The following is a 144179-nucleotide window of genomic DNA, read 5'->3' on the forward strand; positions in this document are numbered from 1 at the left end:
TCTGCAGCACAGCGCTTCCACGATTATAGCGCTTAGCAGGCACTCAGCAATTCAGTTCTTTAACAGGCCAGCGCTTGGCAGGCAATCAGCAGGGCAGTCTTGGTCACAGCACTCTTGGGACACAAGCATTCTTCTGCAGGCCAGCACTTCCAGGCACACAGTGCAAGGGGGGCAGACAGTCCCAGCAGCAAGCCCGGGGGTAACACTCCTCACCTCCTGAGGGGGTCCAAGATGCTCCTTAGCTTCTAGGCGCTTCTTTGCGCAGCGCTTGCTTGGCGCAGGGTCCCCGCATCTTCAGGGAACTAGGGGGGCCCTCCTTCTTCAGGAGCCTGGGGGACAGAGCAGTAGGCACTACTGGGCCAGGTCAGCAGATAGTGGGGGCATCATCAAAACAGGGTGGTAGGCTTACACCATCCCCACTGCAGCGTGGCCCTCCTCCTACACAGCAGCCTGAACTCCTGAAGTGGAGCTTCCACTAGCCCTGGGGACAGTAGAGGGGTTGTAGATGGGTGCAGGGTCCAGCACACAGGCCCAAGTGGCGGTATCCCCTGGCAGCAGGTCCCCTCACATTCATGTTTCTGCTCTGTCTCAGCACATGACATCTCTACTGCTCTACCTATACCAGAAAGCCAGGAAGCTTCTAGAAGGTCCCTCCAAATGCTGGGATTGCTGGGTAACAGACAACTAGACTGCTAACCCATCTCAGAAAGGTGAACTAGTTCTAACTGGCTCAGGGGGAGGAGTAGAGCACCCTGGGTGCCAGGCTTTCCCTCCAAATGCAGGGGTGGCTGGGTACGTAACAACTAGACTGCTAACCCCCTGCAGTCAGGTGGCACAACGCATAGCCTTGGCAGCCATTTTAAATGCAAAACACAAATGTAGCATTTCACCAGGGTACATGTTTACAATGGGGGAAAATAAATGTACACACATCTGCATTGCTTTTAACATTACACAGGGCTTCTCATACCTCACATGGCCTATTCAGTAACCTTTGCCATGGGAGAAACATCCTAGATTAGGGGGGGGGGCGAAAAGCGAAACATTTTGGGAAAAGGGGCCAAGTCCAACAATAACAATACATTTGTTCATAATATGATGAACCTTCTAAGTAAAACACACAAGATGATGGACAGAGTGTTACACAATGGCAAAACATTCATCCCTAGTCACAGATCTGGGTTTAATCCATCGTTCTTTTGCTCACCAAGCCACCCCAGTTCAGATATGGCCATATGCAAATCAGTCTTGACCCTGTGCCTCATGGGAACAGCCCAGCCCGAACGACCAAGCAATGTTTTTCCTGGACCGGAATCAAGCATCCTAGGTCCGGTTTCTGGCTATCAGCCGTCTTCAGCCAGGATAGCTTGACTCCAGTGGCTTGGCTCACTCCTTCATCTTATGTGTTTTGCTGAACCTTTTAAGTATTCATGATTTGTAAATACAGCAGACATTTCTAAGTCTGACATCATTATATTATTATTAACAGTCTCAAAGTCCCAATCATCAAAAAAGGTACTAGATGAAACAAAGTAATTCAAATCTTGAACTGGTGTGGAATCTCCGCCAGACTGAAAATGTCATAATCAGTTCTGTCCCAAGCTATACCACCAGGTGTTAGACCTGGCATCGTTGGCGTGGTTTCCCCCTATCTTTTTGCCTCTACCTCCTGTATTTTTGCTGCTGTGCTGGATTTCATTTTTGCTAGTTTAGATGCTTTGGGCACTTTGCCACTGCTGATCAGTGTCAAAGTGCAAGTGCTCCCTGTACACATTGTTACTGTAATTGGTTATCCATGATTGGCATATTAGTATCACCAAGAAGTCCCATGTAAAGTGCACTGGGCGTGCCAGGGCTGGTGATCCAAATGCTAATAGTGGGCCTGTAGCCCCGATTGTGCCACCCACATTAGTAGCCCTAAAATGGTGTCTCAGGCCTGCCACCGCAGTGCCTGTATGTAGTCTGTGAGCTGCCATGTCCTCCTGGTCAGTGTCCCCCCTGACCAGCCCTAACCCTTTCCTTTCTGTACACATTGGTCACCCCTACGGAAGGCCCAAGGTACCTCCTTGGGTAGGGTGCAGTGTATGTGAAAGGTAGAGCATGTGCTACTGCAGGTGACATGCTCTGGTAGTGAATTACAGCCATTTTCGCTTTTTACTATTGTAAGGCTATCTTGCGCATAGGCTATCATGGGGAATACAGGCTACAGTGGCTACAAGCATATCTTCCCATAAAAGCAAGATAGGACATGCAAGTCTGGTATCCCTGAACTCAGAATTTAATAACACATCTTTTAGGAAAGGTTGTTTTTGAATCCTGTGTTTGAGAAAAGCACTTTTAGAAAGTGGCTGTTCTCTTGTCTGACCTTTCTGTGTGCCTTGGCCTGTTTGCAAATTGACTGTCTGGTTTGTGAGTGACAGGGGCTGAGTGGCTCCCAGAGGCTGAGTGGGCCACCCCTGGGCTGAATAGCTCCATCTGCATCTAGAGTGGTGGGAGGGGGTAGCACCTCGGCCTGAATAGGGCTGTGCCTGCCTTCCACAATGCTGGCTCCACCTCCTGCTGGGCGGCTGACAACCCTGTCCCTCACTCTGAAAGGAAAGGAGAGGCCAGGAAAACAAAGTGCTCAAGGAACACCCAGAACTGGTTCAGACCGGGCTCAGAGCCCTCCTGCACAAAGGGAACAAAGACTTTTAGGGGTATAAGTACAGGACCCCTGACTACATAAAATGAGATCATCCTGGAATCAAGAAGGAACCTCTGCCAAGGAGAAAGCTGGAAGACTGAAGAAGGAAGACTGTCCTGCTGTTGCTTGGCTGGACTGGCCTGCAGTTGCTTTGCTGCCAAGGAGAGGGGAAGGACTTAGTTGTTGCTTTGTCCCCTTGCTTGAAGAGATCTCCAAGGGCATGTTGTGAGCTGGCCTCTTGTTAAGAAGTCCCAGGAACAAAAGGACTTCACCCCCAGCTTTCCCTGAACTCTGCTGAGAGAGTCCTGCCTTTCCTGAGTGCTGAATCCGACTGAGGGGCATTTGGAATGTGTGGCCTGCTGTATGGAACGCTGGAGAACAAGAAACTAAGACTATCTGCAAATTTTCACGCATCGCTCGCTTGCGGAGCGCATCCCCGTCAGTGCGAGGAAATTCCTGCCGCCACGAAGATCGAGATCGTCACCGCGCCTGTTGCCGCTGAAAGAACCGACACATCATTTGCTTGCGTAACGCATCGCTCCGATGTGGGAAAAGTACCATTGCTGTGAGTATCGGTTCAGAGCCTGTCATCGCTGGGTGAGATCGCTGCACCGCTTGCTTGTGGACCACATCACGTTGCTGCGAGTATCGTCGCAGAGCCATCGCCTCGAGGGGCCGCAAGAGGAAAAGATCGACGCTGCGCTGCGCATCACCCCCACACCTGAGATTGTCGCCGTCCCGAAGATCGTCGCATCGTGCCTTTGCGAGACGCTCCCTACGGAACCTACACACCGGAATCCATACAAGGTGTTGCCTCCCTCCCCATACAGACCGGATTCATCGCAACACCCCTGTTGCGTCCAGCGGGGCTTTCGCATCACCTCCCCAGGGTTTCAGGAGTGACGCATCGCTTGTTTTTCCACCTCACCAGCTTCTGTTTCTGAACTTTGTCGCATCTAAAGGTACCGTTGGCTAAACGTGACCCAACTGTGAACTATTTTCACGCAACTGTGGATTATTTTAACACATTAAGAACTCCTTTGAAGCCATATTCTTAAACTGTGTATGTTGGATTTTTGTCATTTAGGTCTTGTGTAGTTTAGATTAAATACTTCTATTTTGCTAAACTGTTGTGGAGTCCATTTGTAGTGTTTTCACTGTGTTACTGTGAGTGATGGTACAAATACTTTACACATTGCCGTTGATAAGCCTGACTGCTAGTGCCAAGCTACCAAGGGGGTAAGCAGGGGTCATCTAAAGAGGGGTTCCTCCTTACCCTGACTAGAAGCAAGGGTCCCTATTTGGACAGTGGTACCTACCTCTGCCAACTAGAGACCCCCAGTTCTAACACCAGGTATAGGAACAGCTGTGATGTTCACTGATGACAAGTCTCTTTGTTCACGATGAGATGATTTGTGTGGCTTGAGGAGTAAGTTGATGTTCTTTCTTGCTGTGTCCTTTTTTTTTTTTTTTTTTTTGGAAAACCTTTATTTGTAGAAGAAGTACACCGCTATTCAGCCATACATCCCGGAGGCCAGGCAGCATGAAGTCAACAGGAAAGGTCGTGCACAACACAATAATCAGAAGCAATCAGGTTTAATTTTTAAATAGGAGTGAACTTCAAAATAAATAAACCATGAGATAGAAAGGCCCCGAAAGGGCCGAGAGAAAAAGGCGTGCAGAAAGCACGATAAACAGCGGAAAAGAAAGAGAAGGAGGCTGAGGACAGTACAGATATAGCGGGCTTTTGTAGCGGGAGGGGGTCGGAGGCTCAACACCCAAGATTGTGCACAAGAAAAACGACAACTGTGAATTACGTGGGGGGTAGCACAGCAGGAGACAAAGTGGAGTCCCGGGTAGGGAGTATTACGGGGAAGGCAGGGTCTCGGAATCGAGTTCCACGGGGGGGTCGCAGATGTCGCCCCTATAGGAGTTCCAGGCACCCCACACAGACATCCACATTCTAGGCTTGCCCCTAGCCACATACACCGTCTTCTCACGCAGCATGCACCAGTCCATATTTGATTCCCAGAGGCTGAGCGAGGGGGGAGCTGGCGCACCCCATTTCTGGGCGATATCCCTTTTGGCCACCATGTAACCCAGGGTGACCCACCGAGTCTGCGCGACACTATAATCAGACGGGCCCCAGATGTTAAGGAGACATCTCCGGGCCTCAGCCGGCAGGGTCACACCAGTTACTTCTTCCATCACAGCATGTACACGCGCCCAATATCGGGTCACACAAGGGCATTCCCATATGATATGTAGGAAGGTCCCAAGCATTCCACAACCCCTTCGGCACATGCCATCCGTTGACAGCCCCATGTGTATTAGTCTGGGGCCGGTGACATACACCCTATGCAGTATCTTCAGCTGCACCAGGCGGAGACGCGCCGAAATTGCCACTACTCTGGGGGAGGAAATCCCGATTGCCAATCCTCATCATCCACCTCAAGTCCATCATGCACCCAAAGCTCTCTCAATCGCACCAGCAAGTCAACTCGCACATTAATAAGTTTTTTGTAGGTTAGGGAGATAGCGCTGTCCGGCATATGGCCGTCCAACACCCGATCCTCCAGGGGAGATGATTCGGGGATCGCTTCCGCCCCCGATACATAAGGGGAAAGAGCATGGCTAAGCTGAGCATGTCGGAAATATTCCGTTGCCGCCAGTTGGTACTCTGATTGCAACACATCGAAAGACTTGACCCTACCCCCGGCCACCATGTCCCCAACTTTGGATATCCCGATGGTGTCCCACCTCTCGAAGCCCTTCGTGTGCCACAGCTTCCCCAGTACGTCCGAGTCAAACAGCGGGGTGGCCAAGGTAACTCTATTGTGCCAGCCCAAGGTTTTAGTAACTGCACGCCAGATATGAACCATAGTCTTAGTGGGACCCGTAAGCTTCCGATCCAGAGACCTAGAGTATAACGCTCTGTAGTAATTCCCGTCCCCCACGAGCCATCGATCCATAGCATAGCCTGGGTTAACCGCCGGGCCGTAGAGGCCGTGATTGAGTGCTGCAAGTTGGGACGCCCAGTAATATCGCCGCACATCGGGCAGCGCAATACCCCCATCATAGCTCGGTATAGTCAGCTTGGCCAGCGAAATCCGCGGCCTGCCGTCCCACAGCAACGCTCGTTGGAGGGATTCGATTTGCGCAAAGTATTTAGCTGTCACAGGGTCCTGGGTGTTCTGCAGGGCATACAGGAAGCGAGGTAGCGCCATCATTTTAAAAAGGGCGGCTCTGCCCATAAGGGAGATCGGCAACTTCCGCCAGCCCTCGACGTCCCGGCGCAGCCGCTCCAACGGTGGAAGGAGGTTGTGTAAATAACGGGCTCGGGAGTCCCGCGACACGTAGATGCCCAAATACCGGAAGCCCTGTTGGGCCACCTGGATTGAGCATTCCCGGGGGAGACGCGGCGTATCACCGGACAGTACATACAGCGAGGACTTAGCCCAATTGATCACCAGGCCCGAGTGGGCCCCAAAGGTCCTCAAGAGATCGAAAGCCACTATGAGTGAGTGACAGGGAGAAGTGAGGTACAAAAGGATGTCGTCAGCATAGAGCGACACCCGGTCCTCAAACCCCGGGGACCATGATATGCCAGAGATATCGGGGTGCGTTCTAATCCACGCCGCCAATGGCTCCAGTGCCAAAGCGAATAAAAGCGGGGAAAGCGGACAACCCTGTCTAGTGCCTCTGCGTAGCGCGAAAGAGGCCGACAGCCGACCATTAACCGCCACGTTGGCCAGTGGTGCAGAATACAGTAGTCGGACCCAGCCAATGAATGCGGGTCCAAACCCCAACTTGGCCAGTACAGCCCACAGATAATTCCACTCCAACGAGTCGAAAGCCATAGTGGCGTCGAGAGAGGCAAGGACAGCAGGCTCACGGATCAGGTGCACACGTGCCATTACTGCGTGAAGTCGTCTCAGGTTGAGCGCTGTGTTCCGGTGCGGTATGAAGCCGGACTGGTCCGGGTGGACCAGGTCCGAGATCACGCCCACCAGCCGGTTAGCCAGTATCTTAGCCAGAATCTTAGGCTCAGCGTTCAAAAGGGAGATGGGTCGGTAAGACCGGCAAAGATCGCGCGGTTTCCCCTCCTTGTGTATCACTACGATGGTAGCCAACCGCTGGTCTGGGGGGAGTTCTCCTACAGCACGGGCCTCGAGGAACATGTTCAACAAAGGTCCGGCAAGCGAGTCAGCCCTGAGTTTGTAGAGCTCAACCGGGATGCCGTTAGGCCCCGGCGCTTTGCCAGAACGCAAGGATTTGATAGCCAAGGCCACCTCGTCCGCCGTCAGCGTCCGGTCCATGTCGTCTCGCTCAAGGTCCGAGAGACAGGGAAGCTCTATACCTTCCAAAAAGGAGGCCGACGCAGACTCCGGAAGAGGGTCCGCTGAGGCGTAGACCTCCTCGAAATAGTCCGCGAAGGACCCAACTATCGCCGCCGGGTCCGTCAAGGTGACGCCCTCCGCGCCCACCAACTCCGGGACCACTCGAGACGCAAGTTCCCTTCTATCTAGCCACGCCAAGAGCTTACCAGCCTTGTCCCCCGCGTCGTATATCCTACCTTGTTGCTCCCTGCTCAGGGCTTTCGCCGCATCCGTGGCAGACGCGCGGAGCTCGGACTGTTTAAGGGATAGCGTGTGAAGCAGTTCGGGAGATGGGTCTAGCTCCAATTGGGAGTTTAGCTCCGCAAGGTCGGATTCCAGCTGAACAACATCCTCATCCCGCCGGCGGCGGGCCTCCGCAATCAAGGAGAAGGCCTCGCCGCGCAGCACGGTCTTGAAAGCCTCCCAGAGGGAGACGGCTGAGTCAACTGAGCCAGTGTTTTCGGCAAAGTACCGGTCCATTGCTTTGGTCAGTAGCGACCTGGACTTCGGGTCACGGAAGTACCACGGGTTAATGGGAGCCACTCGTGATGACGCGGGGATTTGAAAATCAAAGGAAACCCAAACTGGGGAATGATCCGAGATACCCCTAGCCAGGAGACGCGCCGTGGATACGGACTGCGCCTGGGCAGCCGGGGTGAGAATGTAGTCTATCCTAGATAGGCTACCATGTGCGCCGGAGAGAAACGTGTACTGTCGCTGGGAGGGGTGCATCAACCGCCAGCAATCAACCAACCCCATCGAACCCAAAAAGTCAGGCAACCAGGACTGGGAAGGACGCAGGTCTCTGGATGGGAAGCGGTCCAGGGTTCCGGACACAACAGAATTGAAGTCCCCACCCACCAACAACAGGCCCTCGGGGAGTCCCAAAATGGCGGCAGCCAGATCCCTAAAAGTAGTTTCCTGCAGCCCCGGGGGAATGTAAACTGAAACCAAAACCAGAGTACGGCCCTCCCATTTGCCCACCACAGCCACATATCTGCCTCTCTCATCCGCAGTCACTGACTCCACCTCCAACGGGAGGGACATGCGCACCATGATGCCCACCCCTCGTGATCCCGAGGAGAACCCCGAGTGTGCCACCATTTTAAATCCACGTCTGCTCAGTGCTTTGCAAGTGTGTCCCACTAGATGGGTATCCTGTAAGAAAATGACATCAGGCGAATAGCGTTTAAGCATCTGCAAAACAACACCCCTCTTAATGCGGTCCCCTAACCCGTTGACATTCCAGCTCAACAAGTTTAAAGATTTACCCCCCATCGTCAAGGAATCTCCACCCCCTCCCCACCCCCCGTAATGGCGCCCACCACAACGACATAACAGTCCAAGGAACCCTCAGCCAGAACAAAGAAAAAGACAGAAAAGAAAGTTGAAAAATCACACCCCAACTACCCCCCACCCTGCACCCCTGCATTAGACTATAATCCACCCCAACTAGCAGTGTGCCTGTCGCCCCTTAACTAACCTACAAGAAGTCTACAGAGGAGAAAGGAGACATCCTATCGCCCCCGTCATCCCCCATATTAATGACAAAAAAGTCAAAAACCAATAGCAGCAATGTCTGAAGTTGAGGTCCCATACGGTCACCCAGCTAGCGGAAAGTCAAACTGAAAACCATCACTCCTGTGCTTCCGCGCCTCCGGTAGCCTCCTCCGTCTGGTCAGCCGGTTCTTGTCGCTCCTGGGGAAGGGTGTCCAGCCAGTGTCCCACCTCATCCGGAAAGTCAAAAAACAAGGTCCGGTGGTCACGCTCAATCCGAAGCTTGGCTGGGTAGAGCATGGAGTACCGCAGGCCCATTTCCCTCAATCGCCGTTTCACCCCAGTAAAACTCTGACGTTTTTTCTGCACAGCCTGGGTGAAGTCCGGAAAGAAGTTAACTTCGGAGTTTTGGAAACGCAAAGGGCCCGCGGTCCTCGATGCCTGCAGGATAGCGTCTCTGTCCCTAAAGTTAAAGAGCCGTGCGATAATAGGGCGAGGGAAGGCGCCCGACTTCGGCGGTCCCCCCGGTATCCTGTGGGCCCGCTCCACCGAGAAGAACTTACTTAAGCCTCCGGGCATCAAGTTCTTAAGCACCAGATCCTCCACGAAAAGTTCCACCGAGTCCTCCTCGGCCTTCTCCGGGACCCCAGTAATGCGGACATTCTGGCATCGCGCACGGCCTTCGAAATCATCCAGCCGGCGCGCCAGCATACCGTTAGCCAGTTTCAGGTCACGCACCTCCGTCTGTATATCCGACACATCAGTGGTCAGGCTAGTCGTCTTAAGGTCCAGCGATTTGACCCGGTCGTTGGTTTTCCCGAGGTCAGTTCTGATGAGGTTCAACTCAATCTTCAGGGAGTCGACCTTACTGGACAGTTCCTCTCGGAGAGTATGCATTTCTGATTGCACTCCCGTGATTGCACCCATAACGTCCCGAAGCGTTATCTCAGAATCCTCCGGCGATCGATCCCTAGTCGGATCTTTAGCACGGCCTGCCAGAACCGGCGAGCCTTTCGACTGGGAGAAGCGCTCTGGGATGGTAGATTGGGACTGGGTCGGCTTTCTGTTGACTCGTTGGGACTTGCCTTTGTCCAGGTCCCCCCTGCCCGCCATATTGGCGCGTCCAACAAAATGATCAACAGGGACCAAGAAGTCCAGCGGGAGGTGCGCCACACACTCAATGATGTTGCCAGGGTCCGGTACACCAACCGAGTCTCAGGGAGTTCAGATATCGGAGTCACACACCGCAGGATCCAGGCGTAGACAAAGGAGCGCCCACATGGGAGCACCGCTGCGCACCACAGCAAGAGACCAGTGTCACGGGCGGAGCCACCGAGGCCCGTCGAGCTAACGGGGTCCAGGAATGTCCGATTTTCACCCCGAAAGCGGGCGCCGCATCAGGACCCACTCAGCAATCGATTCCCACAATTGTGGGACAGGATAGGCATCAGGATTATTGCGGAGGATCGGGAGGTCTTCGGAGCTCCAAGCTCACGCGGCCATCTTGATCGCCGGCGAAGCTCCTCCCTGCTGTGTCCTTTTTAACATATCTTCCATTTATCAGCATTCCCAAAGTTATTACAAGAGTCAACCAAAGTAGAAGAAAAAGTACACCAAACACAATCCAAAGTTTAATCCATGGTGAAACCAGATAAGTCTTTTCCAGGCGATGAAAAAGTTCTGTTGCTTGTTCTTTAAAAGTTCTTTTTATTGGCGTCATTTCAGGTTCGCTGGGATCCTCAGAAAACGTATCAAAGCTAATGAAATAGCCAGAGGCAGTTCTGTCAATTGTTGGGATTGCTTCAGGATTCGTTAAAATTGTTGGAACCACTTGATCTCTTTTTACATTTGTATAGTCAGATGCTATTTCATTGTAGACAGGCGTTTCTTGACAAACTGTTATTTGGGTCTCAAGAGGTACAAGTTCCATTGCTTTGTTGCATAGTCCTTCTTTTCGCACTGCAGATTCTTCAAAGGTGATGAGTCTCTCAGTCTGAACCTCTTGGATAGTAGCCAAATTAGGGCTTCTGCTCCATCTTTGGAGTACACATGGCCTACTGCTTATGATCGGCCACATGATGTGGTTTTACCAGGTCGTTGGACACAAAGCTGTTCTCCTTTCTTCCAGCAAGGGGTGGCAGTAATACTATTCTTGATCAGTTGATTGCTAGGACAGGTACTGGTTGTCTGTAAGAAGGCCCAAATTCCTTCTTGACGCGATCTTTTCTCTGACTAGATCCCCAATCTTTGGAATCCAGACAGGCCTTTCTGGGACAGATGGTTTTTCTTCAATGGTCGTTGGCTTCAGGGACACGTTACTTAGGCTTATTTCATTTAACTCCTGCAAAACAACCAAACGGTCTTTGATTTCAAAGGGTTTTGTTCTACCACTGAAGTCAGACAATCGAGATCCGAAATAATCATTCTTGTTCCAACAAGGATTTTATATGGAATGATTCCCCCTAGTGAATTTCTTGGCAGATTATTAAGACTATGTTGGACACTTATTAGATGTTTGATCCACCTATCACCGAGCCTAATACCCTAGCTGTTATAGATTGCTTTATGTCCCGGTTTTTTCTCTCTACTACCAAATTTCCCTCAGGATGGTATGGACTAGAGTACTGCAATGCAACACCCAATTTGACCATGGCCTCCTTGTAAGCTCAAGAGATAAATGCAGGACCCTGGTCAGAATGTAGTGTGCCGACTGCGTATGTACATATAAAGACTCCCAAATCTCTTATAACAGCTCGAGAATCAGCCGAGCGCTGAGGCCACATCCAAATAAATCTTGAGCACGAATCTACTGCGACCATGATATATTTATAGTTACCATCCCTCTGCAAGGTCCCACAGTGATCAAGGTAAACGCAAGTTAATGGTTTGTCTGAAATTAATAGGGGAGTCTGCGCAGGACGTTTCACTGTAGACACTTTCATCTTTTGGCAGATTTCACATTCCAAAACATAGTATCTTGTCTGTATCCTCATGCGCGACAACCAGTATCTCTGTTTTAATATTGGCACTGTGGCGGAAACTCCTGTGTGTGCAGAGGTGAGCCCTTCATGTACTGCTAAAAGTAGTCCTAATCTATGTATCATGTTTGGAATTACTCTATGCCCCACTCCAGGGATTCGAGAAAATGGAACATTATTTGCATCAGTTATGTATGAGTATTTGAGTGGAAAGCCTTTTGGTAATGCTTTACCACTGTCTTTGCTTGAAGCATTGACAGCTTGCATTATTTCGCTGTCTATTTTAATTTTTGAACAAGTGATTGCAATTACGGAAGCCGTTTGCACAGCTGCCTTCGCGGCTTCATCAGCCAATGAATTCCCTGCAACGTGAAGGCCATCACGTTGATGACTCAGTGTATGTATCACGTGAGCCTTTTGTAGTTCTTATCATAACTGAACTACTTGTTCCCAAAGCAATTTATGCTTGAATGTGCCACCTTTTGCATCTTTGTAACCGTTTCGAATCCAGTTTTGCAAGCATTCATTGAAAAAATTGAACACAATAATACGAATCGCACACTATGAGTGTGGGGTATTCCCGATCAGTATTTTCCAGCCCCATCTTGAAAGCTTGTAGTTCAGCTCCCTGAGCTGTACAATCTCCTAGAGATTGCGTTTTAGTGACCATTGGTCGGAATTTACCATTGCGCTGGCGACATTTAGCAATCGCGCACGCAGCACTATAAGCTTGTTTACCCCCCATAACGGGTTGGGCTGATCCGTCAGTATAAATTATACATTCATACTGTTCTAGAGACAGAATTTCAGTAGGCAGAGGACATTCTTGTTCGTATTGTAGAAAAGCTTGTGTCTTCAAATATGGATCAAAAACGTATTCAACGTCTGTTGCAGCAAGATAATTAACCCATTGTATCCATCTTGGATGTAAAGCTTTAGCATTCGGAATGCTCGCTTTCGTCACTGCCTCTAAAGCAGGTACAGGTGTAACGACCATAATGCGCTTTCCCTGCGCGAGGGCTCTCTATTTTGCTACTGCAGTTTGAACCGCTGTCAGAATCATTTCTGCTTGTGTGTACAAATGTGATTTGGAAGCTATTGGTACTTTTTCTCCTTCATTAAAGGTTAAGTATGTGAATCCACATTGTCCTGGAATGATTCGGATCACTAAGTTGCGTACGTTTACGCGTGTTTGTAAATGTTTTGTTGCTAACATGTCTGTTTGCAATGAACGCAAATTTCTGTGTGTTTTTGAGTCCAATTAACTGTTTTGAAATCAGGTTTGATTAATTTGTAGAGAGGTTTAACCATTTCTGCGTAGTTTAGAATGTAAGTTCTTCCAAAATTTGGGAAACCTAGAATTGACTGCAAGTTTTTCCGCGTTTTGGGAAGTTGGAGCAGCACACATTTCTCTAGAAAGTTTGCTGCCAGGCTTTTGCCTTCACTTGATAACTCGTATCCTAGGAAAAGGATGTTTAAATGGGCAATTCGTGATTTCTTAAAATTCAATAGGTACCCTTCAGAGGCGATTCCCAATATTATGGTGTTCACCCTTTTTAACCACTTGGATGCTAATGACAAGGGTAACTTGTCATGCACTGCCCATTCATTTCAATGGAAATCTCATTATATGGGCCTCAGCCCCTTAGCGTCCAAGTGGTTAAGTGCCTATCCGAGTCATCGTCTGTTAGATAGATGTCATTGACTTATGATAATGCATCATCATCATAGGTTTGTAGTAACTCTGTTACTCTGGATGAAAATAACCCTGGACTATTCTTGAATCCCTGTGGGAGACGACAGAATTGACGCTGTGTCCCTATAATTGCAAAAGCGGTCAAATACCTACTTTCTGGTGCAATGTTTTGACAGAAGAAACCAATAGAAATATCTAATGTGGTTTTATACTTTTTACGCACAATGTTATTCATTAGTGCTGCACTATGTGCATTTTGTACTGCAAAGGTTTTGCAACAAGAGTTTAGGGGGCTTATTATCAACAAATAGCGATATTTATCGCTAAGTAGGGTTATCAGCAATTTTTTTATTGCCGCGCATCACCGGATTTTATCGCTAAGATAACGTGCTATTAGCAACGTTTATCTCAAAACCTATACAATTTCAGGCAATAGCGGCGAAATCCGTGAATATCACTGAGAATACAGCGATATTCACGCATTATCGCTAACAGGGTCTTAGCCATTATATCCACCTCCCATTGGATATAATGGCTAAGAGCTGGTCTGAGCAGGCACTAGTTTTTAGAGATATTTGAGCTTAGCGCGAATATTTCCATCGCTACGCCTATATTGGAAATAGGGGATAGCGATGTTAGCGACTATTTTCAGTCGCTAACAGGTTGGATACGCCCACTTTGCATGTCATTAGCGATAAATATCGCTGACATGCAAAGCGGGCCCCAAACCGCTCACTATCGCCTCAAAGCTGTCGCTAATTGCTGTTAGCAACAGCTTGCTAATAGGGCGATAGAATTATCGCCGCTTAGCGGCCAAGCGGCGATAATTTCCTATCGCCCCCTTAAAAATTTGCCCCTCGATGTCTGTAATCCAAAACTAGACGATATGTATTGTCTGGTTTGGAGACAGGAAACAAAGGATTGTTCATGGATGTGGTGCATTTTTCAATCACCCCTTGGTATTCAAGTTGATCTAATATCTCCCTGACTTGTTTTTTAGCTTCTTGCTTAACTGGATACTGCCTTTGTGCAGTCGGTTGATTTTTTAACTGGATTTTATGGTGAGGAGAATCCTCATCCCATCCTACATGATTTTTATATAATGCAGGAGCCTGGGCTACTGCCCATTTCTTGGCATAAGTATATTTTAAATGAATTGGAATGTGGTTGGAGAAAGCTGGCATAATGATTTCTTCGCCATGTGGGCGCTCCCAGGCAAATTGCGGTGGCCAGTCTTTTTCAGCTAGAAGAATGTCATAACCCTGAGAGAGTCGCTCCCAAAAGAGTGCTCTTATTTTTCTAGTTATGTTCCCCTCCACCCGGAGTGTTATGTCATATAACTTATGTGGAACACTAACCCAGGTATCTGCAGTTTCAACTTGGATGTCTTCATTCAAGTCAACCATCTTCCGATGATCCTTCAAGTTCTTGCGAGCTATGGCGAATTCTGCGGCGCTGTCCAACATCATTTGAGCCCATTTCCTGTTCTTGAGTTGTGCCATCAAGATCCTCTGCATGTCTGATTTGTAGACCTGCTACCTTCTTTTTGGTGAATTGAGTTTTCTTATTTTTTGGAGCGTGTTGATCGTCTTTGGACTTCACGCGTTCCTCCTTGTGTTGTGACCGTCCTCTTCTTTCAGATTTCTGTGACAAAGTCTGAAAGGTGGGAGAGGAACGTGTATCAGTATCTTGATATCTATCAGAATTTCTCAAATTATCCCTATTCCTGAGGTTATACCTCCTTTCAGAGGGTTCCTTTTGAGGAGATCAACCTCAGAATTGAGAACGCTTCTCTTTAGAAGTTTGTATAGTGTTCTCCCACTTCTTTTTAGGAGGAGTAGGAGTTTTTTTAATAAAGACCTTTTCAGGACTTTCTGACAGTTGAGGTTTAACTGGTTTCCCACCCAAGCTGTCTCTTCCTAATTCTTCATGGGATTTTTCAATTATTCTGGCCAGCTCATGTGGTTGCTCAGTTACATCAAATTCTCTTAGCTTTTGGCAGATCGCCACAAATGCTGCATCACCTTTAATATGAGCTAATATTATTGTGGAGACCTGTTTGAAATCTTTCAGTAATTTCATACCGAGCTTTAGAGCAGGCTATGCCCTGCATTCATTTTGAATCTGTTTCAGGACGTCTGGTATTACTGCAAGGACAGTAAGCATGAGCTGAATTTGCAAATTCGTGATATGTGAATTCGCAGAAATTCGTAACCGCGATTCGCAAAAATCTGCCAAATTCCGCGAGCTTGCAAATTCTTTTCTTTTTTTTGCGAGTTTGCGAGATTTTTTGACCAGTTTGGGAATGAGAATTTGCGCATGTGGTCGCAACGGGCGATCCCCATTGGTAGACAGATTGTTGGAATTCTGTGTTTCTCATGAGGGGTAGTATCAGGAAATACTGCCTCGAGTAGAGTAATTTTTTGAGCTATCCAGAATGGAATTTGTTCCCGTTTCGCAGGTAATTTACCAACGACTGAATATAAAGTCTGTGGTGTAATTTTATTTGTGTTCCCCCGGTAAGGGGTGTGTTGTGGAATCCTTATTGCCGCTTGGAACGTGAAAGTCCGCATGACATATTGAACTATTTGTCTATAGATTTTGATTAGCTCTTTGAGTTGAACTAATAGTTCCTCATCCAACATTTCTTCATTGGCAGGATGTGGTGTATAGCTGGCTAATACCGCCATGTTGCTCCTGGTCTACCTAGTGGACTGAGCCTGGCAATGTGATGTATATGTTTTTAGGGCGCCTTTAAACCAGAGCGCATGCTCTTGGTATGTTACTGGAATTTCAATATCCTTGAAAGGAATGTATTCCTCTGGTGGTTCATCTTCTTTGTAGAAGTGAAACACTTTTGTTCCTGGATTTGCTTCAGGGAAGACTTCGCATAATTAGAATACCTCTTTTTGATGATATTCATGTGCCTCTATCACAAAACTACCCTTCCACCTCTTGCTGATAGGCCATTTCTTATAAGTTTTATAGTGATGGCTTTCCTTAAAGTTTCTGGAATGCTTATAGCATCATCGTTGGTCTCTTCGAAACCTGTAAAGTTTAAAACTTGTACGGCTACATCTGCTGCAGCTCCACCGGTTGCGGTGTTGTCGCCGTTATTTGACATTGTTTAATGAAAGTTGCAGAGCAAGTTTCAAGGAAACAAAGATAAGGTGCACAATATTTTGGAACACTGTATCCTTCAATGTTGTGATGTTTGGTATGGGTGGAAGTAGCCATGCCTGTATTTGGGTAGCATGGGCTATGCCTAAATAAGGGCTTGATAACTATGGCTATATAAGGGCAATGTTAATTGTACCCATATACGGGCATGAATCGGGAAAATTCACTCAGAGCTTAAAACGCCACACAACAAGGGTCTGGCGGCCAAGTCCTGATATAGGACAATAGAATGTCCCAAATACTAGAGTGGTTGCTAGGCTCTAGCCGCGCGGAGAATTCATTTCTCCACGCTGCTCAGAGGGTAGTCTGACAGAAAGGCGAAAATGTCAGGTGGGGGCACTGGTGCCCGTCTTTTCAGCACCACTCTATGGGCCCGGTCAATGCAGATCTGCATGGAGTGCTCAGCTGCCAGAATGTCCCGAAAGAGCTCCTGCAGATAGGGAACCATGTCCGTGTCTTCTGTGTCCAAAGGCACTCCCTTCACCCTTAATTTGTTTCTCCGAGAGTGATTTTCGAGGTCCTCCGTGTGAGTCTGGAGGTCCAGTTGCTGCTCCCTCAGATGGATCATCTCCAGCTGAAGCATTGTCACTTCCTCATCACGGTTTTTCTCCTAGTGTTCCACAGCAGCTATTCTTTCACCTATCGCATCAACATCCCACCAAATCTCTTTCACTTCACTAATTACTTCATTTTTAAGTCTGTGGAAGTCCTCACTTAAGGTGTTAAACAAGGACTCCAGAAAGGAGCGTGTGATCGGGGTCTCGTCACTTCCAGTGTCAAGGGGTTGGGACCTGTCTCCCTGCCCCCATCATAGGTTTGATTAGCATGTCCTTAAGAGTCCTGCTCTTCTTTCCCCTCAAAGAACACATCCGGGCATCAGTAGATCGGGAGTCAACAGCCAGGTCGTGGATATGACAATCATTAACGACACAGCACCCCCGTCCTCGATCACCATCCCCAGTCTGGCCACTGACCCCGATAGATGCTCGGCAACAGTCGCGACTAGGGAAAACCGTGACCTCATTAGAATAACCTTCCAAACTGACTATAAGGGCCCCAACCCGGAAACCAGTAGGAAAGCAGGGGGTAGTCGCCGCCCGGAGAACTCGCACGATGCAAAAGAGTCCCCGCCAGTAATGAGGCAAACAAGTAAATTACGAAAAGAGAATCTACCAATCGTACCACACAAGGGTCCCTTGCATAGCGTGCAATCTCCCCCTGGAAATCACAACTCTAGCAACATGAAAGTTTTAGGGTCTTGGAACCAAACGCACCTTCGCCAAATCGTCAAATTTGGTGACAATTTTCCAATGGCAAAGGAGGGTGCCCCCAACACAGGGAAACTTCTTTTTGCCCCCGAATTTGAGCAACAAGGTCCGCAAGATCACCTAAACCGTGGGAACATACTCCGTCTAACCTCAGCCATCCCTAGTCTTGGTTACCTCACCTCAGCAGACCTCCTGTCGGTTGAGTTCACAACATCGGAGGATTATCCAAAAAAAGAATGTACAGTTACGACATGGAGGGAGGCTGGAATGGTAACCCACATCCTCTCTGAAATGACTAAATTTAACGAATGGGGAATCCTCTTGAAGGAAATAGTCAAGGCAGCGTACCCATCCCCTCTCCGGAAAAGGCAGACCAAGAGCGTAAACTTACCATCAAGGAGTGCACCAACGCACTCGGTCCTACAAGGAGCAAGGGGAGCTGGAGCAGCAGATCACGAGCACCCTCAGTCGCAATTGCTACTTCCAAATTGAAAGCCCAGCAAGACAACTAATACTGCAAGCCACGTCATAAACATTTTGTCTTGGAATATTGCGGGTGCTAAAGACATCATGAACAAAAATGGCAAAGCTGCCAACTGGGATTCTTACGCAATTATAGCCTTACAGGAAACGTGGCAAACCGACCCAATTGACATACCTGGCCGCCTGGGCTATCATGTAAGCGCGACACGCCTCCAGCGCTTTGGGCGCGCCCGCGGGGGCCTCTCTGTCTACATATCAACATCTTTAAATGTCAGAGCAACCCAATCCCCAGACTCAACTGCGGACATGCAAATCGTAAAAATAGAGAGTATAACAACGGCCATAACCAGAACCCTAATTCTAATGAACATATATGCAAACCCAAAAAAATCTTCCAAAAAATTACTATTCCAACGTATTACCCTGGTAATCACCAACATGCGTTCAGAACACCCAGACTGGGAGATAATCCTCACGGGCGACTTCAACGCAAACCTCCTACAAGCACCGGAGGACGAAGTCAACATCAATGCCGCAAATGAAGTCTGGAATGTCCTGCCGCAAGCAATTCCTCAAGTAGTGAAAAAGGACAGGGAGGGTAAACAACTCATGTGGGACCTCGAAAACCTCGGTCTCCGAGCACTAAATGGAAGAACCAATCAAGATAACCCCCCTTCAATGACCTACATCGGCCACAAATCCTGTTCGGTACTGGATTATACATTTGTTACCTTACCCCTGCTCAGCCAAATGCAAAGCTTCCACATCATCTGTTCTCTGGATAGCGATCACTCCAAACAACATCTTGAGATCGCAACGGAAATACCCGAGCTCGAACTAGCTCCTGCGCTAAAAGGCAACCTTATGACGACTAACTTGAAGCGACTCAAGTGGACAAGTGAATCCCTCCCACAAGTAGCTAATGACGCTAAAAAACTATTAGAAGATCTTCTGACTGAGAATGTCCTGAGCCCGATCATCTGGAATAACTACTTGATGCAGCTCCCCAGGGCCAACTTAAGCAACGTAACAAGATCCACTGCTAAGTTTAGGAACCAATTTAACAGATCAGCACTACCTTTAAAGAGACACCTGAAAAAACTCATACGTCAGGCACGCGAACACACAAAAAACGCTAGCGTTTGGACAGCGGTACGCAAGGTCAGGACCCAATACAAGAAACTAATATGGACCAAAAAACAAACCCTCCAAAATGAGTTCTGGTCTAAGTTATTGCATAACATCAAGAAAGCTGACTCGCGGGCCTTCTGGCTGCAAGTTAACTCTGTAAACCGGACAGCCCAACTAATAGGCATGGCCTGCATAACCGAATCCCAATGGTCCCAACATCTAACGGACACATTCTCAATTAACAACAAGAGCGCAGTTACCTTCTTGCCCCCCGAAGCAACAGACAACACAGTGCGGGAAGTCACCTCTTCAGTCCATCAAGGGACCAGTATAAAGGCAAATGGTCCAATAGCTTCACGGCCTAGGCATGATGGCGAACAAAGTATCTTAAAAATAATTGGGAAAAGCAGGCAAGACAGCGCCCCAGGCCCAAATGGAGTTCCGCAAGCCATCTACAAAACTGACCCGCAGTATTGGGCTAGCAAATTCAGCTCACTGTTTCTAACAGTAATCAATACAGGCAGTATTCCTGAGAGCTGGAGGGGAGCTATTATATCCCCAATCTATAAAGGCGGTGAGCGCAAGGACCCAAATAACTATCGCCTGATTGCTCTCCTCGACGCAGAATCAAAATATTACGCGTCACGGATACTTGAGGACCTGACCTAATGGTCAGAAACGAACAGCAAAATACCATTGAACCAAACCGGCTTCCGGCGCGGCATGGGTACAACGACGAATGCTATGGCCCTATGCCTTATTGCTGAGAAAAGCCTACAGAACTCCCACGATCTCCATACCTGTTTTGTAGACTTTAAAGCGGCATTTGACCATGTCAACAGGCAAATGCTTTGGGCGAAATTAAAGCACCAGGGCCTACCGGACTCAATTCTTTTGCCTATTGTTAACCTTTACACTGAAACCTGGATGCAGGTAAAAGTCGACAATGGACGACGTCTGACTAGGAAGACCTACACCAATGACGGACTAAAGCAAGGATGCGTCTTGGCCCCACACCTATTTAATTTATTTATGAGCGATTTGACAGAAAGTCTAGATAAGGTTAACGCACATCCTCCCAAGTTAGGCACTCTTCGCCTAACGCACTTATCGTATGCGGACGATGTGGTACTCCTGAGTCAGACAAGAATCGGCCTCCAACGTCTGTTAGACGACTTGTCTGCCTATACAAAAAGGAACCTGCTAACCATAAACATTAAGAAAACAAAGACAATGCTCATATCACGCCGACGCAAAAACCCGCCAATCTTTCAAATAAACAATGACCAGCTGGAATCCGTCAACGACTATAGATACCTGGGGGTACACCTAGACAAGCATTTAAATTTCATGGTGCACTTCAAAGCCATGGAAAGAAAGGGGGCAGCATTATTACACGCCTTCACCATCTTGGCAGCTGAGCTAAAGGGCCCTCTTGTCTCCCCCTGCTAATTGTAATGAAAGCCAAACTACTGCCTACAATAGCGTACGGGAGCATTTTGCACCATGGGAAAAGTGCCACCCTCTTGGAGAAAATACAAACTAAAGTTTATAAGCGGGTCTTCTTCTTACCGAACAACTCTTCCCCGGCACAAGTCAGACTTGAATTTGGTCTACAATCTCAAGTCTTACTGAAAAAGTATGAGGTCATCAAATTCTGGTACCACGTCTGGAGGAACAAGGAGAATAAAATGAATGATGCACTTTGGGGAGCGATCCAGACAAGCCCGAACTCTGAGTACTCAAAATATTTAAAGCTCTCACTAGAGGAAACTGAGCTCGGCGCATTGTGGGAAACAAAACTCCCAGCCCCTTCATTTAACCAGGTAGTCAAAAGGACTGCCAAGAAGCTTTCTTTCCTCAATGACAAAATAATTTTCAGTTCCCGGTCCCACGCCTGGATGACTATTAAATCGTATACAAAGCCAGCGCCAGCCCCTTATCTAGACACGGCATTCTCGTTGAACCTTAAACGCAAATTCCTCCATTTAAGGCTGGGCATTTTACCTACACGACTAGACCAACCTAGATGGAGACCACAAGCAACAACTGAATGCGATCTCTGCAGTGCAGTTAACCAAGACTTTACACATATAGTCTGCATCTGCCCAGCTATGCACTACGGACGGCGGCACTGGCTCAAGGACAAATTCAACGAGCTAGGAGTCCGTACCTGCCGGTCCGCGATAGTCAAGGCTTTAGGCTCAGCGGACGCTCAATTGATCTGCAGACTGGTAAAATTCCTGGACAGCTTCGCGGAGAAAACAAGGCACGCTGCCGCTTGCCGGACCCCCATCGAGGCTTAAGATCACTGTTGATAGATAAATCTGTCTTATAGCAAATCCTGCTACGACTGGTCGGACTCTTTTGTATCGCAAACCTTTTACAATGTAAACCCTCCTTTTACCTTCTTCCTTTTCCTTTTCTTATTTATTTCCTTGCTAATATTTTAAGAATTCTGTTTTAAATGCTGTAGCATGTCACAAATTGTAATGGTTTTAATTAACCGAACAATAAAGAAATTTACTTACTTACTTACTTACTTACTTACCAGTAGATCGGGAGTCAAGGATGTTATGTTAGAGGTGCTTGTATAGCGCATGGCTGCCCCAGCAATGGGGTGTCCCAGTGCTTGCGGACGGGCTTTTTGACAGCATCTCTCCTTCCACCAGCACCAGCGACTTTGCTGTATTTATTGACAATTCATCAACCACAGTCGCCAACTTTCTAATCTTCACATCATTTGAGATCACACCCAAACCTGGCATCACTGCACCAAAAATGTTTCCAACTATTGCTCCTGCACCTTCACCTCTTTTCTCTCTTGAATGCTTCCCTTCCTCTTACAGTCCCAAATCCTCTGCATGATATATTTTTGGTAAAATGATCACCAAATAACACGCACCATACCACTTGGCAGGTAGTCTTCCATAAGCATTCGATCCACACACATAATACATAGTTGGTATCATTTGCACAGGACCTTGCAAAAAGTCCTTTGTGGAATCATCCAAAGTGTATAACATGATCACATGTAGTCTGTCCCACGGGAACATTCTCATAATAAGTCTGGTAACGTCTTATACATTACGTCCGTCTCTGCTCCTTATCTAACGCTATAGAGCCATAACTCCCCTTTGACTTATGCAATCTTTCCTCATCGGTCCAATCTATCTCACCCTCCCCTGAATATGGTAACTGTGTTAGTTTTCTCAATCTATCTTCTACCTGATTTATGAACTTTTTCTCTGCATCTGTTAAAGAACAAGGCAGGTTATGCTGATGGGCATATTCTGTATCCAATTCTGAAGACTTAATAACATACTTCCTGAGTCTATCCTCTGATTTATAATCATACTTATTCAAATGCTTGTAAGCTGTCACTTCAGGAAGAACTACATCATAATTAGAAAATAAATACTTAAACTGACCACTTCCATAAAAGATACTAAGTAACAAGCTATATGAAATAGCATACGTCAGTGGAAGATGATGATCTTGAATACCCTTGTTCACCGAAGCTGGTAACTGCATACACACATAACAATCCTTCGCGTCCATGGCACCAGTATATTCATACAGCAGCTTAGCATATGCATTAAGCCTAAAATCACCTCTAGAAAGATCTATATGAAATCTACTACTCTCTTCTAGTAGCAAAGCTCTTTCAGCTCCTATTGTGACCTCTTTCATGCTAGAAGTGGTAGGTGTAGAATCTGCTTGAACCTCCACTGCCTGAGCATGTGGAAATACATATGAGACTACAACCACTAGAATTATAGAGACTATCACTCCACCTACAAGTTTACCTATTATACATTTGGACCTACAATTTGGATGTCGAGTCTCCATAGCCTCAGGGAGTTCTCAAAGTTCCCAGTTCCAGCAACACATAATCACAAAGTCCCTTTTCTCCTCCTTTCATCGCTTGAAAACCAGTTCGAACAATACTCAGGAAAAAGCTGGAAGTCCCCTTTTTCAAGTTCAGTTCCTCTTTGACACAGTCCACAAGACTTCCTTAACCCTTTTCCTTCCTCTACAGAGAGTCCCTAAATTTCTTTTTCTTCCCCTAGGACCTCAGTTATCTTCGTTCAATTTATTCACAATGAATTTCACTTTTAATCCAAAATAACATTGGCTCCAATTATCTCTAGAACATGCTGAAAAAGTTCAAGACGAAGAACAATTACCTCGTGCGATGGAGCTTCATGACCAAACTTAGGAAACGTTAGCCTGTTCAAGATCAGATGATGAATTCTGCTAAAAACTGGAGGATTTGGAACCGTGAGGCTCAGACCTCCTTCAATATCAAATCCTGGAACCAACAACACCACGTCTATTTTCAAATTAGGACTATTGCTGACCACTGTCACTGCCCTCAGCCTCATGGAACTACACGCTCCTGGCATCGGACACAACGTATGACCACTTCGGAGCTGTGTATCTCTTGTTAGGCACTCTCATTCATCTTAATCTTCTCAGGCTTCCAAGAGCTTGCTGTTTTTCACTTTCTTCTGATTCAGAGTCTTCAGACAGTGGAGCAAGATTTCTCTCCGAAAATAGTCACAGATTCAGTCGCCTCTGTCTTTCAGGCCACACTTCCTTTGTGTTTTGAGTTCTTCTACCTTTCTCTTGCTCACCTGGCACGCCACCTCCTTCTGCTAAGTCTGATTCAGGACCACTCTCACAGCAACTTCCTGTTTCGCTGTGTCGCTGTTATTGTGATCCTCCTCAGCTTGGCCTGGTGAGCAACCAGCTTCTTCAGCCACCCTCACAGCTTGGCTTCTCCCCTCCAGTGGCCCTGCCACCACAGCTGGATTTTCATTCAGGAGAGGAGCTGTTTCTTACAAAGGTGCTGAAACTCTGCGGGTGTGCGAAGCTTGCACCCAATGTGGCAATCTTCCACACTTCACTGCAGTGTTCATCCCCAAAATGACTTGATAAGGGCCTCGCCAGCGAACATCCAAACAGCTCTTCCTTACGGGCTTTCGGACAGGCACCCAATCCCCTGGTCACAGGTCATGGCAAAGTTCACTTGAAGCTGGAAAAGCAGCAGCCTGCACCTGATGAGACACAGAATGGACCACGTCAGCGAGTCTCTTACAATAATCAAGGATAAGATCGTCTGTGATGTTTAATAAAGCTGTAGATGGCACTGCGGGTAACCTAATTGCCCTCCCCATCAGTACTTCATAAGGTGAAAGACCTGTTCTCCTGTCTGGTGTACTGCAAAGACTCATTAGCACCAACGGCAAAGCATCAGGCCATTTATAGACGAAGACAAACACACTTTTGCCATTCGTGCTTTCAAAGTCCCATTCCCTTGCTCCACTATCCCAGAAGCCTCTGGGCGATAACTACAGTGGAGTTGTTGGTCTAAGCTCAAAGCTGTGCAAAGCATCTTCATAATCTCGCTGTGGAAGTGTGTGTCCCTATCTGATTCCAAACAGGTCGGAATTCCGAATCTAGGTATCAGTTCCCTCAACAGTAACTTAGCTACAGTGAGTGTGTCACACCTATGCGTGGGATAAGCCTCCACCCACCTCGAGAACACACAAACCACCACCAAAATGTACCTCAACCCATTGCATTTAAGCATTTCAATGGAATCCAATTGCATTCTATTGAAAGATCCCCCGACCTCCCAATGTCACTCGGGGTAACCAAGTCTTTTTCCCAGCATTCATTTGTTGGCAAGTGACACACCTCTGACATACAGCTTCTGCAACTGCATGGAATTGTGTGCTGTACCAGGTCTGTCCGAACACCCCCACCATTGCATCTCTACCCAAATGTACTGCACCATGAATTTGTCTTGCCAGCAGGTTCAACAGATCATCTGGCAACATTGATCGTCCATCACTCGATACCCAAATGTCAACATCTCCTTTATCACATCCAGACTTAATCCACACGTTCTTCTCCTGCTCAGAAATGGCATCCTGCAGGCGCTTGAGTTCGTCCCAAGTGTCTGCCATGGCTAACATCATGTTGAACTCGGTTCTTTTTTGGCTCTCTCCTGTATAATCTCTGGTGAAACTACAACCTTGTTCAGCATAAAAGCATGCAGCTTTATCAGCATATTTATTTCCAAGAGAAACAAAATCTGTTCCCTTCCCATGTACAGCACGTTTCACCACAGCTATTTCCTGTTGGAGTTGCAAGGCTTCCAATAGTAGCATCACAAACTCCCCGTTCCTAATAGGAGATCCAGATGATGTCATAAACCCTCTCTCTAACCATACCTGCCCGAAGTCATGAACCACACCGAACCCGTACTGGTTATCCATGTAAATGGTGATTCGATTTGATCAGCTGCCAGACAGGCCTGGGTCAAGGCCTCAATTTTGGCTACCGGTGCGGAGTATACTCCTCCTAGGCAAGCAGCTTCAACCACTCCTGTGATGGTACATACAGCAAATGCTGCTCTCAACTGACCAACACTGTCTCTTAAACATGAACCATCAAAAAATAAAATCTCATCAGAGTCAGACAATGATTCATCAACAATGTCCGGTCTCGGTTTGGTGCAAAGTTCAGTCACATCGAGACAGTCATGGTCCTCACAATCTTCATCAGCTGTTCTTGGGGTACACAGACAAAATATCAAATCAAAAATATAGAATAGCACTAATATCGAAGTGAAAATATAGAACGGACAAAATATCGAATGGACAGAATATAGTCAACAAAAATATTGAATTTAGGGTAAGTAATTTAATATCCATTTTCATAAATATAGAAAGTCAAAATATCGAAGTATATAATTAGGTATTAAATATATCAAATTTTTGATACTATCGAATTTTTCAAAGTGTTTTGTATGTTAGTTTATGTGTGAAAAGTGTATTTTTATTTTATAATTTATTTTAAGTAACAAAGTTTATGTTATTTAATTTTTGCGTAATTTAATTCTGTAGAGGGTTGTGGGTTTATAGGTGAATAGGGTGGGAAGTAATTTAATTTTAAATAATTAAATATTTTAATTTATTATTTGGTATTTATCTTGAATTAATTGTTAAATCATTTTTAATTGGTAATTAATTGAATTTTAGTTGGTAATTAATTTTTATTAATTGCTTAATTGATAATTATGTTAATTTTATAAATGTATTTCCCGTAGCGGGTTGTGGGTTTATAGGAGAATAGGGTGGTAAGTAATTTAATTATAATGAATTAAATATTTTAATTTATTTATTGGTATTTATTTTGAATTCACAGGTAATTAATTTTTAATTGCTAATTAATTAATTGGTAATTGGTAATTAATTTGTATTACTAGGTAATGAATTTTAATATTTAATTTTTATTTGTATTTTTAATTGATTAATTATTATATTATATTAAATTGGTAATTCGTTTTAATTATTTTTTATTGGTATTATTATTTAAGTTATTTGTATTAATATATGAAGTATTTACTTTCCCAACTGTTGCACTCACTGTAGTGGGAATAGTAAATTTTACCCCTATGATATCCAACGCTTTCCCTACTGCTGCACTCTCTGAAGTGGGAATAGTAATTTGTACCCCTACGCTATCCAACGCTTTCCCTACTGTTGCACTCTCTGGAGTGGGAATAGTAATTTTCACCCCTACGCTATCCAACCCTTTCTCTACTGTTGCACCCTCTGGAGTGGGAACAGTAATTTTTACCCCTACGCTATCCAAGGCTTTCCCTACTGTAGCACTCTCTGGAGTGGGAATAGTAATTTTTACCCCTATGCTATCCAACGCTTTCCCTATTGTTGCACTCTCTGGAGTGTGAATAGTAATTTTTACCCTTACGCTATCCAACGCTTTCCCTACTGTTGCACTCTCTGGAGTGGGAATAGTAATTTTTACCCCTACGGTATCCAACGCTTTCCATACTGTTGCACTCTCTGGAGTGGAAATAGTAATTTTCATCCCTACGCTATCCAACGCTTTCCCTACTGTTGCACTCACTGGAGTGGGAATAGTAATTTTTACACCTACGCTATCCAACATTTACCCTACTGTTGCAGTTGCTGAAGTGGTAATAGTGAATTTTACCCTCCCACTATTCTACAGTAAAAATATTGTATATTATTAATTAATATTATGTTAATATACATATGTGTTAAAAAGTTAAATTGTATGTTTATTTTTTTACTTAAATTAATTATTTAATACTTTTAAAGTTATTTAAGTATTATTAAGTATGTTTTAGTTAATTATAGTTATTATTTCATTAATTTTAAATTACTTTTAAGACATTTAAAAAAATTCGATATTTTGACTAACTATATATTTTTTTCGATAATTTTGATTCCATATTTTTGTACTTACCTATTTGTAGATGGGACTTCGATATTTTTGCTTTCTATATTTTTACTTCAATCTTTTTAGTATTCTATATTTTTGTATTCTATATTTTGTCAGTGATCCATTCTTGGCAAAGGCATCAAAGTGGCTGGATGCAGAACACAACACCTTCTCAGAGTCACATTCTCCCTAGCAAGTATAACTTGCTCGTAGCGTGTGAGACTACTGTTGGTCAGGTGCTGTGTTTTGGTCCTTGCCATGAGCAAATCAAAAGAGTGTTGAATGTACACAATTAGAGAATGCCCATCACAATGCTCTCACACCTTTCAATACTGACACCTGTTGCAGCAACAGACTTGAGACATCTGGACAACGCTGAAGGTACTGGATCTAAAGTAGCTGAGAAATAGGCAACTGGTCTACGGTCACCTTCATGATCCTAAGTCAAAACTGATAATGCACAACCTTCTCATTCACAGCAGAATATTGAAAAAGGCTTATTGTAGTCGGGCATTTTCCAGAGCCAGAGCACGACATAGGTCCTCTCTCAACTCTAAAAACACCTTCATACAGTCATTGTCCCACTCACATCCTTGTGCGTCAGTCTCTGCAAATGCTTTGCTTTCAGAGAAAAGTTGAAGATCCATTGGCGACAGTAGCCAACCATCCCTATGAACATTCTGACCTCCTACTGGGTGGTAAGCACAGTCATTCTCATAATGGCTTCAATTCGATCAGGTGACACCTTTCTCTTGCCTTTCTCTATCCGATGACCCAAATATTGCACCTCATTCAGACAATACTGCCATTTATTTGGAGACACCTTGGGGCCGATTCCGATCCGGTAAAATAACCGTTCGTATGAGTGGCATCCAGAGCCGTCTCCGTACGACTCGTACACACGCCGTACGACCCGACGAGTACGATCTGGACCGGGAAATCAGGACGCGATTCGTACGGTCCACGTCAGGTAAGGGCGATTTGTACAGAAAAGCGCACAATCACATGCACACGTACGACGCGTACACCCCATGATCGCAGGGGTACGGCGCATATCCCTGCGATCATGGGGGGTATGCGCCATACAACCAGCATACATGGGGTACGCACGGTACACCTAGCGTACATGGGGTACGGTGCGTACCCTATGTACGCTGGGTGCGTACCCACCATGATCACATGGTCCTGCTCCTGGTACGAATCGTACTTTGTCGTACATACGGGGGACGTTGCAGGGTACGATTCGTACGGGAAAAACGCTCCGAACGGCTATTCGGAGCAATTTTTACCGGATCGAAATCAACCCCCTTGTGTCCATTCTATGCCACATGATTCAATAAAGCAATTGTATCTACCCTGCAGGTATCTTCTGTCTTCCGTCTGTGACTCGACCAAAAGGTTGTCAATGTATTGCACAAGGACAGAGTTCTGTGGCAACACGAGACTCTCAAGAGTCCTCTTCAAGATCTGATGGAAGATCGACTGACTCTCTGTATACCCTTGAGGGATACGACACCATGTTAACACACGGTTTACAAGCTTAAATGCAAAAAGAAACTGGCTGTCCTCGTGAAGGGGTATCGAAAAGAAGGATTGACACAGATCAATCACTGTGAACCACTCTGCTTTACATGGAATCTGAAACAATATCACTGATGGATTTGGTACCACCAGACAACATGGGACAACTATTGCGTTGATCTTTCACAGGTCTTGCACAATCCTAAATTTCCCCCTAGGTTTCTGTAATCCCATAATAGGTCAGTTACATGGACTGCCCATTATCTCTTTCAGGATTCCCTGCTTAATCATTGAGAGGATTACAGGTTTTATCCCTGCGATCATTTCTGGTGACAGGTTATTCTGAGGTGTTCTTGGAAACTCCACATTTGGCTTAACCTGGATCTTAACTGGCTCAACACCTTTAATTAATCTGACATCCTCTCCTGTGAAGTCCCACACCTTCAAAGAGACTGAATCTCGTAAGTCAAGTGGAAGCTCTTCCACTCTTACCACAGGGTGCATTTTGATACAGTGTTGGTTTGCAATTTTAAAGGTAGCATCATCGTCATTCGTCTGTAATTCCACTCCCTTGGGGGTGCACTAGATGGTGCAATCGCGTTTACACAAAAGGTCCCTTCCTAACAAACAGACTGGATTTGAGTCACATATCACAAACTGGTGTCTATCTCGGAAAGTCCCTCTTTTTATAGATATCGGCTCAGTCAACGGGCGTGTAATGTTCTTGTTCACGACTCTTACAACTTGGATTTTTGTCCCAAGAGGGGTAGGTTGGGAATTACTGCAGATCTAACACTAGAATGGGTAGCACCAGTATCAACCAAAAAGGTGGTAGCATGACCGTCAACGTCTGCTTCTACAAACGGTCCCCTCTGGTCTGCCTCCAAGACTGCCCCAAGAGTGCAGTCTTCCTCTCCCCTCAAGCATCGTCAGGCCAACAGGTTGAGATTGAGACTGTCAGTCCCATCAAAGAAAGACAATTGCTGGTACGTTCAAGTCACTTGCAGGATTCTCGGCGGCTGGGGAACCTGTACTTGTGGTACCAATGTCCCCCCTTTTAACGATCTAGGCCTCATCACGGTATTACCCATTTCAGGCACCTGCACCGTCTCTACCTCCTGCTGCAGTTGATTCATTGGGTTTAAGGGACACACGCATTTCTAGACCCGATCTGTTGACAAAGATGACATGCTGTAGTCTTTTTCAGTGTTGACACATTCGTTCCCATTTTGAGGTCTACCGAATTCCTTTTCCCTGATCCTGACCATTCTGAAATCCTCCCTGATTGCGTCCCTGTTTTCTCCCTAACGTCCCTCCACTTGTCTGCATCCGGAGTTCCTTATCAACGGCTTACATCTGGACTAACATCAGTTTCTCTTTAAGCTTCCTATGTTTTGAGTGCACCTCGTCACTGCAGTATCTAGCATATCCAAGTATTTCATCCACTGGCTTGTTTGTGGTTTGCCAACAGATCAAATGCTGCTGAATCATGTGGCTAACTTCCGGTCTCAAACCCAAGACAAACTTTGAGACAGACTGTCCCATATCCTTAGGGTCCAAGGTATCCAGCCCACTGTATTGTTTAAAGACCTGCAACAGTCTTTCATAATGCTCGTGTACCGTCTCCTGCGGTTCCTTCACTGTATCTTGACCCAATCAATATCCTGTGGCTCCACCTTAGATTTCAGCCATGTGACCACCTGTTCAAACTTCTTTATGGCGATAGGTGAAGGACCATTTGTAACCGGATCCCTATCTGGTTCAGAAGTAGGTCAATCAGTAGCAACTTTACAAGCTGCCCACAAATCTCTCGTAACTACAGTGTCAAACAGTGTGTTCAAATCAATCCACAACACCTTTGAAATCTTAATAAAGCAATCAACCTGTTTGTACCATTCAACTAGCTTCTCCCCCTCAACTTAGGGAAGGCATTTGTGAACACTGCCAAATCACCTCTATTCCACGGCACATGCACATATCCTCCAATACCTCTTGCAATGGGTAATTCTCTACTCCTAGCATTCCCCCTCCTGGAAGTGTTGTGTCTTCCATAGCCTTTTTAACACTCTTCCTTTTGGACCATCTCTCTTCCCACTTATCCAGCATTTTCCATGCACGGATCCCTACAACCAATTCTCGAATGTGAGTCCTCAATCCAATGACGCTCTTTTTGACCAGTTCCTGATCACTGTACCACAACCTGCGACCCCCTTGTCACATTTTTGTTTTGCACAAATCCACCTCATAGCTCTTTCCTAAATCAGACAGTTTCTCATGTGCCCACCTTGCTTTACGAGTCACATTCTTTGCTACAAACAGTAACTCATTTGGTTTGTAATGTTCCACTCTCTCAAGAGGCAAGTTTTCCTCTATTAGCTCATCTACCTCTGCCTTCAGTCGCACTACGTCCAACATCTTTGCCCATACAGCAGCCTTCAGGGACCCTTGACTGGATGTATCACTCAATTCCTCGCTTCCACTGCTCCGTTCTCTACACCTACTCCTTTCAATTTCATTTCCAAGGACTGGTCTGCTGCCTTCATTTTCGCAATCCCAACTTCCTGTCATTCCTATTTCTCACAGCTGGCTCCCACATTCTTAGATCTGATCTTGCATCAGCAAGGGATATCGGCCTCGCTGTCCCGCTACAACGCTTCTAATCTAAAGGTACCATAACGGGGAAAGGTCAATTCTTCATTTTCTTCTGTCATTTTACACCAATTCTCGAGCCAAAGAATAGTGTGCCATGTCATGAGCTGGGGTTTTCTCGGGTGGAGCTTCTTCTCCTCCTCAAGTAATCACCCTTTTATCTCATCTACACATGTCTCGTAAAACTTTAAAACACGTCATGATGGAATCACTTTCCTCCCTTCGGAGCACACCTTACTTCCTGATAACAATCCACCAATACCAGCGCGGCTTCACACTGACCAACCTATCGCAGCGTGGCACCCTCTGACGTCACCTCTCCTCCGCTCACAGCAGTTCCCCTCCTTTACAATTTTACTCGTACTCACTCACGCGTCTCTTTCTTACGCTGAAATAACCATTTGTCCCCAAAACAACCAAACAAGTTACTTCGCTGATTGTCCGTGCACAGTCTTGTGCAAGTGTCACCTCAATCTGGTAACCGTCCGTCTCACCGGACAATCACCTCAGCTGAGGTTTCAAACACTCAATGTGCTGCATACAGCAACCTACGTTCAGCGTCGGTTACTCAAGCATTCACACATTTGCTCCCCTAATCTCGGTCCAGGTAGTCGATGACGTCTCACGACTCCCCAATCAATGGTCGACAATTACTCTCTGGGTGTCTTCTACACCACAATCCCTTAGGCTACTCGCCGAGCCTACGATTTTCCGGGCTTTGTGCGCTCACAACCTGATCTCACAATCACTCTACACTCACGCCAACTCCGCAAAACATCACACCATCAAATCATCACTGCAATGTAACAACACATAACCCTGTTCATACTCACTCTCCCACGAACTGCTGCTTTCGCCGCACCGTCACTCTCTGTCAGTTTCCATCCAACGCCTCCGTCCTCCACTGATAATCCACTGGACAACCATCGCCTGAACTCTTTGGGCTTGGGAATCTCCTATCCTAATCTAGGTCTCCCATTACTCTAGAGATAACCACCCTCCCTGCTACCAACTGATAACGCCAATTTCTCAATGCTAGTTTCTCAGTTGTTCTTATCGATATAAGAATATACAATTAACTGGATCTTTCTATATGCCAAGAAGTGTAAAGGGGACAAAGACCATTTCTATTGAAATTTTCGTATGACCAAAATAATTCAGACTCCAAACACTACTGACAACGAAAGGACTTTCTGAATTTATTACAAAGCCAAAAATAACTGAACATACAAGCACCTCAGCACAAGGTTAAGAAAATAAATTGGCACTAATACAAATGTAATCCTACGCAGAAGTCTCATCCGGCTCAAAATGAAGACAATAGTCAGTTCTAACAGCATCAGACACACAATGATAGCTCCAATCTGCAATATACTATTCATTAACCTAAAAAGGAAAGTGATTAGTCTGTCCCTACACTATCGCGAGAGTAAAAAGGTGTCACCAATGAGGACTTCCTCAGAAGTACTCTCACTTAAGGTCGTTCTAAAATGCTCTTTCTCCTATCCTGACCTTTCCCAGTCTCTCTCCCTCCCTCGGGGCACTGTTCCTAATACAAAATCACAAAACAGTAGGACACTACTCGGGTACGTCCCTTCGGACAGGTCTTCTTTGCGTACTTTTCCAACGACGCTCTGTCTTCGTACAGAAACCGTTGGGGTCCTTGGGTCCCAGGCACCTTCTCCGCCGAAAGTATCAAATCTACATCCCTGTACACTCCCATGGCGGCTAACTCTTACCATTCTAACTGTTGAAACAAAGGGTTATTGTGCCTAACGAGATGTATGTCCTTGCACCTGCAAAAAGAAGCATGAGAACAGAATGGCCTTGCACGCACACAAAATCCATTAACTACATTCAACTAAGAAGGAAAAATACTTTTCAAGCCTACGATATGTCGCTAACATAAGAAATTACAGCCAGGCCTTCTCATTGCAAAGCATAGGAAATCAACTAGGCCTTTACACGTTTACACATACATTTCTAAAATCACTCATTAAGCATTGGTTTTATTACTCTGCATACATAATAAGCAAAACTACATGTGCAAACTTTAATATGGTGCGCGTTTAAGTGTAATGCATTACTTTATACGTGGACTAATTCATTATGTATCTTCTACAACGCATTTTCGATTAAACACGACATTGATCTGCATGAATGACACAATTATATTTCTATTCACATTAATATTTGCTGTTTTTGTACTACATTCCTAATCGCGTTAATACCTTCTTTTAGATATGCGGGTGCTGAATATCGGTGATTATGTTGCACCCCTACAATTTTCAGAATAACATGATGCTCTATCACGGTGCAGTGGTGAATCTCACTCTCAAAAAAGGTGATGCTCCCCTGACTCTTATACATCTTTCACAACCTTCCCATGCACATTCCATGGGCTACTTTCCACGCCCTACTCATTTGTGGGTAGCTTTATATGGAACAGAGGTAGAAAGTGAGTGGCGCTCGAAAGTTGCAACTACCGGTAGACAAGGGAGGCCTACTGGCACTGAATTTTGAACATTACTATTTAGCAGCACAGGTGCATTGGTCCACAAGATGGTTGGCAGGAAAGCAAGACCAGAGAGACAGGAGGGCCGGCAGTGGCTTAAGCGTAGGCAATGATTAGAGCAGCGCTGTTCCCATGAACAAGGCTACCCCGAGAAACTAATGGTTTAGTGCGCATATCCTGTGAAAGTAACAGAAGAAGCATGCATCTCATGCCGCGGATGCTGGAGTGGGAACCATTGAGGAATTGTTCCGGAATGGAGCGTTAATCTCCTTTGACCGTCCACAACAGGAGAATTAACTGCCAGGGGGCATTTCATGGCCCTTGGTTAGCGAGTGGCTGAGCTAAGCCAAATAATGGAATGTCAACTGTGCTGAACCAGAACAACACCCACTTTTGCATACCCTTCACATTATGGGTGGCAGCCGTAGACTCTTTACCTGGTTTAGAAAAGCTTTGGCACCCACTACTGCTAACCGCCTGCTAGCAAAGAATTGTTGTTGGGAAAGATATACAGGCAAAGATCTGACAACTAATACATTTATCCCACAATGTTAAATTCCAGTACATTCAGCACAACATTCTACATAGAGCCTAACTAACGCCTGCGAGCTGACACAAAATGTTTAACTCTCCCTCTCTCTGCCCTAGATGCCGTGGGCCAGATGCCGATCTGGCACATATTTTCTGGAGTTACCTTGTGGCCGAGACACTATGGAGAGCAGTGGCGGGAATACTGACACAAGTGACAAGTCGCACTGACTTGTACACCATAGAGGGGGGAATGTTGGGTTTGTAAAAGCGGACAAAGGCCCAAAAGGTGACTAGTGGATTCATAGAATTTGAGATGCTCATCAGCCGATGCTCCATAGAAATGCATGGTAGCTGCATACTCTTTCATCCATCCGACACTGGTCTGCAGCACGCTGAATTGAGGGCCTGCAGAGGCTTGGGGCTGAGGAGAGAGGAGGCTAGTATACTACATAAGGTCCCCATTGCGGCAGCATGGGATTCAATGCTACGAGAGTTGTAAAACATCTGGGACGCTATCCCGGATAACTAGATGTAATGTAGGATACACCACACCTAAAGTAGAATGACCTTTCACCTAAGCTCACAGATGGTCACCACTGTAAATAAATAAAATCGTAAATCATACGTTCTGATATAGCGCCCTTCACTGTAAGGTCTCAAAGCGCTTGCTTTGGGAACCCGTCCTGGCTTTTCCCTGCGAGATAACTCCTACTTGGCATCCCCAAAGTGAAAGCCAGGCATCCCATCGCGTTGGGGCAGTAGTGGAGATTAAGCAAGCTATTGCCCAGAGTTGCAGAGTGTGAACCCATGATTTGAATAGGCACTGAGGCGAGAAATATCGAGTCTGTGGACTTTTTGAGCTCAAGACCCTGCCGCGTCGGGGATTGGACCCTGGTCCCGGGTCTGACCTCTGCGTCCGGGTCTGCCTCCTCTAACCGCTGAGCCACACTAACCGGTGAGCCACTCCCCTGAAGCATGACCTACATCCCAACACTAGTTCGTGCCACACACAGCAGGGGCATGGGTTCACATACATAGGGCCAGAGAGGTATTTGGCATGTGGACAGGAGGCGAGGGAGGTGTAGGTGAAGGCATCATAACAGCATTATGAATACGCCAAAGGGGATTCAGCTATGTGATTGAAGGTTAAAACAGTTGTCATGTTATGTATTTTCTCATTAAACCGAACCACCCACTCCTGACAGGATCTTGTAATTCGCACAGTCGATCAGTTCTCAATGATGAGGTGTGAGATAATATATGCTGTACTGCACTGTAAATGTAAATGTAAATGTAGACGTATTTGTAAAGCGCACTGATACCCCGGCAAGCAGTGTGTCCTGGCGCTGTACTCATACCGCTAGGGAACCCGTCCTGGCTTTTCCCCGTGAAATGTCCACTCCTGGGCATCCCCGGGGTGCAACCAGGCATCCCCAGCGCTGTAGGGGGCCGTTGTGGAGGCTAAGCAAGCTATTGCCCAGAGTTGCAGCGTGGGACCCATGATTAGAATAGGCACTGAGGCGAGAATATCCAGTCAGCGGAATTTATGAGCCAGAGACCCGCCGAGGCGGGAATCGAACCCTGGTCCCTGGCCAGAACTCTAGATCAAGGTCTGCCGCTCTAACCATTGAGCCACACTCCTCCACAAATTAAATTAATCAAATTAAGTAAAAATAGTTTTTGAAAAACCCTGGACTCACGGCACCTATGATTCCACAAAAAGAAGCCCAACTTTTAAATTCTGATTGTCATGTAGTTTAATGGAAGTGAGCTGCATGCATCTGCACTATTTGCTACCATTATGAGTCTTTCCCTGGTCCTTGTGTAGACAGCAGAACTACTCCAGTTAACAAAAGGCTCTGCTCCCAACATAGTACAATGCACTGAACAGAAGAGCATCACAACTTCTCTCCATTCCTAAATTGTATGAATTCTGGTAAGCACTGATCTTTCACCTAGTTTTAGAAATGAACATGACAACATATAAGCTTCACTACCTAGGAAACTATGGAATGGTAAGAAAGTAGTAGTCACCAACTTCTTCAATCTTCAGGGGTTGAAGAGGCCCTGGACAACCGAGATACCACCCTGTTGCATGAAAGAATCCAAAATCCTGCAGTACTAAGGCCTAAAATCTGCCATAAAACACAAAAAGAATCCTGGGTTACCTAACGTTCAATATTTATGAGTGACAGGAACAAAAGACTAAATTTGAGGGATGCGATACAGTGAACTATGCTGACCGCAAAGCCTCAGAACAGGCAACTGGCAATAACACTCGCAAGCAGTCACTTCTTATGGAAACTCTGAATAGTACTGTGATGTCTATCAGCCATCACCCGTTTTATCCACCCCAACTGCCAAGTACTTTTCTTTCACCATGATTCTCCTTATTCCTTAGTGAGTGGATCCCGACATACACTCAGCTTCTTCTGTCTCCAGGTCCTGTTGCACTCTCTGGCTTCAGGAGAGAAGCTCATAGGATAATCAGACTCCACTAGCATGCCAGGGAACCCTCTGTCTTAGCGGTCAAATAGAAACTAGTGCCATTACCTCTTAGATCAACTTTCAGTTTCAGAATTCCAAGCCAGAGCTGGAGACACCAATCCCTCCCCAATTCTCAGTCAGGCATACAGGAACTATTTAAGCAGAAAGTCTTCCCTTATTCTTGGGGTTCACTCAGATCCCTGCTTGCTAATTGAAATGGCAGACTTTTGTGTACACATCACCTGGTAAGCAATTGAAGGACAAATGCATAGCACCTATAAGAGAGCTGGATGCATCAGTCTGTCCACCCATAAGCATAAGGGCTAAGACAATTGAACGCATATTAGAAAACAGTACCAAAGTGAGACCCCCTCATGATCTCTTGTTGGTCCCTGCCCCCATGGTGGGTGGGAAGATTGTCAGCAGGATGTGATTAACTATTTGGACTACTCAGTCTCGGACAGCCTCAACCAGGCTTCAAAGAACGTTCTACTCTTTTTTTATCGCTCCATGCGGGAAGAAGCTGCTGTATCCAGCCCATCGAACATACAAAAGGTGATGGGGAATGCTTGCAAAAAGTTCAACCACCTCAGTTTGGACACAGCCATATGCAAATCAGCCTGAACCTGGTCCAGTAGACATTGTCAAGCACAAACTGCCAGGTCAGGTCCTGTGGAAGAATAAGCCTTTTTAGGGGCTCACTGGTACAGGGGTTCGCTCTTATCTGTCCACCGGTCCTTAAAACAACAAGATAGAGATTGGCACAGGGGCAGGGATATAAAAAGAATGTCTATTAATTCTCATGAGTGAGACTACATCGACACAGCACCATTGGACACTGTATGAGATAGTACAAGGATTACAGAAACCTGGGGCCTTTTATACCATATTTGTTGCACAGTCAGCATGGGACCAAGGGGAGGTGCATGCATATACAAGAATAACTATCGACTAACATGGGCAGACATAAACTAATTGCTCAACAACATGGGAGGAGACATAGTACAGCTTAGTCAGTTAAAAACAGCCTGACAGTTACACTCTAAGACAGGTGTATAAAAGCAGCTATATGCCTTTCTGAGCATGCACAGGGCACTGGCTCAGTCCTGAAAGAGTTAACTATAGTTGCTGACTCAAGCGGAATGCAAAAGCAGGCAACAGTGAAGACGGAAGAAGCACATGGTTAACACATGGCTAACTAAAATGGATGCCACAAACAAAATGGCTTCAGCTTAGGCTAACGATAATATCAGTGGTTTCAACAGTCCTTCCTGAAATGGAAACATCTAGCCCAAGCCAACTAAAAGTAGATGTATGACAGGTTTAAACATGTAGATGGTAAGCTTGCATCAAAAACTGTAGCCAGCCAACCAAAATGGTAGGGACTGTGTCAGGAATGGGTGTATTCTTTTGAGACAGAGTGATCCCTACCAACTCAATATCTAAACCCAGGTTAGGTCAAAACACCGAGAGAGAGTCTCTGATTTTCATATTTCTAAAGCTGGTAAAAAAGGAGTCAAACACTTGGCCCTTGGAGAGCAGTTCCAGTTAAGCATGAGCGAATTTTGCGGATCTCGCGTTCGCGAATTTGTGGATTTTTGAACTCGCAATCCGCAAAATCCGCGAATTCTTGCGAATTTGCGGATTTTTTTTTTTTTGTGTTCGCAAGGATTTCTGCCAGTTCGCGAGGGTTTCGTACCAGTTCGCAATTGCGAACTTACATTTCGTCGCGCAACGGTCGCGAATTATGTTGTTTCTACGTCTGGTTCATCATCACAGGTTCCCAGCACCCTCTGTTTCACCACTGCAACCCTCTGTTACATCAATGCCACCCTCTGGTTCATCATTACTGTAGATTATGGGGGGGAAAAGCAAGCACACCATCCCTGCTTCAACTCAGATGAATTAATTTGGGGTTAGTTTATTAATGTGTCACTGTTTTAAAATTCCAGTCTGGCACCTGCTTCCTTATCTGTAATTTTGCTTTCTGTTGCAGTGCATTTTTTTTCCCCAGGACCTTCTTTGTGGCCTACTTGTAGCTATTGTATGAGCCTGCTGTGAGGGTCAGAGCAGGGTCATACAATTGTTGCAACTAGCAACTGAATTCTGGAGGGGCCCCAGTCAGGAAGCACTACCGGGAATTGTTACTAATGATGAGTTTGAACTCTTGCCCCTGCCGAGTGCTTTCACTTTTGAAAAACTCGTTTTTCTGCAATTTCGCGGGGTTCGCGGGGTGCGAACACGCGCAAGATCGGATTCGGAAGCCGCAAATTCGTGCGAATATGCAATTTGTTTTTTTTGCGGCGTGTTAGTTGGCAAGGTTTTGTGCGTTTTTGCGAGCCGCTCGTAGCGCAAGACGCGAAGTTACCCTCGCGGTCGTTCAAGGGCGCAGCCATCTTGTTTGCCTGACGTATTTCCGTTTCCGGGCGCGAAGTGTAATCTTGCAAAGTCCGCGGTTTGCCAGTACAGTCTCGCGCGTGTTCGCAAGGAAAATCTCGCGCGAACTTACCCGCGCGGTCGTGAACGGGCGCGGCCATCTTGTTTCTCATTCATTGCTATGGTTCTGGGCATGGTCTTTGTATCCTCTGTCAATCTCTGCCATCCTTTGCTTGTTTGAAGTTTTTTTTTATCTATTTTACTTATTATCTATCCCTCTATTTTTCTAGCCCTATATTTTTGTGTTTACTGCTACTTTTGGTTAATTTTAAACTACTTTTGTAAACTCTTTTCTTTTCTTCTCTTCCCTATTCTATTTTCTTTATTCCTTTCCGCCCAGACCATGGTGAAGGGAGCCGGGAAGCATCCCGAGAAGGGGAAGGGTCCCGCACCCCGTGTCCGGCTCCCGTGCGGGCGTTTGAGGGGGGAGCTAGTGATGCCACGGGAGATCTTTACCCCGGAGGAGGTGGCCCAACTCATTTTTTATGTTCAGCGCCGCCTCCCCAGGACCATCATGGGAGGCGGCAAGATCAGTGCCGGGTACGGGGCCCGGGAGCGCCGGAAGCGGTGGGAGAAGGTGTGCCAGGCCATTTACCACCACTCTCGGGTCTGGCGCACCTACAACCAGGCCACCCACCGCTGGACGGATGTCCTGACCCGTGAGCGAGATCTGCTCGACCTCCTTGGCCTTGAGATCCCCGGGCTTGGTGAGTAGTAGTAGCTATGTCTTTACTACTATGTTTTCTCCTGCTGTGTTATTATATTGCAAATTTTTGTTTTTTACCAAGAGCAATAATGCTGCTCATTACATTGTAGGTACATTTTATTTCAAAATCTTCTGTGCATTTCAGGTACACTGCTCTCCTTCTCAGTAGTGTTGCTACTATGCGTATTTGTTTTAGATTTTGTGTTCATTTCATTGGCCTGTGAAATTATGTATGAGTGTAGTTGAAAGAACTGCGCAATGCTACACACTAAGGTTCAGATTTTTAATTACCGGCGCATCCCTGCAAAGTTGCAGGGATGCGCCAGTAATTGTGCGTCACGCCACCATCACCCATGGTGCGCCGTATTACAATGCGGCGCGCCATGGGCCCAAAACGTCACCAAAGCGTTACGCATCTGTGCCGTAAAGGTGGCGCATTGCTGGAGTTGCGTCGCAACGATGGTGCAGCTCCATCAATTCTCTGGGGTGCCCTATCTCCCCAATGCTGCGTCAAGCCGTACGTCTGCTTCAAGCAGGCGCAGGGTTTGAGTCACGCATCATTGTCCTCAAAGTGACTGATTGAAATCTTGTAGATTTCCCTCAGCCACTTTTAGGATGCGTTCCTGCGCAGGAACGCCCTCCCTTGCGCCGGAACACCCCTATTGGCGCAGGGCTTTACAACGTGATGCATCTCCCAGATGCGTCACGTTGTTAATATACGCCGCACCATTGCGCCTCTTTTGTGCTGTCGCTGCGTCACAAAAGTCACGCAACAATGGAGCAAAAGAGCCGCAAGGGCCTTATAAATCAGCCCCTACAGACTCAAGTCCAGTCCTTCCTTTGTACACATGGCGATAAGAAGAAATAGTGGTGGTGGATTAATAGTTTGAGTATTTTAATGACTGGTGAATGTAGTAGGAAACTTTAGTGTTGTCGCTGATCTTCAATCACGATGGACTTTGGCTGTCACTTTGCGTGCTGCGGACTGCTGCCTGCCAATCCTAGGCAAACCTTTTTAGTACTTTGTTTAGTGAGTTACATAGGGTAGTTTCCAATTCGACGGTCCGCAAATCAAGCAATACTAAAGTAATGACGTAGTCGACCACATGAGATTGGTCAATAATATATCCCGTGGAGTCGTTCCCTATTTGCTATTTCGCAAAAATATTTTGTTACTTTGTTAGTTCTTTTTTAAATGTTTGATTTGGTTGAGAAATAAATATCATCCATGTTTTCTGTTTTTCTTTCTTTCATGTTGTACATCAGCTTCCCCCAGGGGCAAGAGGAGGACACAGGAGGAGGAGGAGGAGGGTGCTGTTGTCGATGCAGGCCAGGACCGGGCAGTCGAGGGCTCCTTTGCTGGCCCCAGTAAGTTTTAATTTTAATATAGAGTACTTATTTTTTCCTAGCGTTCCTCATTCGATTTTTTCTAAATCGTCTTTGATCTTCTTGTAGACAGGATCTAAATTCTTATCCCTATGACTCCGTGTGGTATTACTAGATTATTCTTATTAGTCTGTCTGTGTAGCTAACTAAGATTGCACATTTGGCATTTCCATTGGACTCCCATTCTAGTCAGCAATAGCTCTATGCACTGAGTGTAGTCCTCTGGGATTGTCCATAATGTCTTTTCAAGTATTCTAAATGTTTATGCTTTGACCATTGCCAACAATCAAAAGGTGAATGACCACCACCAAGAAATAATAAGATACTACTTTACTTTTGGTTTGGATAGGACAATCCATTCTACTACTGTTGCAGGGACAAATCTGCACAAACAGAACTATGGACACTAAATAATGCATCGCTTAGCTTATCAATTATAATAGGTGCTGTAACTGTTAGACTTTCCACATACCTCAGTGATAACAGACTTTGTAGTTGAACCCCCAATCTCCTTACTGACTAGATAGTGTGGCAGAGTCATTTAGCTCCCAAAGTCACCGATGGCAGAGGCACGGACTCATGCTTGCAAAAATTCGAAAACCTTTAGCTCATCCACTCTAGTCTGGAGGACCAAAAACCACAGAGTCTATTTAAGTTTAAAAGCTTTATTAAAAGTAAACACATTTATTAAATTCAAGTTTGTCATAAAAGTGAACGTGTAACTGAAAATGGAAAAGTGCTTAGTGCTGACGATTAATTGGACACATTTCTTGTGGTCGAGCCGAGCTCTCACCTGGTTTGAACTTGATCCTGCTCGTGTTCTTAGAAGTCAAGGTTCTGTCTGTTAGGAGAAAAAGTGGTGCGTGTTAAAAAGTAAAAAGCAAACATTCATCAGTTGTGCCAAAAAGTGCAGCAAGACAACAGCCTTCCCTGGAAAAAGGGACATTTTTACTCTAGAGTACACAGTCAAAAATTATTAAATTGTACACTTTTTTTCACATTTCTTTCTTCCTCCTAGACCAAATATTATATAGTAGTGAGTGGTGTATTCTAACATTATTAAATGTACTTTGTAGGTGGAACATCTGGAGACGGGGCCAGCGCGGAGGTGGTGGCATTGGACGAGGAGGACAACTCTGGGGAGGAGGCGGTGCAAGTGCCGGAAAAGGACATGCCTGTGAGGGTTCACACGGTGGTGGCGGGCAGAGGTAAGCTATACATTCCTTAGTCATTGAGATTGAAGACTGCAGAGTGTGCTTTCTGCACGGGTGTATTATAAAAAAAGCAGGTAGTAGCCTCCTCTAAATGTACTTCGACTTAGCTGTGAAGTTTTTGGCGAGAAGAATCCCAATCAGATCTGAGGTGAACTTGATGGATGGGATGAACGAAAAGCTTAAGAAGGGTGTAAGTAAGTGTGGAAGCACGAGAAATGTAATGATGACTGGCAAAGAAGAATGATATGTGTTTGCTTGGTCCCCGAGGTGGCTGGGAAGGTAAGAAAATGGTATGGTGCATGGCTGGGTGAATGATGAAGCAAGGATGGGTGGAAGGAGAACAGCCTGGGTGGGTGAGACAGAAACTGTATGTGTGCAATATACTTTGAATGGATGGATGCCTGCATCATTCATGGTACTATCTGACTCTTAGATAGCATATGTGAATCTAGAGAGAGTAGACGGTCACTGGATGAACTAAGTGTTACTTTGAAGAGCATGTAACACCGCACCCGCACGTCCGTTCCAGTGTAGGAAAGGCAAGGAAAAGAAGTTGTAACGTTGTCCAAAGACTACCATGAATAGTAGCAGTAGTTTGTATTGCAACTGCAAGCACAGCATATATCCAGTTATTACGGTGGGCACTCCCTACCTCCCTTAATAACTTTAGTTTAGTAGTAGTACGTCATTCATGTGTGGGGGTATCACTGTTCACTCAATAATAAGCAAAGCACCTAAAGTCATCCCATATGTCATCAAATACATCCCATGTGAAGTGATAGATAATCAGATAATTTAGCTTCTTCATTTTCCTTTTCTAATACTCATTTGCACTGTAGGGTGAAAGCTAAATTAATTAAGCAGTAGCCCTTTTAACAGAGTATTCTCAGTGCCACCCGTAATAGAAAAGTAAGAGCTTCACCACCTGCATGTACTGGACCGGTACAGTAACGCAAGTCTGTCTCACTCACCATGGTGTGCGTCTGTTTTTCTCGGGTGCAAGTTCACTGCGCTGGCATTATGCCGGCTTGCATAAGATAACGTACCAATTTTCCTAAACAAGAGAGAAGAAGAAGAATAAGAGTGGTGTACTGTCATAGTCGACTGTAATAGAAGTCCATAGTGCTCTTAGAATTTGTTCCTTAAACTCCCACTAATGTTAGAGCAAGGATGAAGAAGTCGGAGGTTACATAGATACTGTCCTCAATAGTTATGCACTGTGCTTTCAATTTGCTACTTGTACTGTGACAACTTTCTGCTCAATCATTTTGTGTTAATCTTAAGGAGCATTGGTTACAGACTATGTCTTTCTTTTTTCATGTAGTTGCTCCTTCCAAATCCAAGACACCATCAAGGAGGAAGGAGCAGGCTCGAATGGCCCGGCAACGGAGGCTGGATGCCACTGTTGCTGAATATCGGCGGCTGGTGGCCCTGGAGGAGGAGGAGACGCAGTCTGGAACAACAACAACGTCCACTGGGACAGCTGCCTCCTCCTCCGTGCGGGCTGCCAGCCAGCGCAGTGCTCCAGCGGTACGGAGCCGGGCTACCAAAGCCAAACGCCACCGCCCAGCAGCAAAGAAAGCAGCTGCCCCTCACAGGATTTGCAAGGCACACCGGCGCCGCTTATCCCTCAGACTGTCCTACCTGGAGCAGGAGGTCCATAATTATAAGAACGTGGTGGAGGGCCTCCGCTTCGAACTTGCCACCCTCCGCAAGGAGCATGATGCCCTGGCTGCTAATTCCAACAGCACCCTGCCATAGTGTCCCTTGCCCCTTTTTTAGAGACTTTTGGGGGGTGGGAATTGGGAGTTGTGATTTTTGGGGACTTTTGAAGGACAATCGTTGGGGTTAGGGAGGGTCTTGCGGGAGATTCTTTTGTTAGGGCTATAAAAATATACTTTTTGAAACTTTATCTGACCATACCTGTTTTTTACTGCTTTTGAGTCTGGTGGGTGGGGGTTTAACATAACAGTAAGTTTGTTTTCCTGAATAGTCCTAGGACTTTAGTAGTACTACCGTCAATCAAATCTCTCGTCTCTCCTAATACTCCATTATACTACCTCCAACCAAACGCCTATCTTACCTGTAATTTCTGTTTGCAAGTAGGCCTAGGCCCAGGGCTGGCTCCACGGGAAACAGCAAATAAGGTTGGCAATCCTGGGCGGATAAAATTTCCTCATAGCGGTGGTACTAGTGGTGTGACACAGTGGCAGTTGCTTGCCTATGAAAAAAAGAAAATGAAATCTGGTTTGTCCTCCTGAGCAATACAAAGGTACAATACAGAATATAGCAGGTGACAGAAGTACACTAGAACAGTGCCACGTTGTAGCCTAACAAATGTTAAAGTATAACTAATTCGGTTGAAGTTCTTTGACATTAGCCATGGGTCTTTGTCAAGCAGAGTAAGAATATATCCTCGGATTTCTTCACCAGCCTGTTGCTATCACCTTATCCTCCCCAGCAAGTGTGTGGATTTATTGCTGTAATTTAGTCACACATCAATCAAAACCACACAGCCCGGGGGAAGAGGGTTAGGGTTTGAAAAATGGATGGGTACGGGGGTTTTTGGGAAAGGTTTTGGGAGACAAGAAAAAGTAGCACAGCATGGACGAACAATTGTGAACATAAACAAATCTTTGGGTACAAACCTATCCATCAATCTTTGAAAGTGCATACACTACTGTAACTGCATGCATGTCAGTTAAAAGTAATTAGTACTTTCGACAACTGTGGAAGAAAGAATGCGACAGTACAGGGCGTGGGTGGAAATATTGATAACTATATTCAACATAAGGTCTCTGTAGCCAGATACCTGAGAGCCTTGCTGGTCACTATAAATCCATTCACAACAACACTCAATGGGGTTGGTCTGGAAGGTGTCAGGTTTACTCCCCGTGATCCAGTCGATGCAAATATGGTTCCACCTCCAAATGTCACCAACACCCAGAAGTGTAAACACAGGGTGTTCGAGGCATTAGGCGGGGGAGAAAAATAACAAACTAAAATAAAAAATGTGGGATGGGTAAAGGTAGGGTCAGCAGGGAAAGGATACCTGTAACAGAAGACAAGACAGGCATCAGTGAAGTGCTGTCCTAACATACAAGGGTACTCTCATATAGTCTCACTAAATAGTCTGCAAGTCTCCCGCCTACTCATGGGAAATGTAGTTTCATAGTACGGTAGGCGCTTAGGGGCTGCGTAACCTGACAGAAGGTATAGTAGATAGAAAAGGAGAAATTGCTTTTTTTCTAGGTGTCCCCTCACTCACCAGGGTTGCCCCTTGGTGACATGCTTCATCATTGGGGCCATCCCAGTCCTCTACGGCCTGGGGCGTGCTGCGACTTGCGAATTACGTAGGAGCACTTACAAATGACTATGTGTGGTGCAGATGTGATAGTGGAGTGGACTAAGTGATGTGTTAAGGGATCAATGTAGAAGCAGAGAGAGAGCCAAGAAATGCAGTCACAGTCAGAGAAAAAGGCAAGGGATACTGTATCTATGTGGTTGTAGTGGTCCTGTTGGAAGTGGTAAGTAAGTTGCCCGCAGAAAAAAAATCCTCCTATTAGCGGCACTCCTCCATTGCAGCCGACGCTTCGTCCATCGATGTTGGTCACCAGAAGACACCCTGTCCACTGCCTGCCTGATGCTGAATTGTGGCTCGCTACTGTGAAGCCTGACTCCATCCTTTTTTCCCCATTGCAGAGACTGAAACCCGGCCTGTAATTATTCAACGAAAAACAGGAAGTGATATAATATTACAACACCACTGATAAATAAATATAAGGTATGTAGGCTGTGGAGTGCAAAAAGTCACAATTTGTTTTTCCTAGTAGACAGTACAATGTTTTTGAAAGTGCGTACTCTGAGTCACCTTTTGAAGGATAAATAAGTATGGGCAAATTAATGTATCGGATCTTGCCCCTCAAGCTAGGTGTACTGTAAACTGTGTTTTAGAACAAAATTAGATCTTCCTAGCAGTGCTCCCACCCAGACCCTTACTAAAGCCAGTCGCAAAAATGTAGAAGACCCCCAATCAAATCTCAAAAAACAAGGCCTAGCAGAAAACTGGTGACAAAACTTACTTTGAAAGTAAAAGTAGGCCGAAGTACCCTAATTACCCATTACCCACCGTGGATTGCATTCAAACCACTTGCAAGCAACCAAGCAAAAGTAGCCATAGCCAGCATCGCTCCAAGACTCGAAATCCCCCCCACTCAAACACATGCAATAGAAATACTGCTAACCCTAACGAACCCTAAGTTAAGAATAGTGGCAAAGGCTTTCTTTAACTATGCCAAATCCCCCCTTTCCCACCATGGATTTTCTTCAAATGACTTGCAACCAAAATTACACATTCTCACGAGTGCTCTAAGACCCCAGAACTCAGTTTGAAAAATCTAGAACACCCCGAAACACATGCAATCCTGCTGCTAGGGCTAACCCTAACGAACCCTAAGTTACAAAAAGTGCCAAAACTAAAGGCTTTTCCGCGCGGATTTTGTCCCAACCACTTCTACCCGGTATTAGACCTTCCCAGGAATGCCCCAAGACCCGGCAACCCACCCGCCAAGAAGCGTAACACCCCCAAACAGGCCAAAAGCAAAATCTCATACTTGCAATATTTCTGGGCCTTCGGTCCAAACGCGCTGCGTAGCTAGGCCATAAGTCGGGGTTGGCACGACGGATTTCCTGAAAAGCAAATGCAATCAAGATTAGAGTGTCCCAGCAGTGCTCCCAGACCACGAAACTCACCCGCAAACAGACGGAACCCCCCCTAAGAGCACCTCAAAGGCAAGCAAGTCATCAAAAACACAAAAAAAATTCCGCCTGGGATTTGGTCCAAAACACTTTTATCCGGTATTAGAGCTTCCCAGCAATGGCCCCAGAGCCGTCAACCCAGGAGAAAACGAGTAGAAGACCCCCAAACAGCCAAAGAGCAAAAGTACAAAAATGGGGACTTAGTCACTTTTTCACAAATTTCCCAAATCACTCCGCGCGCGCTCTGCAGCTAGGCCCTAAGTCCCCTCAGCCACCATGGATTTGCTTCAAACCTCTTGCAAAGTAAAGTATATATAGCCAGCAGTGCTCCCACACCACGAAACTCACCCACAAACACCAGGAAGCCCCCCAAACAGGCCCCCGAAAACGCTACATAGAGCAAAATGTCAGAAATAGCCCCAAAAAAAATCGGCCTGGATTTTGTCCCAACCACTTCTACCCGGTATTAGACCTTCCCAGGAATGCCCCAAGACCCGGCAACCCACCCGCCAAGAAGCATAACACCCCCAAACAGGCCAAAAGCAAAATCTCATACTTGCAATATTTCTGGGCCTTCGGTCCAAACGCGCTGCGTAGCTAGGCCATAAGTCGGGGTTGGCACGACGGATTTCCTGACAAGCAAATGCAATCAAGATTAGAGTGTCCCAGCAGTGCTCCCAGACCACGAAACTCACCCACAAACACCAGGAAGCCCCCCAAACAGGCCCCCGAAAACGCTACATAGAGCAAAATGTCAGAAATAGCCCAAAAAAAAATCGGCCTGGATTTTGTCCCAACCACTTCTACCCGGTATTAGACCTTCCCAGGAATGCCCCAAGACCCGGCAACCCACCCGCCAAGAAGCATAACACCCCCAAACAGGCCAAAAGCAAAATCTCATACTTGCAATATTTCTGGGCCTTCGGTCCAAACGCGCTGCGTAGCTAGGCCATCAGTCGGGGTTGGCACGACGGATTTCCTGAAAAGCAAATGCAATCAAGATTAGAGTGTCCCAGCAGTGCTCCCAGACCACGAAACTCACCCACAAACACCAGGAAGCCCCCCAAACAGGCCCCCGAAAACGCTACATAGAGCAAAATGTCAGAAATAGCCCAAAAAAAAATCGGCCTGGATTTTGTCCCAACCACTTCTACCCGGTATTAGACCTTCCCAGGAATGCCCCAAGACCCGGCAACCCACCCGCCAAGAAGCATAACACCCCCAAACAGGCCAAAAGCAAAATCTCATACTTGCAATATTTCTGGGCCTTCGGTCCAAACGCGCTGCTTAGCTAGGCCATAAGTCGGGGTTGGCACGACGGATTTCCTGACAAGCAAATGCAATCAAGATTAGAGTGTCCCAGCAGTGCTCCCAGACCACGAAACTCACCCACAAACACCAGGAAGCCCCCCAAACAGGCCCCCGAAAACGCTACATAGAGCAAAATGTCAGAAATAGCCCAAAAAAAAATCGGCCTGGATTTTGTCCCAACCACTTCTACCCGGTATTAGAACTTCCCAGGAATGCCCCAAGACCCGGCAACCCACCCGCCAAGAAGCATAACACCCCCAAACAGGCCAAAAGCAAAATCTCATACTTGCAATATTTCTGGGCCTTCGGTCCAAACGCGCTGCGTAGCTAGGCCATAAGTCGGGGTTGGCACGACGGATTTCCTGAAAAGCAAATGCAATCAAGATTAGAGTGTCCCAGCAATGCTCTCAGACCACGAAACTCACCCACAAACAGACGGAACCCCCCCTAAGAGCACCTCAAAGGCAAGCAAGTCATCAAAAACACAAAAAAATTTCCGCCTCGGATTTGGCACAAACCACTTTTAGTGCTTCCCAGCAATGGCCCCAGACCCGTCAACTCACCTGCAAAGAGGTAGAACAACACCCCCACAAGTGCTGAGTCTTTCTTCATTGGGCGTAAACCAGCCCTCTGCTTTGATGGAAATAGGAGTCTGGAGGAGGAGGATAGAGGAGCATGTTCTTCTGAACTTGTGAACCTGAGGAATGCAGACTGCGGCACCTTCAAATAAATTAGCAAACAAGTGAAGACAGTTCTGCTGATGGGCTTGTTTTTGTGATTATCTGATTAAAGTTTGAATTATATTAACTGTGCACAACAAAGAAAGACAGACACACAGGAATAAAAGTGAATAAGGATGAAAAAGAAAGTTATTGATTCGTTGTCTCATTTTCAGGGCTCGAAGTCGGTATCACGGTCCAGGAATAAGAATAAGGCTTCGTCATCATACTCTGCGAATTCAGCCAGGGTGAGGTCAGTGCCACCTGACAGAGTAGAAATTCCCTCATCTATGGTGCTGGCCACCTCCTCTTCATCCGGCACGCTCTCTCGTACTCTTATATCTGGTGGTATGAGGTGCTGATTCATCTTGATCATTGTTAACCTCTCCACATTTTTGGGCGAGAGGCGGCTCCGTTTGGGAGTTACAATCCCACCAGCCGCACTGAAAACCCGTTCAGAAGACACACTTGCGAGTGGGCAAGACAAGTAGTTTAAAGCCAGGTTGGTGAGCTGTGGCCACAATTCTTTTTTCCCATGCCAATACGCCAATGGGTCAGAATTAACATAGACCTCTGTGGAGTCATTCAGATAGTCCTTCACCATCGACTCAAGGTCCTCCTCCAAGGTTCCTCCACTTTGCGTAGCTCTTGCTGTGCCTCTGACCTTTTGAGAACCAAACCCACGCAGAGCTAGCCAATCCTCTTCAGCCTCCAATGTTTCTGTTGTCTTTCGTGCAGATGATCCGGTTGCCGGTGTCTTTAACGGCTGAGAGGTCACTTGTGCCACAGCCACAGGTGCAGAAGTGGATTGTTTTGACTGGGGATGGCCTGCTGATGTACTGCCATTTCCTTCAATTTCCAGTCGTTCTGTTTCAAACTTCTTGGCTGACAAGGCTAGCCAACGTTTGTACTTTGTAACATCTTCATCAGCAAAAGGAAAGAATGCTCTGCCTGCCAGCGCCTTTTTGTAGCGTGGATCCAGAATAGTAGCACAAATGTAATGCTGTTCTGAGTGGATCTTTTGAAGACGTTCATCACCTTGTAGGAGCTCTAATAATTTCTCAGCCAGAAGCAAAGAGTCTTTCTTTTTGTCATCTTTTCGAAACACAGAACACACCTCCTTCAGTTGGTCCTCCAGCATGTACAACAATGGGATAGCTTTTCCCAAATTAGAGTCCTCCTTGCTGACTGCACGTGTGAAGACCTCAAAAGGACGAAGCATGCGTGTTAGAGCAAAATGTCAGAAATAGCCCAAAAAAAAATCGGCCTGGATTTTGTCCCAACCACTTCTACCCGGTATTAGAACTTCCCAGGAATGCCCCAAGACCCGGCAACCCACCCGCCAAGAAGCATAACACCCCCAAACAGGCCAAAAGCAAAATCTCATACTTGCAATATTTCTGGGCCTTCGGTCCAAACGCGCTGCGTAGCTAGGCCATAAGTCGGGGTTGGCACGACGGATTTCCTGAAAAGCAAATGCAATCAAGATTAGAGTGTCCCAGCAATGCTCTCAGACCACGAAACTCACCCACAAACAGACGGAACCCCCCCTAAGAGCACCTCAAAGGCAAGCAAGTCATCAAAAACACAAAAAAATTTCCGCCTCGGATTTGGCACAAACCACTTTTAGTGCTTCCCAGCAATGGCCCCAGACCCGTCAACTCACCTGCAAAGAGGTAGAACAACACCCCCACAAGTGCTGAGTCTTTCTTCATTGGGCGTAAACCAGCCCTCTGCTTTGATGGAAATAGGAGTCTGGAGGAGGAGGATAGAGGAGCATGTTCTTCTGAACTTGTGAACCTGAGGAATGCAGACTGCGGCACCTTCAAATAAATTAGCAAACAAGTGAAGACAGTTCTGCTGATGGGCTTGTTTTTGTGATTATCTGATTAAAGTTTGAATTATATTAACTGTGCACAACAAAGAAAGACAGACACACAGGAATAAAAGTGAATAAGGATGAAAAAGAAAGTTATTGATTCGTTGTCTCATTTTCAGGGCTCGAAGTCGGTATCACGGTCCAGGAATAAGAATAAGGCTTCGTCATCATACTCTGCGAATTCAGCCAGGGTGAGGTCAGTGCCACCTGACAGAGTAGAAATTCCCTCATCTATGGTGCTGGCCACCTCCTCTTCATCCGGCACGCTCTCTCGTACTCTTATATCTGGTGGTATGAGGTGCTGATTCATCTTGATCATTGTTAACCTCTCCACATTTTAGTTTAAATTCAAGACAACCCACAGAAAGACTAGGCCCATGCAAGACTCACTACCCCTGGGCATAAATAAAGGTTGAAAAGTAGGCAAAATGGTTGGAGGCCTAACAACAAAGCCTGCATTCAAAATGGCCACTTGCCTGCCAGCACATGGCCAGTGCCTGTAGCTGCACTCAAAATGGCCACCAGCCACATGGCATGTCCCTCCCCATGAACACCCCCAAAAATCGAAAAACACTGCAAAATCAGCACAATCCCATTCCATCCATGGCCTCCATGATGTTTAAATTCAAGACAGCCCACAGAAAGACTAGGCCCATGCTAGACTCAAATACCCCTGGTGAAAAGGCCACAAGTACAGGCCCAAAAATCGAAAAACACTGCAAAATCAGCACAATCCTATTCCATCCATGGCCTCCATGATGTTTAAATTCAAGACAGCCCACAGAAAGACTAGGCCCATGCTAGACTCAAATACCCCTGGTGAAAAGGCCACAAGTACAGGCCCAAAAATCGAAAAACACTGCAAAATCAGCACAATCCTATTCCATCCATGGCCTCCATGATGTTTAAATTCAAGACAGCCCACAGAAAGACTAGGCCCATGCTAGACTCAAATACCCCTGGTGAAAAGGCCACAAGTACAGGCCCAAAAATCGAAAAACACTGCAAAATCAGCACAATCCTATTCCATCCATGGCCTCCATGATGTTTAAATTCAAGACAGCCCACAGAAAGACTAGGCCCATGCTAGACTCAAATACCCCTGGTGAAAAGGCCACAAGTACAGGCCCAAAAATCGAAAAACACTGCAAAATCAGCACAATCCTATTCCATCCATGGCCTCCATGATGTTTAAATTCAAGACAGCCCACAGAAAGACTAGGCCCATGCTAGACAAATACCCCTGGTGAAAAGGCCACAAGTACAGGCCCAAAAATCGAAAAACACTGCAAAATCAGCACAATCCCATTCAATCCATGGCCTCCATGATGTTTAAATTCAAGACAACCCACAGAAATACTAGGCCCATGCAAGACTCACTACCCCTGGGCATAAATAAAGGTTGAAAAGTAGGCAAAATGGTTGGAGGCCTAACAACAAAGCCTGCATTCAAAATGGCCACTTGCCTGCCAGCACATGGCCAGTGCCTGTAGCTGCACTCAAAATGGCCACCAGCCACATGGCATGTCCCTCCCCATGAACACCCCCAAAAATCGAAAAACACTGCAAAATCAGCACAATCCCATTCCATCCATGGCCTCCATGATGTTTAAATTCAAGACAGCCCACAGAAAGACTAGGCCCATGCTAGACTCAAATACCCCTGGTGAAAAGGCCACAAGTACAGGCCCAAAAATCGAAAAACACTGCAAAATCAGCACAATCCTATTCCATCCATGGCCTCCATGATGTTTAAATTCAAGACAGCCCACAGAAAGACTAGGCCCATGCTAGACTCAAATACCCCTGGTGAAAAGGCCACAAGTACAGGCCCAAAAATCGAAAAACACTGCAAAATCAGCACAATCCTATTCCATCCATGGCCTCCATGATGTTTAAATTCAAGACAGCCCACAGAAAGACTAGGCCCATGCTAGACTCAAATACCCCTGGTGAAAAGGCCACAAGTACAGGCCCAAAAATCGAAAAACACTGCAAAATCAGCACAATCCTATTCCATCCATGGCCTCCATGATGTTTAAATTCAAGACAGCCCACAGAAAGACTAGGCCCATGCTAGACTCAAATACCCCTGGTGAAAAGGCCACAAGTACAGGCCCAAAAATCGAAAAACACTGCAAAATCAGCACAATCCTATTCCATCCATGGCCTCCATGATGTTTAAATTCAAGACAGCCCACAGAAAGACTAGGCCCATGCTAGACTGAAATACCCCTGGTGAAAAGGCCACAAGTACAGGCCCAAAAATCGAAAAACACTGCAAAATCAGCACAATCCCATTCAATCCATGGCCTCCATGATGTTTAAATTCAAGACAACCCACAGAAATACTAGGCCCATGCAAGACTCACTACCCCTGGGCATAAATAAAGGTTGAAAAGTAGGCAAAATGGTTGGAGGCCTAACAACAAAGCCTGCATTCAAAATGGCCACTTGCCTGCCAGCACATGGCCAGTGCCTGTAGCTGCACTCAAAATGGCCACCAGCCACATGGCATGTCCCTCCCCATGAACACCCCCAAAAATCGAAAAACACTGCAAAATCAGCACAATCCCATTCCATCCATGGCCTCCATGATGTTTAAATTCAAGACAGCCCACAGAAAGACTAGGCCCATGCTAGACTCAAATACCCCTGGTGAAAAGGCCACAAGTACAGGCCCAAAAATCGAAAAACACTGCAAAATCAGCACAATCCTATTCCATCCATGGCCTCCATGATGTTTAAATTCAAGACAGCCCACAGAAAGACTAGGCCCATGCTAGACTCAAATACCCCTGGTGAAAAGGCCACAAGTTGTCATGACACGCCTTCCCAAAGCCCAAAAAACGAGCTTAGAACACCCTCTGAGGAAACCCACCCCTGTCCCGTGCAACCTGCACGCCAGTACCTAAAAGGGAAGAAAGGGTTAAGCATGTAAGGTCATTAATAATGGTTTAATGTTCATAGTTATTTGCATGTTTCAAACTACGTGTATTATGTTTGGCTGCAATATTCATGCGCTAATCCGTATAGACTTTCAAAGGGAAAAAGACGCGCTTTGGTGTTGCATCAAGGAAAGGAAAAAAGACGCGCTTTTAAAACCACACGCATCTTTTTGGTGCGCGATGCAGAAGGATTCAGCGCTCCAATCTCGGAGTGCTCGGCGGACTTTGGGCGTGGCACGCAGCCTTTCCCTGACGTCCTTGGGTGTGGCTAGACTATAAAAGTCACACCCAAGGTTCTGGAAGGCGCTTGGTCTTCAGAGTGTCCTGGAGCCAACACCTGCATTGAAGAGCTCGCGTTCAGCATCGGAGATCTGGGATTAAGTCAGAGTCAGCAATCAATGGACAGTTCAGACAGCTCGGATTGAAAGCTAAGTACTTGTTTCTCTTCAAGGCGCCCAACGCAAGGATCCAAGAGACTTGTTTTGAACTTTTGATTATTTTCAGGTTGTTCATTTGTAAAACAGGTTAAGGACTAATTCGAACCAGAATGTTTTGGGAATTCTTTTGTGAACCAAGGTTATTCTTCTGTAAACCAAGTTAAGGTTTAATTCGAGCGTTTTGTGAACCAAGTTTATTCTTCTGTGAACCAAGTCAAGGTTTAATTCGAACATGAATGTTAATGTTTGAAAACTTAGGTGATGCATGTAAAAATGTGTGTATAGATAATATTCATCCTCACAGAGCTTTCTGAAGTTTCAGCCGGAATCAATAGTTTTGATCTTATGGAAAAGTCGTGATAAACCTACCAAACAGGGAAAGGAAGTGAGTAGGATTATTTTTAAGTAATTATAAATAACAGGTAAAAGTGAGGGTTAAGAACAGTGCAAATAAGTGTTGTTTCTTTTCATAGGAGTTTAAAACTTAACACTGGAGGCGGACAAGTCAACCACCTTCAATTGAAAGACCTCAACCCTTGCACACACCACGACGACGACATCCTGGACGCGAAGACCTATCGAGTAGTTCGCAGGTAGGAGACCGCCTTCCCTAAAAGACAAGGAAGAGTTAGAGGAGTAGATAGGAGATTAAAGAGATCTAGACTCTTGCTAAAATTACATTCTTGTATATGTTTTCAGGTCGACTACTAGACAACAAGTAGCGTCAGATCCGGCCTCTCTCCCTGACTGCTACCCATCATCCTAGTGTGTTGATTAAGAATCACTGGCTGAAAAGGTAGGGTTTTGGGGGATTGGTCCATAGCGTCTCTGCAAAACCGATCAAGCACCTTACAGGTAAGGTTGGTGTTCAGTTCAGGTAAGAGTGCTTGATCATATCTGACAGAAGACCAAGCCCACGGCAAAGTTTTGCCCAGACGCTATGGATGAATCCCCGCAAATAACGTTGCAGGATTTAGCTACTGTACTATTAGAAATCAGGGCAGAAAATGCGGAACTAAGGAAAGATGTTACTGCAATTCAAAATAGGATTACACCAAGTCCTCAGACCTGGACTTTTACTTCTGATAAAAAATCTTATACGAAACCACCAATCTTTCAGCCAACTATGCATACTCTGTATAGTGGGGAAGCAAATTCTAGTACTTCAGGAAACCCTCAAATTCAGGTGGTTACTCCAGTATCTATCCCGTTAGCACCACCCGAGAGGTTTTATGGAGATTGTAACAAATTCACTATCTTCTTAAATCAATGTCAGTTGCATTTTGTGGCGAAACCTACAGCGTTCCCCGATGATTCCTCTAAGGTGGCATTCATCTTGTCCTATTTAGGTGGGGATGCTGCTTTATGGTCCGTGCCTTATGTAGAAAGGAATGACCCAATATTAACTGATTTTCGAAGATTCAAAAGAGCAATGAAGAAATTGTTTGCCAAACATGTATTTGTACAATCAGCAGATCATGAGCTGCTTAATTTGAAGCAGGGATCTTCAGATCTTCTGCATTATATTTCAATTTTTAATAGGCTGGTTATTGAGGCAGAGTGGCCTGAGGAGAAAAGAGTATCATTGTTCTATCGTGGTTTACGCGATGATTTAAAGGACATGATAACGCAAATTTTAGATCCACCTACAGATTGCGAGGAATTCATAGATCTGGTAGTAAAACTAAATCACAGAATTTCTGAAAGGAAAGGTGAGAGGGGGAAATCAGACTTTAGAATGATGATCTTCAAAGAGAAAGGGAATGTAAGAACAGAGCCTTCTCCCTCTAAACTTGATCCAGTCGAGCCAATGCAAATAGGCACAATTAGAGGACCCCTCACTAAGGATGAGAGAGAGAAGCGTCGAAAACTAAACCAATGTATGTACTGTGGGAAGACCGGGCATTTTATTAAAGATTGTCCCACACGTCCAGTAAGGCCTAAAACCAAGTTTTCAGAGGTTGCAATTATGCAGCAGTCGGAAAACTAGCTCTCTCGGTAGATACAGAGGTCAATCTACCGAGTCCATCTATCACTTTGGCCTCCTTAGCTCCAACTGCCTCTCATTGTCACCTCAGTATGCGTATACTTCTTCAGTCTCAACTGAATAAGGAACGGTCTTGGTCCATAGATGCCTTAATTGATTCCGGAGCAACTGGAAATTTCATTGACACCAAATTATTTCAGAAGTTAGGCCTAAAACAAATAGTTAAAGACTCTCCAGAAGTAGTTAGAGCGGTGGACGGTAAGGAACTCACGTCAGGACTCATACAATATCATACCGAGATGTTGAACATGACTTGTGCAGAGAAACACATAGAGGAAATAACTTTTGACATTATTGATGCACCTCAATTCGGTTTGATTCTGGGGATTCCATGGCTAGTTTTACATAATCCGTACATAGACTGGACTAACAGGAGTATTTTGTTTAAATCTGATTATTGTCATGCCAAATGTTTCAAGCAATTCCCAGGTTCTGAATTGTTAATTCAGGGATATGACTTTCCAAAGAAATCCAAGAGTGTTCTAGTGCTTGCTGGGGTACCAGAGGAATACCAAGACTTGTTGGATGTATTTGACAAAAAAAAGGCGGAGACATTACCTCCTCATAGAGATTTTGACTGTCAAATAGATTTGATCCCTGGGGCATCTTTGCCCTGCAGTCGAATTTACTCATTAACTGAGAAAGAAAATGAACATCTACGTAGTTATTTGGATGAATATTTGGCCAATGGGTTCATTCGACATTCTAAGTCTCCGGTCTCTTCTCCTCTCTTCTTTATTCCAAAGAAGGGAGGAGAATTGCGCACCTGCATCGACTATCGTGCCATCAATAATGTGACGGTCAAGAACCGATATCCCTTACCTTTGATTCCAACACTACTTGATCAGATCAAAGACGCCACCATTTTTACAAAACTGGATCTGCGAGGCGCATATCATTTGGTGCGAGTCCGTGAGGGCGACGAATGGAAAACAGCCTTTAGAACTAAATTCGGTTTATATGAATACCAGGTGATGCCCTTCGGACTTTGCAATGCACCAGCAGCATTCCAGTTTTTTATAAATGAGGTGCTGAGAGAATTTTTGGATATTTGCTGTATTGTATACATTGATGATATTCTAATCTATTCAACAAACCAATCTGAGCATGTAAAGCAAGTACGAGCCATTCTTCAACAGCTTTTACAAAATTCTTTATTTGTCAAACTCGAAAAAAGTTTGTTCCATGTGACCACAGTTGACTTTCTGGGGTATATCCTCAGTCCGGCTGGAATTGAAATGGACCCGAAGAAAGTCAAGGCAATAATTGAATGGCCCAGTCCCTCTTCAGTAAAGCAAATACAGAGTTTTCTGGGTTTTGCGAATTTTTACAGGCGTTTTATTAAGGACTTTTCTCAAAAAGTTACGCCTATCACAAAATTGTTACGCAAGAACACGAAATTTGAATGGGCTTCAGAAAGTGAACAAGCTTTTCAGGATTTAAAACACCAATTTGTGACAGCCCCAGTGTTAAAGCATCCTGACCCCTCCCAGCCGTTCATAGTAGAAGCTGATGCTTCACAATTTGCCATAGGAGGAATCTTATCTCAGAGAAGTATTGAAACCGGACAATTACACCCCATTGCATACTATTCTAGAAAATTGACCCCTCCTGAACAGAACTATGCAATTGCAGACCGAGAGTTATTGGCTATAAAAGCTGTGTTCAAAGAATGGCGGCACTACTTGCTAGGGGCTCGACATCCAGTGACCATATATACAGATCACAGGAATCTACAAACACTCAGATCTGCTAAAGCTTTGACTCCGCGCCAGCTGCGTTGGACCTTGTTTTTTAATGATTATGATTTCATCATAACTTATCGACCAGGAAAAGAAAATAACAAAGCCGATGCTTTATCTAGAATCGGTTTAAGTGATGACCTAAATCTACAAAAAGAAAAGTTACACCCTATAATTTCAGAGGATAGGTTTCAGATTGGTCTTGTTACCTCAGACTTTGTGCCTGAAATTGAGAAAGCCTTACAAAATCATACAAGAGACGAATGGAATCAGCTTTTCCCTTTGTTACAATGGAGAGATAATTTGCTGTTTATGAATGACCAAGTGTTTGTTCCCGATGCAAATTTACAAGAAAAAGTGATGCAAAATTACCATGATTCTATGCTGTCAATTCACCCAGGGGTAACCAAAATGTATCAACTCATAAAAAGACACTTTTGGTGGCAGACCATGCTAAAGGACATTCAGAAATATGTACAAACATGCACTGTCTGTAGCAGGAATAAGGCGATTCATAAATCTCCATCTGGACTACTTATGCCTTTGCCAGTTCCTCCTCAGCCTTGGCATACGGTGTCTTTAGATTTCATTGTAGAATTGCCTCGCACCACTTCAGGTTTTACCACCATTCTTACAATAGTGGACCACTTCTCTAGATATGCTCATTTCATTCCTTTAAAAAAGCTTCCCTCTGCCTTGGAATTAGCACACATTTTTGTCTCACAGATTGTTAAGTTACATGGAATTCCATCTGTAGTGTTATCAGATAGGGGTTCACAGTTTGTGTCACATTTTTGGCAAGGTCTAGGGAAATCATTAAAAATGGAAATGCGCATGTCGTCCAGTTATCATCCACAAACTGATGGACTGACAGAGCGCACGAATCAGACAGTGGAACAGCTTCTACGCTGTTTGCTAACCACCCATGATCAGGAATGGTCAGATATCATTTGGGCCGCTGAATTCGCTTATAATAATTCAAACAATTCTTCAACTGGTATGTCTCCCTTTTTCTGTGCCCATGGTTTCCATCCTAAAGACATGCTAGGTTTAGATAAAAAGGTTTCTGATATGCCAGCAGTCACAGATTTTGTAAATAATCTGGTCTCTATTCAACTAGAAGCTCAACAGCAGTTAGTTCTAGCAAAAGAAGTACAAAAGAAATTTGCAGATAAAAATCGGTCGAAGCAGCCCGCATATTCAGTGGGTGACAATGTATGGCTAGCCACAAAAAACTTAAGACTGAAAAGTCATAAGACATTTCGTCCTCGATTCATAGGACCTTTTCCGATAGAAAAGATTGTAAACCCAGTCAGCATGAAGTTGAAACTACCTGATTCTTATCGTATCCACCCAGTTTTTCACGTCTCACTATTGAAACCTTATGATCCTGACACTCGGAAGCTTAGTCAGCCACCTGCAATTGAGGTAGAGGGGGATTTAGAATACGAGGTAAAAGCGATTTTAGATTCCAAAAGAAAGAAAGGGAAATTGTTTTATTTGGTGGACTGGAAGGGCTATGGTCCAGAAGATCGCTCCTGGGAGCCCCTAGAGAATCTAAAAAACTCCCCCAAAGTGCTAAAGACTTTTCATAATCGTTTCCCAGACAAACCAAAGCCAATTCCAATGGTATTAGGGGGGATTCTACGGGGAGGGTACTGTCATGACACGCCTTCCCAAAGCCCAAAAAACGAGCTTAGAACACCCTCTGAGGAAACCCACCCCTGTCCCGTGCAACCTGCACGCCAGTACCTAAAAGGGAAGAAAGGGTTAAGCATGTAAGGTCATTAATAATGGTTTAATGTTCATAGTTATTTGCATGTTTCAAACTACGTGTATTATGTTTGGCTGCAATATTCATGCGCTAATCCGTATAGACTTTCAAAGGGAAAAAGACGCGCTTTGGTGTTGCATCAAGGAAAGGAAAAAAGACGCGCTTTTAAAACCACACGCATCTTTTTGGTGCGCGATGCAGAAGGATTCAGCGCTCCAATCTCGGAGTGCTCGGCGGACTTTGGGCGTGGCACGCAGCCTTTCCCTGACGTCCTTGGGTGTGGCTAGACTATAAAAGTCACACCCAAGGTTCTGGAAGGCGCTTGGTCTTCAGAGTGTCCTGGAGCCAACACCTGCATTGAAGAGCTCGCGTTCAGCATCGGAGATCTGGGATTAAGTCAGAGTCAGCAATCAATGGACAGTTCAGACAGCTCGGATTGAAAGCTAAGTACTTGTTTCTCTTCAAGGCGCCCAACGCAAGGATCCAAGAGACTTGTTTTGAACTTTTGATTATTTTCAGGTTGTTCATTTGTAAAACAGGTTAAGGACTAATTCGAACCAGAATGTTTTGGGAATTCTTTTGTGAACCAAGGTTATTCTTCTGTAAACCAAGTTAAGGTTTAATTCGAGCGTTTTGTGAACCAAGTTTATTCTTCTGTGAACCAAGTCAAGGTTTAATTCGAACATGAATGTTAATGTTTGAAAACTTAGGTGATGCATGTAAAAATGTGTGTATAGATAATATTCATCCTCACAGAGCTTTCTGAAGTTTCAGCCGGAATCAATAGTTTTGATCTTATGGAAAAGTCGTGATAAACCTACCAAACAGGGAAAGGAAGTGAGTAGGATTATTTTTAAGTAATTATAAATAACAGGTAAAAGTGAGGGTTAAGAACAGTGCAAATAAGTGTTGTTTCTTTTCATAGGAGTTTAAAACTTAACACTGGAGGCGGACAAGTCAACCACCTTCAATTGAAAGACCTCAACCCTTGCACACACCACGACGACGACATCCTGGACGCGAAGACCTATCGAGTAGTTCGCAGGTAGGAGACCGCCTTCCCTAAAAGACAAGGAAGAGTTAGAGGAGTAGATAGGAGATTAAAGAGATCTAGACTCTTGCTAAAATTACATTCTTGTATATGTTTTCAGGTCGACTACTAGACAACAAGTAGCGTCAGATCCGGCCTCTCTCCCTGACTGCTACCCATCATCCTAGTGTGTTGATTAAGAATCACTGGCTGAAAAGGTAGGGTTTTGGGGGATTGGTCCATAGCGTCTCTGCAAAACCGATCAAGCACCTTACAGGTAAGGTTGGTGTTCAGTTCAGGTAAGAGTGCTTGATCATATCTGACACAAGTACAGGCCCAAAAATCGAAAAACACTGCAAAATCAGCACAATCCTATTCCATCCATGGCCTCCATGATGTTTAAATTCAAGACAGCCCACAGAAAGACTAGGCCCATGCTAGACTGAAATACCCCTGATGAAAAGGCCACAAGTACAGGCCCAAAAATCGAAAAACACTGCAAAATCAGCACAATCCCATTCAATCCATGGCCTCCATGATGTTTAAATTCAAGACAACCCACAGAAATACTAGGCCCATGCAAGACTCACTACCCCTGGGCATAAATAAAGGTTGAAAAGTAGGCAAAATGGTTGGAGGCCTAACAACAAAGCCTGCATTCAAAATGGCCACTTGCCTGCCAGCACATGGCCAGTGCCTGTAGCTGCACTCAAAATGGCCACCAGCCACATGGCATGTCCCTCCCCATGAACACCCCCAAAAATCGAAAAACACTGCAAAATCAGCACAATCCCATTCCATCCATGGCCTCCATGATGTTTAAATTCAAGACAGCCCACAGAAAGACTAGGCCCATGCTAGACTCAAATACCCCTGGTGAAAAGGCCACAAGTACAGGCCCAAAAATCGAAAAACACTGCAAAATCAGCACAATCCTATTCCATCCATGGCCTCCATGATGTTTAAATTCAAGACAGCCCACAGAAAGACTAGGCCCATGCTAGACTCAAATACCCCTGGTGAAAAGGCCACAAGTACAGGCCCAAAAATCGAAAAACACTGCAAAATCAGCACAATCCCATTCAATCCATGGCCTCCATGATGTTTAAATTCAAGACAGCCCACAGAAAGACTAGGCCCATGCACCACTCACTACCCCTGGTCAAGGCCCCAACAACAGGTCAAAAATCGAAAAACACAAAATTTTACAAAAAAAAAAAAATCGAAAAACACAGAAAAATCAGCACAATCCCAATTCATCTATGGCCTCCATGATGTTTAAGTTCAAGACAACCACAGTCCACCCACCACTGAGTACCCCTGGGGAAAAGGCCCCAAATCAGCCCAAAAATCGAAAATCCCAAAATTTTAGTTGCAGCAACTGTAATGCCCCAAACAAACTTACTTGTAAAATTTCTAATCCAACAGTGATCCAAAGAAAGTCAAAAAGGCCTCAAATCCAAAGATCCAGCAGCAATCACAAAAAGTAATCCTTCCAGGTCCACATCCGAATGAAAAGTGACCAGGAGATGGACAAAGCACTGGGAGGAGCCTGCTGAACAGGAACAGGAAGTTGAAGACTATGGGGCACTTCCTTCCTCCCACCCCCCTGCCCCCCTCCCCAAAATGGACTCCTCGCTAAAAAAGTGCAGGCAAATGTCAAACTAAGGAGTTATTCACATAAAAATCATCATTTCTAGAAGGTTTATGCTGCTTGCTGGTGGATTTCTTGTGCAGAATTGCAAATTTATATTTTCGCTCGCCGCATCTCAAATCTCGCAATTGCGAAGTATCGCGAGACGTGATCTCGCCGTACTCGCGTTGACAAACTATCGCTGGCAAGCCGCGATGACGTAATCGCGCTCGCCAATTCCCGCGGGATCACACAGCAAGATCCAAAATGGCGCAGCACTCGCAAACTATCGAAAAAAACAACTCGGCAAACGATGATAAACGCCGCGCGCCGCAAAAATTGTATCACCAACGCCGCGCGCCGCCAAAAAAATCCGCTGCGTGCGAATTTGCGGATTTTGCGGGAAATCCGCAAATCTCGCGGATTGCGGATTTCCCGAAAATCCGCAAAATCCGCGAGCGGAACGGATTTTCCGCCCACGCTTAGTTCCAGTACCTAGATGCCAGTAGTATTCAGAAGACCGTGAAGCATTTAGTAGTATTCTTCCAGCAGGAGGCATGAGTCTTTTATCAGCAAAGCCTTTTTCTTCAGGTGGAGTCTTTTCATGATCATGTATGTCCGGATCCAAGGAGGTGGTAGTTGACGTCCATTTTATCCTGTGCAGCAGCCAATGATTGGAGAAATACTAACACCAAATTCCAACTATATTCTTGAAGCCCCTCTGCCTGTTTTTGCAGTACATCCTATTAGTTTGACTGTAAATTTACAGAGGAGTTCCCCTGTAAATGTGGCATAACCATACTGGTACCTGCAGACCTGTTTTCAGAGCCTTAGCCACTCCCCTATTTAGATGCTCTCCTCATATCTGACTTGTTCTCTCCTGTACTGTGAGTGGACGCAGTTTGTTTGTGAGGACCCTGAAAATAAATAGGAGAAGCCCTCCCAGGCTTCTTCAAGTCAAAAGACGTAGTGCTAAAGCTGGCTGTTATTTTACCAACTGTTCCTGCCCAAATTGCTGTTCCCTGATGAGTGCCCAGCAGTTAATATACATTTGCTGTTCACAGACTCAGAGGCAGGCTATTGTCCCCTGAGCCAGAGTTGTTAAATCTCCCAGGCGTGGATGTGCATATATTGTTACAAACATTTCAACTTATGTTATCAAACATCTGATTTCACAACTAAATCAGGTTCTGAAAAGTAATTAGGTAATAGCTTTCTACCCTTTTCCTCAAAAGGAGGTAGGAAATGAAAAAATCCGATCTAGGATTGTTCAGGGAAAGGTCTAGGAAGCATAAATAACAAAACGATAGTGGAGGGCTAGAGGGATATTTAAAGACCTTGCCTAAGCTCTATCCCCCAAAGGAGCAACATATACAACAAACAAACTTAGGGGTCTAAACTGGAAATCCTGTTGGGAACTCTTACCAGCTATCCTTATGTCTTGTTAAGTACAGAAGGAAATGAATATCAAATTAGACTAACAGACCAAATCACCAAAATATGGGCCACCTGTGATTGTCAATCAACCTCATTAAGAATTCCCATCAATGACTTGTATAGATCAATATTCTCATCTGGTAATCCTGCCAGGGTATTGTGTCTCTTGATCATTGAGACATCCAACATACCCCCATGGTCGGCTTGGGGTAACGTCCGTAAATGAGGTAGAAAATAGCAAGTTTGGTGGGTCAGATGCAGAGGCGTACTCAATACGTAATCTGTAAAACAATAGGGGCCAGATGTAGGTATCCAAGTACCGGTCAGTAACGGCCGAAAATACCGAATTTCGGCCGTTACCGACCGATATTTTGATATTGAGATGTAGGGGTCATAAAAACTTCCGAATCGGTAAATTTACCAAATCGGTAAATTTACCCATTCGGTAAAATTACCGAATCAGTAAATTTACTGATTCGGTAAATAAGAAATGGAAAAAATGACTTTTGAGATGTATGTAACCTCCAAAATACCGAATTTGCATGAAATTCGGTATTTAAGAGTCAGTATTTACCATGAATTGAAAGCAGGTGGTAACCAGGTGCAGGCTATAAAAAAGGGCCAAAAAATACAACAGTTTGACCAGAATGGCAGGATTTTTCGTGATACAGAGGCGGCTACGGCTACAGGCAGAAGGAGAGAGGGTCTGGAGAAGGGAGGAGCAGGTCTACAGGCAGAGGATCACCCTATTCCAACTAACTGAGGCAGAGATCATACAAAGGTACAGGCTACACCCCCAAACCATCCTGGAATTGATCAGGGACCTGCACCCATTTCTGGAGCACCCAACCCCAAGGGCGCACGCCATCCCACCCCATGTGCAGTTGCTGTGTAGCCTACACCTGCTTGCCTCTGGGAGTCACCAGAGTGTGATTGCTGCGGTAGGTGGGGTGTCCCAGAGCTGCCTGTCCCGTTTCTTTAGGAAGTTCCTAGAGGCCATGATGCAGAGAATGCATCATTATAGCAGCTTCCCTGAAACACACACAGAACTACTCAGGACCAAGACAGACTTCTATCAAATAGCACATTTCCCCAATATCATCAGCTGTATTGATGGCACCCACATCCCAATTTGCCCACCTGCTGTCACAGAGTACATTTACAGGAACAGGAAGTCGACCCACACAATAAATGTACAGGTAATCTGTGATGCAAACTACATTATCACGGACATAGTGGCCAATTCCCAGGAAGTACCCACGACTCCTACATCTCTCAGAATAGTGGGATCTATACACACCTGACAGCAGGGGAATTTGGTGAAGGATACCTGCTAGGTTAAAACACTGTGTGACACTCCATTGATACATATTGCAGATGTATGTGTATGTGTTCATGTGAGTAATGTCTTTTTCATTTTCAAATAGGGGATAGTGCATATGCCGTCCGCTCCTTTATCCTGACACCCTACCTCAACCGTTCAACCCCCAGCCAGAGGCGATACAACAGGGCACACAAATTAACCAGGAACATTGTGGAGCGCACCTTTGGGCTGTTGAAAAGCAGGTTCCGCTGCCTCCACAAAAGTGGAGGGACACGCCAGTATACATCAATAACCTGCTGTAGGATGATTGCAACTTGTGCAATGTTGCACAACCTGGCGACTAAGAAGGGCACCGAGGTCGAATTGAGCGACTATGAGGACCATGATGATGACTATGCACTGCCTGAACCCAACACAGCAGGAGTTGCTACACCAACAGATGGCAGACACAGACGGGCAGAGATCACACGCAACTACTTTTAAGTAAGTAAAGAGACACAGACAGGTGGAGTATGCACCCAACATAGTTTAATATTTGGCACTACGCAAGTATTCAAAAGCACCAATGTGCAACACAAATGTCATCCATGTAATAATGGTAGTCCTGGGTCACTTCCCCATTAACTGAAAAAGTCATTTCCGCCCACGCCTACCAGTGCCAGATGTAAGTGGCTGGCTTTCTTCACAGTGCGTTTGGGCTGTTGGCTCACCATGGCGCCTGCTGCTCCTCCGTGTCTCCACAACAAGGGGGCTTGTCATGCAGCCCCTACTGGTGCTTTCCTCACTTTCTGGGACGCAGTTTGTGCTGTCTGTGCATTCATCATCAGCTCTACAGCACTGGTCAAACTAGCAAAGCCCCTAGACACCTCATTGCTGTTGTGTGTGAGTGTGTGAGTCCCTTTTGCATGTTAATGCATCGTCTTCATAGCAGGGAAGTGGCTGTGGCTAGGCGGTTAATTGCTTTACGTTGTTGCTGCGCACGCTGCCTCTCCTTGTGCCTTGCTAACATGTCCTGGTCCAGTGTGCTGCACAGAAGCTGCACTGATTGTATCATGTCCTGCATTCCTGCAGCCATCTCCTTGTTAACATCGACCAGTTCTCTAATTCCCTTCCCTATATCTACAACATTTGTGTTCAGGTGCCTCATCTGGCATTGCACAGACAGGATGGCCTTCCCCTGCATCCTTTGGATTTTCACCATGCTACCCTCAAGCCCACGGAAGACACTGGGACCCTCCACATGAGCTGCTACAATGCTTTCTCTGTGCCTGCGGCGTCTGCTACCTGTACGGACAACCTCTGCACTGGACTGCTGTGTGGCAGGGCTACCTTCTCCAGGCAAGGTTGGTGTGGCATCCCCCTCCATGTCGCCCGCTGATGACTCCATTTTGACAAGTGGGGCAACTACATGCTCAGGAGTTGTCAGAGGCAGGGATGCAGTCAGTTCAGGTGAGGACAGTAGCAGAGGGGAACCTGAACGTTCTGTAGACGCCTGCACATGTGGAGACATTTCTGGGTCTTGGGATGGTGGCTGTGTAGTTGGTGCACCTGTGTCCTCTGTGACATTATCTGCACTTGGCCCTGGCTCCTGGCTGTCATCCCTCTCTGGTGCTGTGCCTTCCTTCTCCCTGGTATGCCTGCGAGATGTCTGGCCTGTGGACATATAAGCATACATTAGCTTGGTACAACTGCCCCACAGCCACTGCCATTAAATAATTTTCACTATATCTGAAATGATTTGCCTAACTTGTTGCTTGCTGTGCTGTATAACATGGTCCTTCATTTACTGACCACATGTCCCATAATGCATTGCTCCTGTATAATGCTACCTCTACTGGACTGTGGTTAACTTTGCCACATAGGGTAAAGGGAAGGCTGATGGGGTGGGGGTGATTGCTGTGCATGCGCCTTACCTTTTCAAGGCGGCAGCTCTGGCTGAGCTGTCTGCATCTCCTAGTCCACAGAGGCTCTCTGGTTCAATGATGGACCTCACCAGCTCCTCCAGGCCAGTCAGGGGGGGTGCACGGTTCTTCCCTCCTCCAGTTTTGTTTGCCTGTTTGTGGTGCTCAGAATTTATTTTCTTTGTCAGGTTCCTGGGGTCATACCACCTCTTTTTCAGGTCGTCTATGTCCCATGGAGTCACTCCTACAGCATTCACCTTTGCTTGAATGTCCAGCCAAATCTTCCTTCTGGCAGATTCAGCCACAGTTAGGGACAGCTTGCCAAACAATTTCTGGTGTTCCTTCACCACCTCCTCCACAAGGACCTGCAGCTCTATGTTGCTAAATTTTATTTTCCTCTTCCTCTCTGGCTGTTCCTTTTCACTGCTGCTTGCCATTTTCACAGTTTAAAGGTGTAAAACTTTTTCTGTGGCTCAGGGACTCAGCTCAGCTCCAACTGCCTCTCCAGAAGCTTTAAATTACTTGCAGCTGCCTGTGTAGCCACTTCCTGGTAGGGAGGGGGAGGGTGGTGGCACCTGATTGGCTGCCTGACTCAGTTTCACTTTTATTTGCTTTCTGATTTGGTAATTACCAAATCGGTATTTACCGAATCGGTATTTCCCCATTCATTCCTATGGGACTTTTACCGATTCGGTAATTACCAAATGGCAGATCGGTAAAAATGATAGGTCACCAGCGCTGCCGAATGCGGGGTTGACAAAAATACAGCTGCCCTAGTGCCTCTTTTACCAGCATAGGGCGTTGGAGAACTTTACATAACACACATACAGAGCCAATGATTCATACATGTGTAAATCAGTTTATAGAAAATGCTACATAAGGCAAAGGGGACTAAAAGGTGGAGAATCCGCATGTCACTCATACTAGTAGGCATCTTTTAGGAGTGCTTGGTTTGGGGAAGCACAAGCTTAGGATTCAGAACGTAACACATTGGTTAGGATTGACTTTACTAATAACAATTTATTTTAACCCAAACAAGCCCTTTTTAGTAAAATTAGGATAGTCAAAGACTGAAAAAAAAGAACATTCGAACCTGTACCATGCTGTTTGCATGCAGCACTTTGATGGCAGTTCATAGCTCACTGTGCTAGATTATGACTGTTACTTTTGGACTGCACAGTAACAAAGGAACTCTGTGGCAAAAGCAGTATCCCACTGAGCATTGCACATGAAATAGTGTGCATGTGTTTATCTTAAAAAAATCATCTACACTGCCGCTGCCCGCATGAAGAAAGCTGTAGTACTAGCCCAGTAAAATAAGTGCTGCTGCTGAGCACCGGAAACCACCTGCACAAAATAAGCATTGGGGGTACTAAAGGTGCCTTGAGTGTTATTGTAAAGAAGAAAGATAGCCCCCCCCCCCAATTAACTGGTTTAATGGGAAAAACAGTTATAATTGGGGCCTAGTGGACTACTCACCCCCTGGGACCAACACCACTATGCCTGTATTACTAATGATACACTTGCTGTACTAATGATAGCTGCATCCATGAGAGGGAGGTACTCCAAACATTTCCACTGTCAAACTCTAAATTACCTTCTTTGAATTGTGAATTACCATTCAAAGAGAGATGTGACCTGGGGTTGTTTGAGCACATTTCACTCCCTTACAGAACCTTTGGTTTAGGCCTTCTTTTAAACAAAAGATTTGTCCTACTGCTTAAGAAAGAATATGATTTTGCAGTGGCAATAACGTGTGGCCAGCAGTAGGCCAGCCAAGGAATATGAGTAGCCTTTTGCTAAATACTGTGGCAAATGTTGCCATAGGTTACCGTAGACAATTAAATGGATAGATCAATAGTATAGGTTATCCAAACACAATGGTTCAATTGACTTTTTCAAACTCGATTACCTATGCGTTGCAAGTTTGAAGTGTACAGCACTTTCCTAACAGAAGTTAGCAATTACATTTTTTATTATCTATGTCATAGTTATATATGTTCAACTTTACAGTCTGTCGCAGAAAACATGAGATTTTTTGTAAATTATATGATTTGGGGAAAACATCTACCTCCATCTTATATCCCATAAATGAACTTTCTGCAACAGTCCAAAACTTTAGCGCACAATTAAAGTTGAATCAGATGCTCGAAAGGTCAAATGTCAGCTGTTCAGGATAAATAAAATTAAGGCAAAACATGGAAAAAGATGGAGTTCCTCACATTTCGTTTCTGAAAGCAGGGCCAGACTTTCCAAACTGACCATTTATCATATTGGACATTTCTTCTGTTTGCTGGAGAGATAGGAGTCAAGTTTGTTAAAATCCATGCCGTTTTGTCACCGGCTTAAGGCCCCTGAGGGTTATTGCAAGAGGCACAATGGGGGTAATGGCTGCGAGAGAGAGCGAGCGAGAGAAAGAAAGAGAGTACAAATGAGAATGCATTGATTGAAAGCAAATGGAGGAAGAAAGAAGGGTTTGTTTGAACATTTTTGCAAGTTGCCTTTAGTTCTCAATCTGCCCAGAACGAAAACCTCCATAATCTCAATATATATATATATATATATATATTTTTTTTAAGTAAAGCAAATACATTTTGACTTTAAGCAGCGTACAAAATATATCTGCTGTACAAAGGGCCAGATTCACAGAACTAACTTAAGACAAAATCCTAAACTTTCTACCATTTTGGTATTCACAGAAGGCACTTACTCATTTTGGTATTCACAGAAGGCACTTACTTACTCATTTTGAGTAACTTACTCATTTTGAGTAACTTACTTATTTGGGTATTCATAGAAGGCACTTACTCATTGATGAGTAAGTGCCTTCTGTGAATACCCAAATGTGTAAGCTACTCAAAATGAGTAAGTTACTCATTTTGGTATTCACCGAAGGCACTTACTCATCAATGAGTAAGTGCCTTCGGTGAATACCAAAATGAGTAATTTACTCAAAATGAGCAAGTTACTCACAATTAGTAAGTTACTCAAAATGGGTAAGTAAGTGCCTTCTGTAAATACCAAAATGATAGTAAGTTTAGGATTTTGTCGTAAGTTAGTTGTGTGAATAGGGCCCAAAGTGTTTCCACAAGTACAGCCTGTTTTCTATCTCTTTTCTTTTTTTTTAATGAATGATTTATTGTTATAATACAGTTAAAACATATTTGAAATGCTCAGAATAACAGTTTTTATACTCAACATGATTAGATAAGTAAATGTATTGTAACATACAACTTTTACCCAGGTTACTACTAGGCATATTGGATTGCCCGCATGCAATGTACCACATATAGATGAGTTTAGGGCAGGCATTAGGGTGGTGCCACAGCACATGGCGCCAAGCATGGAGGCCCTTTTGAAATTGTTAATGGGCTTAAAAGCACCTGCTGCAGAGCTCCATGAGTGTCCAGCAATTTTCAGGCAATAATAAAAATGTAGAAATTATTCTAGTGATTAATGTACCTGGCAGAGAGATCTGGATTTTTGACCAGTGGCAGTTTTGACTAATAATAAAGTAGCACAGAAGGTTAATGTGCCTGCTGCAAAGCACGTGCGCAAAGTAGATTACTTGCAGTTCATAAAGTATAATCCTAATATAGCAAAATGAGCTATGAACTGTCATCAAAGAGCTGCATGTAAACTGTAGGGTATAGGTTAGAAACATATGTTTTTTCCTAAGCATTTCATTATCCTAAGGTTGATTAAAAGCTGTTACTTTGGGCAGAAATAACGTGTTACTCGTAAAACCAGCCCTTACCACTTTGTTATGCTTTAAATCATGAACTTGTGCCTCTCCAGACTAAGCATGTTTAATATATACTGCCTGCCAGTATGAATGACGTGGCTTCTACCTTGTAGTCCTCATTGTCTTATGTAGCATTTCCTATAGACTGATTTATACACATATGATTAACTGTCACTTTATAATGTGTGTATGATGTAAAGCGCTCTGACATCGTACTGTTAGCACTATGAAAAAATGCACACGAGAGAGGGACTAGGGAGAGATGAGGGCACTGTTGGAGGGTGGCCATGAGGAAATCCGTGGAGGGGCGCCAACAAAGGCTGTGGCACCAGGCACCACAAGCGCTAACGCCGGACTTGGGTCAATTGGATGGCATGAGTATTTTCAGCTGCGCAGTATGTGCAGTCTTCAAAGCAATTTAGAATGTGACAGTGTACTTCAGATATATTTGTCTAAAGAAAGGGAAACTATAAATTGCCTCTATCAAGGTAATTAGCATATTCAAAGAGAGAGAAACAATCTGTTCCTTATCAGATGGAAACAGAACAGTTCCTTCCACTATCCACAGGCCTCCGCTCGAGCAGTGAACAGACAGACCAAATGAAGGGCAGAAACGCAGCGAGCCCCTCAGTCCCAAAATGGCTGCCAATAAGTCTAGCAGCTGCCTCCCTGCAGCGCCAACCATCTCTTGGGTGGAAACAGGAGATCTGAAAATGCAGCACTTGTGCTTCCAGCTAACAATGAACGACAGGCACAAGATGAAAAGCCTTCATTTAAATCAAACTACTGCTCTGCGTTGTTATGTGCACACATAATAATTCACAACTTTCTCTTCTGTGCCATTTAGAAATCCTCTTGTCTAAGGTTTTTTTTTCCTGTAGCGATCTGCTTCTTCGGAAAGTCAATACTCAGGCCAGGCTTGTTTGTGTAGCGAAGTGTGGTTTATAGGCATTTTAGTATTCCACAGTAGATTTGAAAGTAGTTGACCCTGCAGCAAATAACAATTATGGGTTCACTGGAAATCTGTGCCTGCTAGAGTGAAGCCTCCAGCTTATTAAAGGAAGGTCTGAGGGCCTCCTGGAATAACAAATACTTACGCTTCTTATTCTATTCAAGGCTAGAAAGCTGCATCACAGGCTAAAAGAATGCAAATGGGCATCGATAGCAAATTAGTCAAATCCAATTTGTGATTAAGTGGTTTATAAAATAGGAATAATTGAAACTCATTATCAGTGGCCATACATCATATTTCCTGACATGTTAGGCCACACGTTGAAAAAGGCAACGCTATTAAGACTTGTAAATGGTGAATATCTCGTTACACCTTGAATGATGTCTGGTTCAATTCTGCCTCTCCACAGGAGTACGATAATAATATTGTGTCGAAAATATGGTCTGATACAAAAATCATAGAACAAATGTAGTGATGACAAGACTATTTTGGTACTGAAATTTGCAGGTGAGAATATCAAAGTGTTTAACATCGTTTTAAAAGTATGGCTCTATATAAATAAAATGTTTATCATGTTGTAATGTTTCAGATTTGTGTATGTTTTCATGTATTAATATGTTAATATTAATTGTTTGACTAACAGGTCATTGGATTATTATGGAACTAGGTTGGGAAAATATAATTGATTTATTTATTTACTTATTTTTACAGTTTGTGAAATTAAAATTGGTTAATTATATTAATAAATATGCATTTTCATTGTCACAATATGTTACACCATTATTGAAACCTATTTTTTATTTTTATGTTTTCAATGTGTTAGATGACTAATTGTATACATTGCTTCATTAATTATTTAATATGTGTTATGTGTATTAATTATGTAAATTATGTATTAATTACATAATTCGTTTTTCTTTATTTTAATGTGGTAAGTTTTTTTTAGATTTATTTTCATTTCAATTTTTGTAGTGATTTCTTGTTTTCTTTATTTTTTTACAGTCATGTCACCTTTTTGTGGGTTGTTGAGATTGCAGTGAATTGGAATTGGAAGTGATTGTACTGTAATTTTGTTTTCCTTTTAAATTGATAAATAATGCTTCAAATGGTTCTTATTTTAATCAGTGATTTTTCAAATAAAAGTCTAAGTATTTTTTTAAAAGTGTTGGTTGTTTATACCATTTGTCTATAAAAATGCAACTTTTAATAAATATTTTGTCTGATATTTTATAATAATTGTTACATTTTTGATATTTTACATTTTATATTAACTAATGTCTTTTTCCAAAACATTTCCTACTGTTGTTTAGGCTGGAGTAGGAACGGTACATCTAAACCCTTCAATGTCAAATGCTTTTTCTACTGTTGCTTAAGTAGGAGTGGGGATAGTAAATCTGACCGTCCTAAAGCCCAGTGTGTTCCCTATTGTTGCTTAGACTCTGCTTAGGATGGAATGGGAACAGCAATTCTGACCACATCAAAGAATAATACTTTCACTAACATTGTTTAGGCTTCAGTGGGAGTTAAAAACTGGCCCTGCCAAGAGGAATAGTGAATCTGACCCCTCCAAAATCTAAGGCCTTCTGTTGTTTAGAATCAAGTGGGAAAAGCCAACAGGCACCCTTCAGAGTACAGCACTTTCCCTAGTGATGCTTAGACTGGAGTGGGAATAATAAATCTGATTCTTCCAGAGTCAATTACTTTCTCTACTAGTGCTTATGTTGGAGTGTGAATAGTAAATTTGACCCTTCTTTACTGTGATTGTGGGAGAGTACTTGGTGTAAGGTTTCACACATTGCAAACGTGGCTTTCTTGTCCTGAATGCAATGGCAATCCTAGCATAAGGCCTTACCTAATTCTTCTCGTTCATTCTTTTCCTAGTCATTTTGCGCTGATTCTCACGTTTCAAATTCTTTGAACCAGCTTTCCTTTGCAGGTCTGAACAGTCAATCAATCAATCAATCAAAGACATTTATAGAGCGCACTACCTACCCGTAGGGTCTCGAGGCGCTTTTGGGGGGGGGGGGGTGCCGCTACTGCTCGAACAGCCAGGTCTTGAGCTTCTTCCTGAAGGAGAGGTGGTCTTGGGTCAGGCGCAGGTCGGCAGGGAGGGAGTTCCAGGTCTTGGCGGCCAGGTAGGAGAAGGACCTTCCTCCTGTAGTGGCTCTGCGGATGCGTGGGACGGCGGCGAGGGTGTGGCTGGCAGATCGGAGGTGGCGTTTGGGAGCGTAGAAGTTGATTCGGTTGTTGAGGTAGCTCGGGCCTTGGTCGTGGAGAGCTTTGTGTGCGTGGGTAAGGAGGCGGAAGGTGATTCTCTTGTTGACCGGGAGCCAGTGCAGGTCTCTTAGGTGTCCGGAGATGTGGCTGTGTCGTGGGATGTCGAGGATGAGTCTGGCTGAGGCGTTCTGGATGCGCTGGAGTCTCTTCTGGGTCTTGGCGGTGGTTCCGGCGTAGAGTGCGTTGCCGTAGTCCAGTCGGCTGGTGACGAGGGCCTGGGTGACGGTCTTCCTGGTCTCTGTGGGGATCCACCAGAAGATCTTCCGAAGCATGCGCAGGATGTTGAAGCACGACGAGGAGACGGCGTTGACTTGCCTGGTCATGGAGAGGGAGGAGTCCAAGATGAAACCCAGGTTGCGTGCGTGGTCCGTCGGTTTGGGTGCGGTGCCCAGGGCGGGGGGCCACCAGGAGTTGTCCCAGGCGGAGGGCGAGGAGCCCAGGATGAGGACCTCCGTCTTATCTGTGTTCAGCTTCAGGCGGCTCGTCGTCATCCACTCGGCTACCTCTCTCATCCCTTCGTGCAGGTTGGCTCTGGCGGCGGCGGGGTCATTGGTCAGGGAGAGGATCAGCTGGGTGTCGTCGGCTTAGGAGATTATGTTGAGGTTGTGTTGGCGTGCGATGGCCGCGAGGGGGCTCATGTAGACGTTGAAGAGAGTCGGGCTCAGTGAGGATCCTTGAGGGACGCCGCAGATGACTTTGGTGGCCTCTGACTTGTATGGTGGTAGGCGGACTCTTTGTGTTCTTCCGTCGAGAAAGGAGACGATCCATTCCAGCGCCTTCTCCTGGATTCCGACGTTGCTGAGGCGCTGCACTGGGGTGCGGTGGCAGACCGTGTCGAAAGCCGCGGAGAGGTCTAGGAGGATGAGGGCCGCTGTTTCCCCGGTAGCCAGCATATCACATGCACACGGCTTCTGATTATTGTTTAACTTTGGTGGTCTTGTTCATGCGCAAAGTACGTTTTTGGTGCATTATTTTTTAGCATGTGCAATAAAATCTAAATATGTCTTCATTAAATATGTATATTTTGAATGTCTGCAGTATGAAGTGACAGTGTTGGTTGCCACAGAATGCGGGTATCATTTTGTCATTTTGTCATTTCCGGTGTTAGTCCAAATTCATTAAAGCTGCACAATGATCTTTAAAAAAAAGTATGAAGGAACAGGATTTCAATAAATTAGGTAAGCAAATGATATTGGAAATGCGTGGAAATCTTTACAGAAACGTACATTATTCTTTAAAACAAAGCGTGCAGTACGGGGGCAGAGTTTTTTTTTTTACCTGGGAATGTGGTTTGTGGCATCATTTTGTTTACCAGAAAACCTATATTCTGTGTAGGAAAGATTCTGTCTTTTACCATACTGATTACTGTTCTACATTCGGTCCAAACCCAAAATTGCTTCTTCTTCTTTGAGTTTTTGCAGCTACCCATTCTTCAACAGGACCCTTATGCTGCTTCTGCCCAGTGACTCAGAGGCTGGTCTCACTTACCACCACCTCTGAAAGGTAAGTTTCGGATTCCTTCAATTTTTCTTGCGTTGGGCCGGAACTGGAGCTTTGGGTTTAGGTGCTGGCGCCGGTTCTCCACCTTTCGTTTGGCACCGGGGTTCTGCAAAGGTTTCTCGGAGAGAGAGACAGCCTCCTCCCACGTCAAGTGTGCACAACACAGACCCAGAGGCCCTGCCTATTAACCAAAACACCACACTTGTAAGCCAATGCAGACGATGCTCTGCTGTTACAGCAGCACCTGGATTGGCTAGGGCAGGCAATCTCCACGCTCATACTGAGACAGAGTGCTGCAGCATTGAGTCACACTCAGCTCACTGATGTTCAGGAGGGAAGACTAAAAGCATGCCTCTAGTGCAAATGTCAGGTTGGCCGGAGAGAGGCAGCCGTCCATCCCAACATGCACACTTGGGCCCAGGTGTGCTCACTGCATGTGTGGCTGTAATTGAAAAAATATTGAAGTCCCACCTCCCTCTGACCTGCCCTGCTTAGACCTGCCTTGCGTGCTGTATTATTTTGCCACCAGCCTGTGGCAAAGGCTGACTACCGTGGGCACATGTTGATTATTTAAAATAAATCATTTGTTGCTCACCTTAGCTGGAGGGATTGGGGGGTAAAAATATAAATGTGGCAATGCTCCAACGTCCCAATGAAGGCACCGCCCCTTCGTGTGCTACATGTGAATGTTGAGGTGGATGCATGCTGATGTGTGCATGTGCTTTGGGCATGAATGGGAACAGATATTGTGGATGGGGAAGAGGTAGGAGGTGAGGTGGAAGTGTGGAATTGGTGGAAGGCTGCCGTAAGTGTGCAAGCCAAAGCCTTAAAAGACCTCTGTAGAGCAGACTTCTCAGGGTGAATGCCTTCTAGGTACAACACCATCTGCATTAGCTAGGGGCTTTGCACCTGGATGGCATTCAGCACTGCAGTCTGACCCACAGAGATATGTCTCAGAATGTCAATTGCCAGGGGCAGGGGCTGAGGGGCCTGGTGCAAAGGAGACAGCTTCCTTCTTAGGGGTGAGGGCCCCCAGACTGGATGGGGAGCAGCAGGGAGGGTGGAGATGGAACAGGGGTAGACGCAAGTCCGGGGAGGTCCCCCACCACCAGGGAGTGGCCACTGGAGCTCAACCCATGATGATGATTTATCGTCTGGCTCCTCCATGGCAATCCCCTCACCCTCTGGGCCACTGGTTCCCTCTGTGTCACAGCCACAACAGGTACCGACTCTGGCCAGCTACTTCCCCAATGGTCTCGGCCTGGTCTCCTCCACTTTCCTGGGTTGATGCTGATATAATAGAAGGAATAATTTAATTGCAATTGCGTGAACACACTTGGCAAACAGATCCTAATACAACACATTACACAATGGCACAGATCACAGCACATACAAGGATGACTACATTGGCTCCAGTACTGGCATGAGCACATGCATTTATGCCACATGACTGATGCACAGTCACACATAATGGTTTATTAACCACAGTCTGCTCCAACTGTATGTGTGACCTTTTCCCAAATCTACCCTCATGTGTGTAGCAGGAGATATCATCACCATGTCAACCTAGACTCTTGCATCATACCAAAGTTACCTGATGTCATCAAATGGGATGTGTACATGGAATGTATTACTACCTATCCACACAAGGCCATGCAATCAGCAAATTGTCATTGCACCTAACCCATAACATGTCCAACTACTGGGCACCTTCCACTGCTAATTTTCAGCAATATTGCAACCACAAAGAAAAAGGTAACAAGGAAGCGGCCATTCCATACTTTTCACACTTCCCAAGTGACACTTTCCCATCTGTCCACTGCCAGTAGACAACTTTGAAAGCTGTTCTGGTAATCAAGGAGAGAGAGAGGAACTAGAGTACCTAGTTAGTTTCCCCTGGGATATAGTGGTTAATCAAAGAGAACTAGCTAAGTCTGTATGCTATGTGTCTGCATGGTAAACCATTTAGTTTAGCATGAAGGCCCTCACCCAGCAAACTAGTTGGTGGCATGCTTCATCATCGGGCTCCACCCGAGGCAAAAAAGTTACTTTATTGGTGGGCCCCAGGCAGAGGTTAAAAACAAAGGGTTGGGACGTGTAGTTGTTGACTTATGGTCTGCCACGTCCAGTGTGGTCGACTAGTTTCAGCCAGGCCTTTTTTTTAAACTGGCTTTCTTCAGGACCTATGTGTGGGGGTGTTACAGGGATCTATGTGATTATCAGTGCCCTGTATGTGAAGAGCGCTAAGGTGCTGATGTATGTAAGAGGTATTTCCTCTCAGTTTGTATCTGTAAAGGAAACAAGCATTTGCAATGCAATAGGGCTCGCAATAAATAAGTTTGAGCTATTGGCATTATGAAATATTGTAACACCAAATGCAACAAAAGTCTATAAATTGTAAGCCAAAAAAAAGTGTATTTATTTTTGTAGCAATGGTGGCATGCTGCACTTTAGATGAATATGTTTAAAATTAAAGTGCGCCATACTGTGATTGCTACAATAGTTAATTGCGGATGCATTAACAATTGATGTGTGCACTGATGGCTGGTGGTGTGTGCCTGTAGAAATTGTGCACTGATGTCTGGTGCTGTGTGTGCCTGGTGGAAGTGTGCACTGCCGGCTGGTGGTGTGTGTGCCTGGTGGAAGCGTTCACTGATGGCTGGTGGTGTGTGTGCCTGGTGAAAGTGTGTACTGAAGGCTGGTGGTGTGTGCCTGGTGAAAGCGTGCACTGACGGCTGGTGGTGTGTGTGTGCCTGGTGAAAGTGTGCACTACCGGCTGGTGGTGTTTGTGCCCGGTGAAAGCGGCAACTGACGGATGGTGGTGTTTGTGCCCGGTGAAAGCGTGCACTGGCGGCTTATGCTGTCTGTGCCTGGAGAAAGTGTGCACTGACGGCTGGTGGTGTGTGCCTGGTGAAAGCGTGCACTGGCGGCTTGTGGTGTTTGTGCCCGGTGAAAGCGTGCACTAACGGCTGGTGGTGTTTGTGCCCGGTGAAAGCGTGCACTGACGACTTATGGTGTCTGTGCCTGTTGAAAGTGTGCACTGACTGCCGGTGGTGTGTATGCCTGATGAAAGCATGTACTGATGGCTAGTGGTGTGCATGTGCCTGTTGAAAGTGTGCACTGATGGCTGGTGGTGTGTGTGCATGGTGGAAAAGCGTGCACTGACATGTTTAAAATTAACAACTCAAACAACTGGAGTATCTAACCCGACGTCAACTAAATCAAAGAATGCACGCATCTACACTAGAGCAATACCATAAAGCAAAAAGAATTCCGAGAGGTTTAAGACTAGCTATCAAACCAATGTTATTTCGATTCAATTTAAACGCAAAATTTATGGAGAAATGGTACAGCATCCTGAATAAGTGTTTGTTGGACCTTATATTATTAATAGTAGAGGAACTGTCAAAAACAATCCGTGAACTGGAGGAACAAATTCTCATTTTGAAAAGGGAATTAGAGAGCAGGATGGAAATAAACACATGGGAAATAAGTCTGGAAGCAATTACCCAGAAATTGGACAAGTACAGCAAAGAGCTTCAGGATGGTAAACTTCGCAAATACAAGCGAGATACGATAGATTACAAACTGAATGAGGTTTACACGTGGGCTGACATCTATACCAGGAGAATATTTGACCCGAAAAAAACAATGGCAGCACCACAATCCTCGGAGGAAAGCTTGGTAACAGACAAGGAATTCACATTGAATAGAAGACCAGTAAATTTGATCACACAAATAACAACAACAAACATAGAATCAACAGGGGGAGAAACATCAAACAGCAGTGTGGCTTTTTTATCCAAGGCCCAGAACAAAGGGTTACAACCAACGGAGTTCCCAGAAACAACAAGCGAAACTGCCCGACAAGGAGAGGAAGCGGCAGGAAAATCCCTCCAGAGCGGACGAACAGTGGTTTGATAATCAACATATCATCAACGGATTTAACTAAATATGAATTGAATGTGCTTAACAAAGGGTTAACTTTTGTTCCAACTACTACAGCAAATGAAATAGAGACAGAGGCTGCTCTTTATCGTTTCATGAGAACTTTAAGACTACGGCATTTTTTCACAAATGTAGTAGAAACCACAGCACAGCCTACATTAGAGACAGCAGGACCATTCAAACCTAAAAGCACGTACCAACCACCAGTCTCGCATAAGATGCTGGACACATTTGAAATCATGGTGAAAAAGGATATAGAGGCACTGGATTTCAAGAAGATAAAACAACAAAACTTGACAAAATCAGAAAGGAATACATTGCAAAACCTATCTAATAACTCAGAATTGACAATTCAGTCAGCAGACAAAGGAGGAGCAATAGTCGTTATGGACACCAGCTACTACAATATATAGGTCAATCAGCATGTCAATGATAGCGATACATATCTTGACTTGAAACTGGAACCAACTTCACAAATACAAAGTTTACTCAATCAACTACTAAAGGAAGCGATGCAACAAGGATGGATAAATGAAAACACTCAGGAATATCTCACCACAACCCACCCAAGATGTCCAAAACTGTATATGATCCCAAAGATCCACAAAGACCCAAATGATCCACCATTTAGCTCAATAGTCTCGGGGTGCCCGTCAGTCTTTGATCCCCTCGGCTGATATTTGGATCACTTCTTACAACAATTTGTTCAAGGATGGCAATCATACATTCGTGATACAACCGATTTTCTGAACAAACTGACAGATTTAACCAAAGATTTTCAGGAAAATTGGGTTCTTTGCACCATTAACGTGGTAGCACTATACACGTCTATCCCCCATATGGCTGGAATAGAGGCTGTCGAATGAGCACTTCTACAAATGGAGGAACTACAGGCTGATAAAGTGTTCCTATTAAAACTGTTAAAATTCTGTCTACAAAACAGTTATTTTGAGTGGAATAAGAGATATTATGGACCACTAACTGGCCCTTCCATGGTTTTTTCAGGGGCACCAGCATATGCAAATATCGTTATGGCCCAATTCGAAGCAGACAACTTGATGAACACTGAGAAATGGAAGAACATTAAGATGTATTGTCGATTTATCGATGATATATTTTTAATATGGCAAGCCACAACAGGAGAATTAGAACAATTGATCAAAGATTTAAACTCAGTCAACCCAAGGATCCAGTTGACCCACAAAATCAATCATTTCACAATGGATCTCCTGGATGTGAGAATAACGAAAACTTCCACTGGGTTTCAAACCCGATTATATACTAAACCCACAGATCGGAATAACGCCTTGCTTTACTCAAGCTTCCATCCAAGAAGCTTACTCAGGAATTTACCGTATTCTCAAATGATCAGGATCAAATAAATATGTTCAGATTCACATTTTGGACAAACTACAATGGAGGAACATCTCGTCAAATACAAGGAAAAGGGATACCCAACTGAGGTGTTGAACCGGAGTAAGGAGAGGGCTTTGACCTTGAACAGACAGGAGTTACTACAAACCAAACCCAGAACAACAGACAAAAAAATGGTATTTGTGTCCAAATACACAACACAATCTACAGCTATCAAAACAATCATTAACCGAAGATGGGAACTATTATCAAATGAACCAGATTTCAAGGGTTTGTTCAAAGAGACACCACTACACGCGTATACCAGAGGAAGGAATTTAAAAGAACTACTGAGACGACCAAAGACTGTCAGAGAAGAAATCAACAACAAAGGAACAACACGGTGTCTAAATTGCATACATTGTAATAATGTCATCACCGGAAATATTCTTATCCATCCAACAACTGGTAAACCAGTCAAATTAAGGCACACGAGTGACTGTAATCCACAGAATGTTATTTATGGGATCAAATGTCCATACGGAAAAATGTATGTGGGCAAAACGGAACGTAAAATCAAAATCAGAATTACAGAACATAAAAGCAAAATCAGGAATCAATCTGTGACATCACCTTTGGCTACACACTGGAAAGAACAGAATCACACTATTTCACAACTACGGTTCATGATCATTGAAAAGGTGGAAGTTAGACAGGGTATAGATTCAGGACAGAAACTTTTACAACGAGAGTTGTATTGGATCAAAACCTTGAAAACTATGAGGCCGGTAGGACTCAATGACAGATATGATCTAACGTGCTATTTATAAACAGACACAATAATACAGACTTTTCCTACATTGAACATGAGGCTATGCCACGTACAGAAAGAGGGACACTATTCATCATTAATTATAAACAATTAACACAACACTGCCTGGGCAGTTAGGACAAAGAGTTCATTTTTTCAAAACGTATGGGGTATCCAAAATTTACATTGAAAACAATGATGTATGTGTTAATATGAATGGTATCTATAGGCAATGTAGATAAGACCGTATATAAATATGTAAACCTGTTGTTACACACTAACAGAACCAAGATACTAATATGCAACTATTTGGAAGTGAGTATAGACATACATGGCAAGATCATGGATTGAAATTAGTAAATATAGGATGTATGAAATGGTTCTCAACAATGTAATTCTACATTTGCATATTAACATGACATCACAGCGGGAAATCAGATGACTTTTGAAATAGGTAAAATCACCTTTGCACAGCGAAAATACAACACCTCAGGAATTTACAGGATAAACACAACAATCCGATACGGGACTTGAAAATTAAAACCAAAACTAACATTTAATATTCACCCGAAATATTTTTTATTCATTCATTAATTTTTTGTGATTAGTTCCAGGTGATTATCCCTACCCTGATTATAGTAACAGGGGAGTACACAGACCAACATCTCTATACACTGGAACATTTCTGTGTCAGTTATCAACATCAAACCGCAAGGAATATGTTGTATACAACAGAGTATACAATAAACACCATCTTAAGATGGCGACAATATTCACACGCTGGAACCATAGAGCTAAAGAGTAGTCCGTCGTCAGTTAACAAACAGGAAGACGCCATTCGAATATCAGGACCCGAGACACACATTGCGCTTGAGCAAACACGCACAGAAACCACAGTTGAGACGTGGACGGCCGTTCTCTAGGTAAGCGAGGATCATCCCATTCGGTTTTGAAATAATATTGGCGGCCCTTCCAAAGGGACAAGATAGTCCTAAACAGCGATTCTCGTAATTTTACCGTGTTCTTTGCGCTATTGCGATCAACACAATCAGAGAGGCATTTAAGACTCCAATGCGTATTCTTGGTATCTTTTTCAGATACAAGGGACAATTAAGATCACAGGTACGTGAGAATCGTTAAAACTTCAAGCTTGCAAATGCTGAGTCAAGTAGGAACCCGTAAGTGATCCTGCATGTTTTTCTCGCCATTTATTTCCAAAGTAAAGACTCATAACTACAGGTATGACTCTCTACCCAATAGGAGATTTTCATTTAGCAATATTCAGTTAACCTAAAAATAGGTATCATGAGACAATACTATATGTGTTTTTCATTACAGCACATACGCCGACCAACCACAGAAAAGTATTGGTAAGATAAATTACAGGTTACATTTACCCCCTGGCATAGCAGTAGGAACACATAAATTAATTTTGATATACATTCATTACAGATCTCAGGCGCGGAACGACTACACTTACAAGGTATGATCAGACTGATTGAACATTTCAATAAAATGAGCACCCATGAGCGTACATTATAAACATTTTGGTTTTCATTTCTTTTTTATAGTGTAAGTCCCTGAGGAAGGCACTCATTGTGCCGAAATGCATTGGGCATGAGATCAAGATGTGTTATGAATTGAGAATGTGGTTGTGATTTAGTTCATAGAAAATGTGATCATTAAATTGAATATATTGTATGATTATAATGCAAAATTATTGTTGTATAACATGTGACACAAAACATGAATCATATTGAGTAATGATGAAACAAATAAATCAATGAAAAGTATTTGATTTATTATTGAGTACGTTGCATAAAATTAGAAGGTGTGGTATATAACTAAATGAACAGTGCGAGACTGGACTGACAATTCTGTTGGCCTGAACCCACAAAATTCAAAGGATTGACGCCCCTTATCAGTCACAGCACAATTGGAACAGTAGGATAAACACTAGGATAACAGGAGTGCTCCCCGCGAACCCCCCAATCACTAAAATTAAAGTGCGCCGTACTGCGATTGCTACAATACTTAACTGTGGATGCGTTAACAATTGATACGTGCACTGATGGCTGGTGGTGTGTGTGCCTGTAGAAAAAGTCCACTGATGGCTGGTGGTGTGTGTGCCTGGTGGAAGTGTACACTGCCAGCTGGTGGCGTGTGTGCCTGGCGGAAGCGTGCACTGACGACTGGTGGTGTGTGTGCCTGGTGAAAGCATGCACTGACGGCTGATGGTGTGTGCCTGGTGAAAGCGTGCACTGAAGGTTGGGGGTGTGTGTGTGTGTGCCTGGTAAAAGCATGCACTGACGTCTGGTGGTGTGTGTGTGTGGTTGAAGCGTGCACTGATCGATGGTGGTGTTTGTGCCCGGTGAAAGTGTGCACTGAAGGCTGGTGGTGTGTGTGTCAGGAAGCGTGCACTGAAGGCTGGTGGTGTGTTTGCCTGGTGGAAATGTGTGCACTGACATTTGTTGGTAGGCTGATATGTAGACACAAACGATAGCCAATTGAGTCTCGAGGTAGCATGGATAGTAGGGACCCTCCCTGCCGCCTGCACTAGCTTAACAAGAGGTGGAGCGCAGTCCATCGACCTAAGAAGGATCAAGTGCTCAATTAGCTCCTACAGCATTGCAAACCCTGAGATTTACGCTGCATGCTGAGCTCTGCAATATGTACATTAACCTAGTGGTCTGCATTATTGGATTCAGAAGGATTTAAGTCAGAGTGAAACGGTCTTTGAGGGGCATATTATCAAGGGGGTTTATCGCCGCTTTTTTGGCTTTAAAAGCCAAGAAAGCGGAGATAAAATTATCTCCCTATTACCTAGCTGCTGCTAACACCAGTTAGCAACAGCTAGTAGGAGATAGCAACCATCTTGGGCCCCACTTTGCATGTCAGTGATATTTATCACTAATGAGATGCAAAGTGGGCGTGCCAAGATGTTAGCGACTGAAAACAGTCGCTAACATCGCTATCTCCTATTACCAACTTTTGGAGATATTCGCGCTAAGCGGGAATATCTCCAAAAGCTAACACCTGCCCTGAGCAGTTCTTAGCCATGTTATCCAATGGGAGGTGGATAATATGGCTAAGAGCATTAGCTCGCTAATGCATGAATATCACTGACTTTTCAGCGATATTCATGCTTTGCGACGATTTTTACCGCATTTGCGTTAAACCTTGGTAATACCAAGGTTTATTTGCGGTACAAATCGCCGCAGCGCTGCGGTAAAGTTTTGTCTCTAACCAAGCAATAGCGATAATTATCGCTATTGCTTGGTAATATGCCCCTCAGTCTTTTTGAGACCGCACCTGTCACGCAAACTCTTTCTCTGATCTCAGCAGCAGGCACCTATAACGGTGATGAAAAAATATTATTTCCCGTTACTTGATTTATCTCCGAACTGCCCCCAATATACCACATTCTCCCTGCAAACAATTTAGTTAATTTATGTCGCCGCTCCCCTTTGACTTCAGAGACAAAAACACCTACTGGCAATGGTCACAGTTGTAGAGACAGATGGGCCAGGCTTACGCCACTTTGCAGCAGTGAAAAACAAGCCTCCATTGTGAAGGCACTCAATCTTACAATAGCACAAAACACAAACACAAGAAAGGCGTGATCTCTATTAATTTCTTCATTTCTTTTAAATGTACAGTGCTGAACCAGCACTGGTGGCATGAATGCTTGTTTCTCTGATAAGACACTGCCGACTTCCACTGCTATTAACTAGTCACAACTTCTGCAGGGGGCAATGCAAGGCAAGTAGCCTAAGGGATATGATAAACAAACATTTCCAGAAAACGCAGTACTAAGGATGTACATCTTTCCAAAGTGAGAAAAGGAAATGACTCATAAAATAAAATATTCGAAACATGAAAAATCCGCTGGTAAACAACTCCATGTTTTTTCCACAGTAAGGGTTGGGAGGTAAGCCTAGCAGGTATGAGTGGGAAAGGTAAAGAGATGGGGAAAACGAGAAAATCAGCCAGTGACTGGTGTATGCTTAGTCGCGCAAACGTCTCACTCAGTGGTGGCTGGTGACATTTGAAAGTGGTGAGGCGTACAAGTTGTGGCTGAGTGCACTATGGTGAGGGAGAGTAGCAAGCGAGCCTGACTTGCCCTGCTCCTGGCTGGAGTTATAACAAAATGTGCATCTGACATAAACATGCTAAGATAACTTTGCTCATTTTCCCCAAGGGCTGCTCAATGCTGGATAAACTAGAGTCAAAACAAAGGGCTATCTGCGCCGAGGTGATAAATAAAGCAAGATGTGAAGGGACAAGAAGCATCGGTGTGCGTCGACAGTAGGGAATAAAGAATGTATGTTTGATGGACCTGTTGTGAGAGGAGGGGTCTGCAAGCTTTGCAAGAGGGCAGAGGAGATGTGTACAATTATTTGTGTGCTTTGTGAGAAACGAGTTTGTGGCGCTCTGCTGTGTGTGTTGGGAAACAAGGAAGGGGCAACAGGGACAATGAGTGATGATTAGGGTTTGTGTGAGTTTGAATGGCGGAAAGCTTGCGCTTCTGTGTGAAGTGTAGGTGTGGTAGCGTTGTTACTGAGGAGGATACATCGTGCGTGCACATTAGGGACCTGCACATTTCATTAGCAATTTGGAAAAAAAATACAGTGACGCCGTACATCTATGCGTTCCAAAAGGCAAGTGATGCGAAGGGTTGCAAACTCGGCATGCTGACTGACCGTGCCTCGGCAAGAATGATGCAAATAAGGACAGCCCCACGTTACTGCGCAGCCCCGGTTAGGAACACGGAGATTAGAATATGCAATGAGCCACGGGTACCCCGAGATGCTATCTCAAGAGGGGGCGCGAGCATAAACTGTCCCTGACATTCCGCCTTTCCCCTGCCTGCTGTCACCATGGGAGTGAGGGTGACGGAGACATTCCTTTCTGCTGCAGAAGGCCTTTCTTCATTGTGTCTTTTTTGTGTTTCAGGAATGCCAATTTACCGGTATTCCTGTCATGGTTTCACAGCATAGACCAGACCAGCCTTTCTGAGGTGTATGGAGATGGGCAAAGCCGCTCTAATGCAATCACCATGGCTATGCCTGTAAAATAATAGAAAGTGCTTCCACGGTTTAATGAAGGTAGTATAAGGAAACAAGCAACCCGGGAAACAACTTCTTGCATCCGTGGGGACGGCGGGCCCTGCTCTGCCACACGCACAAAGCGTGAGAACTCACCTTCGGCTGCCGAGGTCACTTTCCAAGGGGGTTGGGTGTCCTTTTCCATCTCCCACGAGGCGCAGCTGTCCTGCCAGGTAAGCGATGTCTATCAGCGGTGGCTGGGAGCGTCGAGAACCGCTCGACCGGGCAATCTCTTTCTATAAAACCCGAATTGAAGTTTGTTCTGTTGCGATAGGACGTGTCAAGCACAACATTTTAAACTGCCAAACAAGCCCCTTTATTTGCAAATTAAAATAAAGTCCCCAGAGCACGCATGTGGAAGGCGTTGCTCCGAGGCGTGTGAGGGTAGGGCTGGCTCTGGGCAGCACTGGGAGGCACTGGGGCTCGAGGTATCATTTTTCAAACTGAAGCCTCCAAAGCCCGCTTACCGCTGACGCTTGTCTGGGGACTGAGGGCTGCATTTTCATGGATCCCCCCCGGATCTTCATGGCGGCGGCCGTGGTGCATGGAGCTCCCTGGATCGCGGGCCGCGAAACTGAAAACGCGGCGGGAGCGTACGAGACGCCGTCGCCGTGAGCGTGCACATCGGCTGCTCCGAGTCTGAATCGGAGACTGACTCACGCGCGCAACCAAATCCCATTTACAATCCTGCGCGTGTGGCCATCTCTTGTCTCTCCCATTGACAACGCTGCGCGCGTGGCCATCTCTTGTCTCCACTCGTTGTTGGCTGAGCCGACGACTATAGTTCTTGCAGCGAGAACGCGCTTCGCGCTTTCGCCAGCGAGACCTAAAAAGGACAAACCACGCACATGGATGGGTTAGCGCCTGCTGCCTAGACGTGTGAGCGAATAAGGCGGGGGTTTAAGCGCTTGTGATGGAACGTGGCGATTGCCGGTTTAGTATATGTGCTACAGGTGCTAGTACCTAAATGCGTAAAATAAATGTGTAAATTATCTACAAGTAGGATGCTTACTCCTGTCTACAGAGGACAAAACTCCCTGGACTTCCGCCGGAGGGTCGGGACTTATTAGCACCCTGGAAGTGGCGAAAAAGGAGAAAAAAGGTAATGTCTAAAAAGGAGGGGAGGTCACACGCTGCTAGCGGTAAAGTTCTGCACGCTCAGTTATGGCCAAAGGCAGCATGACTGGCGGCTGTGACGCAAGCGCGGACCAGCCTCCTTACTTACTTGGCTGTGTCTCCAGGCCCAATAGAACACCTGTGATCCGGTCGCAAGGTCGGAAGGAACTGAATGCTTGGAGAAGGAGGCTTTAAATACCCTCTCTTGATCACAGGTGTAGCTTATTGAGGATGGGCGTGGTCTGTGTGAATAGCGTGCTCCCAGTGCTACTCTCAGTGGGCTCGTCTCTCTCTAGCCAGCATCTGTGGGATAGACAGAGAAGAAAGATGCATGCGCTCGTGCCCTAGATGGTTGTCGTGGCAGTAGTGAAGAAAAAATCTCCATAATGGTTTACATAATAAATAATTTTATGCAATAAAGGATTTTTATGCAATAAAAGAATGTGCTGCCTTGTGTGTTACTAGAGAAAAAGGGATAACGAAATATAGAAATAAAGTAAAATAAAAAGTGTGTGACTGGCCAGAGGTGCTGACTCGAACCCCTAGTCAGTGCAGTGTGGTGGGCAGTGCAAGTGAGCTATGCTCTAGTATTCAGTAAAGGGGAAAAACACTGGTTGCTGGTAGTATTTAGGCTTCGCATGGAGTAGAGGCATGTATGTTTCGCACAGTCCTTGCTGGGTTTGTAGAGGTGGCTGGAGGGGACAAGGGATGATCTCTTTAAGTTATTCAGAGGCAAGATAATTATTTCTTTAGGCTGTTCCAAGAAATGTTTTCATTTAGGCCCCTGAAATGGATTGACAGTCTATAGATCCAGCGCTGGTCTTTGGTGAGGAGGTTTTTCTCATTGTCAGTGGGGTGGACCGGAATTTGTTCAATTACTGTCCACCGCATATCGTTTAGGGGTGTGACCTGTAGTGAGAAAGTGTTCCATGAGTCTGCTGTTGGACTTCTTGCACCGGATAGTGCTTCTGTGTTCTGTGATCTGCGTGCGCACTTTTCTAGTTTTCATCCCTATGTATCTGAGTTTTGCATGGGCACTCAATGAGGTATATTAGATTTGTGGAATTGCAATTGGTATGCTTCAGTTGATGCCAGGTCCTTCCTGGTTCCAGGTCTAGGGTCTTGCTGTGCTGTGTCAGATGGCAGATGCTGCATTTTCCACAGGGGTAATGTCCCGTCACTCTAGGCAGGCCCCACGCAGTGTGCAGTGTGGTGCTTGCTGTGCGTTCGTTGATTCTTGGTCGTGTTGACACCAGTTGGTCCCTCAGGCTGTTGGATTTTTTGTAGGCGAATAGTGGTTGTGACCATTCACGACTGCCTGTGTTTAGGATCCTGCAGTTTTTCTTCATTATGTTGGCCACTTGGTTTGAGATGCAGTTGTGGCACAGGTAAGCGGCGGTCTGGCCTCAGTGTGTTCATACACTTCTAGGAGGGCGTCCCGGTTTTGATTTATAGCGCGTTTCTTTGTCTTAGCAATTATTCTCTTTGGGTAACCACGTTAGTGTAATTTCTGGGCCAGGTCGGCTGCCTGTTTGTTATAGTCCTCTTTGTTGCTGCAGTTGCGCCTAATGTGCAGAAATTGCCCGAAGGGCAAGTTTTCCCTGAGGGGGCGCGGGTGGAAGCTTCCAAATTGGAGTAACGAGTTCCTTGCCGTTGGTTTGTAATACGTGGTGGTGGTTAACTTGCCGCCTTTTGAGTTGATCATTAGATCAAGGAAAGGTAATTGGTTACTGCTGCTTGTGAAAGGCAGAAATGGGTCCTGTGTGTTCAGCCAGGTTAGTAAATGGTGTAGCGACTCCTAGGTGCCAGTCCAAACCATGAGGATGTCGTTGATGTACCCACGCCAGAAAACCATTTAGTCTTTGAATGGGTTGTTTGGTGACAGGATGTGTGTGAGTTCCAGGTGGTACACATAGAGTCCTGCCACGCTGGGGGCAAAAATGCTGCCCTTCGAGGTACTGTTTGTTTGTAGATAGTATGTATCTTCAAATTCGAAATAGTTCTCCTTAAGTGCGAGTTTGGCCCAATCCAGGACAAACTCCCTGGGTGTTGAATGTTCCCATAGCGATCTTGTCAGCATTTCCTCTAGCACTTTGAGGGTGGCGTCCCGGGGTAAGCTTGTATATAAGCTTTCGATGTCTAGCCCCACCAGTAGTTGTGTGGTGGGATCAAACTCTATATCAGAGATGAGGGATAGGAGGTGTCCTTAATATATGTAGATGCTGCCTGTACGAGTGGATTAAGGAAAAAGTCACAGAACCTGGAGTGGGGCTCCAAGAGTGAATCAATGCCTGACACAATTGGTCGGCCCTGGGGTGGTCTGGCTTCTTTATGAATTTTTGGGACCGTATAAAAATACGGAACTTTAGGATTTGTTTTACAGAGGAAGGCTGTCTCTTGTTTTGAGATATGGTTGCGGTTCGCAGCTGTTGTCACCAGATTGGTAACCTGACGGTTGGTAGTTGGGTCCCCATTGAGACGTTTGTAGTTACGTGTGTCATCAAGTAGTCTTTGGCACTCTGCTCTGTATGCCTGTTTGTCCTGGATCACTATACCTCCACCTTTATCCACAGGTTTGATGATGATATCGTGGTTGTCTTGGAGGGTTCGTATTGCTTCTCTTTCTTCCCTTGAGAGGTTGTTGAACGTCTCAGGTGGGTCAATTTTCTCTACTTCATTGTAGATGGCCTGTACAAACGTCAGGATTTCGACCGGAATGCTCGATGGGGTGGTGTGAACATTGATCTTAGTCGTAGGCCAGTCTCATTGGTGTCTCCTGTGTCATAGCTGTTCTGTTGTTTCTCAAAAAAGTCTTTGAGTTTTAATTGACGAAAAATTCAGCCAGTTCCGTGTGGAGGTAAAATTTGTCCACCCGTTTCGTGGGTACAAATGAAAGGGCTTTGTTTAGGACTCTTTCCTCAGTCGCTGACAGGGTGGAAGAGGATTGGTTAAAGACCAGCGATGGCGCATCATGTTGGTGGTCACCGGTTCCCGCTGGTCCTGGGTTGCGTCTCCTTCATTTTGTGCCTGGTGTTGATGCTGACGCAAGATGGTTCACCATTTTGCCGTATTGCTAACACCACTTGTTCTATTTCCTCACTGTCTGTCTATAACTGTTTTTATAATTCATGTATGTGATTCATTAATTACTATTTGTTATGTAATAATATTTTATACGTAAAAAAACACCAACAAAAGATATAATAGAATCTTCTTGGAAAAAAAACTCTATAATAAATAAATCAAATAATATTTTTCTAAAAATGGTTTGTGGGTGACTTTTTCACTTAAACACTGGATATTGACAAACATACACGTTACAATGTACATCATATAATTTTTATTAGGTTTGAATTTACTTGGCTATAGACCGTTTCCAACCTGTTGCCAGCATTGTGCCCGACCTTTGTTTCTCTGTTGTCTTGATGAACCTGAACTGGATTCACTTGACATATGGAATCAGCACATTGGATAGAATCTGAGGGGACGATAGTTTAAGGATTTTAAAAGCAAGGCACAGAGCTTCAATCCTTTTTTAGTCACAGGTAGCCAGTGGAGTCGCCTAATAGCGCCCGACGTAGGGCAAAATCTGCGGAGCCCGAGCAAGACCCGTGCAGCAGCGTTTTGAACTAGCTGCAGGCGGTTCACCTCCGCCTTGTTGCCACCTAACATCAAAGAATTGGCGTAGTCAATGCATGACAAAATGGCGGCCTGAATGATCAGCTGGCGTGTGGCAGGATTGAAGAAACCCAAGATGGGTCTAAGACCGCGTAGAAGTTCGAAACAGGTGCCTGCCACCTTTTTTGTGTGCTCCTGGAACCCAAGTGTGGAGTCGAGCCAGATCCCTAAATTTTTTACCGCTGACTCTGGGGTTGGGGCACTACCAATGGATGTAGGCCACCACAGAGTGCTCCAGAGCTCCTTGTTTTCCCCCCACCAGCAACACCTCTGACTTACTCGCCTTAAGTTGTAAGCAATTAGTAGTCATCCACTGTGCGATCGCCTCCAGCCCGGTTCGAAATCGCGCAGGGCGTAAGGCACAGTCGGCCGAGAAGCCCACCACCAATTGCGTATCATCGGCGTAGGAGACCAGGGTCAGGCCGTGTTCCTGCGCTACTCTCGCCTGGGGCTGGACGTAAAGGTTGAACAGGCAGGGGATTAGGGCAGAGCCTTGGGGGACCCCCTGCCTGCTAAGGTGGACATGGGAGAGAAAGGGGGAAGCTGTAACCTGAAATGCCCTGTCTGAAAGGAAAGAACGAAACCATTCCAAGGCCAGACAAACTACTCCAGCCTCCTCTAGGCGGCACAGTAGGATCTGGTGGGAGACGGTATCGAACGTGACGCAGAGATCGAGCAGGATCAGCGCCGCCGTTTGACCCTCATCCAGGATGGTCCGCAGGTGCTCGCAAACTGCCAGAAGTGCAGTCTCGGTACTATGACCAGGGCGAAAGCCCATCTGAGAGTGGTCAAGGATGTTGTTGTTGTTCAGGAATCTGGAGAGGATGTTATTGCAGTGAGCCTCCGCCACTTTGGCGGCCAGGGGAGGAGAAATATTGGCCTGAAGTTTTCAGGTTTATTAGGATCAAGAGAGGGTTTTTTCAGCAGGGGGACCACCCTTGCTAGCTTCCATGCCTGAGGCAACACAGCCGAAGTGAAGGAGGAATTAATCACTTGGAATAATGGCTCAAGAAGGACCTGAAGACATCCTTAAAGAGGTTAGGTCGCATGGGGTCTAGAGGAGACCCAGATTTGACCCTACTGCTTAGAGCGAGGAGCTCATCCTGTGTGATAGCAGGTATTGCCGCTCGGGTAGCAACAGGAAGGGGAGCAACCGGGGCAACCTGAACCGTGGGGCAGCTAGGGAAAGATTTATAGATGGTTTCCACTTTCTGGACAAAGAATTTGGCCAGTGCTTTACACTGTTCGCAGACGTGAATGTGTGGGCAGGGGGATTTTTCCTGTTTTTTAGGTCACTCAGTATTTAAAAAATGCATTTTGAGGGATTTTTGCTGGACTTAATCTCATTAGTGAGATAGGCTGCCCGTGCCAGGTGTATAGCCTTATCGTAGCCTTTGATCCCATTCTGGTACCGCTTTTTCGCCCCGAGTCATAGTTCTTTCTCCAAGCCCGTTCCAGTTTTTTACAGGTACTTTGCAAACTTGCGAGGGAGTCATTGTACCAGGGGTTGGAGCTAGAGCAGAGACCAACGGATTGCTTTGCCGGGATAATGGAATCAAGAGCACGTATAAGCCAGTTGCAAAAGGTTTAATATGCAAATTACGGATCGGTGCTTAACGTTGGAGGACAAGCCTCTAAGGCGGCAAGAAGATCATCCATCCTCAGCTTGTGCCAACAACGTCTAAGAGTGGACTTGAGATTGACTCTGGGGAGTATGTCAGGAAGCGGAAGAGACACTGACCAACATACTGGGCTGAGTGCCATGGCTGTAAGTCCCAGAATATTCCCAGAATATTTGAGAAGACCGGATCTAATAGATGTCCAGCAGTGTGAGTGGCCCCCACCACCAACTGTCTCAATTGGCAGGCAGCGAGGTCAGCAAGTAAGCCGCCAATTTCAGGGTTTGAAGGGAGATTGAAGATTGAAGTGTAAATTAAGATCACCAATGAGAGTGAAATTTGCTGAGGTCAAAGCTAAGGAGCTCACAGCCTCGACGATGGCAGATTTGAATTCTGCGGCGGGTCCTGGGGGGCGTTAAACTAAGAGACCAGTGAGGGAGAAGTGCGTGCTAGGGGAAAAAACAAAACAAGCACATACGACTCCAACATGTCAGCATGTCATTCCCTGATGCATGTCGCCAGCCAGTGAATGATCCTCCTCAAATTCACATGTGCATCAAACCTAACTGAATACACCCTTCCCAATAGCATGCAACCCACATTGCCAGATAATACGGAAATTCTTCTTATCATGTGTGTCGTTGCCTCAACAATTTGACTCCCCCACCCATGTCTACCACCCCTGTATGTGGTTACACCTACTCTGTATATCCATCATGGAATACTACTGTCATTTACACATTGACCAACACATACATATGTGACAAAATCAGAATGAAAACCTTGTAGACCCTCAGATCATGTATGGGACAATTGTACATATAACAGTATAACATGTAAAGCTATACATGTCAGCATGTAGGCATCAATACAGATGGAACCAAAGGTGTGTAAACACCTCATAATACTGTACATTCACCACGTACCATGGGGAAGTAGTACTCAGTGTCTGCATCCAGAGTGCATGAGTGCCTTATATACCATGCTACAAGTCAGTTGTCCACTATTACATGAGACACAGTAGTGAGGGAGCATCACTCCAGACACAAGTGGCCTGTTTGGGACCACTGTCACACATTACATCAAAAGATAATGTAGGTTATCTGTGACATTAGGCAGTCATGTGGCTGTTTAACTATGGAAAGTAACATTTGACTGGACCCTGCTTACTTCCTAGTCACATGGACAATAGTCCATGGTTATCACCATGCACCTACTAACAGTCCTACATATGCAACATCTCTCCCATTGTGTGGGACATGAGTCACCTTCAAGGTTTATGGGGAAATAACAGCCTGTAACAAAAGATAGATGGTCATGTATAATGTTTCACTCAGACCAATACGCAACCCCTCCTACCTGCTTTTGGGCTCTCAACTGCCCATCAAGCTCTGGGTAGGCCACCGCCAGTTTGCGGGCTATTAGGGGAGTCTGGGTATGACGTGTGTTTCTTCTGCTTTGGGGGGACAACCCCAGCTGGACTGCTATGATCTTCTGGTTCCAGTGTCTCAGGCCCTCCCCCCTTTTCCTGCAGTGAATAGTATGCCAACAAGCGACTGCCAGGGTCCGCACCTTCAGGGTGATAGCTTTCCACCTACTGATGGGCATTGGCTTATATCAATAAATCAATCAATCAATCAATCAATCTATTTGCAGAGCGTGCTATTTACCCGTGAGAGTCTCAAGGCGCTGAGGAGGGGGGCGGGGGGGTGGAAGCTTCGCTACTGTTCGAAGAGCCAGGTCTTGAGGAGTCTTCTGAAGGCGAGTAGGTCTTCGGTCTGCCGTAGGTGGGTAGGAAGGGTGTTCCAGGCCTTGGCGGCGAGGTAGGAGAAGAATCTGCTGCCTGAGGTTGTTCGTTGGATGCAGGGGGAGGCGGCGAGGGCGAGGCTGGCAGGGCGGAGCTGGCGGCGAAGGGTGTGGAAGCTGAGTCTGCTGTTCAGGTAGGCTGGTCCGGCGTTGTGGAGTACTTTGTGTGCGTGGGTGAGGAGTTTGAAGGTGGTCCACTTGTCGACGGGGAGCCAGCATAGGTTTCTCAGGTGAGGGGTGATTATGCGGCGGCGAGGGACATTGATCAACAGTCGGGCGGAGGCATTTTGGATGCGCTGTAGTCGTCATAGGTGTTTGGCTGGTATTCCGGCATAGAGTGCATTGCCATAGTCCAGCCTGCTGCTGACGAGGGCCTGTGTCACCATTTTTCTTGTTTCGGTCGGGATCCACTTGTTGATCCTGCGGAGCATGCTGACGATGTTGTAGCAGGAGGAGGAGACGGCATTGACCTGTTTGGACATGGAGAGGGAGGAGTCGAGGATGAATCCAAGATTGCGTGCGTGGTCGGTGGGTGTCGGTGCTGTCCCCAGAGTGGTTGGCCAGCAGGAATCGTCCAAGGCTGAGGGGTTGTGTCCGAGGATGAAGACCTCCGTCTTGTCTGAATTCAGTTTCAGACGGATGCAATAGGTGAAGAGACTGAGTAGACAAACAAGAGATCGGATATATGCTAGGATGAAACAGAGGTTGTAGACAGCTAGCATATCATAGATCAATAGTGCACACACTACATGTGTAATTAGCACATGCACTACAAAAACATTACTACACACTGTTGATGTCATCTGAGGAATACTCTCAATCCTGATTATGCCCATATTGACTAGGCCAGCCGACCGCCATCATATAGTCCTGAACAACACCACATGTACTCTACCATGAGTTACCATGTAACCTAGCGCACCATTGTGTCCTCCTGAAGGGTGCACTACTAGTGCTTCACTGGACTGACACCAGAAGAGTCTGGACCAAGGACTTGATTCATACTGTCCCAGACATAACTGCTACCTTTGCATTGACCACATTCCAATATTTGGGTCACAATGATAGGGCTGGCATTTGTGTCACTGAAAGCTCCAACTCGGAGGATGAATTGGCATGCAATCTACTCAGTTGGACCTCAGGCTATGTCTGAATGTGTTTGTGTGGGTCACTGGACACACCATATGCCATATATGGCAGTGTATATGGGATAACATCAACATACCATTGTACTTACTGTCCGATTGGTCATTCTTACACATCTGGTGATGCACTTCTGAACTGCACTGCAGATGTAACCAAATATCTGCAGTGTATGTGTTTCACATGAGCAATGTTCCAGGACAGTGAATACCCAGACATGTATGTGGGAGTAGGGAGCCTGGCCTATGGCAATGAAACACATTGACAATAAGGGTGAATTAACAGTAGTCTCAGTACTGGGGGTCTCCTAAATTCCCATTCAAAATGTGGATATACTAGGTGCAGTTAGGACAGCTCTTGGTCCTGTTGCACTAATTTAGACCATATCTGAGGATCTGCGGATCTACCGGGAGAGTACTCTTTGCATCAGTTCCATAACCACATTAATTCAGCTGAAGCCTGGGCCATAGACCATACTGGACAAAGCTCATTGTCAGGGTTTGCTCTCTACAGGCTGAGTATACTGTTCCCAGATTGCCATCTGTCGTGACCGGATATTTTGTCCTATTTCTGAGTGATGGTGAGTTTGGTCTACTACCATCCTAGTATAGTGGTTAGATCCCTATTTTTAGCCTGTTTGTAGGGCTTGTCTATTGGCTTTGGCATGATCCTATGTCTTTTTTGCCTCTTTTCTGGCCTAGAGGCCTAAACTAGAGGGTAGCCATCTTGTCTTCCTGCCTCAGTTGTCTGAGGCGTTTGTAGGTCAGAAGTGATGTTTAGAGTTAAGCCTGTTGTGTGCCAGAGAGGAGCCTGTGAAGACTGGTTCTTATCGAAGGAATGTGTTTGCCCCTTGGGTCCTAGACGCAACACGCAAGTGGCCACTGCGGGTGCGCAGAAAGCCTGAGAGCTGGCACAGGAATTCGGTGGGAGGCAGCTTGGTACTGGAATTTTCCATGAGGAGAGAGCATTCTATATTATCAGAGGGCAAGAGAGCAGAGCAGTCAGATGTTTTATGGCAGTGAAGAAGTCAGATGTTTTATGGCAGTGAAGAAGTCAGATGTTTTATGGCAGTGAAGAAGTCAGATGTTTTATGGCAGTGAATAAATCAGATGTTTTATGGCAGTGAAGAAGTCAGATGTTTTATGGCAGTGAAGAAGTCAGATGTTTTATGGCAGTGAAGAAGGCAGATGATTTTTGGAACTGAAGGAGTCAGTTGGTTTGCAGAGCTGGAGCTGAGAGCTGGAGCTGTGAGCTGGAGCTGTGAGTTGGAAAGCTGATCTTTTGGAGAGACTGAAGTTACATCATGAGTCAGTCTATTGGAGCAGTTGGAGATAGTTAAACGTCGGAGTTAGAACAATCAGAGTGAAGAAATTAGTTGAACAGATGGTTTCCAGAGCGGCAGAAACTATATCATTGGATTGAAGTCTGGAGGTGAAGACAGTTCATGGGAGAGAAGGGTTCCAGTGCTTTGAAGGAGCATAGCGGTGCAGACGTGTATCCGTGGGTGCAGAGTAGAATCTAAGATGAGCCAAGGCACAGACGAGAGAGGGACCCAGATGACAGTTAGAACCGGACTCTATAATCATAAGATGAAGTCTGTCCTGCTATTATAGTGTATCTATGCTAATTCTTTCCTTTACTTTTCAGGCTATGTTTAGATTGTTAGGTAGTATTGTGACTTTATAATATAATGTTTTCTTTGTGTGTTATTGTGTAATAAAGGGACCCCAGTTTGTAATGAACACATGCTTAATTATTATTTCTTTGTGACCGAACTAATATTTCTTTACAGCCAGGTGCTATTGTATGGAAGGATGGGTGATTCCCTTCCTACAGGTAACTGATGCGGGAGATTGATGTGAGTTTTATGTCAGGGAATAATCTTTAAGTGTGCCAATTGGCAGCTCTTGTGTGAGAGGATCGGATTTCCTATCTATCACATGAGGGATATTAATTATTCCTATTAGTGTGTAAAGAGACCCCCATACGTAGTAATTGCACTTGCGAGTTGTTTGCCAAGACAGAATTAACCTTTCTTTTTAGCCAGGTACTGACAAGTAACTGAGAAATGGAAGACAGGGTAGGTTTGATAAGAAAATAACTTCCAGTGAATATTAGTTATAAAGAAACGTTCCCAATAGATAGAGAGAGAGAGCAGGAGGTATTAATAGGATAGTGGGGACACTATAAAGAGAGATCCCCTAGGATAGGGCGTTATATACTGGAACTGCTCCTCGAGAAGCGAGGGGTAGAGTAGTCCGGGCCGGATTGTCGCTGGGCTACAAGTGGGGACACTATAAAGTGAGATCGCTCAGGATAGGGCGTTATATACTGGAGCTGCTCCCCGAGAAGCGAGGAGGTAGAGTAGTCCGGGCCGGGTTGTCGTGGGGCTACAGGGTAAGATTATAGGATGTGACATGGAATTCTGTAGTTATTAGTGATTATTCTTAGTAACCCCATTAGATCTAGCAGTGTTTTTGATGATATAAGCTTGCATATTGCGAGTGCCCCATTCCCAGGTAAGTATTCAGGAATCATTGTAAATAGGGTCCGGGAAGGGATGGTGTTACGTTTTGGCCGGGTTGGTTGTATCTAGGTGAGTGGGTGGTTCTTGGTCTGAGAATCCGGTCATTACACCATCACATGCCCAAACTTTCCATACCTAACAGTACATCTTGTGGCCGTTGTATAAATGAAATGAAAGTTGTGGGTAAATCTGAAAGGGTCTGTGAGGTGTAGGTATCTCCCAGAGAATACTTCTGTGAGGCCTGATGTGTGCTGAGACAAATGGGAGAGTGTATAAAAATCCCATACGATCTTCACCTGCTACTTACAGGAAATATACACAACTTGTGGTGTATGGCCTTTACATTTCTTTCTACTTCTGCCATGACTGAATAACAAATACATTATAGGCAACATAAAATGTATACATGCATTGATATGTGCATGCAACCAGTGTAGGACATAGGATTGATTACACATCACTATGATGATGTCAAGTCCACAAAGTACAGTGGCCCATAAGCCATTGCATGATTGTCCTATGTAGGGGACACACTATCTGACATACATAACTCTGATGTCACTGTGGGACTCAATGGCACATTGTGGAATATGGCATTGAATAGGATATATTTTTGCAGAGTACAAACTGTGTTAGCGGTACTCACCTGCTCCTATGGTGAGCCTTAGAGATGGAGATACAGGGGAAGGACATCATTCACCAGGTTCTCCAGCTCCTCTGGAGTGAAGGCAGGGGCCCTGTGCCATGATTGCTCTAAGAGGTGGGGAACAGCAGCTAACATTGAGGAGGTGGTATAAGCAGCCATGTCTGGTGGTAAGTGATTTGATTTCCAAACTGCAACGTACACATACACCAGATATGTGGTCTTCTGTGTAGACAAACACAGCAATTGGACTGTAACTGTTAAAATATCCAGCATTAGCCTATGTCTGTGAACGCCGTGGATGAGGCTGCTTACCACGCGTTTGCCGTCCGCCGGCATTCGGTGATGCAGCATGTCCCATTAGTGAGGTTAGGCTTCCGCATGTCATTGTTTTACAACCACAGAAAAATTATCTTCTAATTACATCTCCACCAATACAACTATTTTGGAACATTTCACCTGATGTATGTCACCATATCTCTGCCTATACAAATACTCAAACGTCAGTGTTGTACATTACTGTGCATGAACACACGATTACCATGTAGCACTGTACACTGGCGGTGACTGTAGTTATGTGTGAAATGCAGACTCAACAACATGATGGTGTCCACCATCCAAAGAAGTTGGTATGATGTGCTATTCCAGGAACATGTGGAGTTCAGTTTGAGGATGTTAGGTGAAACTTGTTGTAATGCCAATCGGTCCGACTCATTCAAGTGACCCCTGTATTTATCTGGAAAGTCAATGTAATTATTTAGGGTGTCTCCCACCTGGAATAACCTCTCCCACAACAGTGGTCAATGAGGGAAATGTATCATCCAGACCATCATTGTCAGGCATCATTTTCATTTTCGTTATCAAAAACGTTTTTCCTTTCTGTGTTCTTACAATTATTATACAGTTATAGAACATCATATAGTCAGCCATTGGTAGTCTAGGTATATATAAAAACATATGTCTACAACATGTGAAAACCTATCTTATTCTTATTTTATTTCTTAAAAACAGATTCGAAAATATTCCCAAGCTTCCTGCTCGGTTCTATTAAAAACATTTGCATATAAATGTTATTAAAAAGATAAAAAAGTATTTACATAAAAGTTATTTCATTACAGTATGCATAAATCAATGACAACATCATACAACAATGAAAACTTGGTCCTTTTGTCAACGCGTTTCAGTGTCTTTGTTTCTTGCACAAACACCTTCTTCAGGACAGAACATTAAAAAAGCATCCAATCTTCATATGATTAATCTACAAATAAATACATACAATTATTCTCCTATTCCTCACGTGTGTACTTATTCTTACATACATTCTGACTCTTATCCTAGATCCTCTATATTCACTCCAATGGTATCAACAGATTCTGATAGTTATATTTACAAAATCAGTATTGAATGAATAGACCTAAATATATAGGTAAACATTCCTAGAGCCTATTGCCCTTATATGGAAGGCATAGTTTCTGAGAGAAAAAAGGTACGCCCTCCCTCTTATTTTTTATTTATTTAACCTTCTGTCTTTGCCATTTCTTTTAGTGTTCTATAAACATACATCGATCAATTACCCTATTTTGATAATTAGTGGAGGGTATTAGCTGTAAGACAGTATTTCAGACTTCCATCTATGAATTAAGTTAGTCTCTCCACATCTGTTGAGGGATATTACTATTAATAAATCTTGTCTGCTTTTATTATACAGACTCTTATTGCAATGTTTAATTTTTGAATACTCACATCAGGGGCCTTCTTTATACTAGCCCTCTTGATTCGAAGTCTATCTTCAGTTACACTTTTGTTAAAATGGCCAATATGTTAGTATCTAATGGTAAAGGTTTACAAAAATCACCATATGGCTATTCATGTCAATTTTATGTCAATTTTATGCATCACTCTAAACTCCTATCTCCAACAGGACTCACCTCCTATTGAGGATATTGTTCACGCCTTTCCGTAGTTCAGTGGGCATTCTTTTTTTAGGGTGTTTATTACTTTTATACCCTGTGATTTCTTCCACCACCACTCATCGAATATCTGGGCAAGGTTAGAATCTATAACAAAAAAACATTTCCACTTTCCTCATCCAAAAAGTTGCTATGTATACTATTGTATATCATACAATTATGATGTGAATTGCTGTGTACTGGCAACATAAGCAAGGAATGTTGATTCACATGTTTTTTGGCTGTGTCTTGGTATATGTTAGTGTGGACACTGTGACCAATATCCATATGTTGGAACACTCCACATAGAGGTACCCTGGCAGAGGGAGGAGACAGCATCCAGTCTATTGGACATTTCCTGACCTCAATGGAAGAAAGAGCCATCATCAAGAAGTTTTTTCTTAATAGGCAATACAAGATTTATGTCAACAGTTAAAGCCCCATTTGCATCAGCAAAGAAATTATCCCATATCTCTGCCACCAATGGTGAGACTCAAGGCAGCACCGCATTTCCTGGCTACAGGTTTCTTTAAGAACACTGTGGCTATATCTGGGGTAATATCACAACCTATATTCTATAGCACACTACGATGAGACACATGGACTGCTACATCCATTTTCTCAGATGTGATGCATTTTATGGATTACCAGAGAGGGCCTGGATTGTTGGTGAGTATGATATGTCCAAATATTGTGTGAAGTTGTATTATCTGAAAGTGTGTGACTCATTTTTGCACGTATGTGTGTCTTACATTTCGGAGACTCAGTGTATCCCAACCGCCCATGGTTGTTGACACCACTAAGGAATCCGACAATGTGAAAGGAATCCACTTCAGTTATGCCCATGGAACAGCGCAGCGACCAGTGGAGAAAGTTTTTGGGCTCCTGAAGATTAAAATGTCAGTTTAGGACTGGGGGAGCCCTCCTCTACTCACCCAGGAAGGTGTGTCAGATCACCGTTGCCTGCTGCATGGTGCTATTGTAATATGTATGCCATCATGTGCTCCAAAACAATGTTGTTGTTGGGACAAATCATGCTAGTCTTCCTTCACATTGGCTAAGTCCTCAATGTGTATGGACTGTATTAAGCTGTTGATGTATCTCATCATTGTATGCCACAGGGGTTGTGGCACACTACTGACATTTGTTTAGGACATTCCACCACAAGCAGCAACACTGGATTGACACTGTGCTCAGAAACTATTGAATTGCCATATTTTTGTTTCTTGCTTTCAATTATGTTGGATTCCTATTGTGAGGTAGTCAATATGGGTCCAGCTGATTACATGAACCGATTGTTATTACCCTATTTTATTTGGCATTGTCAGATGTATGCCCTCTGATCATGTTGTAGAGGTCTGTCATGACGTTTGTGGTCACTGACACAGATCATTTCAGTGATGCATTATTTTGCTTAGTTTTCGCACTATGCCAGGCTAAAGTTGGAACTCTGGTATAAAGATGGCACAACCTATTTTCAGCATTCCTCTGACAGGTCCTTCCTTTCTGTGGTTGCTGCAGATATAGAAGGGCCAGATGTAGTTGGACCAGAAGAAGTGGTATGTGGGGGAAAGCCCTGCAGAGTGTGGTGTTAATGTCCCTAAGCACCCAATGAGCGGCCCATGTTGTCATTGTGGGTATCCAGCCTCTGGTCTATTGACCTCTGCAGCTACTTCATCTCCCGTAGTTCCTCAAGTATTTGGCACATCACTCATTTGAAGTCCTCAAATGCTCCCAGTATTCAGGCAATATTGGCCTGGGCATCAGTGGCACCAGTGGCCTCACTTTATGGGTTCACAGTTACCCTCCCATGACCTCTGCCCGCATGGCCTATGGTCTTGGGCCAGCCTGCCCTCTTCCACTTGCTACTGCGTCCTCAGTGAGAATGTTGTTGATCCTCTTTTCTGGAAGTGGGACTGGGGAGCAGGAGATGTTGCTGCCTGTGTTATATCCACCGTTTGTTGGGAAAACGGTCAGCTGAGATGTTCCAGCTGGGGCGGGAAGTGTGGTTGTGGGTATAGTGGGAGTCAATGTTGTCATCTGCCCCAGCTGCCCAGATGTTCGAGGTTGGTCATCCACGTCCATGTGTCCAGGAGATTCTGAATCAGTTGGTACAGTTGGAGTCTGGGTAGTGCCTTGACTCTGGCCAGATATTGTGCCTGATCGAGCTGTTCAGACATGGAGTAGATAATGTAATTAAGTGTGGTATGTACATCCACATCATTTGGAACACAGTGAGTTTAGGCCTGGGAGGGGCAAAAGGGGTGAAGGTTAACATTGTGATCTATCCCTGTTGTGTTTGACTTGCTTTCACGACATTGGGAGACATCCATTACATGACCTGGTTTGGAAAGCGATTTCGGTGGAAGACGGTGTTTGAAATTCAAGTTGGAACTTATCATGGCTCCACAGTGAAAACGAGGACAACTTCAACCTTTATTAGAGTACCACTAGAATTGGATATTGTTGATTGGGCGGGAGCCCTTCAAAGGGAACAGATCACACTCTAGTACTGGAAGACAAAGTATCGTACAAATTGAAGATTTGCCTTGAGAAAGCCCATAGGGGGCCAAACACGCGTCGGCTGTCAAGAACTGTGTCTTAAAAAGAAATAAAGCTTGGATTTTGGATAAATACTACGTGATTCCTTTGGACAAAGAAATCGGGTCTATACGTGCTCACAGCAAATGACTAAAAGAGACTTTTTGTGATGTGCAATTGATGTGTTTGTATATTACATGAAGGAATATTGTCCAGATCATTTGGGGTGCTGATATGATACATGTTGAAATGAGGGATGAGTATGCTATCTCCATATAACTCAAACCCAACACAGTGTAGTAGTTACATGAGTATTAGAACATTCCAAGTCCTAGTTGTGTACAATACGGCCATACACATAACTTGGTTGTTTGTTTAGCATTGGTGACCATGTGTGTTGTGCAGTGTCAAAGGGTCACCACCCAATTAAAGTCGGCTGGATTACCTTCATGCATTACTAATATTTCACGTACACACTTGATATGATGTCACTCATAGCCTCATTCTTCTCAGTTATGAAGACCAGGGGAAGGTCCAACTGAGTATAAATATGTGTCTGAGCACAGCATTGTCTGTAGAGTGCTCAGTTTACATGACCTGGGAATCAGTTGAGACATGGCTGACCAGTGAGTATGCACAAACAAAACTGTCGCCTCTTGTTTAGAGTTAGAATTACAGGGCCTCTTGGTAGATGTAGTTATTTCATTCTCTCGTACCCCACACTTGATCAATGGCTACCTGCATGTGAGGTGACCATCAGTTGAAACGTAGCTGACAGGTGAGTATGGGCAAACAGGTGCCTCTCATTCATGGTTAGATAAACAGGGCCTCATGGTAGATGTAATCATTTCATTCTCTTGGACCCTACACTTGATCAATGCTACCTGCATGTGAGGGGAACATCAGTTGAGATAAAGCTGACAAGTGAGTATGGACAAACGGCACTAGGACATCTTGTTAAGTTTTCAAGGAAAAAGGCCTCATGGTAGTTCTAGTACTTTCCTTTTTGACTTAACAATACTGGCAAAACTGGTTTGTGTTACATACCGGTTTGCAAAATGCAGTTGTGCTGGTCCAAACCATTAGACATGTACACATATTATGGGCCTTAGCATGATGATTTGATTGTAAAGCACTTACAGACAGCATTCCCACATGTGGGATGTACTGAAGATTGATACATGTGATCGTATGTGCAGGGCTACAGTTTGTAAGTGACAATCACACATCTCTGATACTTTGGCTGCTGTTTATTGGAAAAGTAGATGTACAGCATTATAGCAAGAGTTGTGATGTGCGCAAGTGGAACATTGATATGTCGTGACAGTTGGTGATGTGTTACATACCAGTCTCCAGTCCCACAGGCATTCCTGTAAAACCTTTAGAATGCAGGATGGCTTGCATCTTCTCCTCTCAGGGTGTGAGTTCTTATGGTGGGCCTGGAGAAGCACTGTCTGACTTCTGGGCTGCCCAGGTTCTTCACCCCATCCTCAGGTCATGCCACCTCTTCCTGATATCCTTCTTTGTGCGCAGGGTGGTACCTACAGCGTTCACATTGTTGACTATCCTGTCCCACGTTTCATTCTTCCTACTAAGAGGAGTTTGTTGGACTTGGGCTCCAAACTCTAATGATTTCATTCTCCATGACTGACAATTCGGTGTCAGAGGAACGTGGATTTTTAGCAGGTGACATATTTATTAAATAAAGTGAGTGCCAGTGAAGAAAACGGAAAATGGTTTTACAAAAAGAATGATGATGAGAATAGAGCAATAAGCTTGTGTGGAGTGTGTGTGAAGGGATTCACTTTAGCAGTATTGTGTGGTCTAGCACCGTATTGAAACTGATGTAATCTGCTTGGCGTTGGTACCACAGCCCTGATGGTATTAGAGTCCCTATTGCCAAAATTTCCAAATGCCACAGCCCATGCAAAGACTACTTCAACCGATGCGGCCCATTCAAAGATCACTCCGACTACAGAGATCATTGGTTCAGCCTGCATGCATTGTAATGCGGTGAGGATAACTTCATCTTGGCGGTCGCAATCGGACATTGGCCATGGCAGTCAGACAGTTGGTCCAACCAACATCGTAATCAGTCCCTATAACACACACCCCCAACATGCACTGATTATGACACCACATATGATATTATTCATGACATCACTGATGACATCTCAAATGGCATCATTCATGACATCACTGATGATAATCCTATTGACATCATCCAAACTCTCCTGAGAAATATACCACAAAGTGTTCTAACAAATCTACCAAGGACAGGGTACATTCTAAGCAACAGTTGTAAATAAAAACACTATTTGCTAAAAACTAACGAAGAACTGCAAGGGCTAAAAATCATACTACCTGCACCCTTAATACTGTGGTGAAAGCTTTACAGATAGTGCTTCTTCTGAAGCAAAACAATCACGCATACATAGGTTAGTACCTGTTGCAAACACTCTTCCATTTTAAGTATAAATTACATGCTGACACATTTCTCTCTAATAGCTCATGGGTGCTTACAAAAGTTAGTATCTACTACAGAGACTCTCATTGGAAACTTTTTCTGCAGAACCAAACAGTTGTGTAAAGCATAATGAATACAAGTAAACTGTCACTGTCACTTGCTCACGGAGTTACACTTGAATGTAAACATTTAAAATGTGTTCAATACCTCTTTACAGCTTTGGTGCAGTGGGAGCACACACATTTTGGAAACTTCCACCCATTAGCTGCGCCCAAGCTGTACAAAATTTGGTAGAATTAATATGCCACTATGTAAACTGTAAAACAAACTTGAATGCTCATTGGATGATGTCATCCCTGATGTCATCATGGATGTCATCAATAATGTCATTTGAGATGTCATCATTGATATAAATGATGCTATAGAGCATGTCAAGAGTGATGTCATATATGAGGTCATAAGCAATGGACGGCGGGTGCTCTACTCATAGTTAGTGCTGTTAACTATAAATGGTGAATCTCTGTGTTTTTTTTAGTTCTACACATTACCGTTGTTACTGAGAAAGTCTCCTAACTATAATGTTACTTTAACCTTTGTTATTTTCAGTAAATGAAAATATATATATATGCCCACTGGGGGCAGACATTAAATATGCTAATAAAAGTTGAAAATCAAAATGCGAGGCTTCAAGCGCAGTTTGTTTAGCCCATGATGAAGAGGTCGGTGAACCTCGAAACGAATCGGCAGCTGTAATGAAATGATGTCCCAGAAATGCAAGCTGCACTTTGAAGCTGTATGGCAGGATGATGTCGAGTGTGTTTCCAATGCTGCGGAGCACTTTGGATGAAAAAAAAAAAGATGAGATAAGATGGGATTGATACAATCATACCTGATGAACGAGGGAGAAATCGAACTAGGAAATTGCGCCAGATGGAGTCCCGGACATTATCAGACTAAAAACATAAATTCCGAAAGGGATGAACATTGACGAAGAACTTGCTGTGCATCTAGAATGAGGGACATGATCTCAGTGACAGTAGAGGAATCATTATTTTAAAACCTGCACAATCTCCAGGGAAAATGAGGTCCCTTTTATGACTGGATAATGTTTATTTGCAACCTCTCTTCATCCCCCCTTCTTCCTTTTTTTACCCCTCTGCTTTTTTCTCTCCCTCTCTCCCCCCATTTCTCTTTTTTCCTCCCCCACCCTGTACGTATTTCTTTAGTCTCTTTACAGGAATCATTAATGAATAATATGTGTAACAGTCGATATTAATCAGAATAATGTACATCGGATGTAATATACCCGCTGTACATATATATACATGGATAAAATATTTGTAGAGTTTTTGTAAATAAGAGATTTGTTTCTTTATCTTATCTATTTCCCTTCGTTGTCCTCCTCTTTGTCCCCTCTCCCCCTTTTTTGACTTTTTTTTTTACTTTTATCTCTTCTTCTCTCCCCTTTTTCTACTTTTTTTCTTTCACTCTTTCTTTTCCCTTTAGCAAATATTTCCACCCCAATGTAATCAAGTTTTGATACATGAATTCTCAAATGTTGCATAGAATGAATTTGCATACTAAATGCATGACTAGTTGTAATTATGTGACTCTCTAATATGGAATCCGTTAGCCCGAGAATAAGGTATTATATCAATTTAATATACGCCATAGAAGGTTTTCTTGTGTATAAACCAATTTGCCTTTCGTGTATATAGTTTGTAAATTATTTCTGTAAAAAGCACTACATTACCTACAATGCCACATTAAGGCCATGTGGGTGTATAAAATGGTGAAAGCAAGAAAGGACTCACTGACCGTGAGCAAAGCCGTGGAGGCTGAAACGCGTTGGTTGAGCTTTCCTGAATAAACAGATTTCTTGAAGTATATCTCTCTGAGTGCAGCGTTATTGGTGTGGCATATATATATATATATATATATATATATATATATATATATATATATATATATATATATATATATATATATATATATATATATATATATATATATATATATATATATATATATATATATATATATATATATATATATATATATATATATATATCCACAGTCTTGGCTCGATTCTGCGGTCCAATGGCGCTCTTATCACTGGTGCTTTGACTACCAAGCAGAGCCCCGCTTCAATATATTTCACAACTCCCTTCTACCATGAAGGGAAAAAGTCAGCACTCACAAAGGTTCTTTTACCAATCCTTTATATTTCGTTATCATTACTCCAGCAATGCAAAGTAAGAACCAACGCGGCAATGTTCAAACTCCTCCTATATTTCGAAGGACCCGCCAGAACTCCTCCGTATAATGATCTCACTTCCTGTTTGCTAACAGGAAGTTAGATGGGAAATGTTGAGGTAATATGAATTTTTATGGTCAATTGTGTCCCCTAACGTAGACCCCAACAGCTCCATGTACGTGCTTCAAGTACATGTATGTTCCCTCCACAACCAGCTATGAAGACGCAAATACATTTGCGTCCAACGTTAACATGTCCTCTTTCAGATCCACCATGAATGGGTCGAAAATTCAGTTCCTAAGTATGCCGTGCCACCGTCTTTACATGGTGCACTTTCACGTTTTCCTGGCTCTGGCGAGCTAGGCCCTGATTTCTGCCATCGAGCCCTTTCTGCCTTCTGCCTCTGAAAGCTGCAGCCTGGATCTGCATCTGTGACCCTTACCTTACTCCCTGCGCGGCGAGCGGTGCCCGGCTCGGCCTGCTTGCCTGCCAAGACTGTATTTTGCCTTCAAGTTATCTGCTCCGCTCCTCGAAAATACATTCCTATCTAGAGTTTTAGGTAAACATCTCCCCAGCTGCAGAGCAAAGGGCCCGGCCTTTCTGTCTCCGTGCAAGTAATTCATTGCTCCCGATACCATGGTAGGCCCATGGCCCCCTCGCATTACACGTAGTCACATATGCACGCACTAGCAGTCAGTATAGAATAGCCTCTGCCCGAGAGACCTTTTCCTCTAGATAATACAGTTCCTCAACATTAGATATCAGATATGATTTTGGATAAGTTCGTTCTGACACTCCAGACTCCTGTCTCCCCATGTAGCGCTAAATGTCAAGTCCCCTTCACCCTCCAGTTCCACGTCAATCACACGTCATGCTGCTGCGCGCGCATCTCTGCCATATATTTCTGCTGACACTGCAGGATTCCTCTATGGATCCACCCACCTGTGACACTCTCATGTGACGTTTTCTAGCACACACCTCCGTGTACGCCCTCGTGCACGCCTTCTGTTACGCACATGTGTTCTTATCTCTTTTCTCTCAGCTGTTACGCCTTCTGTATCCATCACCATTGTATGCATTTACTATATATATTGTACTCTGTTAATAAAGCATTGTCTATCCCTTCCTGAACCTTCGTGGTGATGGAACATGATACCTGGTTCGAACCAATTCCATTTTATTGAATAAAACCCTTATAAACTCAGATGCCACAGACTCTGCCTCTCATTTTTTGATTGAGCTATTTTATTGAACTTTACCGCATAGAAATTCCGCATAGGTAATATTTATTTACCACATAATTGGCGCCCAAACAGGGACCCCTCCCCCACCTTACGCGCCGGCGGTGCATTGCAGGCCTAGCCCCCTGCCACAGCCGTGACGGACAACTACGCGTACCCGCAGGATTTCCTGTATCTCCCTCAGGCCAACGGAGGTGACTGAGACTGCGATCGACACCCAGACGAGGCGGTGAGGAGTGCGGAGGATCCCGACCAGAGCCCAGCCGAGAGAGCAAGGTCTGAGGTGTTCAGAGGCCCACCAGTTCCGAAGTACCTACGTCACGAGTCGAGTCGAGTCCAGTCCGGTCCAGTCCAGTGTCGAGTTTCCGAGGCCTTCCGTTCCGTGCTTCCCGGTGAGTACCGTTGCTGGGGACGCATCTAGACGGGTGCATTAATTTGTGTCCGGTCAAGACGGGTTTGGGTACACAGACCCGGTCTGCACTGTTTTAGCAGTGTATCTGTACTGTTTAGCAGTATATCAAGTATCCAGCTATCAAGTTATTGTCCGTTCTGAAATGTTTTAATGTGTTTTAATGTCGTGGTATGGGTGATTGTTTGATCGTCATTCCTGTGTTTATTGTATTAGTTGTGTCCGAGTCTGAGTAAGTATCAAGTATCAAGGTTCAGAATGCCACTGTTTTCTAAACTGAGACAGATAGGAACTAGAAAAGGGATACTCGAGGAAGCTGTTCCCATCCCACCCAGGGACACTCCCGGTTATTTTATGTACCACAAGCACGGCCTAGACGCTGTATTATATCTCGACTTGTGGGTGGATTACACTAAGGATTTAGCAGAGAATCAGAGATGGCCCGCTACAGGGACATGGGATGCCGAGTGCATCATGAGAGTAGAAGAAGCGTTGTGGAAAAAGAAAGCTAACAGTCACAGAAAGATGCCATTGAGCTATGGCGTAAAGAATCACACAGACGGACAGAGAAAGCACTCAGAAAAGCAGAGAAAAGTAGAGAGGATTCTGAAAAAGCCAAAGAAAAAGAACTACTAGAAGAAGGAGAACGAGTTAGAATGGAACAACACGATAGACGGAGTAATGCCATTATGACAGGATTGTATCCAGTCCTGGCCGAGGGCCTGCCTAAGGCGACCCTGGAAATACCGAAAGATCTGCCCCCTCCATTGGTTCCGACTAAATTACGTCACAAGACCGCAGCAGATATTTTCCTTTCTTCCTATTTAGACGACGTAGCTCCCGAATATACTAATGTCCCACCTGTACTTGTACCACCCGCCGATCGTCTGCCCCCAGGTCCGCAACCGCGGACCCCTCCTGCACCCCCTATTAATCCGCTTAATCCTTTTGGGCCTGACACGATCCAGGTTCCAACCCAGTTACAGCAAGCACTGACCCTACAGACAGGTGATGCTCAAGCCTCCGCCTCAGGAGGTGCATCAGGAGGTTACCATACCCCGCCACCAGTACAGCGATTAACTATTAGAGAACTAGCAATGCAACGTACTCCGAAACCAGTCACAATTGAAAAGCTTAAAGAGTATCTTACAGACTGTAGATATGATCCAGTACCAGGCAAAGACGGTTGCATGATATTAGCCTCAATACGTATAAGACGTGCTGCAAACTTTTTAGTCCTATTTCCAGGAATGTCAAATTATCTAGACATGATATATCGTTTTGTTCAGACTGGGGAGGGTCAGGAATGTATTCACGAGGCCATGACACATCAGAAAGTAGACATTCAAAGTATGATTTTAAGATTCCTCATAAACTGTTTCATAAGAGAACGAGACCGGCCTGGTGTAAATAAAGAAGAGATGGAGGTACTAACTACATGGGGTCAGAATATTGCAGACGGAAAACATGATAGACAGAAATGCATAGAGGCCATGTACAGAAAAATCCTTAAAGAAATAATAGTATTTCATGAAAGAGAGAAAGCTGAAAGTGAAGCAGATAATGACAAGAATGAATCCTCAGAGGAGGATGAGCTAGAAGAAGATATAGGTACGGTAGCATATGTAGGAAAGGGTAGACCTTTTAATAAAACGTTACGTCCAGAAAGCAAGAGACTTTTTCACTCTGCTATGTCAAATCCGAAGACTCCTGAACATCTATTTCAGGCTACCGATAAAGTACTTCAAGAACGAATGGGGTACCATGTACTCAATTCCATGGATGAACAAGAATTACCCAGGTCAGCAGTACAATGGGCTGACAATTCCGATAGATATAATGATGACGCATTAGCGCAAACATTTTTGAATCTTTCCCCAGACGAACAGCGACTAGCTGGTATGTACATGATACAACACCTCCTTACGTTGTATAAGAGCCAACATTCTGATCCAGGTCCCCTACCTGATGTACTAGTAGAGTTACTCATGAATAAATGGAGAGGCCTGGGTACCGATTTAATTGAAGTAATTTTGGAACATCGACACAGATATAGCGCCTTCCTGAATCCACAGTTTGTTTCAGCTCCACCCCCAGAAAGAAAAATGTTCTACATAGACAGACAGAATCCCTTGCGAGAAGTACACCCGATCAGGAAGCCAGATGATTCACTAGAACGTGTATTTGTATGCACACCCTTAACTAAAATGGAATTGTTAGAAATGAAGAAAATAGTGCCTAGTCATGATAAAGACCCAGCAGGTTTCCATCGTGAACTAAAAGACATGTTACTCATGGGAGATTATACCTATCCTGACATTATGAAAATATTGAAAGTACTATTGCCTGCCGGTATTTACGAGAAACTCAAGGAAAAAGAATGGGAGGTGGGAGACAAAAAGATTAATTGGGCTTTACTAGAAACAGAAGAAAATGGCCGAACCCCAGGTTTAGGTCTTGGGGACCATACTAAAGCATTACCAGGATTATTAGTGCAAGTATTGCCAAGGTTGTTGGCAACTAAAAAGGAGGATTGGGATGCAATCTCAGCCTGCAAACAGAAACCCGACGAAGACACTAGTGATTTTTATTCTCGATTTGAGAAATGTTTCATTATTAATAGTGGCTTGAAAGCAAGTAGCGAGTCTTACCCCCACCTTTTTGTATCCAAATTAGTCAAGAATTCTCTGCCCCAAGTTAAGAATCGTGTATTGAAAGTCGAGAGCACATGGCAAGCAAACACCCCTTCCCAAATGTTACAGATGTTACAGTACCACCAGAACAGAATAAGGGAAGAACATGATCACGAACAAAGACGTATGAAAGACACGAAAATGAAAATGCTCGTTGCTCAGTCAGTTCCTGCTGACGGTCAGAAAAAGGGCATGACACAGTCCAATAATTCGGCAGCTCCTGTTAAAGGGATATGCAACTATTGTAAACAGCCAGGTCACTATGTAAACGATTGTGCAGTTTTGAAACACAATATATCTACAGGTAAAACTAAAGAGAGACCGCGTCCTCCTAGACAGGACCAGGCCCAACAACACGTTACACAGAATGTACAGCCTATGCATGCTCCACAACAGACAGTACAGACCGTAGTGGTACCACAGCCACAACCGATTGCCGCAACACAACATGCAACACAGCAGATGTACCAATATGCTCAAACTGATTATCCCGATTACCAGCGATACACATGAAACAGCCTAGAGAGGGAGGTTGGCTTGCCTCTTATTGAGGTTCCTGTAGATCAAGAGGGTCCTTATGTACATAGTCAGGTATTAGGAAAGGATAGAAAGTTTTTGATTGACACAGGGGCAAGCAGGACAACAATCAGTCACGACGAGGTTCCAGGGGCACCCCTCTCAGGCTCACAGAATGTTTCCCTTGGATTTTCAGGAAAGCCTATTGTAAATGAAGTATCGAAACCAGTTCCCCTTTCAGTTGGTCCGTTGTCTCGCACTACAGATTTATTGCTCACGAAATCATGTCCAGAAAACTTATTAGGTATCAAGACACTGAAAGCTCTAGGAGCTGTAATTTGTTGTTCTCCGGAAGGAGTAAGATTGTTTTTGCGTGACTTTAAGGGTCACTATGTGTTGAGAGATATTGATCCCAGATTACAGAATGTTCCTGCACATTTATGGGCACAAGGCCCCACTGATGTAGGTTGTATGCACATTACACCATACCGAGTTACACTGAAACAGGGTGTTGTTTTACCACGAATCCGACAATACAAGTTACCACCAGATGCTGTAGTGGCTTTACTGAAAATCATTGACGAGCTCATTGCACAAGGAGTGGTTGTAGAAACCGACTCGAATCTATGTAATTCCCCTATCATTCCGATTCTTAAACGCACTGATCCGAATGCCCCTCCAGTTTATCGATTAGTAATCGATTTACGAGAATTGAATAAATGCATTGTACCACAGTACCCTGTGGTTCCGGACATCTCTTCATTATTGACAGCTATTGACTCAAAGGCAACGTTCTTTACTGTAATTGATCTGAAGAACGCCTTCTTTAGTGTCCCAATTGATCCGGAAAGCCAATATCTTTTCGGATTCTGTTTAAATGGCCGAAGCTTCAAATTTGCACGCGCACCTCAAGGATTCACAGAAAGCCCCAGCATCTATAGCCAAGCATTGAAAAGACAACTTGACAGTATTCACATGCCTGACAACACTGCCCTACTTCAGTACGTCGATGATCTATTGATCACCGCCCGTAGTGAACCAGAATGTGAACAAGCATCACTGACAGTTTTGTATTTCCTGGCTGACAAGGGACACAAGGTGTCTCCTTCGAAGCTGCAATTCTGTGTTGAGCAAGTGGTATACCTTGGGCACTTGCTGTCCAAAGGGGGGAGACAGCTAACACCTGACCGTATCCAGTTAATTGTAAACATGTCACAACCCAAGACACAAAAGGAGGTACGGGCCTTTATAGGCCTCACTTCTTACTGTAGACAATGGATCCCTCAGTATGCATTTCTAGCCAAGCCACTCATACAGTTGACAACTAAGGAGGTAGCGTCTTCGACTGTCCTCCCTTGGACTCAGGAACATACACATGCTTTTGACGATCTGAAGAAAGCCCTATGTCAAGCACCTGTTTTAGCGACACCATGTTACAATAAACCTTTCACACTTTTTGTCACAGAACGCGAAGGTACTGCATTGTCAGTACTCACCCAGGATCAAGCAGGTTCACACAAACCGTGTGCTTATTTTTCTAGTACATTAGATCCAGTAGCCCAGGCTCTGCCTGCGTGCTTGAAATCTGTGGCAGCAACAGCTCTAGCAATCAGACAAAGTGATTCCATAGTGTTAGGACACCAATTGACAGTACAAGTTCCACATTCCGTGGAAGTTCTTTTAAACAGGACACAGACTCAGCACTTGACTATAGCACGACTGACAGGTTATGAATTGACATTGTTTCAGCCACACATAGAAATCAGACGTTGCAATACATTGAATCCTGCTACACTTTTTCCACTAAGTGAGACAGACCCTTTGGCACATGATTGTGTTGAAGTCATTACCATTACGACGAAACCCAGACAAGACTTGACAGACATTGCATTACCAGATCCAGACCTGACACTTTATGTGGATGGTTCATGTATGAGAACAAGTACAGGAGAGTTAGTGGCCGCCTACGCAGTCACGACAGAAACTGAAGTCATAGAAACACATCGTATTGATACACTGTCAGCCCAAGCAGCAGAGCTCATTGCTCTGACTCAAGCATGTATTCGAGCAAAGAACAAGAGAGTTAACATCTACACGGATTCCCGTTATGCATTCGGAGTCGTACACGACTTCGGTGTACTCTGGCGAGAGAGGTTTCTTGACCTCTCACGGAGCCAAAATCCAGCACGGTCCCCTCATTCAAGCTCTGTTAGACGCAATACATCTGCCTACAGCGATATCCATCATGAAGTGCAAAACACATACGAAAGTCACAGATACCATTTCCCAGGGTAACGACCTGGCAGACCGAACAGCCAAGCATACAGCTCAGACTCAGACTCACGCAACTGACCTGACAAAGACAGTAGTCCCGACACCGACACATTGCATGACAGTGAGGGATCCCGCCCTAGATGTAATTGATATACAGACACATGCTACACCAGACGAAATCAAGAAATGGACTGAACTAGGAGGGATCCAGACAGAACAGGGATGGATGACGAAGGGGAAAGCCACATGGTTTCTCCCCGACTCTATGGTTCAAGTTATCATTAACACCGTACATAGTCCTGCACATTTAGGAGAAAAAGCCATGTTAGACAGTATTCAAAACCTTTGGTTCAATAAACATTTACGAGCAGCAGCCAAACAGAAAGTACGTACTTGCATGATCTGTTGTCAGTTCAACCCAGGTAAAGGCATTCCCGTAGAGCAAGGTGGATTTCATCCTCCCGATCACCCTTTTGAAGTCCTCCAGATGGATTATATCCAGATGGAACGTTGTCGAGGATTCAAATATGTCCTCGTAGTTGTATGTGCACTTTCCCGTTGGACAGAAGCATATCCAGTCCCAGATTACACTGCTCCGACCACTGCCAAGCAGCTGGTACATGAATTCTTCCCACGGTATGGTTTGCCCCGTATCGTGTACTCAGATAATGGACAGCCATTCTCGTCCGAGCTTATGAAGCAGGTGTCACTCCTGCTAGGTTATCAGTGGAAGTTCCACTGTGTCCGACATCCCAAGGCAGCAGGTCTCGTAGAGAGACATAATCAGACCCTGAAAACACGTCTTGCCAAGATATGTAAAGAGAAAGGCGTTGATTGGATAGTAGCTTTACCAGTTGCACTCTTTTACATGAGAATGATAGCACATTCAAGAACAGGGCTATCCCCGTATGAGGTGGTCTTTGGTAGGCCGCCGAATATGTGGGGGACGCCTCTGCCTCGTAAAATCACAGATGTTGACTGTAATATGCTGACAGATTACCTTGCCTCCTTGATGTCTGCACTACAATCATGTCGTTCACAGGTAGCTGCAGCCTTTCCCGACAACACCGAGGTGAAGCCACACGAGATCGTCCCTGGGGACCTGGTGCTTATCCGGAATTTCAACAGGAGGAGTCCGCTGGAGCCCCGTTGGCAGGAGCCGAAGCTTGTGTTATTAACAACAAGGACAGCAGTGAAGGTGGAGGGCCGCAAGGTCTGGCTCCACTCGAGTCATGTAAAAAGACACTATGGACTGCCGCCAAAACCAGACTCCCAGCCCTGCCCCCTTCCAGAGACTGATACTAAACTCCCCCTGGTAGAGAAAACTCCTTCTCAAGAATTTCGTATGAAGTTGAGGTCTAGCAAGTCAGACAGTTTAATTGTTTAAGTCCTCCCCTAGGTGAAGCGGTTAGACAGGTTCCTGACATGTACAAGTTAGACCCCAATAGAGAGAGAGATAGACAGAAACAGATCAAGAAACATGAATATTGTAAATCTCTCCGCAGTCACTGCATTGTGACATTATTGATTATGTTTTTTCTGAGTCTTATGATTATTGCTGCAAGCATATTATTACACATGTACTTTCCTATTTTCACACATGCACATTCTTCTTCAAATGACACTGTCGAGCATACTTTCAGTGAATTGCCCCCGCACGAGTTATCTTACCGACTTGCGCTGCGCAACAATACATTCATTAGTATGTTACACCATTCCCATCAGACCAACAATGCTACCAATTGTTGGATATGTGGCCGACTACCTCCCTATCAGAGGTATAAGGGAGTTCTGCCCCTCTTTCCGTACCCGTTCACACACAATGGTTCCTGTGGTGCATGGTTTAGTTTAATAAATTCTTTAGATTCTGATTCCGTAGTGTACCAGGGCAATTGGGTATGGGGAAATCTGAACACAGTTCTGCATAAAGTATGTTTCCCTGACAAGGAGGGTCTTCCCCAAAGGACAGGGACCGATCTAGAAAACGAAGTATATGGATTAGGTAATTTTACACTTAACCTCATGATTCTGAATGTCCAGTCCGAAGCCGAACCAGTCTTGCCCGCTATGTCAGTATTACCAGTCAAAGGTGAATTATGTGTCAGGAAGAATGGTTCAGTACACCTAGGTCATAGTAAATGTACTATTGTGATCGAATTCAGTGATAAAGGCAAGTCTACATTCAAAGCTTCCCGTCATTCCTATTTCATTTGTGGTCATACAGCATATATACGCTTACCTCTAGATTGGGATGGTACTTGTTACATTGCATTCCTTCTGCCACCTGTTTTCCTAGCCCCTCCTGATTATCATAGGAACTCCCATCTAGTACACAATAGACCCAAGAGAGATCTCCCGATTGTCGACTATACTGAAACAGCATGGGAGCAGTATACAGACTTCAATAAAGGTTTCTTTCCCTATTTAGGTGCTGTTTTTAATAGTAAACTGATACGTAAATTAACCAGAACCCTCGAGGCAGTAGTGAATGAAACTACTTCCGCCCTAGGCAACTTAACAGAGGAGCAGTCTGCTATGAGGATTGTTGTTCTTCAAAATCGTCTCGTTCTTGACGTCATCCTGGCCGATAGGGGCGGAGCTTGTAGAGTCATCGGATCGAGTTGCTGTGTTTTCATTCCAGAAAACGCACCATCAGTATATAGAGCCATAACCCGTCTCCACAAGATTGCAAGTCAGATACACCAGAATCCAGGCATCTGGACTTGGTCCGGTTGGTTCTGGAGCGTGTTATCAGCCTGGGGATGGAAAGTCCTATCCTTCCTCGGAATAGCCCTTCTCATAGTGTTCAGTTGTTGTCTATGTCTGCAGTGTGGGCCAGCGATTTGCGGTTTGTGCGCCACATCATGTTTTCCCCATCCAAGTTCACGTTCTAAATCCCGCCTGAAAAAGGAAGAGCAAATGATGCTATATGAACGAATTGATGGACTAATGAAGATTGATATATCATGAAGGGTCCGTAGGGGACAAGGAGGGAATGAGGTAATATGAATTTTTATGGTCAATTGTGTCCCCTAACGTAGACCCCAACGGCTCCATGTACGTGCTTCAAGTACATGTATGTTCCCTCCACAACCAGCTATGAAGACACAAATACATTTGCGTCCAACGTTAACATGTCCTCTTTCAGATCCACCATGAATGGGTCGAAAATTCAGTTCTTAAGTATGCCGTGCCACCGTCTTTACATGGTGCACTTTCACGTTTTCCTGGCTCTGGCGAGCTAGGCCCTGATTTCTGCCATCGAGCCCTTTCTGCCTTCTGCCTCTGAAAGCTGCAGCCTGGATCTGCATCTGTGACCCTTACCTTACTCCCTGCGCGGCGAGCGGTGCCCGGCTCGGCCTGCTTGCCTGCCAAGACTGTATTTTGCCTTCAAGTTATCTGCTCCGCTCCTCGAAAATACATTCCTGTCTAGAGTTTTAGATAAACATCTCCCCAGCTGCAGAGCAAAGGGTCCGGCCTTTCTGTCTCCGTTCAAGTAATTCATTGCTCCCGATACCATGGTAGGCCCCTGGCCCCCTCGCATTACACGTAGTCACATATGCACGCACTAGCAGTCAGTATAGAATAGCCTCTGCCCGAGAGACCTTTTCCTCTAGATAATACAGTTCCTCAACATTAGATATCAGATATGATTTGGGATTAGGTTGTTCTGACACTCCAGACTTCTGTCTCCCCACGTAGCGCTAAATGTCAAGTCCCCTTCACCCTCCAGTTCCACGTCAATCACACGTCATGCTGCTGCGCGCGCATCTCTGCCATATATTTCTGCTGACACTGCAGGATTGCTCTATGGATCCACCCACCTGTGACACTCTCATGTGATGTTTTCTAGCACACACCTCCGTGTACGCCCTCGTGCACGCCTTCTGTTACGCACATGTGTTCTTATCTCTTTTCCCTCAGCTGTTACGCCTTCTGTATCCATCACCATTGTATGCATTTACTATATATATTGTACTCTGTTAATAAAGCATTGTCTATCCCTTCCTGAACCTTCGTGGTGATGGAACATGATACCTGGTTCGAACCAATTCCATTTTATGGAATAAAACCCTTATAAACTCAGATGCCACGGACTCTGCCTCTCATTTTTTGATTGAGCTATTTTATTGAACTTTACCGCATAGAAATTCCGCATAGGTAATATTTAAAAGTTTCTTTTTACAAAGTATCAACAATTTCTATGTTTTAAACCACAAATTCATTAAGGCAGGCGGCAATATACATTTCAGCGATATTTCATCATGTGTCCTTAGCCCTCAATATTAATACAATGGACCGACGTCCTCATGTGATTTATCTTTCATTTGCGACACATAGCTATCTGGCATAAAAGCGATCTAGCCCTCTAGTGGGCAATTTGATAATCAGCCGCATTACTATCAAGACTTGGCTTTTATGGTTAATACACCATTCACACAATAAAGCCCTCCAGTGGGCATAAAGGGATACTATAAAGTTCCAGCGAGTTGTGGCAAGACTAACCTTGCTCTCTACACCCTCTGTTGTCTTATAGCGGCTGTTTGGCATTTTTGAGGCCTTTCGTAGCACATTTTGGCCACTTGGATTGTGTTTAACCAAATTGCATATACTTGGGGCTACTTACTACATTAAGAAACAAAACAAAAAAAATCAATGGCTGGCCCCAGGGGATGAGGTCCCCGGGGCCTAAGTGGCCTGAGGAAGGGGGGCTACGCAGACCCCCTCCATAAAAATATTTTAAAATTTGGCCATGCCCTTGGGGATGGGGTCCCCGGGGCACGGAATTGGCCACGGGTGGGGGGCCACGCAGCCCAATTCTCCTAAACACACTCTGCAAACCCGCCTTGTGGCGCATTTTAAGTTGGGGGATTAACTCCCCTTGAATACTGAGGGTCCCTGGGGGCCAATTAGCCCAACAGGGGCCTCATTTATGGGGCTGTGCGTCACTTTTACGCCGCCCGTGCATCACTTTTTGTGCCACACTAGTGGCGTAAAAAATGCGCCTTGTTGCGCCATATTTACAAAGTGATGCATCTAGGTTGATGTGTCACTTTGTAAACCCCTGCGCCATATTATACCTGTGCCAGGTATAATGTATGCAAGGTGGGCGTATTGACGCAAGGAAGGGTCGTAGAAGGGACGCAGTGAAATCTATGAAATTTCACTGCGTCACTTTTAGGACGCCGTTGCGTCAAAATCTTGCGCCTGCCTCACAGCAGGCGTAAGACTGACGCAAGCCCTTTCACATGGGGCTTGCCCATGTGAAAGGACGCATTGCTGAAGTTGCGTCACTTTTGGGACACACTCCAGCAATGCGTCACTTTTGCGCTTACAGACACGTCAGAAATACTGGCGTATCTGTAACTCCTTGCGACATGATGCGTCTTACATTAAATATGACACATCAGGAATGTCGCAAGGAGTGTGCACTGAGAGGTGACGCGTTCGTGCTTTCACGCAGCGATGCGTCATTTCTCATAAATGAGGCCACTGGTACCTCCAGTAAGCACCACGGAGCTGCGTTGCAGAGTGTTGTAAAAAAGGGGCGTGGCCACTGAACACCTCTCTGCATCGCAGCCTCCTAGCGCATACTGGAGGTACCTGGTGGCCTAGTTGGCCCCCAGGGACCCACAGGATTGAGGAGGATTTAATTCTCTAACTTAAAACGTGCCACAGGGGTTGTTTGCAGACATATCACCTCAGGCCACGCCCCCTTCCTTCACCACTGTGCAAATGCATCCTGTGGCGCATTTTAAGTTATGGAATTAATTATCTTTCAATACTGAGGGTCCGTGAGGGTCAAATAGCCCAACAGGTATCTCCAGTATGCACCAGGGAGCGGTGTTGCAGACAGGTGTTCAGAGGCCATGCCCCTTTTTACACCTCTATGCAACGCAGCTCTGTGGCGCTTACAGGAGGTACCTAGTGGGCTAGTATGACCCAAGGGACCCTTAGGATTGAAGGGGACTTTATCTCTCAACTTAGAATGGTGACAGGGTGCATTTACATAGTTGTGAAGGGAGGGGACGGGGCCTGACGGGATGTGTGCAAACACGCCCTGTTGCACATTTTAAGTTGGAGAAAAAAATTCTTCATCAAACCTAAGGGACCATGGGGACCAAGTAGCCCACCAGGTGCTTGCAGGAAACGCCACTGCGTGTCGTTGCATAGAGGTGGTGCAGGCCGTGCCCCTTTGTACATCTCTCTGATACGCAGCTCCGTGGCGCTTACTGGATGTACTACGAATTCCGACTTACTCACCTGTTATCCGGAGAGGCCTCAGTGCTGCATCTTTGAGCCTAGTACTGATTCAGAATAGTAATTCTAACCATACTTACTAGTAACATGAATTTACTTCAATAGGCTAACATTGACTGGTTTCACTTCGAAATTCTTCTAAGTGTGGAGTTTTGGAACTTTAAAATATTCACCTAAAATCATCCGAACAACGAATTCTGATTTACTCACATTTTATCAGGAGAGAACCCAGTGCTGCATCTTTTAGCCCAGCGCTGAACCTGAAAAGTAATTCTAACCATACTTACCAGTAACCTGTATTTCCTTCCATAGGAATGCATTGTCTGGTTTTCACTAGAAAAGTTTCTGTTTATTTTCACAAACTAAAAATATTCTTTAAAAATCGCCTGTATGACTCAAATGCATTCTTTCAACTGTTTACAGGAGATGCAGCAGTGCTGGATCCAGGATCCACCACTGAGTAAGAAAAGGTAACGATAACACTACTTACCTGCTAAGTGAATTTCCTTCCATAGGGTAACATTGACTGGTTTCACTTGAAAATTCTTTTAAGCGTGGAGTTTTGGAACTTTAAAATATTCGTATAAAATCAGCAGAACTACAAATTCCGATTTACTCACCTGTTATCAGGAGAGACCTCAGTGCTGCATCTTTGACCCTGGTACTAATCATTAAAATGAATAATAACTATACTTACCAGAAACTTGAATTTCCTTCCATAGGCTAACATTGACTGGTTTCACTTGGAAATTCTTTTAAGTGTGGAGTTTTGGAACTTTAAAATGTTCACCTAAAATCATCCGAACAACCAATACCGATTTACGCACCTGTTATCAGGAGAGAACCCAGTGCTGCATCTTTTAGCCCAGCACTGACCCTGAAAAGTAATTGTAACCATACTTACCAGTAACTTGTGTTTTCTTCCATAGGAATCCATTGACTGGTTTTCACCAGAAAAGTTTCAGTCTATTTTCACAAACTAAAAATATTCTTTAGAAATCGCCTGCATGACTTAAACACATTCTTTCAACTGTTTACAGGAGATGCACCAGTGCTGGATACAGGATCCACCACTGAGTAAGAAAAAATGACAATAGCACTACTTACCTGCTAAGTGAATTTCCTGACGATAACATTGGTGATTCTATGTGAAAACATTTCTGTGTCAACTTTTAAAATACAATAATAATAATAATAATAAAGAGCTTATAGAGCGCTCAGTAACGCCATCACGGCGTGTCCCCGCGCTGAAGCTACCAGTGATCATCGTGAGAGCCTATGATCTACGCAGTGTATAGATGTGTTTTAAGCTTGGCCCTAAACCGCGCTTCACTGCTCTCCAGTCTCAGAACAGGAGGAAGTTTGTTCCATTGTTGAGCTGCTTGGAGCGCAAAAGATCGTCCACCCATTCTAGCCTTCCTTATCCTGGGGACTGGCAGCAGTCCGGCACCCTCCGAGCGGAGGGTCCTAGTTGGTTCATATCGGCTAACTAAATCCTTTAGGTAGGCGGGCGACCTGCCCCAGACAATTCGGTGATTCAGAAAAGGGGATGGTGATAAACAGAGTGTCTGAATTAAGCAGACCTCTCTTACCCAGTCCAAAGATCAGGGCTTGATCCATCACCGTTTTTTAGCTCACTGCACCATCCCAGCTCAGAACTTGGCTATATGTAAATTAGTCTGACCCTGGCCCAGTGCATCATGGGAACAGGGCAGACCAAACTACCAAGCCAATTCTTATACTGGGAAGGAAACAAGCTACCGAGGTGACAGAAGAGGAGGCACTTAAACAGCACACATTTCTTCACAGGCAGCCAGTGAAGCGCATCCAGCGCCTTTTGCGAGTTAGCCCTCCTTGGTCTTCTTAACACCAGTCTGGCGGCGGAGTTCTGTATGACTTGCAGGCGGCCTAGGCTGCCCTCGGTGGCCCCTAGGAACAAAATGTTTCCATAGTCCAACCGCGAGGTCACCAGTGCCTGTATTAATGTCCTTCTGGCCGCTAAGGGTAGGAGGTCTAAAGTTTTATTTAGGGTCTTTAGTACTCCAAAACATTTGCCCACACGACGCCTTATGTGGCCATCATATGAGAGAGAGGGGTTCATCCAGATTCCTAGATTCTTAGCCTCCTCACAGGGTATGGGAGTAGGGCCCAGGCATGAAGGCCACCACTCAGCTGACCAGTTATCGCTTTTACCCCCCACCACCAACACCTCTGTTTTAGAGCCATTGAGTTTTAAGCAATGGGAGTCCATCCACACAGCTAGTGCCTGCATACAGGATTTAAAGTTGGTGGGGGTGTTGGAGGTGGTCTGCGATAGGGAGATCAGCAGCTGGATGTCGTCGGCGTACGACACCAATTCCACCCCAAATGATTGTACAACTTTCGCCAGGGAGGCCATGTAAAGATTAAAAAGAGTGGGGCTCAGAGCTGAGCCCTGAGGCACTCCCTGATCTAGTGGCATCTCAGCTGAGCGACATGTCCCTTGCTGTACCTGGAAACATCTTTCTGTAAGAAACGACTGTAGCCAGCGCAGCGCAGGACCAACGACCCCGGCTTCGCTCAGACACCGTAGCAGGATGGAGTGCGCTACGGTGTCAAAAGCCGCGCTTAGGTCGAGCATGATCAGGGCCATTGTATGACCTGCATCTGCCCCTGCTCTTAAGGTCTCAGTGGCCCGTAGGAGAGCCGTCTCCGTAGAGTAGCCCGCCCTAAATCCTGATTGTGAGGGATGGAATAGATTCCGTCTCTCCAGGTGCTCCGTAAGCTGCGCGTTGACCACCTTCTCAGCCACTTTCGCTACGTACGGCAATAAGGAGATAGGTCTGAGGTTTTCCAGCACCTCCATGCTCACATTCGTTTTTTTCCTTATTGGCAGTACTATGGCATTCTTCCACTCCATAGGGACTTGTTGAGTGGAAAAGGAGGTTTGTAAGACGTGTCTGATGTGGGGTTCCAGGGCTACCAGGCCCTCTGAGATGACCCAGGCCGGTGCCGGATCGTTGGGGGAACCGGACTTCACACTGCGACAGATCTTTATTAGCTTGTCAGCTGCGGGAACCTCGAAAGTTAGTAATGAGGAATCAGGGGCTGCAGGTGAGCTACCTGCTATAAAATCTATGCCCTTATCTGGTTGTTGCGTGAAGGAGGCATAAATCGCTTTAACTTTGTTAGAGAAAAAGTCAGCGACTCTATTGCATCCCTCCGTGGTGGCCTTTGTGGGGGTGTTAGAGCTAGAGACTAAAGATATTTCTTTATATATTTTAAACAGTTCGCGTGAGGAGCTCTCGGCAGCCTCAATGCGTGTTTGGAAGTATTTGGCTTTAGCTCTGCGCACCGCATACTGGTAGCTTCAGTGTGCTGAGCTATAACTGTTTTTTGCTTGTTCGCTAGGGTTCCTTCTCCAACTCCTTTCAAGTTTTTTACATTTAGACTTGATTTGCTGGAGTTCAGGAGTGAACCACGGGGCAGTACGTTGTCTGCCTTCTCTAGCTTTACCCTTACTCATGGGAGCTAGCTCATCCAAGGTGGCAGTCACAAGTAGATTAAATTCCTTGTTCGCCTGATCACTGTCCGTGGCACGCAGTGGTTGCGCTTTCTGGATGGCGCCTATGAAGATTTCTTGAGAGTATTGTCTCCACTTACGTCTCATAATATTTCCCATCCCATTCTCAATAGTCCTAGCAGGCTGGTAAAAACATTGGAAAGGGACCAAGAAGTGGTCGGTCCAAGGGAGCTGACAAGGAGTAAGTGCTTTTATCATGTCCCAACTGGCGAATATAGGGTCCAAACAGTGACCCCTCTGATGTGTAGCTGCAACACTTAGTAAGTCCAGCTGTAGTTCTTGTAGGACAAGACAACATCCTCTGCCTCCTTCTGTAGGGGATCCTCTAGGTGTAGGTTCAGATCACCCAGCACCAACACTTTGTTGTGTTTGATCGCAGTCTGAGCAACCCCTTTTAGTAAACTACTTCGGAAGTTGCCCAGAGAGCCAATATTCCTTAAAAAGCACTACTGTAACCAAAACACTTTTACTCAACTGTTTACAGGAGATGTCCAAGGACGAAATCTAGGACCCAGTCCTGTGGGTAGAAAAGTAATCCATACAGTAACTAATTGCATTTAACTAGAAATTTACAATGAGGTAAATGTTGCATTGTTTGAAATTGTGTTGCCCATTACATCTGTAACTACTGTACTTAAAAGTCTATTGCCTATTTGCAAAGTATTTAAACTAAAGTAATTCATTCTGATAAAGTATATTTTGTAATGTAATGTATAATGTAATTATAATATATTTTAAAAAAAAAAGTATCTAAAAATAAAAAGTTAAAAAATGTAGTAAATCAGTATCAAAAAAATACATAGAACAATTAATACATTTAAAAACTGTAATTTACAAAACCTTCACTGAAAAAACCATAGGTTTCAGGCCTGATATAGTTAGGAATTAGAATTTAGAAAAACCTTTGACATTCAATTAAAAAACATAGGTTTCAGGCTTGATATAGTTAGGAATAAGCATTTAAATAACCATAGAAGTTCATTGAAAAAAACATAGATTTTAGGGCTGTTATAGTTAGCTGGACATTTCACTCATATAAAACCATTAAAATTCTTCCGATATAGCGGCAATTTATGATAGCAAATAATCCGCATCCTCTGGGCCGGCTGAAGCCACATCCGGCCCAGAGGATGCGGATTGTCCGTTGCGGACTGAGAAAAGACCTCCCGCAAGATTAGGATTGCTGGGGCATTTTTTTTCCGTCCGCCGCTTTTCCGCCGCGGTCGCCTTCCGACAGCGGCGGAAAAGCTCTAACATGGCTTGCGGTGTCTATCAGACACCAACAGCCATATTAGGATGACGGCGCTCCTATGCCTTTCCACGGCGGCATTTCCGCCGTGGAAAGGCATACAGTGTTTTCTTCGGGGCCCGTTGCGGGCCCCCAGGGGTGAAGGGGGAGTGGTACCCCCCTGCCTTTGCGTGCATGAAGCGGCAGGCACCACGTGGTGCCTGCAGCTTCGTGCATGCAAAGGTAAACATGCATTTTTTAACATTGCGGCATGTGCTGCTTCAAGCAGCACCCGCCGCAATGTTAAAAATACAGGATGTGACTGCCAGGGTGGCGGTCACATCCTAATTAGCATGGAGGGACCGCCGCTGCCCCTGCGGACGGTCCCTCCTCCTCTGGGGTGGCGGACGGATGCAGGTCCGCCCGCCATCCTAATAGGCCCCATAGTTAGTTGTACTCAGTATATCTCGCACGCACGAAATCCACTGCTGAGGATGTCACGTATTACATCATTCATGACATGGTCAGTGACATCACGGATAACATCTCAAATGAGTCAATGCAAGTGCTACCGACCATTCAATGTTCTATAAAGATGTGCAAATATAAACATCATTTAGTTGAATAAAGTGCTAGTGCAATATAATAGTGTAGAGCTTAGCTGCTCAATCAATGACGTGCAAACCATCACAATATGTATAGCAACTGTTCAGAAAAAAGGAAGGTTCTTGTTATAATTTATGTGTCAGTTAGCTGCTTGATCACAAAAAGTGCCAAATTACGTAAAGGTTATAGCAGCAAAAAACAGCTCATTTCATAATGTAAACAAAGGGAGAGTTCATATCATAGTTTATCAGATAGAATAGTGTGCTAAATGGCTGCTTGATCAAAATTGTGCAAAAGGTCGCAAGAAATATAGTAGAAACAAGACTCAGTTCATACTATATACTGTAAATGTGCAAATTAGCTGCAAAGTCCTAGACGGTGCAAAATATCTCAAGATATATAACGGAAGAAAATATCTAAAAGAGAGTTGTCTGGCCTAGCAATATGCATAAATACCTTAGAAAGTCCGTAAAGTGCTCTAGCGCCTAAGTGCGCATTAAAAAGTATAGTGCAAAAACATGTAGAACAAATTACATATTCTAAAAGAAACAGCTGGCAATGTCTGTTCAAGCCTGAACAATCAATCCTTAAAGTGCACTCATTAGACATACACAGAACAGTTAAATTCATGTCAGGTACCCAGTTATACAGACTCCACTACATCACAGCCATAGGGACCAGATGCTAAGTCAATCAATGGCTAACTGCCCCTATTTAGCTGGAAATACAGAGCAAATTACAAAAAAATTGTACAAGTCCTCGCTATTATTGAGGCGATTAGGCATTTTGGTGTCTAGGGACAATATAAAATGGCTCTTTAATTGACGGAGAGTTTTTTCACGGTTCCCACCCCGTCCGGAAATGGGAACGGCCCCTTGAACAGTATATTGGAGGTCCTTAAGCTTGTTATTGTGGACCAACTTAAAATGCCTAGCCACTGGGTAATTTGGGTCCAAGTTGACAATCGCCCTCACATGCTGTAAGATGCGCTTATGTACAGGAAGTTTTATACTCCCAATGTAGTCAAGACCACAAGTACAGCGAAGTTTATATATCGCAAACTCCGTTTGGCATGTTAAATGATCCCTGAAGGGAATTTTTTTGTTGTTGAATGCCGTAGTATAGTCAGTGCTATTGGTGGCAAAAGTGCACGGGCGGCAGTGGATTGCAGGCGCGCGAGTTACAGTTAGTACAACTAACTATAACGGAGGAATTTCAATGGTTTTGTACAAGTGAAATGTCCAGCTAACTATAAAACCCCTGAAATCTATAGGTTTTTCAATGATATACATATATATATATATATATATATATATATATATATATATATATATATATATATATATATATATATATATATATATATATATATATTCCAAACAGCTTGGCGAAGTTCTTGCCTGCGCCTCTCAGTGTGGCGGGCCTCGACGGGGTTTCGCCTCGCCCCGTTATATCCAAAAGTTTACCGTCTTAGATTGTTGACAGAGAGTCGAGGCCCAGGTTAGCTTGATTCAAGTGCTTTTATTTGGCAACAACAACACTCAACGCGTTTCGCAGCCTCCGCCGCTTTCTCACGAGTGAATGGCTGTGTTCATTTGATAAAGTTATATACAATAACAAAAAACTTAATCATGTGACTAATTGCGTGAAAGTGAAAACATACTCTCTCAATTTTACATTGCTTTTGACATTTGTATGCTTGGTCACGAAATACCCATATTTACTTCACATACTCGTAAATCATTTCCAGGTATTTAAATTACATTCCGGGAGAAAAGTCGCGTTCGTTCAGCTTCACGAACTACTACTCCCATAATTCAATGTTCTTTCGGTCAACTAGTGTTTTAGCGAGAATACTTGTACTGAAATGTCTCATTAAGTATGTTCTCATGTTATACATTTCGCCTAGACATTTCACACGGTACTTGTTTGGTGGCATCATTACATATAAAACGCGATCATTCACGCATTGCTGAATTAAGTCATTCAGCGTCTTGTGCATCATAACAGTAGCACGCATTGTTACCCCACTGATAAATCACCTCAGTGGGCTGTGATCAACAGTTCCACATCTTGCATGCCTATTGTTATAGTCATACTGATTGCTTCTTACATTGAGCCTCAGTGGGCATAAACAAAAAATTGGTATTTATTGCACTCTGGCTGTACCGCTTGATTCATGGTCCGCTTGAATCACACTTTATCTTGCTTGTGACTTTCATTCCATTCATGCATTCGTGACCTGCAAGGTGAGAGAGCATATACATTAAAATCATAGCCTCTGTTATCATACTTTGATAAAACCATCATATTTCCTAAAATTCTAAGAAGACAGCAAGTTTAGATTATACATCAGTTTCAAATAGACGCTATTTTTGTCCAAGGTGAGATGCCAGTCCCTCATCGATATTGTGCCCTGATGGAGACAGTGTTTGGAATCCGATAATAAATCTGGACTCAAGTCTGCGTAATTCCTTGACTCTGTCTCCTCCTCTCTCTCTTTTGGGAACACTGTCCAACACCACAAATGATAATAAATTCGTGTTTTGGTTGTGTTCACTGAAAAAGTGACGGGCAATGGGGTATTGTTGGTCATGGTGGTTTATGGCCCTCAGGTGTTCCAGTACTCTTTTCTTAGCTTTATGTACTGTGCTCCCAATGTAAAATAATTCACAGGGGCATTTGAGGGCATACACTGCGTATTCAGTCTCGCATGATAGATGTTTCTGAATTCTGAATGGCTTGGTCTTAGTAGATAATTTTACCGTTTTGCAATTTTTACTGTTTTTGCAGGCCTTGCATTTGCCACAAATATAAAATCCCTGAACAGGGTTCATTTTTTTGGGCACTGTTGTTGTTGCCCAATAAAAGCACTTGAATCAAGCTAACCTGGGCCTCGACTCTCTGTCAACAATCTAAGACGGTAAACTTTTATATATATATATATATATATATATATATATATATATATATATATATATATATATATTACCTACTGGCGGTCGCCAGTAGGTATATATAGTTAGGATTTTTTCTCTATGGGATTTTTGAAAATTCTATGTCTAATAACTTTGGCGTTTGTGGACGGAATTGGCTGAAATTTTCAGGAAAATGGAACATTTTGTTTCTGAGCAGCCCCTGATAATTTGGAGGGGTTTCATCAAGGGGGGGCCGAGAAAAAAGGGGGGTCTCAAAACGCGTTTTTCCCATGTTAATTTCCATAGGGCGGTTGGCCTCACTTTTAGCTCGAACCGCTGAATGGATTTGCACGAAACTTGGCAAAATTGTAGGGACTGTTAGCCCGATGTGCCTTTGCTAGGTCTCAATATATGTGCTCCAGTGGATTTTGAGTAATTTAGGTTCAAAAAAAGATATATATCTGGGCGGAGCCTAACCACACATCTGATCTGATTGGATGTCAGCACTTCATCCAAGAAGTGTTGGCAGCCATCTTGGGACCAATATACATGATAGCACCTCATTAAAAAGCATTGTAGTTAATAGAGGGTTTTAGGACTTTAGTTACATTATAAATCATTTGTTGATGGTACCATACTCGTTTTAGGAATTGTGGTGGGTTCTAAGGTGATTTTACCATGTGAAAAAACCTTCTGCTGTGATATCATGAATATTGTTTGAAAGAAAACTAATATCTCATGATTTTCCCACAGTGGTTTGGAAGGGGATCTATAAGCTAAACTGAAAGCATATTTTCTGTAAATTCACATTATCTTTCTCAGTCATGTGACAATGAAGTCTGACATTCTCAGTAAAACATGTACATCCAACAAGGACAGAGACTGTCAGTTGATTCCTTTGTGTTCTACTGCAGCCTCCTAGAGTGTTCTAAAGAACAACTAGAGCGCTAACAGTCCTACTTATTACAAAGGTATGGCACACCTGAAGCCATCTTGATTGGAATAAAGTGGTAACTCTTAAAACATTTAATTTAAAAAGAAACAACATGAGGGGGTATATTTTGCCATAGAAAGTATGATTAGTGCTGTAGAATGAAAAATTAGGGCACATTTTGAGTGACTTCTCAAATCCTTTTCTATTTCATTAAAACATTCTGACATGCAGTCTCCCAAAATGGCCACCAGAGACAAAAGAGCCCAAATGTAGCCCAAATATCACCCAGATGTAGCCCAAGTATAGCCCAATGACAGAATGTCCCAGAGTGTTCTAAAGAACAACTAGAGCGCTAACAGTCCTACTTATTACAAAGGTATGGCACACCTGAAGCCATCTTGATTGGAATAAAGTGGTAACTCCTAAAACATTTAATTTAAAAAGAAACAACATGAGGGGGTATATTTTGCCATAGAAAGTATGATTAGTGCTGCAGAATGAAAAATTAGGGCACATTTTGAGTGACTTCTCAAATCCTTTTCTATTTCATTAACACATTCTGACATGCAGTCTCCCAAAATGGCCACCAGAGACAAAAGAGCCCAAATGTAGCCCAAATATCACCCAGATGTAGCCCAAGTATAGCCCAATGACAGAATGTCCCAGAGTGTTCTAAAGAACAACTAGAGCGCTAACAGTCCTACTTATTACAAAGGTATGGCACACCTGAAGCCATCTTGATTGGAATAAAGTGGTAACTCTTAAAACATTTAATTTAAAAAGAAACAACATGAGGGGGTATATTTTGCCATAGAAAGTATGATTAGTGCTGCAGAATGAAAAATTAGGGCACATTTTGAGTGACTTCTCAAATCCTTTTCTATTTCATTAAAACATTCTGACATGCAGTCTCCCAAAATGGCCACCAGAGACAAAAGAGCCCAAATGTAGCCCAAATATCACCCAGATGTAGCCCAAGTATAGCCCAATGACAGAATGTCCCAGAGTGTTCTAAAGAACAACTAGAGCGCTAACAGTCCTACTTATTACAAAGGTATGGCACACCTGAAGCCATCTTGATTGGAATAAAGTGGTAACTCTTAAAACATTTAATTTAAAAAGAAACAACATGAGGGGGTATATTTTGCCATAGAAAGTATGATTAGTGCTGCAGAATGAAAAATTAGGGCACATTTTGAGTGACTTCTCAAATCCTTTTCTATTTCATTAAAACATTCTGACATGCAGTCTCCCAAAATGGCCACCAGAGACAAAAGAGCCCAAATGTAGCCCAAATATCACCCAGATGTAGCCCAAGTATAGCCCAATGACAGAATGTCCCAGAGTGTTCTAAAGAACAACTAGAGCGTTAACAGTCCTACTTATTACAAAGGTAGAGCACACCTGGAGCCATTGTGATGGGAATAAAGTGGTAACTCTTAAAACATTTAATTTAAAAAGGAACAAAATGAGGGGGTATATTATGCAATAGAAGGTATTATTAGTGCTGCAGAAAGAAAAATTAGGGCACATTTTGAGTGACTTTTCAAATCCTCTTCTATTTCATTAAAAAATTCTGACATGCAGTCTCCCAAAATGGCCACCAGAGACAAAAGAGCCCAAATGTAGCCCAAATATCACCCAGATGTAGCCCAAGTATAGCCCAATGACAGAATGTCCCAGAGTGTTCTAAAGAACAACTAGAGCGCTAACAGTCCTACTTATTACAAAGGTATGGCACACCTGAAGCCATCTTGATTGGAATAAAGTGGTAACTCTTAAAACATTTAATTTAAAAAGGAACAAAATGAGAGGGTATATTTTGCCATATGAATTATGATTAGTGCTGCAGAAAGAAAAATTAGGGCACATTTTGAGTGACTTCTCAAACCCTCTTCAATTTCATTAAAAAATTCTGACATACAGTCTCCCAAGATGGCCACCAGAGACAAAAGAGCCTAAATGTAGCCCAAATATCACCCAGATGTACCCCACATATAGCCCAATGACAGAATGTCCCAGAGTGTTCTAAAGAACAACTAGAGCGCTAACAGTCTTACTTATGACAAAAGTATGGCACACCAGAAGCCATCTTGATTGGAATGAAGTGGTAAGTCTGAAAACACTCAATTTAAAAAGGAACAACATGAGGGGGTTAATTTTGCCATAGAAAGTATGATTAGTGCTTCAGAAAGAAAAATTAGGGATCATTTTGAGTGACTTCTCAAATCCTCTTCTATTTCATTAAAAAAATTCTGACATGCAGACTGAAACATGCACTTTGAATACCAGCAGCAGACGTCCCTGGTGAGCAGTAGCTTTACTACAGTGATCTAATGTGCAACTAGAGTGCTAACATTCAGAATTTATGGCAAATGTGTGACACATCTGAATGCCTTCTTGATGGAACCAAAGTAAACAAGCATTGAAAATGCAATAGATCTCGCCCTCGTTTAAGTTAAAGCCATTCTGTTTGTAATGAGGTGGCTTTTTAGCTTTGCTTTTATTAGTGTTTTTTCAACTTTCATGTAAATAAAATGCATCTGTATGCATATAAGTATATGTATGCATGCATATATGTTTGTATTTATATAGATATTCAGATGATATATGTTTATATATGTATGTATATATATATATTCACTGAAAAAACCATAGGCTATAGACCATATATAGTTAGGAATTAGCATTTACAAAACCTTGAAAATTCACTGAAAAAACCATAGGTTATAGACCATATATAGTTAGGAATTAGCATTTACAAAACCTTGAAAATTCACTGAAAAAACCATAGGTTATAGACCATATATAGTTAGGAATTCGCATTTACAAAACCTTATTTTACTCACACAAAACCATTGAAATTCCATATATAGTTAGTTGCATTAACTATATATCGCGCACCCGCAATCCACTGCTGATGATGTCACATATTACATCATTCATGACATGGTCAGTGACATCACTGATGACATCACTGATGACATCTCAAATGACATCACTGATGACATCACTGATGACAACATCCAGTGACTGTATGTTTCTGTAAAGTTAAAATATGTCTTACATATTGAAGAATGAGTGGATGTATAAGTGTCTGGATGAAGGATTTAGTAGGTGCATGACTGACTGTATGAGTGAGTGATTAAATGTGTCTCACTGAGTGCATGGGTTAGTGACTAAACTGTCTTAATTTGTGCATCATTATGTCTGTTGTTCTGTAAACTGTTGCATGTGTTGATAAGTAGCTATATGAGTAACTATATGGGTTATTGATTGGTTGCCCAAGTATTTGTATGGGAGACTGAGTGTGTGTGTGGGTGGCTGGGAGGTGTATGAGTCTGTGCATAGATGTGTGAGCAGTTGATTCACTAGATGTATGGTTTCAAAAGTGCATGTGGAAACAGCTGTATGGGCGGTTGACTGTGTGCATGAGTGTATTGGTGAGTGAATGGATATCTCAGTGCTACATGTCGAAGTAAGTACATATGTAAAACACAGTACATGTGAGAGTTGACATATATAAGTAACTGTGCATAAGAGCCAGTGAATGTGTGAGTGGCTGTATGGATCATTGTGAACTTGTATCAGGGATTGTATAAAAGAGTAAATATGTGTTAGTATATGTTTGAATAAGTAAAGTTTGTATAACTGTATAGTTGAGGAAATGGAGGTGGGATTGATTCTTTGCATGACTGACTAGGTGTGTGATTAACTCCATGGATGAGTGACAGTCTGTGAGTGTCTGTTTACACTGATTGTATCTAAGGTTATATTAGAGTCTGAAGAGGTTCATCGTATTATCACATGAATGATATCATCAGTGATGTGATCAGTAATGTCAAATGAGATGTCATCAGTGATGTCATCAGTGATGTCATTTGAGATGTCATCAGTGATGTCATTTGAGATGTCATCAGTGATGTCATCAGTGATGTCACTGACCATGTCATGAATGATGTAATATGTGACATCATCAGCAGTGGATTGCGGGTGCGCGATATATAGTTAGTGCAACTAACTATATATGGAATTTCAATGGTTTTGTGTGAGTAAAATAAGGTTTTGTAAATGCGAATTCCTAACTATATATGGTCTATAACCTATGGTTTTTTCAGTGAATTTTCAAGGTTTTGTAAATGCTAATTCCTAACTATATATGGTCTATAACCTATGGTTTTTTCAGTGAATATATATATATATATATATATATATATATATATATATATATATATATATATATATATATATATATATATATATATATATATATATATATATATATATATATATATATATATATATATATATATATATATATATATATATATATATATATATATATATATATATATATATATATATATATATATATATATATATATATATATATATATATATATATATATATATCCAAACCACGAAGTTTGCCTGGAATGAGGAGCCCTACGCAGGTGAGTGAAAGTAATCCCTCTTTTAATGGATAAACCAGCAGCAAATAACAGCACGCAGGAACAACACTTGAAACTTAGTTCTGTGAAAACGCCCGACGCGTTTCATGTAAAAAAAGAAAATCTTCAGGGGCTCACAGTTGCAAAAAGAGTTTCTGAGCACAGCTGTTTGACAGGCACTTATTATTGCGTCCTGCCCTGATGGGCGTTGTCACGAGCGTGGCCTCCTGGATCATGTAGTGCCTGATATCAAAACTCATGTGAGCCGCCGTGCACAGTCTCCAAATGTCAGCATGGAGGCCACGCTCGTGGCAACGCCCATCAGGGCGGGACGCAATAATAAGTGCCTGTCAAACAGCTGTGCTCAGGAACTCTTTTTGCAACTGTGAGCCCCTGAAGAAATGTTTTTTACATGAAACGCGTCGGGCGTTTTCACAGAACTAAGTTTCAAGTGGTGTTCCTGCGTGCTGTTATTTGCTGCTGGTTTATCCATTAAAAGAGGGATTACTTTCACTCACCTGCGTTGGGCTCCTCATTCCAGGCAAACTTCGTGGTTTGGATTTTAGCGGCGCTGCCTGAGCCGCGAGTGAAGCCCTACTGTGTCTGACACAGTCCTGCTGTGACTTCACCCGAGGTTGCAGCGCCAGGACAGGAGAGTCTCAATGGATTGAGACACTGGGAGCAGCTGTAACGCAGTGGGTGACACTTACTGTCCACTTGGGTTTCATTGAAATGCTGACATTTGGAGACTGTGCACGGCGGCTCACATGAGTTTTGATATCAGGCACAACATGATCCAGGAGGCCACGCTCGTGGCAACGCCCATCAGGGCGGGACGCAATAATAAGTGCCTGTCAAACAGCTGTGCTCAGGAACTCTTTTTGCAACTGTGATCCCCTGAAGAAATGTTTTTTGCAAGAAACACGTCGGGCGTTTTCACAGAACTAATTTTCAAGTGGTGTTCCTGTGTGCTGTTATTTGCTGCTGGTTTATTCATTAAAAGAGGGATTACTTTCACTCACCTGCGTTGGGCTCCTCATTCCAGGCAAACTTCGTGGTTTGGATATATATATATATATATATATATATATATATATATATATATATATATATATATATATATATATATATATATATATATATATATATATATATATATATATATATATATATATATATATATATATATAAATAAATATATATATATATATATATATATATATATATATATATTTATTTATTTATTTTTTCAGCATACAGACGTCCTGCAGCAATCTGGCAGCAAAAAAAAGACGAAGCAAACCTAGGTATAGTGGAATAGTGATTTAATTGCTCACCACCACTCCACCACGACGCGTTTCGGTGCCCGAAGCACCTTGATCACATGACAACGTTTTAGGGCGGATGTGCTCAATTTAAAGTGCTCATAACCAGTAATTACATGCCACATCATCATAGACATACATGATATACTATGGTTGTTTGATGACTGCTTAAATGCAATTTCATTGTATCTTACATAAGACATATTGATGACTGACTGCGTGAAAGGATGTTTGATAAGCTGCATCATACTATACATTAAACACTGGTAATCGTATAGATATAAATATATGTATATAAAAACATATATTTCATTTAGTTGAATTGATCTATATACATCTAGGAGCAGCAGAAATAAAGGGAAAAAATTCCAAGGAAAAGACTTAAGAAAGAGGGACAAAGCTGTGCAAATAATGCAATGTGCAAATAGTGCAATGTGTATAATATAGATGCTATCAATAAATATTTGTTAAAACATATAATATCAAAATTTATAAATATTTTATAGCACTGCAAAATGACACCATTCTTTTCCTAGTTTATACTCTGTTACATACAAGAAGTTAAAAACCATGTAGTGTTACTCCCTATACTCGCAGAACATAAATAATCTTAAAACTACCATAGTATAATTATGCCCCAGTGGGCTATTAACAAACTCAAAATATGGTGAACCCATATATGTGCAAATTTGGCAAATAAATAATGGCTCAAAGCTGTTACGTGAAACCATATGTGACAAATAATATGAAAAACTGTGTAGTGAAACATTTAAAAAAAAATTAATTTTCATGATTTCTAACTGAGACAACTATTATGATTGAATAATTCTGAATACACTTAGTTTACATACTGAAATTCATGAATACGTGTGGCAGTCCTCCCCTACGTTCAACCCATTAGGATTTTTGGTATCAAGTAAAATGATGTGGCGTGTTTCTAATCTACGCATGAAATAACTCTCGGTCTCCTCCTCTTCTCTGAGGTGGGACCGTGTCAATTACAAAGTACCTCAAATCTGACGCATTCTTGTTGTGTGCCTCACTAAAATGTCTAGCCACGGGGTATGCGGTATCGACGTTAGTAATGGCCCTAAGGTGCTGGAGTATGCGTTTGTACACCTGTGGCCTCGTACTGCCTACATATTGCAGGGCACAGGGACATTCTAGCACATATACCGCGTACTCAGTGCGGCACGTCAGTTTGTACTTAATGGTGGTGGGTGTACTGTTGAATATGTAGAGTATTCTGTTCTGCTTACGCCATTCTTACAGGCTTTGCCCGAGGAACACCGCAAGAAACCCTTACTTGTACCTAGCCATATGTTCTTTGTCCTTATCTCTGGGCTACTTGATACCAGGCAGTTGCCCATTGTCTTAGCACGCTTGTAGGCTATTTTAGGAGCCCCTGCAATATCTTTACCTAACACTGGATCACTAGTAATCAGTGACCAGTTGCGCTTGACAATATTTCTTATGGTACGATGTTGATTATTGAAAGTGAAAATCAATCGTGTTTCACTATCTGTTGTACCGGTAGCTGCCTTGTTGGCCCTCCCTCTCTCTGACTGTGATCCAACTTGGTCAAGGGGAATTATTGATAATAGGGATGCCCAGTCATGAGCGTTAGCTCGGTTCATAGCTCTTCCATAATATCACAATTTAGCCCCTCAGTATGAATCTCTTGCTGCATTGTAATTGCGCTGCTCTGCAATCTGCCTCAGTACTGCGAATCCGTCTTATGTGGAGCATTTCCCCGTAAGGTATGCTTCTTATAAGATAGGCAGGATGATGACTGCTGGAATGAAGAACGCTGTTGCCAGCTGTGGCTTTTCTGTACAGTTTTGTTTCCAGCCTATCTTCTTTTACATAGACCTCTACATCTAAGAAACATATAGATGTTTCACTGATCTGGCTGGTAAACTGTAAGTTCAACCCATTATTGTTCAGTTTGTCTGTGAAGTCTGCTGCCTCTTGTGCAGAGCCATCCCAGATTAATAAAAGGTCATCTATATACCTTAACCACTTGACTACCTTAGTAGACATGGTGTCTGCAAAATTGCGTGCAAGGACCTGCTCCTCCCAGTATCCCATATGCAAACAGGCATAACTGGGAGAGAAGCAGGCCCCCATTGCAACTCTTCTGATTTGTTGAAAGTACTGCTTTCCAAACAAAAAGAAATTGTTCTCCAAGCATAAGTTAATCATATCCATGATCATGCGGGTGTGGTCTCTTAATCCTTCTGGTCTGGAGCTCAAGATATGTTGCACTGCTCTCAGGCCATCCCTATGATGTATACTCGTGTACAATGCAGTCACATCAAGAGATATTAGTAGATAGCTGTATTTCCACCTTATATCGTACACTTTTTTAAGGAAATCTCCTGTATCTAATACAAAGGAGGGAAGAGATTTAACCAAGTCTTGGAGGAAGAAAATCGACATATTTACTGGTGTTCTCCAAAATGTTGTTACATGCCGAAATTATGGGACGCCCTGGTGGCACCTGACTATTTTTATGTATTTTCGGTATGAAGTAGATAACCAGAGTAATAGGATTCTCATTTTTCATGAACTTGAATTCGTCCATGGTTATTACTCCGGCACACCTCCACGCCATAAGTTTAGAATATACATTATTTTTCGCCAGATTAACCTCATTACTGTCAACTCTTCGGTAACAAGTACGGTCATTTAGCTGCCCCATTGCCTCGTTTAGGTACATTGTGCGAGGCCACAAAACAACATTTCCTCCTTTATCGGATTGTCTTATTATCACCTCGATGTTGTTCTTCAATTTCTTTATCAGTTGGTGATATTCGAAATCTTGATAATTATGTTTCTTGGAGAAATTGTTATGTTTCAAATACAGTTCCCTCAGTTCTTGGGACACCTTGTCATGGAATTGGTCTATATTGTCCTTGATCATTAATGGACAGAACTTGGATTTTGGTTTGAATTTTATAGAAATCAGATTCTGAGTTTGACCCAAGCCTTGGCCAGGTTGTGATGTTGTAGACTTAGCTTGTATCCCAATCAATGCAGTTAAGGGGCTCTCGTCAGGAGCTGGCAAGGAATAATCCTGTGTTCTTGATAAATCCTGTGTGGGAAGTTGAGCATGGTTATGTAAACTGTGGTATTTGCGCAGTTTTAGTTTTTGAACATATTTGAAAAGCTTTATTTTGGTGTCAGCATAGTCAAAATTGGTTTTGACGCTATATGATAAACCCAGCGCCAATATTGAAGTTTCTTTAGTAGTTAAGGGCTGGTCAGTAAGATTGATTACGGTAGGAGGTTCGACATCGGTATCACCTAAGTTAACTGTCAGCGATTCCATTGATTGCGCTTCTTTCTTGTTTTATTTGTTGCGCCTGCGTTGTTTGTTGCATTTCCTCCTGGCTGCACGTTTGGCATTGATGTCTTGTCTCCAGTGGTGTGTTAAGAACAACAAGGGACCCCAAGTAGATCAGCATAGGACCTCGGGGAGCATACTTTGTAAAACAACAACGGTCCCATGCATAGGAAATATATGTGAGACAATGAATATAGACAAAATCAATTCTATATTTGAGGCGACATGTCCAGCCGGACAGAGGTCTTCAATTTTTTACTCAGTTGAAAGTTTTATACAAAAAGGAATACCTTCAACAAATCACCAGTGTGGGGCACAAGCCTGTACCCAAACACAGATCAGTACAGAAGGTTGACAGAGGACAAAACAGGGCTTGTTAAGTCAAAAGCAGCAGTTTCTGTAAAAATTGTAGTGTACAGAAATATCAGGCAAGCACCATTACATATACATAACATATAGATCAAGTTTTTGTATAAGGTGCACAACAGGTCGACGGCATTTCGGTCCCACTACTTAGTCAAAATTAGACTCCAGGCATTTTTTTAACTCCCTCCCTCCCTCGGAACCTAAACCAGTAGTAACATCTTTCAGACCCCCATCTACCTTCTCGCCCACTTCTAATATGATTCCCAAGGAGATCACTACTTTTGAAAAGGTCATCCTTAAAGAAACCTCAGACCTGGCGAAAACACACCTGTTTGTACCTTACAATATCTCTTTGGAAGAAAAATCTGCCATCTCCACCTTAAAAAACAACACCAACCTGATTATTAAACCAGCGGATAAGGGGGGCGGAATAGTGCTACAAAATATTGAAAACTACAAAGATGAGCTACTACGCCAAGTGTGAAACACCTATCATTATTGTAGACTCCCCTGTAATCCCACTAAAGGTACACAGACATTGATCAAACAACTCACCACGGATGCCCTCGAGAATGACTATCTTAGTAAGCATGAATATAATTTTTTGAACATTACCAACCCAAGACCTCCAGTCATTTATACCCTCCCCAAGATTCATAAAAGACTGGACAATCCCCCAGGTAGACCGATTGCGCCTGGCTGTGGCTCTGTTTTAGAGCCTCTAGGACATCCAGCTCATCAATAGCATTCCTTATGGGGAGCTATTGAGGCTCCGAAGGAAATGCTCTAGGGATTCTGATTTTGAGGCGGGCGCCATGGAATGCCTATCCTGTTTTAAAATCAGGGGATATGGCAATGAATTGCTGCAAAGGACATTAAGGAAGGTGAGAAAGATCCCAAGAGGGACTTTATTCACCGCTAAACCGACAAAGAGTGGCCGTGAGAAGGATGAGACCAGGAATAAAGGGAAATTCAGGGCTTATCACTCCCTTTTCATCAGGGGCAAATGACCTTAGAATGATGCTTAAAAAAAACTGGCACATTCTACAAACAGACAATGTGTTAAAGGAGGACCACCCATTACTAACATTTAGCAAACCAAGGTCATTAGGAGACATGCTTGTCACCAGCCACTTGGAGAAACCCGTATCCAAGATAAGTACCCTTAAAGAACAAAAAGGGTTCTATCCCTGTGGCCGCTGCAAAGCATGCGCGGGCAGCAAAAGGGTCCTATCGTACGTGATACCTGAGACAGGGAAGAAAATACTCATCAAAAAGTTCATTACCTGCAGTACTCAGTATGTGGTTTATTGTTTGCACTGCCCCTGTGGCCTTCCCTACATCGGTAGTACAATCAAGGAGCTGGAACTGAGAATACTGGAACATCTCAGGGCAAGACAAGGCGGACCCCGCCTATCCGGTGTCCCGCCATTTTGCTGAAGTCCATGGGCGGGACCGTAACAAATTACAATATTTTATTTTGGGCATTGTGCCATTGAATGCTAGGGGTGGTGACCGCCTGAGACGACTCCGTAGATTGGAGTCCAGGTATATTATAGATCTCTCCACCAATCACCCACGAGGACTGAATAGTGGGGAAGAAATGGCGTTTCATCTGGGAAAGTAAAGGTGCAATTGAAAGTAAAATCATGACTAACCTATATACTGCATGTAAGGACAGTCCAGGTGTACCTATATGAAATTTCAAGCTCGTTCCCATAATGCCTACTGTATACTGTGATCTGCGATTTGTGACTAGTTAATAGTTGATCGGTGTGATATATGTGATAGATATGCTTTTTAACTAGAACATCTATCAGCTCTATGCATCTCCAGATATGATTTTACAACTGTAGTTGTGATGTTTCTATATTTTTCTATAACATATGATTGATGAATTGAAAATTTAAACCAACAATTGATCCACTATAGACATGACTTTCGAACTGCCCTATGAAACTTAAGTCTTGAATGCTGAAATTTGATGTACTTTAATTTGACTCGGTGTGACAAGGATATGTATCTTTGTCTAGAAGAAATATTATGATGGGATGAATTGATTAAGGACACTGGCCGATCCACAGCTTTATGTAATGATGATACTTGTAAAGCGCACTTTTACCCCATCTCGGGGTGTCCTGGTGCTGAAGACCGCTGGGGAACCCGTCCTGGCTTTCCCTGTGAGATGATCCCTTCTGGGTATCTCCAAGGTGAAACCAGGCATCCCCGGCGTCTGTGGGGGGCGTTGTAGAGATGAGGCAAGCTTAATCCCCAGAGTTGCCGAGTGTGATCCCTGGTTAGAGTAGGCACGAGGGGAGAATTATCGAGTCCGTTGACCCTGGTCCACGACCCTGCCGCGTCGGGAATCGAACCCTGGTCCCAGGCTGTTCTCTGCTTCCGGGTCTGCCGCCTCTAACCAGTGAGCCACACCACTCCACGAACTGTTTAAGATCTAAACACTTTGATGTAATTAATACCCCTCTGTTTATGAACAATATCCCACTGTGGGCTATATTTGCGCAAAAACGGTGTGGCCAATAAATTCCAAGATGGCGCGCACTGTGATCCTAGAGGGGTTTAGTCCTTTGTCACTTCCCATGACTTACGAGAAAACTTTATTAACATGCCAAAAGTTGTATT

Source organism: Lissotriton vulgaris, chromosome 4_1, assembly GCF_964263255.1.
Source record: "Lissotriton vulgaris chromosome 4_1, aLisVul1.2, whole genome shotgun sequence".
NCBI lineage: Eukaryota > Metazoa > Chordata > Amphibia > Caudata > Salamandridae > Lissotriton > Lissotriton vulgaris.